The sequence below is a fragment of the Bidens hawaiensis genome, unplaced genomic scaffold (assembly GCF_021521415.1).
Source record: "Bidens hawaiensis isolate Kalapana, Puna unplaced genomic scaffold, B.hawaiensis_p1.1 tig00015212_1, whole genome shotgun sequence".
Lineage (NCBI taxonomy): Eukaryota > Viridiplantae > Streptophyta > Magnoliopsida > Asterales > Asteraceae > Bidens > Bidens hawaiensis.
Genome location: NW_027492353.1, coordinates 434,787 through 578,965, shown reverse-complemented (window position 1 = coordinate 578,965; position 144,179 = coordinate 434,787). Strand labels below are relative to the sequence as shown.

At 38.9% G+C, this 144,179-nt stretch overlaps 6 protein-coding genes, 1 long non-coding RNA gene, 1 other non-coding gene and 2 pseudogenes across 9 annotated transcripts in view; 4 read left to right on the top strand and 6 right to left on the bottom strand.

Annotated features, from left to right (window-relative positions):
- Positions 1–2,636: 2,636 nt before the first annotated feature.
- LOC143548668 (ethylene-responsive transcription factor CRF2-like) lies at positions 2,637–3,582 on the top strand (annotated as a pseudogene).
- A 623-nt stretch (positions 3,583–4,205) lies between these two features.
- Positions 4,206–5,283, bottom strand: LOC143548678 (uncharacterized). Its single transcript, XM_077039778.1, has 2 exons — positions 5,079–5,283; positions 4,206–4,654 (listed from the first exon to the last, which is right to left on the bottom strand). The coding sequence occupies exons 1-2, from the start codon at positions 5,281–5,283 to the stop codon at positions 4,206–4,208; spliced, it is 654 nt and encodes a 217-aa protein (XP_076895893.1).
- Positions 5,284–28,107: 22,824 nt separating this feature from the next.
- LOC143548688 (U6 spliceosomal RNA) lies at positions 28,108–28,208 on the bottom strand. The gene has a single exon (XR_013137999.1). It is a non-coding gene; the product is annotated as a U6 spliceosomal RNA (small nuclear RNA).
- Positions 28,209–35,225: 7,017 nt separating this feature from the next.
- Positions 35,226–39,362, bottom strand: LOC143548687 (protein SPA1-RELATED 2-like; annotated as a pseudogene). Its single transcript, XR_013137998.1, has 7 exons — positions 38,110–39,362; positions 37,823–37,980; positions 36,834–37,614; positions 36,552–36,698; positions 36,160–36,477; positions 36,023–36,082; positions 35,226–35,420 (listed from the first exon to the last, which is right to left on the bottom strand). The product of XR_013137998.1 is annotated as a protein SPA1-RELATED 2-like (transcript).
- An 11,774-nt stretch (positions 39,363–51,136) lies between these two features.
- LOC143548677 (mitochondrial adenine nucleotide transporter ADNT1-like) lies at positions 51,137–83,130 on the top strand. Its single transcript, XM_077039777.1, has 8 exons — positions 51,137–51,306; positions 53,455–53,503; positions 53,613–53,776; positions 53,946–53,983; positions 54,105–54,217; positions 54,323–54,436; positions 55,321–55,667; positions 82,968–83,130. The coding sequence occupies exons 1-8, from the start codon at positions 51,152–51,154 to the stop codon at positions 83,128–83,130; spliced, it is 1,143 nt and encodes a 380-aa protein (XP_076895892.1). The 5' UTR covers positions 51,137–51,151.
- Positions 83,131–83,671: 541 nt separating this feature from the next.
- On the top strand, positions 83,672–86,085 carry LOC143548667 (uncharacterized). The gene is made up of 4 exons (XM_077039769.1): positions 83,672–85,079; positions 85,459–85,519; positions 85,625–85,848; positions 85,939–86,085. Exons 1-4 carry the CDS (start codon positions 83,764–83,766, stop codon positions 85,994–85,996), a joined length of 1,659 nt encoding a protein of 552 aa, XP_076895884.1. The 5' UTR covers positions 83,672–83,763; the 3' UTR covers positions 85,997–86,085.
- A 739-nt stretch (positions 86,086–86,824) lies between these two features.
- LOC143548676 (uncharacterized) lies at positions 86,825–91,793 on the bottom strand. Its single transcript, XM_077039776.1, has 13 exons — positions 91,666–91,793; positions 89,929–89,990; positions 89,719–89,851; positions 89,561–89,633; positions 89,412–89,477; positions 89,090–89,320; positions 88,777–89,009; positions 88,003–88,064; positions 87,793–87,925; positions 87,644–87,716; positions 87,502–87,567; positions 87,193–87,423; positions 86,825–87,106 (listed from the first exon to the last, which is right to left on the bottom strand). The coding sequence occupies exons 1-13, from the start codon at positions 91,791–91,793 to the stop codon at positions 86,825–86,827; spliced, it is 1,773 nt and encodes a 590-aa protein (XP_076895891.1).
- A 2,318-nt stretch (positions 91,794–94,111) lies between these two features.
- Positions 94,112–94,606, bottom strand: LOC143548666 (uncharacterized). Its single transcript, XR_013137996.1, has 3 exons — positions 94,511–94,606; positions 94,296–94,443; positions 94,112–94,219 (listed from the first exon to the last, which is right to left on the bottom strand). It is a non-coding gene; the product is annotated as an uncharacterized LOC143548666 (long non-coding RNA).
- Positions 94,607–99,945: 5,339 nt separating this feature from the next.
- LOC143548665 (abscisic acid receptor PYL8-like) lies at positions 99,946–102,333 on the bottom strand. Its single transcript, XM_077039768.1, has 3 exons — positions 102,173–102,333; positions 100,360–100,575; positions 99,946–100,266 (listed from the first exon to the last, which is right to left on the bottom strand). The coding sequence occupies exons 1-3, from the start codon at positions 102,293–102,295 to the stop codon at positions 100,048–100,050; spliced, it is 558 nt and encodes a 185-aa protein (XP_076895883.1). The 5' UTR covers positions 102,296–102,333; the 3' UTR covers positions 99,946–100,047.
- A 35,579-nt stretch (positions 102,334–137,912) lies between these two features.
- The window catches only part of LOC143548675 (uncharacterized), a 12,287-nt gene continuing 6,020 nt past the window's right edge, over positions 137,913–144,179 (top strand). The window contains exons 1-2 of the mRNA XM_077039775.1: positions 137,913–137,973; positions 139,211–139,269. Of these exons, the coding sequence (XP_076895890.1) occupies positions 137,913–137,973; positions 139,211–139,269 (120 nt within the window). The remainder of the gene's footprint in view (positions 137,974–139,210; positions 139,270–144,179) is intronic.

The window sequence follows — 144,179 nt, the reverse complement described above, 5'->3', positions numbered from 1 at the left end:
GCTGCTGAAGGTCGTCAAAACTGATTAGGGTTCGTAAAATAGAAGATATAGGTCAAACCCCGTTTTTTCCCGTTTTTTAGGCCCGTCGCGATACGCAATGGACATATACCCATCCCATTGCGTACCGCGATAGAAGATAACCTCATTTTTGGATTCCTCTCGTCGAGAAACCCAAAATTCATATATTATGGGTCCCGTAACTCATTTATAGCAAGTATATGCTCGTTTTACTTCTTGGTCGCTTTTTGTCAACACATCTTGTTCAGTTTTAGCATCGGTTTTAGGTTTCTCATCCAAATTCTTCCCGAATCCTTCTAACACTTCCCAATACTTCAATTTATGCTCCGATCGTCCCGAGATGTCATTCCATGCTCGTACAAGTCTCCAGTTTAGCATATTTAACGATCAATGACCTGAAATACAAAAGCACGTATGAAGTACCAAAGTTCTAACAATATACTAAATAAAACTACATAATTAAAACACTAATATATACATATACAAAATACCCGACCATCAGCTTTCCATACATGACTCGATCTCAGACTCAATAAATAAGCAAGCTTTGTTTCCCAAACTCAACTTAAAAAAAAAAAAAAAAAAAAAAAAAACTCGACTCGTTCCAAACTTTTAACTCAAGTAAGACTATGTGTTATCGTTGAAGCCAGCGTGCGAATTCGTCCAATCATATCGTGCCACGTGACGCTGATTGGACCCAACTCTTCAACCCTTGTCGGTCGCACCACCGGTGAATTCACTTGTTGTCGTTCGCTCCCGCTGAATTTATCCATTTGCGAGCATACCCATCAATTTTCTTCTTTTGGCTCAAGCGAGCACGCTCGCCCGGGGTCGCAACGCCCGCTCACAGCAAGGGTGTTGTGGTGTTCGTGACCGACGTAGCTCGCGCCACTCGCTAAAGCCGGTCACTTACCTGCCACAACACATAGTCTAACTCACAAACAGCTCGACTCGTCCTTACCTAGAACTACTAAATCAAAACCTTTGCATGGTAGTATGGTACAAACTACAAACTATACAAAAAGTAAATTCAGAATTCCAAAAAATACCTCTTAGAAATATCTAACATATTCACAAACTTAAAAAAAAAAAAAAAAAAGAGACTAGTATTAGTATCCTATAAAAAACCAACACTAGTATCCCATTTCCCTCTTCAATTTCCATCACCATCTTCCCCATAAACCCTTCTTTCTCTCTCTAAACTCTCACACAACCTGGTGGTGGTGCTGCTGCTGCTGCTGCTGTACCATCTTTACTTACCGGAAACACTACAGTCAAACAACCACAATCTCTCTTTCGCTATATATATATATTCCTTGATGCCTTCAAAAAGAAGTTTCCTCCTTTATCTCTCTTCTTTTTCTGCACCTTTAACATTTTACCATACACCCCTTTAATCTTCTCTCTCGCACGAGCATTCTATTCTATATATTATTATTCTCATATCGTTAACGAATCTACACTTACAATATATATACATAAGTTATAACCTCCCAGTCTCCTCTGTCTATTCACTCTAAGGGGGTGTTTGGTACAGAGAATGGAAAAGGAGAGAAAATAGAAATGGAAATGGAATTGTAGAGAAAGAGAATTGGTATGAAGAATGAGAATCATTTCTCTTGTTTGGTACATGAGAAAATAAACAGAGAACTCTTCCATACCCAACCCCACCTCCACCCAACCTGACACCACTCACCACCGCAGCCCCACCACCACAGCCCCACCACCACCAGCACCACCACCACAGCCCCACCACCACCAGCCCCACCACCATAGCCCTTTCTTCAACCACAGCCCACCACCACCGGCTGCCGTCACCAAATCCCCTTCTTCAACCACATTACACAAGAAATTAAAAAGATTCAAATTTTTGGAACATAAGATATAGAAAAAGGAGGCTCAGATCTGTCATCACTGCCTCTTTGGAGATTTTGTGGTGGTGGTTGTGGTGGCGATGATGATGATGATAATCAGAAGCCACCTGCGACCACCGCCGATTTCCACCACCACTGTCACCCACCTGCGACCACAATCACCCGACCATCTGAAAACCCTAACCTACCACGAACCACCACTTGAAACCCTAATCTCCGTTCACCCGTACCACCTGCAACCTACAACCGGTTACCATCTCTGTGTTCACCACTGCGAACGGCGGAGACGAGGTGGCGGTTGCAGACTTGGAGACGAGGTGGCGGCCGGAGACGGGGTGGTGGCCGGAGACGAGGTGGTGACATGCTATGAGAAGGCTGCTGAGAAATGGATTTCTCTTTGTTTTAAAGAGAAATGGAATTCTCTAGTTTTAGAGAAATAGAAAGAGAAATAGAAATGAAAAGTGGAAAACAAACAAAAGAAATATTTCTAATTTCATTTCTCCCCAATCAAATCCCTCTACAAAACACCCCCTAAGTTTCTAACTTAACCTGTTGTTACAATATAACAGCAAAGGGCATTTTCGTCATTTAACCTTTCAGTAGTTTGAAAGTTTGAACAGAATCTGTTACGAATAACCGAAAAAGGGCATTTTCGTCTATTATCTTTTCCGTTCTTCTTACCAGGAAGGGCATTTTCGTCAACTGTTGCAATGCTAGTTTAAAGTTTAAACAGAATAACAGAAAATGAAAACCTCAAGGGCAGTTTCGTCAATTAAGTTTCGTGAGCACAAAACAAGTGTTACAATGTCCGCCGGAGATAAGTTTTCCGGCGCCGGAAAAGTTGTTAGGATAACGGTGACCGACGAGTAACCGACGGATAGCTCCGGAGACGAGGCGGAAAGGTTTTCCGGCCGCCGTAGAGTGAAGAAGTTTGTTAGCGAGGTTGGAATAAACCCTAGCTCCGGCGACGGTGACGGTAGTAATATTATCCGGAGGAAGAATGCGGTGGTGAAAGGTGACGTGGCGGTGAAGAAACGGTTGAAGGTTAGCTCCGGGAAGAAGTTTCGCGGCGTCCGGCAACGGCCGTGGGGGAAATGGGAGGCGGAGATAAGAGATCCGCGGCGCGTGAGATTATGGCTTGGGACTTATGATACTGCTGAAGAGGCTGCTATGGTGTATGACCACGCGGCTATTCAGTTGCGTGGACCTCACGCGCAAACTAATTTTACTGTTCCGTTACCAGAGGATAACGGTTACAACTCCAGCGAGAACTCGGGCGAAGTGTCGCCGAAGTCGGTTTTACGATACTCGTATTTGACGGACGAGTTCGTTGCTGAGTCGACTCAAAACAGTCCGGTTAATAAACCGGCTGAGTCGACTCAGCATTTAGACGTGACCGAGTCGACTCAGCCGGTAGACGTTACCGAGTCCGAGTCGACTCAGCAAAGTCTTTTCTCGGATTTTCGTCCGGTCGAAGACGATTTCTCGACCTCGGGCTTATTTGACTTTCCGGATTTTGTTCCGGATATTTATGACCCCACGGGCATCGTTTTCCAAGGATCTGACCCGCCAGAAATGTTCCTCGGATGTGGGAACGACTTCGAGCTTGGATCCTCGTGTTGGCCCGTTGACGATTTGTTTCAAGACTTCGGTGATATATTCGGGTCGGATCCACTCGTCGTGCTATAAAACATTAAAAACTAACGAGATGAGTCGGTTTGGATCAGGTCAGGTTAAGTGGAGATGTAAACAAGTATTTGGCAATATTTTTGTACGGAAACAGTATTTAATTCTAGTTTAAATTAAATTTGTTTGTATAAATAGTTTAGGTGTATTACTCCGTTATAGTTAACGGTAACGGACGAGTGAAGAGTGCGATGTAAAATATTAATGTGTAATGCATGGCACGTGGTGGAACACGTGACCGGCAAATGTTAACTACTATGAATCAAATTAGGTGAAGAAATGAGTTGGAATGAATGCTACATGTTTTATCATGCATCCTTTTTGCTACATCTATTTAATGCTTTTGTAACACATTTATTGCATGTTGATAATATTGTACTTTTCTTTTAATGACATTTTAATTACTCTTTAAATAAGGCTAAGGGTAGTGGGGCTTGATTCAAGCCCAAGTGATCCAATATATTTACGACACGTAGGCGATGACATGGCACAGGATCAAGCCCTGGAGGGTGTAGTGGTCCAGATGATCTGGGGCTTGATTGAATTTTTTTTATTTTTTTTAAATAATTTAAAACATTACATTAATAATAATATAAAACATTACATTAATAATAATTTAAAATATTACTAGTCTAATACAAGATTATCGGGTCTATTATCCCACAAATGCTCAACCAACTCATGCCGAAGGTTGTCGTGTATCTCACGGCACTTGATGATATTTAAGTTGTCGAGTCGTTGTTCATTGGTGATCGTCGATTCTTGTCTTGGAATATCACCTTGGTAGTTTTGACAAATAGCGTGACCCTCGTCTTCTAATATCATGTTATGTAGGATTACACACGTGTAGACGACTTCCGTTATCTTCTCCCTTATCCAAAATTTTATTGGATTCGCCAATATTGCCCATTTTTTCTTTAAGACTCCAAACGCCCTTTCAATATCTTTTCTGGCCGATTCTTGTCTCTTTGTGAAGTACTTTCGTTTGTCAGAAAGTGGAGACGCGTAAGCTTGAACTAGTGTTCCCCATTCGCTGTAAATACCATCAACGAGGTAGTACCCGTACTTGAAGTGTTCTCCATTTACAAAAAAAACCTGAGGGGGTTCAACCCCGTCGATAAGGTCATCGAATATTGGTGATTGATCGATAACATTGAGGTCATTATTTGACCCGGCAACCCCAAAGAACGCATGCCAAAACCAAAGATCCTATGACGCCACCGCCTCAAGTACAATAGTAGGGCCAGGGTGATCACCTCGGTGGAATTGACCTCGCCAAGCAGTAGGACACATAGCCCAACCAACATGCATACAATCGAGGCAACCGAGCATCCCTGGGAAACCATGCCTTTCACCGTGCACCTTGTATATGCGTTGGATATCATACATTGTTGGTTTACGTAAGTATCTCCGCTTGTATAGCGATATGACCCCTAAATATAATTATTTAAAATTATATAAATAAATGTAAATAATAAAATTTTAAATAAAACTATATACCTTTACAAAAGTGGTTAAGCGAATCGCGTCCGGTCTTTTTAGCCATTTGTAGATACTCGTCCAACATGTCCGAGCCAGCACCATACGCTAGTTGCCGAAGAGCGGCGGTACTTTTTTGAGTAGGCGTGAACCCGGGATGACCTCTAGCGTCATCCCTTTGTTGAAAATATTCAAAGTGCTCCAGCAAGTCATTTACTAGACGCATGAATAATCGTCTAGTCATTCGAAAACTAGTTTTAAAACTTTCCTCACCATATGCGGGATCGGGGCTAAAATAGTGACGTATCAAAGTTTCATTAGCAGTCTTTTGATCACGAAGACGTGGTTGCCAGAATAATGGGGCTCGAGGGCGTCTTTGATCGATCAAAAAATTTATCGTCGTTTGAACCGCTTGACAAATGAGTTCGTCTTCTTCGGAAGACGAAGACGATGAAGACGATGTCATTTATAAAAATGAAGAGAAATATAGTTTTGGTAGAGGGAAAATATGGTTTTTTAAGAGAATAAGAGAGAATGGGGTGAGTTTTAATTAAAATGGAGTGTGTGGATTGGTATTTATATATAGGTTAAACAAAAAAAAAACTTTTTTTTAAAAAACCACCAACGGCTATATTTCCCACGCGGACTGCCCCGCGCCGGCCAACTGCGCCCCCATCTGCGCCAAGGTGGTAGCGGTGTTCGCGAGCCAGGTGGCCACGCCGGGCCAACCGCGCCCCCCATCCGCGTCCCACTACCCTTAGCCTAAGAGACAAATAATATTATGCCACTAGTCAATAGTTAACTTGTATGACTAAATGTACCGGGTTAATTAAAGAAAATGTTGTAAAAGTAGATTTAGGCTGAGTATTTTCCGAGTACTCGCTATAAGGTATGTCGTCGAGGTGAGTTTCTTTAACTTCGTCTAGTTGCTAAGAATCGATCAAATGTGGTCAACCTCAACCAGAATCACGTCTAGACGGTTAGGGATGATAATGGGTCGGTTTGGATCGGGTTTAGGTATTTCTAAACCCATACCCGGTTATAAAAGTTCATCACAAACCCGTCCCAAACCCGTCGTGTTTTAATCGGGTAATTACCTATCGGTTTCGGGTTTTTCCATCGGGTTTCGGGTTTTCTATCGTGTTTTGGCAAAATACTCGTAGGGTATACCCCCCGTCGGGGTTTCTACCGGGGTTTTAACAAAATATAACTAATCGATTACAAAGATGGTTACCATAAAGGTAAAATATCTCAAATAATTGACATAAACAAGTTTCGACAGATAGTATATTTGGAATATAGTATATGTATAATAAAATAAGCTATATCGGGTACATCAGGATCGGGTAAATGGGTCTATGTTATCGGGTAATCGGGTATATTAGAAATCCCAAACCTGTCCCAAACCCATGAAAAATTTCAAAACTATTCCCAAACCCGTCCCAAACCCTAACGAGTCGGGTATTACCCGTCCCATTTATGTCGGGTTTTGGGTTTTCCCATCGGGTTCGGGTTTCATTGCCATCACTATAGACGGTGAAATTGAGCGGATTTTAACTTAAGAAAATAAACATAATTCGCACATCTATAATATTATCGAACAAATATCATTTTTTTAGTTAATGATTGAAAATTTTTAGAATAATTTATTATTTAAAAATGTATTTTTATCTTATATATATTTATATTAATCTATTTTGTTATTAATATTACTAAACCTATGACATTTGACATATATATAATATTCAAAAATTAATTTTCTTTCTATTTACCATGTTCGAATGCTCCGAGTATACCTAACTCCCCAGTCGACTGCCTAGGGTCCGTCTAGCGACTTTTCCAACATTGGTTAAAGGTGTATTTCTTTGTATGGAGCCGATGTAAGTAGATTTCAACTAGAAATATGTTATCTAAAGGTCGGTAAATGTGACTTCTACACAATCTACATTATGTGCAAACTACGACGGAGCTTGCATCTACTTAAGTCTCGTGTATGTATATACGAGCTCAGTTTGAAAGAAATCTCCGCTTTTGATATTGGAATGATTGGTGTACGATAATCTATGATTTTAGCTTTTAACATTACTATTTTGTTCTAACTTTTGGCTAGTTTTTATACAATATTTATTTGTTCAAAAAATGTACGTATCACATACGAAACTATTTTTTATATAATTAGTAAATTCTTTAAGAGTGTATTGTGGATAACAATTTCTCACGTCTTCGACCTCACATCAACTCCTACAACTCAAAAACAAATAAAATACAAATAGCACGTATGTAGCAAATAAATCTAATCAAAGCTAATAACACAATTGCCAAGAGTCCCCGGCAACGGCGCCAAAAACTTGATGTGATAAAAGTAGTTATTAATTTATTAACTAAATAAACGCTCACTAAGTAATAAATTCTAGACTCTTAAACTTAACTAAACTACTAACCGGCAAGTGAATCGATCGACTCTAGTATAGCTAAGTAAGTCCGGATATCGAACCCACGAGACTATTTAAATTACGTAAACCAGCTAAATTAGACTCAATTACAGACACGACTATTTATTTATTATTTGCCTAAGGGGGGTTTTACTAATAAACTAATTTTAAACTAATTAAGAAAACTAACGATGACTAAACTTATATCTTAGACTTAATTCAGATGATGATGAACAACCACCTAGGCTAGAATCTCCTAAGTTTCAGTTATCAATTAACCGGGAGACTATTTAATTATGGAACTGGGATCATAAAATAGACGCTTAAGAGAAAACCCGAACAGGACCCCTGACCCTTCTCAAGAGACACCTATGGGTTTCTAATAAGTTTTAGCACACACCAGTATTAAAAATCAAGTTTCCTTACGGTCACCTAATTAATTACAAACTAGTTCCTTTATATGAAATCCTACCTTACAACGCGGAAATCAAAGGCAGTCTAATATATTCAATTAACTCGATAGACAAAGTTAATCAATTAAACCTAGACGGACTCCTTACGAAGAACTAAATCTAGCAATCCTGATCAACAAAGACCTATCAATAACCTAGCACCTTACAGCTATTTAGGTTAGCAGCACACTTAGGTTTATTTGATTAACTAATATTATTCCTATGATCTTATCGCGAAATCAATCATAAAATAGTCAAAAACACAAAGTAGATGACCTAATAGAAACCTATCATAATAACAAACAATAATCAAGGCAATTATGGAATAATAAAACTTAATTAAACAACCCTAAGCACACATATGCATCAATTTAATATAATTAAACCTTTTAACTAGTTCATAAAAACCATAACGATAAATAAATCCCAAGTCAAAATCAAACGTCAACAAAGGTTCATGTGACATTTGTCAATTTCGAGTTATTTTATACTTGTATTCTTAATGTAAACCCGACCCGTTTTGTATCCCAAACCTTTTGATATTATCAAAATGATGAATTTTATGTTACATATTTGTTTTATAGTTGTCGGATCTAAAAAAACACCCTTTTCGGTTCTTAAAATGCCCCAAAAACGCTCAAAACGAACTCAAGGGACAAAAACTACCAAAATGGAGACTTGAAGGACCCATTTGTAGTTTGTGCTTTCTTGGGTCTATAACCAACCCATTTTCATGCAACACCCTTTATGAAAGACCCATTCAACTTACCCTATATATACACACCTATCTTCTTCATTTGTGCTTGCTCATTTCCTCATTTCTTTCTCAAATTCTTGAATTCTAAGGTTGTTCTTCATAGTTTGACTCTCAAGGTCAAACTAAGCTAATCTTTCATTTTAACTAATTTCTCAATACTTAAAGCTTGATGTTACAACATATACAACATATATATAATATACACTCCTTGTTTACCTTCGGTCTTTCATTTCTCCTGTCTCGGCCGGTTGAAATGTCGGGCTAGTAATGCAAGGTTACATGGAGGACTTTGTAGTCCTTGTTTATATATTTAACAAATCTAACCATGTAACTTGTTATACTTGCTTAACTTCTGCATATTTTAGTTTATTGTTCATATTTGTCAAGTTCCATGGTATTGGGTATGTGGTGACTTGTTAATACATGTTTTGTACGTCTCGATCTTTATCAGGGTTATTAATGTAGTAGATTAAAGTATAGGGGTTATAATGTAATTATGGCAAAAAGGCCATTCGCTCTATTGTAAGTTACATTCGTTACTCCATAACGAATGTAACACATGCATCTAATTGTAAGCTCATTCGTTAACCCTGTTTAACGAATGAGATAACGAATGAGGGCCATTCGCTATCACTTAAAGTATTAACAAATAAGCATGTTTATTCGTTAAGGTATTTGTAACGAATGACCTATTCGTTAAGATAAGTTTAACGAATAGGGTCATCTTTCTATATATACCGCTGTAATCTATTCTAATAGTAACAGTTCTGATTATTCCTTGAATCCTCTCGTTACTCTGTCCGATTGCCATCTCGATACACACACTACACCTACTAATGTGTATCTATCCTAATCGTATACCTAATCAACATGAGCATCGATGTAATCACAAGATCTAGATCTGTTATATGCTCTCACAAGTGGTATCAGAGCTACGGGATCTGATCTTCGATGCTAATAGTTGACTTAAAAGTATAATTGAGCGTGTATTTGATTAGTTTCATGACTAATTGAGTATGAATTGAAGTTCAATAAATAGAGATCGGGAAGAACTGATTCATAGTAACTGTAATAAGTGTATTGATTCGTTTATGAAGATGTTTAGAGATTAGAATTGATAGTTAGAGGTTCATTTCAGTTTGAATTGAGGTTTGACAAGCAGATTGATGGTTGAATGTGTTCGGATTAGTATGAATATGGACCAATTGCATCAGTTTGATGGTTGTTCGTAAGTTCGGACTAGTACAGTGAATTCGAATTTGGTTTAGTAACAGTTTGATAAAGGTTTAGGGTGATTTAAGCCTGATTTGGACGGATTTGAAGTTTGAAATTGGTTTTTAGAACTGAAGGAGATTTTAACACTCATTCATTATGATGAAGACTCATTCGTTATGATTAAGAGTGATTCGTTAAAGTCCTAACTACCCATTCGTTCAAATCTAACTGCTCAATCGTCAAACCATTCGCTTTCGTTTCAACCAGATTCGCTAAAACACATTCGTTATACCTTAGTCGCTAAAACTCATTCGCTAAACGAATATTGATCCATTCGTTAAGCCATTCATTCGTGAAAATCTTTAACGAATATCACACATTCGTTAAAGTAACTCTCTCATTCGTTACTATACCCATTAGTGTGAACAGTAAACAATATACTTTAAAGAATTGACAAAATTGACCCTTAAAGTTTAACCAGTGTTTCATCATGGCTTCGCAAAACATGTCTTACTATGCATTAGCCTCTCAGAACGTTTTACTACAACAGATGCTAACCATGGATAATGAAATTGGAAGTCACAACAAATGTCCCAAATTGTTGAAATTGTCAGACTTTGCTCGCTGGGAACCGAGGTTCCGTGCTCACTTGGGATCCGTGCATCCAAGTAGTGTGCGTTTTCTAGACGACGTGTATGTGGCACCTTTGGTAGGCAGTGACAACATGGGATGGACACCAAAGGAATTCAAAGATTATGAAACTCAAGAATTGAAAGATTTTGAGAGTGAAACTAAAGCCTACTCAACTCTCACTATGGCATTACCGGAACAAATTTTTCATCAATACAGTACAATTAAGATTTGTGCTTCTTTGTTCATAACTTTGAAAACAAGAAGTTTGGGGAATACACTTGAGAGTAAGAAGACGCTCGTAAAATTTCAATTTAGAAATTTTATTTTGATGAAAAACGAGACAGTTGAAGAGATGATTAACCGATATAGTCATTTGATTGTGGAGATGTCAAGTGTCAATCTTGAGCCAACTGAAACAGATAAGATTGATACACTAAAGAATGCTTTACCTCCTTCACATTCAACTTTTATATTTGTATTAAAAGAAAATGGTTTCTTTCAAAACACTAAGCTCACAGCTGTGCAATTCATCAACAAGATTGAAGAAAGGGAATTTGATATTAAATGTCAAAACTCGTTGAAAGAAAATCAAAATCAGCAATCTTCAACTCAAAACCCTGCACTCTGTGGGGGTGCCTTGCCAGCAAATCATTCTTCAAGTTCTGTACCAATCAGTGCTTTGTTTGCTCAAACTCAAGAAGAAAATCCTAATGTAAACTGTTCTCCTAATGTATGCTTTATGGCAAATGAAGCTAATGCAAACACAAGTACTTCATCATCAAGCTTGCCTAAAGTAAATCTGCAAAAGGCCGAACAACAGTTTGCATTCTTGTGTGCTTTCATGACTTCATATGAACAGCTTGTTGGAAGCAAGATTGCCACAAGTGAATTAACAGATGAAGATTATGATCAAATTGACCCGGATGATCTTGAATTAATGGATCTCAAGTGGAATATGGCTATGATTGTTAGAAAGGTAAAGAGATTCATGCAGCGTACTGGGAAAGATCTTCCTGCTTTGAATAAAAGGGTCGGATTTGATAAACTGAAGGTGAAATGTTACAATTGCGGGGACTTTGGCCATTTTTCCAAAGAATGTGATAAGCCAAGAAAAGAATATTCTGGGCCACGCAATTCAGAAAGATCTTCAGGGAAGAATTCGTCTGGTGGGGATAAGAGTAAAATGACTATATCTGGTAGTGAACAAGATAAGTCTCCTGCTACTCAAGCTCTGGTGGTTAATGAAGTTGTTGATTGGTCTCAACGTCTATTGGGAAATCAAGCAAATGTGGCAATTGTTGAACCAGTAGAGAAATTCGAAGATGCTGGCAGTGATAATGTATCTGAGGGAACTGATTCATCTGATTCTGAGACAGATACTGATCAGAGCCTGTCTTCTCAAGCTGAATCAATCCCTGATCAAGTTGAATCTTATGCATGCATGGCTAAGATTGATGAGGTATGTTTTCAACCTCAAACTAATGTATCTGAATCTTCATTTGAAGTGATTGATTATGCTGAGTGTGTTGTATTGAAAGTCAAACTTGAAACAGCATTAAATCAAAACAATACTCTCACAAAAGATCACTTTATGATCAATGAATGCTACAAACAGAAAACAAAATTATTAGAGCAATCAACTCTTAAAATTCAAAAACTGTCTGAAATCAATCATGATCTTAAAGCTAAGGTTCAGTGTAAGATCATCGAAGTTGATCAACATTTTAAGGAGATTCTTCGACTCCGAACCTGTATTTCCAATCTCGAAAATGAAGTAATGAAACTTAAAAATAAGCTTGGAAAATTCAGAGATTCTTCGTTTCTTTTAAATGAAATAATCAAAGTTAACCATTCACATAAGAAAAATGGAAAACAAGGTTTGGGATATGTCAAAATTCCACCTCATTTTAAGCATGATTATAGTAGCATTCCTGATGTGGAAAAATGTTCAGATATGCCTACTGTTAAATCTGAAAATGTTGATACAATTGAAACTACTCGTGAACCGATTCATATCAAAAGTGAAAATGTTTTTACCAAAAATAAATTGGATGGTTTAATCGAGGAGTTGTCTGAACCAGATGAGATTGTCAAAAACAAAGATATACCAGTTGACAATCACATTCCGTGTGAACCCGAAGATTTTGAACAAGCAGTGTATGGTTCAAAGCCTTCGGGTGTTTCATCAAACACTTCAGAAATTTCTAAGGTAACATTTAATGTATCTCAATCAGACAAGCCTTCGGTGTCTGATGAAGAGTTGATGAGATTCATTAATCCTAAACCGAAATCTTCAAGTGGAAAGATTTTTAAATTAAAAGGTCTTTCAAAAGTTTTTTCAGATACGGAAGTTCCTTTGAATCTTCTAAATCCGGAAATGATAGAAAGTGTTTTTCAAGATGATACTTCAAAAGTTACCAAACTTGAACGACAATTTAACAAAAGCAAATATAAACATGTTCAAGAAAAGACAAAAAGCACCACAATTAAACCCATAAAATTTGTCAAATCATCTGGGATGGAGAATTCATCAAATTCTACCAACCTAGGATTTTTCCAAAATAAAAAGGGATTTACATCTGCTGGTACTAAGAAAGTGGCTTTTGAAGATTCTAAGTCTCAACCCGTGCTTGCAAGTCAAACAAGTAGATCACTACATAAGACTTTAAACTCGTGTTTATGTTTTAAATGTGGAGAACCAGGACACGTTTCTAAAAAATTGTAAAGCAAAGATTAATGAGATCAAAGTGTCATTAAATAGTAACACTGATATGAATTTCAGATCAAAAGAAGAACAACTTGATGAAAGTGTCATAATGTATTTTGAAGTCAATCCTAGGAAAATTGTTAGGATTGAATCATTTAATGTATCAAACAAATGTGTTGACCGTGTTCAACCTATTTGTTCAAACACTAATTCGGGTAGAATATGTGATGGATACTTAAAGAAGAAAAACAAGAAACTTGTCACTTATTCTCAAGTACCGAATACAAGTGTTAAGTTATCATATTCTCCGAAAGTATCAAAGGGAGAGCCCAAGACTGAGGCCTGGCCTGCCTTTTTGAACTAATCATTTTACTTGTTTGTGCAGAGTACATCTAGGTCCGTGTCTAATTACAAATGGATATTGGATAGTGGATGTTCTCGGCATATCACCGGCAACTTGGATCTTCTGAATAACGTCAAAGATATTCAAGGGGGTTATGTTGCGTTTGCTGGTAACCATGGTGGAATGATTACGAATGAGGGAGAAGTTTCAAATGGGAAAGTGACGTTTGAAAAAGTTAATTATTGTGAAAAGGTGGATCATAATCTGTTGAGTGTGTCACAGATTTGTGATAAGAAATTTACCACTATTTTCACTGACAAGGAATGTGTCATCCTTCAACCGGGATACACGATTCCTGAAGACATGGTTGTCATGCGATCACCTCGATCAAATGATATTTATATACTTGACATGAGTTATGATGTACCAGTTTCACCCTCAGCTACTTGCTTCGTATCAAAAGCTACTGAAAAAAACTCAATTCTTTGGCATCCACGTATGGGACACATTCACTTACGAAAGATGAACTTTCTTATGTCAAACGATTTAGTGGATGGTGTGTCCCTCAATAATTTCAAGTTCAATGATCACTGCGTCGCGTGTAAGAAGGGGAAACAAAAGAAGAAATCACATCCAAGCAAGTCACTAAACACGATTGTTACTCCTCTGGAACGACTTCATATGGATCTCTTCGGTCCGGTGAACCGTGCCAGTATTGCTGGAGATTTTTATTGTTTAGTTGTAACGGATGATTTCTCACGTTACTCATGGGTGTTATTTATGGGATCAAAGGATCAGACTCCTGTCTTAATTCAAAATCTTATCACAATGATCGAATCACTTTACAAACTGAAAGTGTGACGAATTCGTAATGACAACGGAACTGAATTCAGGAATAATATATTGGATTTCTTTTGCATTCAGAAAGGAATTCATCGGGAATTCAGTGCACCTTATGTTCCTCAACAGAATGGTGTATCTGAAAGAAAGAATCGTCCACTGATTGAAGCTGCAAGAATGATGCTTGCTGATTCAAAGCTACCTGTTCAATTTTGGAATGAAGCTGTGATTACCGCATGCTACACACTGAATCGCGTACTAACTGTAAAGAAACTCAAGAAGACGAGTTACGAGCTTCTAAACAATCGTAAACCAAACTTAAAGTATTTGGAACCGTTCGGGTGTCCATGTACTGTTTTGAAGAGAGAGGCTGGAAAGTTTGATGAAAAATCCTTTGAGGGATATTTCTTGGGATACAGTTCTCCTAAGAAACGGGTCTTGAATATCTCTTCGGGGTGTGTGGAAGAATGGTATCACGTTGATTGCCAAAGTTATACCACTTCACCAACTGGTACTGGTCCCGACTGGATGTTTGATTACGATGGATTATTTAATTCGTTTACTTTAATGGTCGAAGAAGTTCCTGAAGATCTCATTAGATCTTATTTGGAGGAACAATGTCTTCCGAATCCAAGGTGTTCTTCAGTTAATGTAAATGACTCTCTAACGTATCAGAAACGTCGAATGAAGTTTCTGAATCTTCCGATGATGCTGAGTTTGTTGATTCATCGTCTGTTATGTTAGATGAAGCTCCAGAGACAACTGAGCCAATTCTAATTAGTGATGATTCACCGACTGTCTCTTTAAACTCAGCAAAGGAAAATATTACCAATTTGGGTAATAATGTATCTGTCCTTGCCAATCCTTCCTTAAGGATTCATTCGAGTCATCCGCAGGAATAGATAATTGGTGATGTGAACGATGGGGTTCGCCCAAGACACCAATTGGCCAACGTATGTGATGATCAAGTTGATCGTAATGTATCTTCTACCGAGGATTCAATAGTTTATGCTTATGCGGATTTTCACTCTTTGGGTATTCTCAGTATCGCACAATACACTTGCTTCCTATCACAGATAGAACCGACAAGTGTCGCAATGGCACTCAAGGAACCGTCTTGGGTTGAAGCTATGCAGGAGGAGCTGTAACAGTTCATACGACTCGGTGTATGGGACTTGATAGATAAACCCGATTGCGTAAAGAAGGTGATTCCAACTAAATGGGTCTTTAAGTGCAAAAACGACGACCGCGGGGTAATCGTGAGAAACCTGGCACGATTGGTCGTACTTGAATATAATCAACAAGAAGGCATAGACTACACTGAAGTATATGCTCCGGTAGCACGACTGAAGGCTATACGTATCTTTCTTGCCTATGCAGCCTATAAGAATTTTAAGGTTTATCAAATGGATGTGAAATCGGCGTTCTTAAACGGAGCTATTCATGAAGAAGTATACGTGAAGCAGCCTCCCGGTTTCGAGGATCCAGACTTTCCCGAGCGTGTTTATCGGTTAAACAAGGCTCTTTATGGTTTACATCAGGCCTCGAGAGCCTGGTACAGCACATTGGCTGACCATCTGATTGAAAGTGGGTTCAAGAGAGGGACTGTGGATTGTACATTATTCTATAAGAACATGAGTGATGATCTGCTCCTCGTCCAAATCTACGTGGACGATATTATTTTCGGTTCGACAAATGACAGCTTATGTAAAGATTTTAAGAAGACGATGCAGACAAAGTTTGAGATGAGTTCGATGGGAGAGATGAGTTTCTTTTTGGATTTGCAAGTTCACCAGTCTGACACCGGGATCTTTATTCATCAGACAAAATATGTGAACGATGTCTTAAGCCGATTCAAGATATCCGACGTCAAAATTCCCTCAACACCTCTTCCCGTGGGTCACAATTTATCACCGGATGAATTGGAGGATATCGTTGATCAAACCCTATATCGTGCTATGATTGGTTTTCTCATGTATTTGACTACATCGCGACTTGATATTATGTTTGCTGTTTGTTTGTGTGCTATGTACCAATCGAGTCCCCGAGTGACTCACCTGGAGGCAGTAAGGCGCATCTTACATTATCTGATGGGAAATCTAGACATCAGGTTATGGTACCCCAAAGACGATAAGTTCGATCTCACCGATTTTACTGATTCGGACTACGGAGGATGCAAAATCAACTTCAAGTCTACATCAGCGGGATGTCAATTCTAAGAAAACCGGCTTGTTTCCTGGCAGTGTAAGAAGCAGAAAACGGTCTCAACTTCAACAGCCGAAGCGGAGTATGTGGCGGCCTCGAGTTGCTGCTCACAGGTTCTCTGGATCCAGCAACACTTGCGGGAATACGGTTTGAAGTTTCTTACAACTCCCATTTACATTGATAATTCTGTTGCAATCTCAATCACCAAAAATCGGATTCACCATTCAAAAACCAAACATATTGAAATCCGTTATCACTTCATACGTGATTGTTTTGAAAAGAAATTAATATCAATTGATAAAATTCACATGGATTTTCAAAAGGTTGATCTTTATACCAAAGCATTTGACAAAACACGTTTTCAATATCTGCTGGGTATAAATGGTTTAAAAACTTTACAAGATATTCAAAAGCTTGGTTGTTTTTAGGGGGAGAAAAATATAAAATCTAAAAATATTGTGTTTTCGATTTGTACAGAGAAAATTGAAAAACTCCAAAAACATTTAAATATTGAAAAATTTCAAAAACAATGGAAAATGCTCCTCAAAATGAGTTTTGAAGCAAAAAGGGAAAAATTATAGTACATTGACGGGATTGATCTAGTACATGGATAAACTAGATTAAAAATTACCGTAAGGCCAGCAATATGATATGCGAAAATAGGCTTGACAGACGATATAGGAACTGATAAGATATAAACATAATAAATGCAGAACCTAGTTGAATTACATCTTGAAAGATTGATACTATATCTGATTTAAAGAAAAGTCAAAAGTCAAAATGATTAATGTGTGTGCATGCTTTCATTTTTTAAGAAAATTCTGCTTTGTTTTTCATTTTATTTTGCAAAGAAATTCAACTTTATTTTTTCTTTATTTTTATTCAAATATTGGATCATCTCATGCGCGATAAGATTATCCGACCTGAGGGTTAACATTTGGGTATTCTGCTTTATTTTCTTGGTGTTTCGTATAAAATCTTGGACTTTCTCCGCACGATAATACGGGATTATCCGAATTGAGAGTTAAGATTTTATGCAACTTCAACTTATTTTTATCTTTTTATTTTGTTGAAATGGAACCTTATCTGCGTGTAGTAATACGGATCTTAAGAGAAAATTTTGACATTCTGCTTTATTTTCTTGTTATTATTTTTGCATGAGTCACAGTTAATCAAAATTTGGAAAATCAAAGAAAAACGTACATGTGAAATTCACTATATAAGAGATAGAAATGTTATATCTGATTGATGGGGTCTACATATGGTGTTGTGCCTAATTGAACCAAATTAAAGCATATCGTAAAGTTTCCGACAAGTCTGTGAAAAGTTTAAGAGGACAATTATCTCTGCAATCATCGTTAGGTTACGTGTATAATAATCATTGAAATTGAAGTGTTACTTAGTGACATTTTCGTCAATATGATTCCCTGCTCAACTCACAAAAATATGTACTGCATTAAGTAGTTTAGTTGTTTACTATTTTTTTTATTTTTTTAAATTGAAAATTTTAGAAAATCCAAAAAGATTTTAATTCTTTTTCATTTCTGTTTTAATTTCGATTTACCAAGCTAGCAAATAATTCAAAAGAAAAAGAAAAAGATTAATCCCCAAAAGTTTTAAGTTAATCGTGCTTAACGTAACTTACAACTGGTATCAGTTGTGTTTTTAACGTAAAAATCTTCTTAAATTAAGAATTACCGATCAATGGTGATCGGGTATTTTTAATGTATGCAATTAAAACCTAAATTGGATTTAATTGAATATTTAATTCTTTGTTTAAAACCCTAAATTGTTTTTAAATATTATTTAATTCCTTAAAAAGATTTGTATCTCATTCGCTAAGGGAAACATGGTGATTCGTTAATTGGTTTAACGAATGTAAAGCCTTTCGTTATTTAAAGATTAACGAATGAGATTTCTCATTCGTTATAATGACATTCGCTTCCGTTGTGCATAACGAATGGAAGACATTCGTGTAATCATTAACGAATGGAATGACCTTAATGTACCATTCGTTAAAATTTTAACGAAGGACAATCTCATACAAATAACGTATATTCGTTAAAGTTTAACGAATGATCACTATTCGTCTAAAAGGATTGACGAATATGATTAATAAGTTAACGAATGAGGCCATTCGTTAGTTCAAAATTTGAACGAATGACCTCGGGTTGTGTGAAATTATTGGGTTTATAATTCCAATAACAGACGAATGACCTTCCATTCGCCATTTCCTATTTCACCATCAACCTAACCAAACTCTTGCACATTTTTCCTAAAATCTAATATGTGTTTATTAGACCAATTGATTAACATCAGTGATTTCTAAGGTATTGGCGATTTCATACATATGATTTGTGAAGATTTTCATTGGAGATTTAAGGGTTTATGGATTTAGTTGATATCTGCATGTTAACCGAACAGTTAGCAGCGATTAAATCACATAATTGAATCGATTATCGAGCAAATGATATACATTAGTGTAGTAAAACGCTTATCGATCTTCTTGGTTAGGAAAGATTGTTAAAACTCATAAGTTATCAATTGATTGAAACGATGATGTTCGTCGTTGTTGACTTTAATTAGTCAAAATCAAGTTAATTTTGATCTCTGTTAAGTCAATTGGTGATTCGTTAATTATATAACGAATGACTTATCAGATTCGTTAAATTTGTTAATGAATGATCATTTAAGTTGGTAACGAATGAGGTATAACGAATCAGGTTGATTCGTTACATATTTAAAACTCATTCGTATAACATTTGTTAACGAATATGTCTCATTCGTTAAAGGCAACGAATGAAAACAATTAATGTTAACGAATATGTTAAAAGGCAACGAATAAAAAAAAAATAATTAATGTTATCGAATATGTCTAATTCGTTAAAGGTAACGAATGTAAATATAATGTATAACGAATGTCTCATTTGTTTAAATATTTTAACGAATGAGATAACCCTTAGTTAATTAGTATTGAATTTTATACTAATGCTTGTTATTTTTTAACAGAAATGGCCGACGAAACCGTTCAAAATCCTGCTCCAGAGCAAACCCCGATGGTTAACCCTGCTGAAGCTGTACCTGAACATGCACCAGTACTCTTGTCTTGGAGTGAAAGTCATAACATTTGTCCATGTATAACAAGGCTAATTTATGTGAACAATACAAGTACTTGTTACATGTATTGATACACTGTCTTGGTGGACGAAGAGGTGGATTTGATGAGTTTCGAGCTATGTTGCAATCTGCTTTTGTCGCCTTGGTGTTGAATAAACCATTTAACTTCTCTGAAATGGTTTATTATCACTTGAAGGAGAATTTGACGAGCCGCCATAAGTTTTTAATGTATCCAAGATTCCTCCAGATGATAATCAATGATCTTCAACCTGAACTGATTAAAGATTAGGATGATGTGATGAAGTTAAAGCATATGGATGAGGAGACCATGAGACGTTTGAGATCGTACCGAGGTCAGAGTCTTGCAGATAGACCAAAGTTCAAGCGTTTGATTGGTCACTTGGTAAATATTGATTATATTGCACCACCTAATGATCGTTGGATTCATGAAGACACCGATTCTGAACGTGAAGGTGGTGGTGGTGGGAATGGTGGTGATGATGGTGGTGGTGGTCATGGACCACAAGCCGAGTTAAGTTATGAACAAAAGCGTAAGCGTAAAGGAAAAGAACCGATGATGGAAAAGGGGGAGAAACCCAAAAAACATCGAGTTAGAAGGGGTTCGGGTATAGAGATACCTAGTCAACCATTTGTACCATCTACTATTGTTTCTGCTTCAGTTATTCCTGCTATTACTTCTCAAGTTCAACAGAGAATTCCACGATCTCCTACTCCTACTCTCATTATAGATTTTCCTCGTTCTCCAACACCTGTGCAAATGCCTACTTCTCCAATGCCTCCAACTTTGACTTTGGCTACTACTGTGAGGCCTGATCCTCATTTTGGAGACGTATTACAAACTGTATTGGCACGGATGCCTACACCACAGCCAACTACTCCTGCTACTCCTGTTACTCCGACACCGTTGCCAAGACCTGAGCATTCCTTTATGTCATTCAGTCGTCCTCAGGGTTCTATGCAACCGGTGCATCCGAATTTCTATCATATGGCTCCCAAGCTCAATGGTTTCATATGATGAATCTGTTGCATTTACAGCACACTCAAATGCAAGCATATAGAGCTACTCATGAGTTAGCACAAAGGAATTTGCTGCGGCATATCCAGTTCACTCAATGTGAAAACAGGGAACTTCGAGCCCTGATTGCTGCTCAGGGGGAGAGATTGGATAAGCAGGATGAGATCATTCTTCAGTTGACTTGTAAAGAAGATGAGTTGAAGAAATTAAAGAACGATGAAGATGATCAAAATGGTGCAGGGGGTGGGGTAGATCAGCAACCAGGCGGAAGTTCTAATCCGTCAGCGGAAAATAAGACTGATGCGAGTGTTGGTGGTGGGTCTGGAGATAGTCAGATGCAGATTGTTCCATACAAAGACTACACGAGAGCCAAACCGATTGATGTTATTCCGGCCAATATGATTTTGTTTGTTGGTATGGGTGGAGTTGTGAACAGTATGGTGAATGCAAATGAGATCGAAGAAGGTGAATTTGTTGATCATTCATTAACAAAAGAACAAATTGCCTTGCTTCTGGATCTAAATGAAGAAGAGGTGGATATGTTGGGTAAGAGTATAGACGTGGATGTTGAAATGGAAGAAAGTACTAATACAGGCATTCCACACGGGAATGTGCCTGATTTTGATGAGGTAGAGGTAGAAGATGTTACTGCTAAGGAATATCCTGAGTTCTACGCTGACAATAACAATGACTCAGGAATTCCATTTTTCACTACAGAACACTTTGATGCAGCAGAACGTCGTTTACAGGAGGAGAAAGAGAAGTGGAATAAAGCTGCCAAGACCAGTCACTTATCGGCGAAAGAGAAAATGCGCAAACGTGCTTTGGATGGTATGTTCGAGCATAACGTAAATAAGATGAACAAGATGATCGAGACCTTTCGTTATCATGAACAAAAGGAAGTCAAATTAGCAAGGGCTCGAGCATCGGCATACCAAATGACAAAGTACAAGCCAGCAAAAGACGTAAGAGGTGATTTGGTGGCATGGCAGTTTGATTCAGATCTTAAGGTATATATAGTTAAGTGGGAGCATGGTATTTATTACTTCAAACGCCCACACGATATCTTATCTATGCCCAGGTGGGATGTGAGAACACTAGCTAATCGACCATTCGCGAATCGTGGAGATGATAAGTGGGCTAGTTGGTTCTACAAGCAGTTATTACATGAAACCCATTTCAGTTTCAAGTTCTTCAAGCCACAGGTGCCTACTCATAAGTACATTGATGAAATTGACACTCGCACAGGCTGGAGAAAGTTGATATTACAGGTAAAGCCGCCAAAGACAATGAAGAGGGTTCCTATGAAGACATTTCTTCAGAGTCTATTCACCTCGTTTAATTATTGGTACTACGACAATTATCCAGGTGAAGCGGTTATTGTATATGGTCACGGTTCTAACACGAAGACGATACGTGTGATTGACCCAATGTGGCTGGTTAACTTATCTGAGTCTGACAACGATGCGCTATTTACTAGTCAGATTAGATTTGCTAAAGTACGTGACTACGAGCTTGCTATGCAGTTTCAGAAGGTTGTTAGAGTCGGTTATGCATACAAGATTCACAGTTGCGTTGACTGGAAGACCAAGATGTTCCAGAGATAAGAGATAAAGAGCTCGAGACGAGGGGGAGTTTGTTAATACATGTTTTGTACGTCTTGATCTTTATCAGGGTTATTAATGTAATAGATTAAAGTATAGGGGTTATAATGTAATTATGGCAAAAAGGCCATTCGCTCTATTGTAAGTTACATTCGTTACTCCGTAACGAATGTAACACATTCGTCTAATTGTAAGCTCATTCGTTAACCCTGTTTAACGAATGAGATAACGAATTAGGGCCATTCGCTATCACTTAAAGTATTAACGAATAAGCATGTTTATTCGTTAAGGTATTTGTAACGAATGACCTATTCGTTAAGATAAGTTTAACGAATAGGGTCATCTTTCTATATAGACCCCTGTAATCTATTCTAATAGTAACAGTTCTGATTATTCCTTGAATCCTCTCGTTACTCTGTCCGATTGCCATCTCGATACACACACTACACCTACTAACGTATATCTATCCTAATCGTATACCTTATCAACATGAGCATCGATGTAATCACAAGATCTAGATCCGTTATATGCTCTCACATGAATAGCCTCGGTTTCATCCCGAGTTGAGAACCGAACCAAAAGCCGAACTTTCGTTTAAAAGCTTTATTGTTAACTTTTTGAATGTAAAACTTGAGTATTATTATTTATAAGTTATTTTACAAGTTCCATGGTAATTGGGTATGCGATAACCATCCTCGGTCTTATTCCGAGTCAAGGACCGAACCAAACACCGAACTAAACCGAGTTCACTCGCTTAAGACACACAAGTGTGTTTTTAGCCACCAAGACTCATATTTTTCTTCAAGATTATATTTTAAATCAATTTTAGTTAATTTCTAAACATACTTGGCATGTCGGTAACCAACTTGATCTTATAACAAGTTCAGACCGATAAAGTCATATACTCGCTTAACGAACGTTAAGGTTCTTCACAATAGAACTACATACTTGGTTAAGTCTATTTTGATTTTATTGAGTTATCTCATAACATTTATTATTTTAGGAAGTTAACTTTGAGCTTGGTCAATTATCAAGTCTCGAACCGACAAACCCGAACACTCGTTTAAACCTCGTTTTGGTATTCTTATAACCAAGGGTTTTGCAATATTGCATTTTAACCCACATTATTACTTAACATAGGTTGAGTAAAAAAAGGAAAAAAAACTAATGAATTGAATACCGAGACCCGGTTTCGAGTAAACTTATTTTACAAAATTCGTTTCTTTAATTTCTCAAATATTTACATTTTAAATCCTAAACTTTATTTATTTACTTTATTTGTCATGTATTTTATTTTAAACCCTTCCAAGACTACCTACTAACACAAGACCCGTTTAATATAGGTCTTGCTCGTTAAACTGGTCTCTCCGATTATTCACGACACTATCTTTCAAGTTACTTGTTAATGTGAGTACTTTTTCATCCCCCGTTTTCCATCTTTCGTTTTGGGGGTGGCATTGCATACTTATTCAAATTCAAATGATTTATGCTTGAGTCTTAAACCACAACACTTATTGTATATGTTTACTTAAATAAATGCTCGATATGGTGTTATATGCTTTACATGATTATATGCAAATTCTTGAATGCTAAGGCGGGTAGCCTCATCAAAGTATGATCATACGTTAATTCCGAGTATATATGGTATCCCCATATAGAAAGGTGTCGTCAATGTATTCTTATTGACGATTTCATTATTGTCGTCAATGTATTCTTATTGACGGTTCGTCAATGTATTCGTATTGACGGTTTTATTATCTAAATTGTTGCTATTATTTATTGTTTTCATATACTAGTTGTGGATTTCATACTATATACTTATTGTCCAAAACTATGAAAATTTCTCACCAAGCTTTGTGTTGACAAACTCTATTTTATGCAATGTTACAGGTTTAATGTTATCTTGATTGGATTACTTGAAGAAACTTATCATCTTGGCTTTAGGATATTAGAAAATGAAAGAACAAGTTATTTGTTTATCTATCTATTTGGCATTTTGTATGAACAATTGTTGTGTTATTTATGATTATATGGATTTAAATGAGTTGTTTAAATATTGTAACTTTATAGTGTCGTTGTGCAATGAGCAATCATGTCGCGCCTCGATGTTTCCGCCTTCATTGGTCGGGGTTTGACAGTTCATCATAAGCCTAGGCAATCTATAAAGTTTAGCCTAACATCATAAAAGCAAACAAAATGATAATAAAGGAAATCATGACGAAAATAAATAAGAACGGAAGATTAAAGGTGATAAAACCCGTGGTCTTCGTTCTTGGATGATAAACATTTCGCTGGCTGATTCCTAGCCTTCAAACCCACCAAATATTGCAATCCTAAGCTCCAGAAAACTCCAAATTCGGCTCTAGTTCACAAGGTATGCCCAGGATTAAGTTTAGGGGTGTTTAAATAGGTTTTCTGGGCCCAAAACTGATAAAAAACGAAGAAAATACGCGAAACGGGATGCCCGGCGCGCTGCGCAGCGGAATTCGGCCTCCCGGTCGCGCGGCGCTCCGGATGAGGGGGGCTGACTGGTCCGGTTCGTTTCCTGATGCGGTCCGGTTCAATTCTGATGCTCCGGTTCACCGGTTTGGCTTGTTTTAGCTCTTTTTTCGCCCTTTTTAACCATGAACAAGTCCCGGAACCTACATTATTCAATTATGTTAGTAGTATACAAATCCTAATAAAAACCGAACAAAAACTAATAAAATATTAATTAAAATATACAAGGGATTTATATATATTTAGCCTTATATCAGAGGTCCAATGAAAACAAATTGTGCGAGAATTGGGACCGATGACAACTATTTTTTAAGTTGGGACTATTATTGGCCAACTGTATTAAGCTAGGATTCAATCAATCATGCCCAGTAAAATCCCACCGACAGCAAAGCTATAAGTAGGGTCTGGGGAGGGTGGGATGTAAGCACACCGTACCTCTATCCAAATGAATAAAGAGGTGGCTTCCATAGAGACCCTCGGCTCTAAGTACATGTGTATGAAGCAAAATAAAGGAAAATAAAGCAAAATAAAGGAAATCAAAGTTTAACAGTTATATAAAAACTACTACTAATTATAATAATATTAATAATAAGATCACAGTTTAACAGCTATATAAAAGCTAATAATAATTATAATAATAATAATAATATATGTAAGGGAAATACCATTATGGTATGTGGTCTAAATAAGTTAAGTCTAAGCCCTAAGGTATTCAATTCTCTCTAAAAATCCTTAACTTTAATTCTACTTCTCCACGAATTCCTATCATCAACCATGTATTAAGCTAGGATTATGATTATTAAAATCCAATTCGCCTAAGCAAAAAGAATGTCTATTAATAATGTTGAGTCACAATAATATCAACACTACAAAACACTTCATAAGTTTGTCACACAAACCTCACCCTTGTTTTCCAAATTACATATATATCATATATATGTCTGTGTTTTTAGTTATAAAAGTTTGTTTTATTTTGAATTGACTGAGGTATATAATACATGGTCTGCCCATATTTCGAGAGAATTCACAAGACAAGAGTGGTCCTGTCTGTGGCATTGTTTGTTTGGTTGATTTCATGAGCACAGCGGCAGCAACACCAGACAAACATATATCTCTATCCACCTACATTTATCAAAATATACCCCTACACTACTAATCATTGCTTACATTTTTTGTATCTATCTACTTTTGTCTTCACCAAATTTCCTTCAAGTACTAACCAAAATAAAAGAAAACATTATTGTTCTAGTCTTCTAGATGAAACCAAAACAGTTGGCTATAAATTTGTTAGCTATTGCATTTCAAGTTTGTTAGTATTATTGTCTTTTCTTTTTATTATTATTATTATTATTATTATTAGGCAAATTAGAAATAAACAATCCCAACTTTTGTGTATTGACCGATAATAATTTCAACTTTAAAAATCACTATTAGCTGTCCCAACTTTTAACTATTTTTGTCTCAATGGAGCTCTATTAAAAAACACTTAACGTCGTTACGATTTTTCCTGAGTTTCAGACCGATATTTTAGGGCTTTTGATCGAAAGGACGATACGAGTCGACCGATGTAAAACTTATCTCGAAACGGTGATCCAAGCGACGAAACAATGTTTAAATTCGGGTGTTTGAATTTCCAATTAACAAAAATTAAATCATTTGAATCACCGTTTCGAGATACGTTTTACATTAGTCGAATCGTATTGTTCTTCCGATGAAAAGCCTAAAACATCGGTTTGAAACTCGGGGAAAAACTTAACGGCGTTAAGTGTTTTTTAACGGAGGTCCATTGAGACAAAATAGTTGAAAGTTGGGACCGCTGGTAGTGATTTTTAAAGTTGGGATTATTATCGGCCAATACACAAAATTTGAGATTATTTATTTCCAAATTGCCTTATTATTATTATTATTATTATTATTATTATTATTATTATTATTATTATTATTATTATTATTACCTAGTCAATTATACTTTTCGCTGCAAAACATTTATTCTTTAGTAAAACTTCATCTTCTTTAACAAAAAGAGGGCAAACGTACGTGGACGCGATAGTTAGCCTGCTTATTGTGGAAGACGTTTTCATGCTATGTAGGCATGTTAACGCGTGAAACACCACCCTGCTTCAAGTAAAGGCACGGTTACACGGTAAGTTACAGGCATGCTCATGCCTGTAACTTTTTGATTAACATGAACTTGTTGGCTTCCGGTCATCATTGAAGTGTATGTAAGCGGTAACTTTAAGCCTTTGCAATAAGTATTTTGGCTTTCAAAGAGTGAGTGCCTTGATTTGGATAGTCCTCCTTGGTTTGAATGTCATCTTGATGCTTGTATACTCCAAAGTTAGTTAAGTTGTAACATTGCTTAAGACTTTGTTTGTATTAAGCCAGAGTCTTTAGTCTTTTGAGTTGCATCAAGTCAAATATGGACTTTAGACTTGCTTAGTAAAACGGCTCAAAATTGGGTTTACTTGTACTTTTTAGTACTTATAAAGGGCTTTTAGTGGTCTCCAATGTAAATCACAAAATCTTTGTAAAGTTACACATTTAAAAAAAAAAGTTACACATTAAATGGTGTTAAATTAACATGAATTGTTATTCTAAATAAAAAATTGCCTAAATTAACCTTAATGAAAAGTAACACCATTAATTTACCTAAATCAAGAAGTCTAATTTTTTAACAAAAACAAAAGTCAAAACCCAGACATTTTTATCAAGGCACCAGAGCGCTCTTCATTAACCAATGCAATTTTTACGATTCATTCAGTTGTTGATTAATCAAGGCAGAACGTGGGTGTGAAGTTCTTGAGCGCTAAAAGCAATCTTCGATGCTTGTTTTATGTCGTGACATCATTGAGGTACGTATACTGGAGTAAGATTTGTTAGGGGTAAAAACCTATAAAACTCAAGTCCGGAGTTTGTAACACATCTTTTTGAAATATGATGAATTTTGCGTTATTGATAGCATCATTGTATGTCATTTTAAACTTAGTGTGGTGTCAAACATGATCAACAAAATGTGTTCAAAAGTTAGTCTTGATTTAAACTTTATAAGGAAGTGCATGACTTTGTGTGGTGAGTAGATAGATATAAATTGTTGATCAAAAGCAACCTAGGTGGGACACTTGACAACCATCAAGTGTGATTATGTTGAACAATGCAAAAATCAATATTCTTGAATGATTTATGGATTCCAAAACCAATCTTGCATCCAAGAAAAAAGCGTTTATACCATCTGTTTGTAAACTTTGCACATGGGTCATGTTAATCTTTTCTGTAACATTCCAATTTTATCAAATGTGCCCGACCTAGTGCATTTTCATATACAAATATCTTTGTTTTCTCTATACAAAGAAAATACCTTTAGGTATACAAGTAAAATTATCTAAAAAGTTGCATCTCCTTTTGCTAAATTTTATCTTTCCTTGTTGAAACAATCCAAAGCCCGAAAAAATAAAGTCTCCTCACCATGACTCCTTCACATAAAACAGTTTTTTAGGCTTCTTATTTTATTTTACTTTATATTTACAAGAAAGCTTCTTTAAAATTTTAATAAATAAAATTTCACACACATTTAGTTTTTCTAACTTTTGAAATTAATAATGCACTTTAATTATGTGATGGTAGATATTTGTTTTATTTCCATCATGGTAACATCGTGGTCTTGGGTCCCCATAATAATCATAAGAAATATATTTGAGTATCCATATATAATTAGAAGCCAAAATAAAATCGTAAGGCTAGGGTTGTCTCAAATATATCACTCTTTGATTTTGACTACTCATATGAATAATATATACGTGGAATTGTGGATGTTATTTCTTGGTGGTACCCCTATAAGTAAATTTATACGGTAAGACATACTGTTTTATATATATAAAGAAGACTATATCAGTTCATTAAAAATTTTCAATAAATTACACATTTAAACTAAGGATTTTAGAAATAATGGTTACAATTTACAAAACTAGGGGGGACTGATTTCTTTTATTGTAACATATTAAAAAAAAATGTTTGAAGCTACTCTTAATACCCAAGTGAGTCTTTTTAAGACGGAATGTCAGAATAATGATTTTGACACTCTAGACATGACACACTAAGGACACCTTCTTAGGTCGGCTATTTGAAACATATTTTGATTCTAATATACTCCTAGGCATTGGTTATTCACACACATTTAACCTACCCACACACCATATAACATGGGGTTCCATACGATCGTATAGCCCCTATACGATCGTATGTAGGGTGTGTGGATAACTAAAGGGTGTACGAATATCATATCCCTACTCCTATTAACCACCTATACATATGTGTTGCATGCTATAAAGTATAAACCTATGATATTGGTTAATTTAAAAGTAAATCGGTCAGTTTAGCCGATTGGTTTGATAATTCGACAACGTTTTGAAATTCAGAACTGACTTCTCGGTGGCTATTTGGATCAGTTTTGCTCTCCGCTTAAATCATGTGTAGTAGGGATGAGCAAAAATCGTTATGGTACCGAACCGATACCGGTACCGAAATTGGTACAAATTTGGTACCGTCGGTACCAAATCGATACCAAGGTTTTGAGTTCTGTACCGGTATTTTCCGAATTTTACCTTAAATACCGATACTGTCCCGGTACGGAACCGAACATTTTGGTACTGGTACCAAAAAAATTTGCGATTTTCGGGATTGGGATTTTCGGTACCGGTACAGTACCGAGCTCATCCCTAATGTGTAGTGGTGGAAGAGACACCCCCCCCCCCCCACCCCCAAAACACACACTCTTTTCTCTATTGGCTGTAAACATCCTTGACCCCACCTTCTTCTCTTTCAAGCGTTTTGTACGAAATGCTCGGAGACATTTTGAAGCCCGAAACATCCCAGGGTCAGTGTACCTGAGTGTTTTAGAGCTTTTTCTCACACCGCAACGTTCCATTTAGTTTGGTCTTAGAATTGGATCTATGGTGGGGAATGTTTTAAAAAAATATTTAGTTGCTGACATTTGGTTTGTCCTGGTTACTGAATGCATTTACATTTTATGGTTGTAGTCAGTTTTTTGGCCTTCCAAAATCCTTTTGGAGATTTGCTTTGCATTCAATTTTTAACCACCACAATTAGTTACCATTCAATATTCTTGATCAGTTTATTTACCACAAAGTAAACATTCCAATTAATGTGTTGGTATGTCATTATTATTTGCACCAATCACGTGGCAGAAAAGTCAATATCATTTACCAATTTGAATAAAAAATTAAGAGTACTTTGTTACACATTATTGGATATATTTGAGTTTGTTTTACTCTGAATATTTTTTTTAAAGACGATATCATATTTCATTAACAACAAGCCATACTAACAAGAAGAACGCAAATGACAGATAACCTCCTTAGCTCTGGCTTTAATCTAAACCAGGTCTAACACGTTAACCTTCTGAATAACGCTTTTGGCATTCACCTTTTTCTGCTCGAAAACAAGGTTGTTCCTAGCTTTCAAAATCATTCAATTTGTCAATTTATTATACTCGAATATGACTTTATTTTTTTCAATGGCAACCGCTGCGGTTACAAAATACAAAACAAAACAAACACACATACAGAAATAACAAGAATTTGTAAAACGGTTTGTGAATTAGATCATCCAAAACGTATTTGAATTTATGTTTTTTTGGCGCAATGCGACGTGAATATCAAAATTCAGATGTTATACATGATTTGTTTATTAATAAGTAAATACATTATACATACATTTTTTATTATTGATTTTCTGAACTGTATATGTTTTATTTTACTGTCTTATTATTATGTTTCTTCATATTAACATAAATAAATTTTTTTTTAATTCTTATAATATTTGAATTTAGTTTCAGAAAACCAAAATTCGAATAATTCAATTTGAGTAACATGAATAACCTGAAATTAATTCGATGAGCACCCCAGCCAAACCCTACTAGACAAGGATAAAAAAAACTTATTTTAATTATGACATGTTGTCATGTTGATGCACAACATATTATAATAGATGTTATCATACTATGTAAAAACCGTAAAACAATTGTGTAATTTAGCTGGTACTCATTTGAAGATGTTATTATACTATAATAGATGTTATCATATTATATATTGAACTGAACGGGTTTTTATCTCACAGCACTATCGTGTCTTCGGGCGATTGTTCACAAACGTTGGCCTTATGTGAGGGTTTTCTCCGTATCGAAAACGAGTGTATTCCGATGAGATAAATTTAACAATACCCATTTAAAAGATTCGGAGACACTTAAAAAAATTGCTAATGAGGCAAGATACTAAAAAGGATTTGCAAGTTGCAACCCATTCCTTTTATGGTGTTGCAATATGGACACTAACCAATTAGATATCAACACGTGTCCCTATGGTCCAGCTTAACCAACCACAGTGAGGGTTCGGGCCTGGTGCAGCCTTTCTGATATATGGGCAGGAGCCTCTCTCTTTTTGGAACCATTTATGTTGTAAGCTAAAATACCCTATATGTGTTGGCATTTAGTTGAATTTTGTTATTGCTGATTATTATTTGGTTGTTAACGAAATGTTAGTTTATCAATATCCATTTATTTTATTTTTATATGTTTTGTTATTAAGAGATTGTTAAGGGATAAGATGAGAAACATGGGCTTTTCCATGATTGAAAATGGTTTATAGAGTGAAAAGAGAGAAAAAATTGAAGTGACACTGATACTTATGTGGAAGAGCGAGATGCTGAAAGATTGGGGACATGAAAGATGACACATGTTGGATCTAGACTCAGTTAACGCATGCCTGAACTTTGATCAAGCCCAAAGTATCAGATAGAATGGCATATGGATCAAACATATTACATCAGGAAATCCGAAGGTCACAACAGCTCTAGACTTCGGACTCGTCATCACACGGATTAGCATGATGCAAATTCTAGCTAGTTGTGACACTGAGTTCCGAGGAGTCTGGCAATCTGGCACAAGTGAAACACACCCATTATCGAAATAGATCATGAATATTAATTGCATTAAATGTCATCGATAACTTTTTAGACGCTATAAGGATAACCTCGTCAGCAACCAGAGCAAGGGCATTCAATAATCAATACAACTAGAATTTCACCTTCGGCACAGATTCTCAACTTTCTTGTGTGTGGTGCTTTATATTGTCATAAATATTTTCAGATGCCCGTTTCAAGACCACCCGTAAAGATTTTGTATATGCCAGAAGATGGTGCCATGATGGTGTTGGGATGTATATGGTGGAAGGCTGTGGTGGACATTGGTAAATGATGGTGTTCGATAGTGGTGGTTGTTTGGTTAATATTTTGGTGGATTTCCGATTATAAGAAAATAAAAATTAAAAAAAAGTTGGATTATTATTATTATTATTATTATTATTATTATTATTATTATTATTATTATTATTATTATTTATTGAAGACTAGGATAGAGGGATATACTAGGATACATTAAATATTTTTAAGGATATGAAAACAGGGGTCTGAGCCATGAGGTGTCGGTGCATACATCACGAAGCTCATAATTCAAATATTCAATATCGTTACATGAATATATTAATTACTAATATAGTACCATTTGCAATAAGTGTGTTACTTCTTGAGTTTTCTCATTAAGATTACAAAAATCGTGTCATAATTATCAAAATACAAGATAAATCACAACGCGTTTGTTAAAGGATATGTTAGTTAAAGTTCGTTGCTATGTGACAATAACATAACGCTTTAACTAGCACATGCTAGTTAGCCCACAACACATAGTACGATATGATTTACAAATATGGTATACTTAACCTGTGTTACTAGGCTTCCATTTTATTAGTTTTCGTGTTGGTGATTCATGAGTGAATAATATAGTTCTCCCGAATTAAAATTTTTTGATAAAGAGTGTTTATGTTTATACTGTATCTTTTTAACGACATAAATAACTCTATATTAAAAGGGGCTAGAAAACAAGAACATAAAACAATATACCGCTTACGAAAACATGATGTTGACAAAACTAAAGTTACACCAACGTGACCATCCTAATGCTACTAAGTTTCTAGGAACCCGTTGGGCTTCATATCCTCAATTATCTTGGATATAGAAGCGGGTTTATTGTCAAAAACCTTGTTATCTCTAGCCCTCCAAATACCCAGCACGTAGCCAAGAAACACCTATGCATTTAGGTTGGGATTTGTAGAATGTGCATGAACGTTTTTAACGGTGTTAGATCATAAATATAAAAAACAATTGTAGCCATGATGAAGTTCATGTAAAGTGACCATGGTTGTGTTGGGGCTTGGGGGACAAAGGTGGCATATTAATGTCTTCACATATCTCATTCTCTCTTAGAGATATGATAGAAACCATAGGTATTTTTTTTTTCATTTTGAAAAAAAAAAAATCAAAATATTAATATCTTCGCATTCCTAGTTTCCTACTCTAAGTACCTTGGTACAACTATTTATATGGCACCAAGGTGTAATCGAGCCTATCTACTCAAAACATACTCGATATCTACCTGCAAAGAACTCAAAACAAGTTAGGCTTACTTAAACGACGACCCGGGCCTAATTTAAAGCCTATTTAGTAAAGAGCTTAAGGCCCAAGATTCGCATATCAAGCTTGACTAGACACGTGAAAGTTGAGAGTTGACAAGCAAATAATTTATATAAATTTTTTTTTTTTTTTTTTTTTTTTTTTTTTTTTTTTTTTTTTTAGTTTATAAATCTTATATTTTATTTATTTCTACTGATGAAACATAGATATTACATCAATATAGCAGGTAGGCGGGCAACATAGATATTTATATTTTTATTATATAAATATAATAAAAATTATTATATATAAAATAAATCTATGACTATATGTATTATTATATAAAATCTTATAATGAAAAACTAAACAATATATTATGTATTAAAAAAAATTATATATACAATCCTAACCGAACAAACTTGGAACTAGCTAACTAAGTCAAGCTTAAGATGTAAGCTCCAAACTAGGAGATGTAGTAAACTAAATGGGCCGAATTTGACAACCCAACAGCAGAAATTATCTCATGATCAGATTTAGTGCCAAAAAAATTGTAAATGATTTTGAAGTTTAAACGAGTTGACTTTGAAAAGTTTGTCTGAGTGAGTTCACAAATATACGAAGGGGAGGCCTAAATGCATCTTCTGCTGCTAAATCTCTGCGCATAAAATTTACCCGACGCTCTATAATTAACGCTCTATAACTAAGAGTTTTGCAATCATGTCACTATAATTCTCTATAACCATAAAGAGTCATGATCATATCTAGTGTATGCTTTTTATTAACTTAGCATAGCATTATAAATGTTTTGGAAATATACAAATCTAACATTTTAAAAACAGCGTAGACACGCGAAAATAAAATATATACTAAAAACGGTCATGCACGAAGCAAGTAGATACAGATACCCCCCGCGACATTTACCCCATAAGGCGTAAATCATGAGTTAGTTTTACAAAATTTTATCACTTCTTGATGATGATATGATCTAGGTTATATATACATAAAATTAGAAGACAAAAACCTGGATATGTGCACAAGCCTCATCATTTGGATTATCTTTTCCAAACCTTCAATTCTACTGATCCTGCAACGTTTGATGCTTGATAAAGAAAACACTTCTATATTTGATCAATCATTGAACATTTCTGAAAGCCGATCTTTGGGAGATAACCCTAGAGAAGAAGACAATAAAAAGATTACAGATTTTGAACTTTTGAAGAATAAATCAAAAATATCACATTAAGGAAAGTAAAAGTTCAATAGCTTACTTGTGAAAGGAGAAAGAACACGAGAACCAATAAGTAAACAGCCAAACAATTTGGAGACCAAGATTTCAAAGAAACCCGAGCCCGTTTTGACCTATATGCACTTCATCATGATCTTCCCACCGAGCGCATGTGCTCGTACGTACATAGTGACCCATCTGCCAGGTGGCTAAACCTGAGTAAACTTTCAGTGTAGTGACATGGCATGACATGACCCCATCTATTGCCTCTGCACCATAATTACAATACTTACATACATAAAGCTTCTATCTAGGTCCATTTACTTCTTTTGCCTTACAAGCCATTTAATGACACATAGCGTCGAACGAACGACACCTTAAATAACAATATGGTAAAATGAATTTATAACCCAAAAAAATGGGAACTGTACAATTCCATATTTGACAACGGTGCTTAATGATGGGATTCTATACTTATCACAATATACATAGAACAACAATTGAGTTGAAACTCAAGATTTTGAGATGCACTAACTACCACTTGATCGAAGTCAACACCATATATTGTAAAAAAAAGTCAAAACCTTTGTTAGACCATCTGCAACAGTTTTAGACATCCGGTGGAGTTAGCGGCAACCACCATCTCTGATTTTTGTCTCCAACAGACACTTGAAACAAAATAATTGCTTCCGTTTTCAATCTCTTTACCCGAAACGGGATCAATAATTCCAAACTTGTGCGAAGTTATAGGCATAGGCAATGATCTATAATAAGCAAACACCTGCAGACAAACATCATTAATGAGTAATAAATCAATTTATTGTTAAGAATTAAGTTCGGTTTTCGCCACTGGTTTGACCATTTTAACTAGTTCAGTCTAAAACTGAAACCTTCAACCCTTGAGTCACTATGGTTTTATTGTTTTTAACTCTTTTCATGCTTAACACTAACTCTGTTAGTTCTGTTAGTTTTCATGAAATGACCAAAATACCGATGTTTATTAAATTCTTTGGACTGAACTGTTAAATTCTTTTGGACTGTGGTTTAGTCGTTTTAAGTTATAACTAATTCAGTCCAAAGAATTTAAGAAAAGGGGAGTATTTTGGTCATTTCATGAAAACTAACAATAAAAATCTAACAGAGTTAGTGTTAGGGACGAAAAAGTTTTGACTAGTTCAGTCCAAAAGAGTATAACCAACATGGGTATTTTGGTCATTTCATGAAAACTACCAAAAAAAAGGTGTTCCTGTTAGGGACGAGGAGTGATAAACATGAAACATAGTGATTCAAAAGGTTGAAGAACTCAATTTTGGACTGGACTAGTAAAAATGGTCAAACCAGAGACAAAAACAGAACTTAATCTCGAAATCAAATAGGGCATACCTCATTAGTTTCTGAACCACATGCAATGTACCCATCAGCAACAGATAATCCAACAAAGTTCTGAAAAACACAAAATTAATAAAGAATGCAGTAAACGTAATACAGTTAAGATGCAAAATCAAAATTGAGTAACATACCTTCTCATTAGTATGGCCTTTAAGGGTTAAGATGCAACTGTTGGTTGATAAGCGACCAAAATCAGCTTTATTGAGGTCCCATAGTTTTAGTGAGTTGTCAGTTGATGCAGAAACGAGGGTCCCACAATCCAAGAACTTGACATAACTAACCGCTCTGTCATGGCCAGATAGTATACACAAGGGTGTGGACACATTTCTAAGATCATAGCAGTAAGTTCTATAATCAGCTGACCCAAAAGATAATAAATGCGTCGAGTATGGAGAAAACTGAACACAACAGACATTTGCAACAGTGTTGATTGTCGATAAGCTCTTTTTCTGCATATAAAATGACAGCTTTGATTAATTAACTTATCTAGAAGCTTCTTGACGTGAATGAAGAAAAAGCTCACCTCATTAATGCTCCATAATTTCACAGAACAATCATCACTTCCACTGGCTACCTTGATCGGGTCAACCTTGGAAAAGTCAACAGACCATGCCCTTCTTTCATGCTCAATATGATGAGAAACTGTTTCACCAGTTCCAGCATCCCATATCTGGACCATCCAAGAACGCATACAAGAAATATTATAAAACAATTAGTTAAAAGAACACGAGTGCTATTTTCGTTCATTATAAGTCAAACAAGTCAAGCGTTCATACTTATGCATGAGATTATTAAAGGGGCTAACCTTGACAACACCATCATAGTCTGCGGAAGCCAAATAATTCCTGATATAGCTATTCCAACAAATGGAACTAAGTCTTGATTTGTTTGACATCTCAACAGCTGGATAATGAATATCAACAGAATCATTCAATAAAGCATGAAAATCGTATACTTTTATCTTTTTCGACATTCCGGCAGTTGCAAAATAATCCTCGTCTCGGTCAAAACCAAGTGAACACATAACATTTCCCATATTACTAAAATCTCCATTCCTTAAAACAGCCCGTACTTCAAACTTACTATAACGAGCATATTTGCACAAACCATTAAAAAAGACTCCAAGGCGATCTACTGGCTTTTCATCAGTTTTCGTGTTTCTTGTCACAATATTATTTTCACGACTTCTTAAAGCTTCATAATCCCCAGATTCCTTCATGTCATTGTCAGGATTCCCTATGGTGGACCTCACCGAGAAGTAAGCGTGCTCAAGATGATTTATATTATTTATTAACCGCGATCCACCTGGACTAGAACATGAAGGCAGTTTTAGTTTATTCCCCAAAGTTTTATTTGGTTGTCTTGACTCGATCTCTAGAATGTCGGATTCTAAGCTTTTAATATCTTCAATTAGTTTTGTGGCATGTGTCTGCTTTTGTTCTTTTAGAGATGCAAGAAAATGCAACATCAAATCTGACTCAGCATCTTCTTGATCAATGGATGTTGACATCTGTTTCATCGATGCTGACATCTGTTTCATGGACGATGTTTGTATTTCATTTATAAGATCGGACTGTAGGATGGCCCTGTTAAAAAGATAGTTCATGCATGTTAGGTTAAAACTAGAACAAGGTTTTCACATCATAAAGAAAAGGTGCACCATGCACTCAACACTTCATATAGAATACAAGAACTATTTTGGTAGCCTTTGATAATGCACTTAATTAGTACCAACATCATAAACATATTAGCATATGAGGAAGATTTCACAACAGACTTAATTCAAAACAATACCTGGTTGTTGGACGTGATGACGGCTCAGGATGAAGCAGCCAAAGACAAAATCCAGCTTCCCTGGGATTCTCTGACAAGTAACTAGGAGGAAGGATTCTCTGGCGCAGATCCATCATAGCAATAGCATGGGCACTAGCCGATTCAAATGACCCAAGTAGCTGAAAACCAAGAATTACCATATAAGTTGCAAGCAAGCATCTTTCTGTTTAAACACTATTACCAGGACCCATGACTCATAATGTATTTACATTAATAGTAAAAAAGCTACAATGAAACACAGTGTGCACCTCAAATAGAAGAATGCCTAGAGAGTAGACATTTGAAGCCAGTGTAGAGCACCGCCCTCCAGAATCCTCTGGAGGGGCGTACCACTGTTCTTCCAATGGGTCACCATCAACATTAGAAACCATTTGTGATGTAGCAACTAACTGCTGACTATTGGACATGTTTTGGATTGAGTATGCGTTCTCTCTTGTAGGGATATTTTGTTCATTAAACCCATACCCAGAATCATTGAAACCAGAATGTACTGCAAACTGAGGCCACCTACGAAACGAGTTCGCTTGTTTTCTTCTTTTTGAGCTTTGGTTCGCACCAAAAAGATGACTGTGCTCCCCTTCTCTCTTCTTATCTCCATTGTTTCCCAAATTCAAGAATTCTTTGCTCTCGGTAACAGGTGAACCCAAGTACAAAACTTGGTTTTGTGGCATCAACTTGAAGCATGATGGGCGTAAGGCTTGCAAAGGTTCTCCACGGGAATGAGATGAATCCACCAGATCCAAAATCTGCTTGAATATATACATGCTTTTTGATTTATCTACCTTGTTCTGACCAGCTTTAAGCCATGCTCTCAAACTCAAACCTTCAGAAACCGCACTTTCCTTACTTGCATTGGGCGCTGAGCTAACATTAATCAAAGCAGCCTTTGGATGATTCTGACCACGAACATGACCAAAAGCATCACGCACTGGGCCTGGGCTTGGGCTTGGGCTTGGGCTCGGTCCCGGGTTATTGCATATGACACCTTTACCTTTCAATGTATTTTTCACAAAATACTGAGAAAACCCTGATTGAGAAAGAATCTTTGTTCGAATCACGTTATGAGATAAAAGTGTGTTGGATGAAGCAGGTTGCCTGTCCTCACGCCGTGAATGATCCACAATATCAATTTGACTTTCAATTTGTTGTTTATCTGGATTATGCGTTTCGTCTGGGAAGAAAGCGTGCCAAAATTCACGTGGTTTATGCATTTTATCTTTTGTGCTCGAAGCCGATGTATCCAAGTTTCCTCTGTCAAAATTTCTTACTGTTAACTCTTCAACCATTGTCCCTGCTTCATCCACCCCGCGAGGACTGGTGCATGCATGCTCTGATGAGTCAACCCTAGCAACATTCTTTCCTTTGAAATCATCACCAGGTATAAGCATTTCCGGCATATTTGAGCTTCCATGCTCAATTAAGAATCCACTCTCTTTAGCATGGAATCTATTATTGTCAATACATTAGCTGAAGCCGCTTCACCGTCCACTGACTCATCCATCCCTCAAAAAGAAACCGCATTCAATAGCAATGGGCACATTATCACGAAATATAGATTTCAGATGAGGTGGATCTGATTCTGAAATACATGGAAAACAACGCATCAGAAATCCAAAATTTCAAATGCTTGTAATTGTCTATGCTTTAATAGCTTAAACATAAATCTAGAGTTTTGACAACGCTATTTCTCACATCTAGAGGTGCAAACGAGCCGAACTGATCAAGAGCTACTCAATATCGGATCGACAAACAACTCGAAACGAGCTGAACTTTTTCGAGCTTTGGCTCGTCAATAAAGCATGTTTAGCTATTGATCCCGAGCTCGAGCCTTGTGTGTTTTTAAGTTTTACCTCTTTTGAGATTCTATGTATTAATTTCACACTGCACAACCGAGCTCTGACTCATTTAAGGTACTACACAAGCTCCAGCCAAGCTTATGCGCAATTAAAGTTTTTCTCAAAATACATAAAAATAATTAAAAACATACAAAAATTAATTAATAAATAATCAACGAGCGGAGCGGCCGAGCCCAAACGACTCACGAGCCGAGCTCGAGCTTCAGAGAAAGACCTCGAAACAAGCCAAGCTCGAGATCTCGTAATTCAAAACAACCGAGCTCGGGCTCGGTTACACCCCTAGTCACATGACTGCAAAAGAGCCGAGCCCGAGCTCGACCAGGCTTGAGCTCGGCTCGTTTAACTTACATAGAGCTCGAGCTCTATTTTCAAAGCTTGAGCTCGGCTCGCGAGTAGTTTTCAAGGTCGAGCTCGGCTCAGGCTGGGCACGTTTACTATTTATCAATTATTTTTTATATAATTATAAGTATTTTATATATATTTTTCTATTATAATTTTGTATAAAATAATATATATTATTTAGTTATTTTTATGTATTTTCTATAACATATTATATATTAATTAATAATTATTAAATATATATTAAAAATTATATAAATGACAGGCTAACCTAGGCTTGCGAGCCGGCTCGAGCTCGACAAGTGGGGCTCGGACTCGAGCTCATTTAATAAACGAACTTACTTTTAGGCTCGGGCTCGGTAAGGTCAGCTCGATCGAGCTTTTTAACGAGCCGATCTCGAGCAGCTCGCTCGTTTGCACCCCTCACATCCATGCACTTAAGATGTATCACAATTCACAATCAATACTCAACACATCAAACCTAAAACACAATCAACAAACAGATATAACTCAATCCAAATAGAACAATCAGATTCAACTCTACTTGACCTAAACTTTAGGGCATATCCAGTTCCTTAAGCATGCACTCGAATCACATAAACCCTAGCTCAATTCAACACCAAATTAAGCTGAATTTGTTATCTAACAATCAATCATACACCGTACGAACACCAAATGTTAACGGATAAGAACGAGAATCAAAATTAACCAATCATATACTGTACGAATCATATAATAATAATAATAATGAATTAATAAACGAAATTATAATGAACTGAATACCTTCGGAAGTACAAATCGAACCAGAAACCGTTGATTTAGAGGATATAAGATATAATATTATAATAATATATTAATATTCACCAAAATTAAAACCTTAGTGAGAGCATTTGTTATTACAGTATTCCTTCAAATGAGAATTTGTATAAAGAGAGAGAGATCTTTCTGTGGAGGTTTTATTATTAGATTTTTATTTTATTGTTTTTTTGTTATTGCTATTATTATTAATATTATCTTTCTTTACTATGATAATAATTGTCTTTCGATTATTTAATTTGGAAATATTATTGTGTAGTATTTTATCTAGCTGAATATGAACGCGTATGTTTATGATTTAAGTCTATTTATTTTTGTGGGTCCTTTAAGAGGCCGTGCAAGCGTTAATTATTGTGTAGGGCCTGTTTTCGACGGGCCCTGAAATTTTCAAAATTATATATACACTGAACTAGTTTTAGAAACCCGTGTATTACATCGTATAAGTTAATATATAAATTACAAGAAATAATTTAATATGATAAAATAAAAGAAAAATAATGTAAAAATATATTATAGATATAATCACTTTATATCATCAAATGTATTTGAATTTTAAATCAAGAATGAGTTGTCCGACCATCGGTAATGAATCAATACCACTGGAAGTAACATTTAAAACAATGAGACTTTTAGATCTGAAAGATATAATTAAACTCTTTCACAAAAATGTTTTTCACTTCATACCCTAAACTTTAAATCATAAACCAAAAAAGACACCAGATTTTCTTTTTTTAGCAACTTTCATGATGTTTTTATAAACGCACTGTTGTTCAACTATCATAATAGTCTTATACTAAATATTAAAAATGGAAAATTTGTCTATAATTTTTAAGACTTATTAAACATTGAATATTGTAAAAAGCAAACAAAATTATTATAGTTTTATTCAATATGAAGATGTCGCAAAAATTAAGTGTTAGTGTACTTTTTAAACACAAATTCTTTTATATAAATTTTGATTTTAAAGAAAATATCTTTATGACACGTAATTATTATATATATATTAATATTTTTTTATACTAAGTATGTTTACAATATAATTTATAGCATTAATAATTCAATTAATGGAATTAATGGAGATTGACCAATTAATACGGTATGTTTAATTTATAATCAATACTATATTTAGAACCAAGATATTTTTTTTTCTTTTCCATCAATAGAAGAGAAGTGATTTGGGCAGGAATTTGATAGTGAGGATTAATCTCAGAATGCCATGTGTCTAGATTATTTTCTTTTATTAGTATATGTAGATTTAATAATGATTTTGGTCCGGTAACAGACTAGTAGTAATAAAGGGTTTGGGGTGTGTATTTATGTGTGTGTGTGTATTGGATTGTTGTTATTACAGGTATTGTTAATTTTTGAAGAGAGATTGTATATGAGGGCTTAGTTTTTGTACTTGTATGAGGTATTTGAAATCTCGAAGATGTCCTTGTTAGTTTATTAGATAAATCAAAGTTAGATAAATCCAAAGGTTGCATGACGATATCAGTAAACTTCAATCATACATGAAATGGAAGTTTAAGTCAAGTCTTATCAAAATAAAGATGTCACCGACACTTGGGTAAATAGTGTGGGACGCATAAGAAATGAATTTTAAAAAGTATGAAAAATTTTTATGTTTTCATGGTTGACTATAATGCAAAAATATAAAACTCGGTCGGCCCATGGAGGGGTAACGTGGGCGACCGCTTATGACCCACTGTGACACAAGGGGCCAGAGGCCAGAAATATAAAATTTCTTTATATATATATATATATGCATGTATGCATATATATTAAAACAAATCATATAATGAATTTTAAAATTAAAACCTAATATATTTTAAACCCGCTAATTTATTCTATTTAGTTTAGGTAGTGTAAACAAACAAACTCAATTCTCGTTTAACTTGACTAAACCCAATATTTTTTAAATAAAAAGTTTAGAGCCATTGCCTTTTACTCGTCCGGGCCTCAGAATTTTCCGATTTTCAGAGGTGGTCCCTTGTATAAGTGAGAAAAGATTTAGAAAATGTAATCCCTTTATTTTAACCGTTATATAATCCAACTAGTTTATACATATACAAATATATTATAGTACTGGATTAGAACCCGTGTGATACATGAGTAGCTAAAAAAATGCAACAAAAAAGAATGAATTTAATAATATTTTAATAACATACATTATGGATTTATATTATAATCATCAATTTAATGGATTATTTTACATAAATCTATCATGATAAAAAAATTATAACTAATAAAAACATTTTAATAACACAAATAATAAGATACAAACAAATTTGTGTGAAGTATATGTAGAACCGATCGAATTGATAAGGTTGATTATTTTAATTCAATTTTGATTTATTATATTAAGAAGAAATGTTAGAAGTTGAATGTAATTTATTTTAATTTTAAATTATTTTATTAGTAAGAAATTATAAGAATACATATTATTTATAGAAAGATGTATTAATTTTAATAGTATAGGTAGATTTTGATTTATTACATTAAAGAGAAATGTTAGAAGTTGAATGTAATTTAATTTAATTTTGAATTATTTTATTAGTAAGAAATTATAAGAATATTTGTTAATTATAGAAAGATGTATTGTTTTAATAGTATAGTAGATAGTAGATGGGTTTGGATCAAATACAAATGAAATTAGCGTGTTAATTGTAAGAATCAAATAGAGTAATTATACATACGAGTAGAGTAATTATGTGATTACATTATAGAATTACATAACTACTTTAATTACATATATAATTACTATACTTGATTTTCAAAACTAATCTTTATAATTACTCTCAGAGCATTCTCAGCTTATCCACCATCTCATATTTATAATTATACTAAAAAAACACTACATTTCTCTCTACTGTTTAATTAAATAATATTTTTTTATACTTTTATTATTACAGCCTCTCTACACCCTATAATTTATAAAATTTCGCTTTTTTTTTTTCTAATTTATAAAAAAATCACTATCTTTTTCTTTTCCATCCAATAATTTATACTTATAACAACTCAAAATCTTACCCTATCATTTACAAATTTCCCCCATAAAAATTTCGACAGAATGAGAATGCTATAATCAACTTTGCCCTTACGCTATAATCATAAAAAAAGAAAAGTATATTTTATTATTTTACTATTTAGTTGGTTGTGATGTGAGCAAAGATTTTATGTGGTCACTGAGCCACACACGTAGCCATAGTCACTATTTAAAAACAGTACACAACACCAGGCTGGGTCCACCCTGCATCCACTTGACTGGCTGCACCCAATGATAGATCACAAACCACCCAAAAAGGGAACAAAACTAAATACACCAACTTGATCTATCTATTCATTTCTATTTTTATTTTTTTTTTGAAAAAATACACCAAACAATCAACCCGAGACTAGCAAGACACTAGCCCAAGGACCAAGCCACACCCAACAAACCACCACGGAAAATTTACAAAACGTGCCTAGCTGTTCATTTCTATACGTCATATAATTTTTAAACTAATAATTCTCACACTATTTACTCTCTTTTTTTGAAAAACATTTTCCTTTTTTTTTTTTTGAAAAATAAAAACACTAAAATACTAAAACTATTTACTATCTAAACTATTTACTGTCTAAACACTAAAACTTATTTCACACAATTTTAAAGCCAATTGAGGGTGCGTGGACTCTTTTGCTAAGCACGCAGTTCACTACAATTGAGTTACTCAAGTTTAAGTATAGATATGATTTTATGTGAGATGTTCTATAAGATGCTCTTAAACTGTCAGGAATTTCTGTTAAAAAGGAGATCCCTGTTAACTTTATGACGAATCCACTTGAAAGGAGGTTCACTTTACAACCAGCTAATATACTTGTTTTTTGGATGGGTGGAAGGGAAACAAGCTTGTATGGATCTCAAATGAGTGTCTTCTCTTGTTGGGCTAAGGGACAATGGGTTTGTAGCGAAGTAGACGGCGTAGAAGGCGGTATAGGGCAAGGTTGCTAAACACGAGAAAGTTTTTCTAGATAATCAACACGTGTTTACCCCATTTATCTTTGACACATTTGGTTTCTTAGCCCCGGAGGCCGTTGACTTTTTGAACTGGGTTCAACGGGTCGCGCACAGTAAGTTATCGGCCCCTAAAAACCAAAAATTTGTTTTAGTAAGATTGGGTTTGCTATCAAAAATGGAGGGTTTGCTATCAAAAATGGAGTTATAACGCAGCTTGATGCTCGTTTACCTGTCACCTCACAATCGTTTGGATGTTTTTAATGTGAAAAGGAAATTCTCCCAAAAAAATAATCGAAATTAAGGGTGACATGTAACATCCTAAAAATTTTGAATTTGACAAACTTATAAAGATGAAGGACAAAAAATATTCTTAAGATAAATAATGGGAAGAAATGATATAAAGAAAACAAAAGCATATTATGTTAAGGAAATAAGAAATCTCATCTCACGTGGAAAAATGGAAGCTCTTTATAAGAAATAAAGTTTCTATAGTGAAATTCTTATGTGGCTAACCACTCTCAGTAGTCCTAGCGGAGGGTGTGAAGCACCCAACGCGTACGCGCATGAGCACGGGCTCGGGCGATGGGCGTAATGTGGTTCTTTGATGAACGATGGAAGTTAGATCAATACACGACAAGCTACCAAAGTCCAATGACTGAAAATGAAAATTTTGAAATCTAAGTCCTTTCGCGCGACGCGAAGGAAATAAGTAAGAAAGCTTCGCGCTACGCGAAGCAGCCAGAGGTAACCTTGTCAGGTGTTGACATATGTCACCACGTGGCAACACGTGGCAGGTCTAGGAGATGACACAATGGACCTATCTTTGTCCTTCGCGCGACGCGAACGGCTATCGAATAAAACTTCGCGATATGCGAAGGAATAAAATACCACGAAGTAACCTTGTCAGGTGCTGACATATGTCACCACGTGGCGACACGTGGCAGGTTTAGGAGATGACACAATGGACCTATCTTTGTCCTTCGCGCGATGCGAACGACCATCGAATAAAATTTCGCGATACGCGAAGGAACAAAATATTCAGAGGCGGTTAGTTTGTCTTTCGCACGACGCGAACGACTAGAATGAAATTCTTCGCGCTATTCGAAGGAGCACATTTTATCCTATAATATAGGTGGCACTAGAGTGAGACTCACTTCATCCGCTCACACCCACTTTACCTCGAATTACGTGCCATAATTCCGTCATTTTCAACGCGCTCGTTGTCTATAAGTACGTGCAAGTAGAAGTGCTACCCACGTCAAGTTTAAGCATTTCGTGTAAACAAGGCATACAAGGTAGGAGTTATGCCCGATTATTATATTATATATGGCTTAGACCCTAGTTTGGGATATAGTCTATACCTTGATCAGATAAATAAGTGGAATATAGTTTTCATAAAAGAGGTTATAGATCGAATATTATTCTTTATTTTATATAAAGATATTTCTTATGAAAGAAGAAATTTGATATGCACGTTTCTTCATGAAGAAGAAACATAGCGTGTAAATGTTAAACATATGTTTTATAAAAGAAATGAATATCAAGGTAAAGGCTATGCGAATAGACTAAAGGTCTAAAGCTAGATTATAGATCTAGTTATTTATAAAATGTTATTCTCGTACTATAGGTCCGAGGTAACGATCAAGCAAATATCAGTGAGATGCATTGATTATAACGAAAAGTGAATACGCTCAACCTTTTTATAGTATGAATATGTTTTTACAACGTGAATACGTCTAACATCATGAAAATGAACTATCTTTTCAAAGATATTACTCTTTTAGACTATGGAGGGTTATCCATATGTAAAGAGTTATAAAAGTATTTACATGAGGGTTGGTTCAAATCCTCTAAAACGTTTTGATGCAAGGTCATATATGATCCTTGCATATATGATCTGCAGTGGGCACACTATAGACATACTGACCACGAGACAATTGACTGTCTCTAGGGCGAGTGACCGTCCAATTAAGTGGTTTGTGTGTATGTTTAGTTTCGATGAGATGGGATTGAGACCCACTTAGTTGTTGAACGCTATTGGTGTTGTGCCATAACGAATTATGAAAACCTTTCATCGAGTTAGCGTGTTCACCAGCATATAGATGACATATTTTTAAAAGTGTTTTCAGGTAATCAGAAGTAAGATGTAAAAATGGATATGCTGATGGAGATAGAAGATCACTAGGTATAGAATACAGTTGATGGGTCAGCTGATTTTGTAAACGAAACATATGTAAACTTGTTTTAAAACAAGTAATTTTGTAAAATGAAAAATGGTTTTAATTCCCTCTGTTATAAAAGTAAATATTTTTATTTAAACATTTTCCGTTGCGTAATCAAACTTTGATAAATTGACAGAATTGGTACCAACTATTGGTTATACGGCTAGGCCCTAAGGCCGGGCGTGACATGACAAAATTATTCATCTTCTGTTTCAAAACTAACCGTATGTGCTAGAGGTGTAACTGGTGAAAGCAGGCAGTCCATCTTCCTTCATACCCTCACACACAATCACTAACCGATTAGCTTTATGAAACTTAATTCCTTAAGCGACGTGCTTTGCCAGTTTGATAGGGCTACTTTTGGAGATGAATGGGAAAAATTAAACGAACATATATTAAAAATGTGATTGCTTGAAAAGAACTTCCCTCCCATGTATCTATATGGTTTTCTTGTATATTCATTAAAAGTGTTGGTTACATTTATTCAGAAGTAAATTTTTCAATAAATTTTCGAGAAACTTTTTTTTCTCTAATTTGGACGTAAATGAGTATATGATTATATGTAAATATCATAGGTGTAACTTTCTAGTTTGTAATCTTGTGATAAGGGTTTTGCAAAGAGGAAAAAATATTAAAACAAAGCTCGAGTGAATAAGATATTGATATTTAAAAAAGACAGTATACTTGATAAGTTTTCTACATGTATTTTATTCCAACACATAGTCACATACGCATATGTAGAGGGTAAAACATTTGGTTCAAATGGCTCAAAGCATTCAAACTTGTACATGTCAATGATATGTGGACTAGATCTCACATCTAAATTATCGAGCGTGTGTAGCCAAGTTTTGCTCAGGATGACTACGCATACGACTTGTGTTACACTTAGTTGTGTTGATTAGTTAAGGTATACACATATGCAAATATGCAATTGCATGCCGTAATTTTGTATTCAACGGTATAACTACTACCACTGCGACTGTTGTGCCCTGAAAGACACGTGTCAAATTATTTTAAATAAACAATGTATGGCGCCCTTTTCAGTCACTCTTCTTTTTCTATATATTATTTCATTCGTAACGTTTATCCAGACATTTTATTATATTTATTTTTTACTTTCGACTACATTTTTATTAGTGTGTACGATGTTATCATACCAATTACGATGTTTTGGTCTAAAACATCATCAAAATTTCTGCTGTATTTGTTTGATAAACTTTGATTGTTTCGGCTTTGGGGCCTTTTGTTTTTAGTTTTAATCCAATTTTAGTGTCCGGGCCCCAAACAATTAGAATGGGCTGTTTTGATTGGGCCTGGGGGAGAAGAAATATAAAACCAAAATTTATTTTATAAATTATTTATTCGATAATAACTGGTTAATATGGTGACTATGAATGATAACTGTGTCTAGAGATGTTCAAAACGGTTTGGGACTAGGAACCGGAACCGGTTCCTAACCGGTTCCTATATTCAAAACCACCTTTTAAACCGGTTCCAGGCTCGAACCGGTTAGGGAACCGAACCGGTTCTCCCACCCTCGGACCCCTAACCTATCTAACCGGTTCTTACCGGTTCCTAACCCGGTTCCTGTACCGTAACCGGTCAAAAAACGGCTATTTTTGACCCCAACGGTCAAAAAACGGCCAAAAAAAACGGTTAGGAACCGGTTCCGGTTCCAGAACCGGTTCCGGTTCGGTTCCGGTTCCTACCCGCCCCCACTCAGAAATGCAAGAACCGGTCACGGATCATCGGGTTGAATCAGATAGGGTCCGGTTCCTACAAAAAACGGGTAGGAACCGGTTCGGGTCCGGTTCGGGTCCACCGGTTCGGTTCCAGGAACCGGTTTTGTTGATCATCGTCTGTGTCAAGTTGATTTCTTAAGTTTTGAGTTAACAGGAGAAAAGTAATGAACCCGGTACTAACACTAAGATAATCTATGGACAACACCGTGTCGTGTTAAGGGGGTTCCGTTAGAGGTTTGAAATCAATTAACCGTACATTATTCGTATATTTATCCATGTAATGATATCAACCTAATTCAAGCATACTTAAATACATATAACTCGACCACAATACATGTAACATGCTTATTTAAATCGCTCAAGCATGTTATAATAGTTGAGTTCTAAAAGGATTAAACATGTCGTAAATGGGTTCATGGGTTACAAACGAGTAGTAGATCAGTTAAATAATTTGACAAACTGAACTTATTTATATACATACTTATTTAAAAAATTAAGCAATTGGCATCTCAAAACATTTTTTTTAAGTAAAACTTAAGCATGATCAACTTTTTTTAAACGAATTAGACTAAAAATCCGAACTCCAGTTACTTTTTCGTTTGATTTGTGTCATGCTATGATCAATGCGTTGACTCGACATCTTTTTGGGGCCTACAATAGATTCTAAAATCAGGGCCCTTTTTGGGCCCACAATAATATACATACTTATTATTATACAATACAATCAAGAAGTTTGATGCCTCCCGACTGGCCACTTTGCGGTACATTATTGGTCCTTTTTGGTTTGTTATAGTTTCGTTCTGTAACAAACGTAACGAAAACCAATCGAATGCTAATTTTGTTTTTTGTTTTGTTTTAGTTCCGGTACCATAACGAACGTGACGAAAATCGACTGAATTCAAGTAGACTCAGCGCGTTTTTGTTTTAGTTCCAGTACCGTAATAAAACGTAACAAAAACTGACTTAATGCCGATTTTCTTTTGTTTGTTTTGTTTTGTTTTAGTTCTGGTAACGTAACGAACGTGACAGAAACCAACCGAACTTGCGTAGACTCGCCACCTCAACACCTGGGTTCGACAATACCGGCCGACGCCACCCCACTGGTCCACCTCAAATTTTATTATTTTTTGTTTTTAATTTTGTTTTAGTCCCGAAACCGACTAAATTTGCTTCGACTTACCGCCTCAATACTTGCAACCGATAATGCTTGGGTTTACCGTTGCCTGGGTTTTGCCGACTTGCCAAGCGCAACACGCCAGGTAAACTACTACTTATTTTTAAAACTGTTTTTCTTTTCCGGCTTGTACTTGGAAACCGGTTGATACCTGATTAATCGACTGTTGACCAGTAACCAATTTATTAAATTAACCAGTTTTCAAATAACCGGTTATCATATTGGGGTAGAAACCGGTTTTACAAGGTCCGAACCGTCCTTTTCTTTTCCTTTTTTTGTTTTTTCCATCTCTATTTTGGGCTATACATAGGGCTGGCATATCGTGTATACCCGTACATGATAAGACACGAACACGAAATGGGTATACCTGTACACGACACGAAAACTTTTCGTGTACCTGTATCCTAAACACGAACACGAACCTGTTAATACCTGTAATACACGATAATACACGATAAGAGCTGTTTAGTAAAACACATATTTGACAACTTGTTTAGGGAATAATAGGTAGGTAAAGATTAATAACTTACCAAGTAAGAGGAAGCACCGGCGGGCGGCGGCGGCTCTGACAGCGGAGAGGAGAAAGTCCGGTGAGGAAGTGGTGGCAGCGGAGGATTCCGGCGGGCGGAGAGGGGCGGCGGCGGCGAGGGAATCACCGGAGAGGGGCGGAGGGCGGAGAGGGGTTTGTCCAGAGAAGTGGTGGCGGCGATGGAGTGAATGTGAATATCTGAAATCTGAATGTGGAAAGTGAAAACGTGAGTTAGGGTTTGGGGATAATAATAGTTTATAATTATAATATTATATATATATATATATTTAGTTATAAAAATTTAACCAGGTACTTACAGGTAAATAGGTATTTTACCTGTTTAGACACGAAAATTAACAAGTAAATTCGTGTCTACCTGTTTAGTACACGAAACCTATTAAGACCTTACTGTTACCTGTTAAGGTCGTGCGTGTCACGTATTCGTGTCTAGTGCATAAATTGCCGGCCCTAGCTATACATTGACAATGTCATATATATCAGACAATAATTACACAAAATCATTTCTATATTTTATTATTATTATTATTATTCATCAACCGTCGTCCGCCTGACGACGTCAAATCCTTATTATTCATTTCCGGTAGGGTTCCGTTAATGGCGTCAGAGGATGTGGTAGGTAAGACCACCGCTACCATCGCTAATCTCGCCAGAGAAGCTAAGATCGTTAGTGCCGGTGTCTCGGCGCCTAGCCTTCACGCGTTACTCAGCATCTGCAAGTCTCTCGTTGCCGGTGGCGTTGCCGGTGGAGTGTTAGTATTCCGATCTATTTAATTTAATTTAATTGATCGATTAATGATTTAATTTAATATATCTGTTACTGATTCTGTTTTAGTTTGTACTTTTACACTGTTAGATTAGTAAATGTATGCCGTACGAATAATTGTGGAGTACGTACGGTTTGAATATTATTATTATTAATAGACATACACAACATATATCTACTGTTCACTCGAGATTGGATTGTGAAAAAGTTTGATCGAGTTGAACTTAAATAAGCTCGAGAAATAAGTTTGTTTAATTACTTGAGCTTCATTGATCGAGCTTGAACTGGCTCGTGAGCTTAAACAAGCCAACGAGCTATATAATTTTTATTTATTCTATATACTTTTAGTTATTATTATAGTACAGACAAAAAATTGTACTAAACATGCGAATCAAATTGTGTGATTATATATACAAGTAGACGAGTAGTGTAATTATGCAAAGTAGTTGTTTTGTATGTAGTCAGTGTAATTACGCTACTTTTATATATAATTACACTATCTGATTCGCACGTTTAGCGCGTTAATTTAAATTTTATTTGATCCAAACCCTATTACTATATATATAAAGTTACGAGAAAAATAACTTGATAATAGTATATATTTGACTGTAGTACGTGCAGTGGAAAGATCTATGTCTGTTTACTTCTTTTAGATATTGTTTGGCTGAATGATTGAAGTTATTAATCTGCATTAACAAAAAAGTATTTATTACTTAAGATGTTGAAAATTATTAGAGCTAAAATGACCTAAATATGTGGAAGTTTATCTTTGATTACATCAGGTGCTACTTGCTAGTCACTTTGAATTTCTGCTAGGGTTTGGATATCTGTTTACTTTTTTTTCCCTAAATATTATCAACTGGTTGAATGATTGAAATTATTAATTTGTATAAAAGAAAAATATCTATTCGTGTTAAATGGTTAGTGGTGTGATGTTGAAAGTTGGAGTTAAACTGACCTAAATTGATAGGATTCAGCTTTGATTACATTAGTTACTTGTCACTTTGGATTTCTGCCAGGGTTTGGCACTTTTAGGTATGGATATTAGATTTATTTAGACAAAACATATTAATGTGATGATTAATTTGTTTGAAAGCTGTTTATGAATTATAACTCTTGTGTTTGTTGTTTATACTTTAGGTAAGATTATCTATTTTAACCTGCTATTAGGGGTGTGCACAGTTCGGTTTGGGTTGTTTATACTTTGGTTTTTGGATTTTTTGTTTTGTTTCGGTTTTCTGGTTTTCATTTTGGTTTCGGTTAGGTTTTAGCCCGGTTTTAGGCTAAAACTGAATCAAAAACGGAAACTTCGGTTTTTGGATTTTTAAAAAACGTTTCGGTTTTTGTTTTGCTTTTGCTTTGGGTTAAGTTTTGTTTTTTTTTCGGTTTTGCCATTTGAGCTTAAAATTGTTTGGCCCAAAATAATGAAGTTAGGCCTAAATCATTCTGTTAATTAATAACTAATTGATTATTATACATTTGATTAAAATAAAAAATGAAAATCTAGAAATTTGGTCTGGTTTGGTTTCATTTCATGTAAAACCAAAACCGAATTGCAAGCCCTGTTTTTGCAAAATAATAATAATAATAATAATAATAATAATAATAATAATAATAAAACCAAACCGTCGATTTTTGTTTCGGTTTTGTTTGGTTTTTTGGTTTTGGATTGGGTTCATCGGTTTTATGCGCACGCATTAGGGTTAAAATGTGTTTGCAAAGAAGTTTTCATTGTATAGCTGTGTCATGTGTGTTTCTTTTCGTCGATGATCTAATGGTATGCTATTTCTATACAAAAATCATCCTTGCAACTAATGTTACTAGAAGAGTCAGGTAGAACATGCCAGAAAGAAACATGAGCATGTGTTTATGATGGTTTTAGCATAAATCGTTTTCTAAGCTCATTTTCAGGTTTTCTTACCTACTCTATCGGTCCCGGCCATGAGAAATAATCATGAAAATGTTATGAGTTATGATAGAGCGTATCAGCTAGGCTGTCGGTGGTGCAAGAAACTAATTATACGTTTTAGAATTTACCCGTTAATTATCTTTACTTTTGATCTAAGCAACTATGTTGTACTTGTACCCTGCTTTGTAACTAGCTGCTTGTTTATTTGATTATGTTATGTTGCAGATCAAGAACTGCTGTTGCGCCTTTAGAACGACTAAAGATTTTGCTCCAGGTAGATAATTGTTTTATTGTTGTTTCAATGGACAAGTAAACTCATTTATTGTCTTTTTATCTCATAATTATTGAAAATCTGAGCATACATGATTTGCGGTTTTTTGCAGGTGCAAAATCCTCATTCAATCAAATACAATGGTACTATCCAGGGGTTGAAATACATATGGAGAACAGAGGGTTTTCGTGGACTGTTTAAAGGAAATGGCACTAATTGTGCTCGTATCGTTCCAAACTCTGCTGTCAAGTTCTTTAGCTATGAGGAAGCATCAAAGTACGTGACTTTGCTACCATTTTAGTTACTTTTTGTTTCATTAACTAATTAAATTATTGCAAGATCCATCTGTTTCGATTGTCATTCTGTTTTAGAACCAGTTAATTGCATTAGTAGCTGTAATAAACAACACAATATAACTTCACATTGTATTATTGTGTTTGAACAGGGGGATTTTGTGGCTCTACCAACAACAACCTGGAAATGGTACATCAATTTAGTTTTTTTTTGTTTCCTTACATCAATACATCATTAGATAACAGAGTTAACAAATATTCATTCGCACATGAAACCAGAAGCTGATGATTTCTTATATTTTGTTTTTCAGAGGATGCTGAGCTGACCCCTGTCTTACGCCTTGGAGCTGGTGCATGTGCTGGAATAATTGCCATGTCAGCTACATACCCGATGGACTTGGTTCGAGGTCGACTTACTGTGCAGGTATGATTCAATATTTCTAGACATTGAATGTTATATGTTGTATTATTGTTAGTAGTGTGTCTCACACTCAGTACTCACATATCATAAATGTTTTAACGTTTACAGACTGATAAGTCTCCTAGCCAATACCGAGGAATTGCGCATGCTCTTAGAACCGTACTGCGTGAAGAAGGTCCACGTGCATTATATAAAGGGTGGCTTCCTTCTGTCATTGGCGTTGTAAGTAATAAAGTCAAATATATTGGCAATGATGTCTAATTTTAGTTACTCATGCTATCCACTTAAATAAATGCAACGTTTGACTTGGCAAAGTTCAGTAGAAGTGTTCAACCACTTGCCAAATGTCTTAAATATCCCACTAATGACACGATATGGCAGTCCACTGGACCAATATTAATGATAATATTAGTTAGTGACGTTTGGTAACTTGCGTTGACTAGTTACCAAAAGGGGATATGTCGTATGCAGTTGTTGCATTTATTTTAGGATATATGAGGTATTAAGTTTTGTAGTTAACGTTTTGTTATTTAAAGAAGAAAGACGTGTGCTTGTTTCCTTTAAGTTAGAGCCTATAGGTGACTGTTTGGACATATTTTGTTAATGGGTTGATCGGGGTTTTGTTTTATGAACGTGTCAAAGTCAAAAGACTCACAAACATTCAATTTTGAAAAAGTTGGCTAAAACCTAAACTGGTTGATAGTTGCCCAAATCATCATCATCATCATCATCATCATCGTACTCAGTATATCCCACCAATAGCAATGCTATGGTAGGGTCTGAGGAGGGTAAGATGTAGACAGCCTTACCTCTATCCCATAGGGATATAGAGACTGCTTCCGGGGATAGTTGCCCAAAGTGTACTTTTAATGCATAAATCCTTCTAAGTCAATTTATTTAACGAGTTATATTGGTTTTGAAATATTATAATAAATGTAATCGTATTTGACATACTAAAAAGATAAATAAAACACAAAAGTGTTTCGGGTCAACTAGACCCAAACCATAAAGCACCTGTTTGGACTCTACTGGCCAGTCTATTTTGCCATCCGTTCTTTAAATGTATCGATAACTCTTAACAAGTTCGCATTTTTTGTGGTGTACAGGTACCCTATGTGGGTCTTAATTTTGCGGTGTATGAATCTTTAAAAGATTGGTTGGTTAAATCAAGACCGTTTGGGCTAGCCGAGGACGGTGACTTGGGTGTCACCACAAGGCTTGCGTGTGGGGCTGCAGCTGGAACCGTGGGTCAAACCGTTGCTTACCCTCTCGATGTCATCCGCCGAAGAATGCAAATGGTTGGTTGGAAACATGCAGCTTCGGTTGTGACTGCAGATGGCAAGTCAGCACTTGAGTACAACGGCATGGTTGATGCTTTCAGGAAAACCGTTCGTTATGAAGGTTTTGGCGCGCTGTACAAGGGTTTGGTTCCCAACTCGGTTAAGGTTGTTAGGTTCGGAGTCACACACAAACACGAATACAATAGTAAAACCGAAAGAATAAACGAAAGAGACACAAGGATTTAAGTGGTTCGGTCACGGTGTATGACCTACGTCCACTGTCGATAACTGGGGTTTTCTTATTATTGAGTGATACCAACTTACAAGTACAGGAGAGAATATATAGACTAGACAATTAGGGTTTAACCCTTTAACTAAACTGGGCCTGATTAGAGCTTTTGGGCTTGGCCAAAACTCAAACAGCTTAATCTCCTAATTCTGTCTATTCGTCTAAACCGGACCCGACCCATGATGGATCGGAGACCACAACATAACAATCTCCCACTTGGGCTTCGAGACATCTTCTCTAAACCACCACTTGGATGCGTCAAACATTTCAACCTGCTCCCATTTGGAGACGTAAAATGTCTTCACCTGCATTGCCTTGTACATGTAAAATAAAACCCATCTGGTTTTGCACCTCCTAGTTACCCTTCGCCTTCTCAACATTATTCCCGAAGGCCAGCTGAAGCTCTGCACAGCTTCAGCTTATCCAGCATCACCGGCTTGGTGAACATATCTGCTGGATTCTTAGCACCTAAGATATTTTTCAAACTGAAAACACCATCACTGATCAAATCTCTGACAAAGTGATATCTCCTCCCGATGTGCTTAGTCTTCGAATGATAGACTGGATTCTTCGCAAGTTTCACTGCACTCTCATTGTCACAATATAAGAAGAACTCTGCCTGTTTCTTTCCCAACTCTTCAAGAAAAGTTCTCAACCATACTAATTCTTTACTTGCTTCGGCTGCTGCCATATATTCTGCCTCAGTGGTTGATAAAGCAACACTTTTCTGAAGTCTGGACATCCAACATACTGCTGTTCCCCCAACTGTGAAAACATAACCAGTAGTACTTTTAAACGTCTTCTTACATCCACCCAGATCAGCATCTGAATAACCCCTGAGAATTGTATCCTTCCCCTTAAAACATAACCCCAAACTGGAAGTACCCTTTAAGTATCTGAGTAACCATTTCACCGCTTCCCAATGTTCCTTTCCCGGATCCGACATAAAACGACTAACTACCCCGACAGCATGAGCAATGTCTGGCCGTGTACAAACCATGGCGTACATGAGACTGCCAACAGCAGATGCATACGGAACTTTAGCCATCTCTGTTCTTTCTCCCTCTGTTCTGGGAGACTGGTCTTTGGTAAGTTTGAAATGACTTCCCAGAGGTGTGTTTCTCGGTTTAGTCTTCTCATCATTCATCCTGAATCTTTCTAACACTTTCCCTATGTATTTCTCTTGGGATAGTGTTATGGAGCCATCTTTCTTTCTGGATATACTCATCCCCAAAATCTGTTTGGCTGGATCAAGATCTTTTATCTCAAATTCATCAGACAACTGTTTCTTCAACTTGCGAATCTCCTTCATATAAGATCCTGCAATTAACATATCATCTACATAAAGAAGTAGAATGATATATGAGCCTTTAAACTTCTTTAAGTAGCAGCAATGGTCGGCCTCGCATTTCTTGTACCCAGTTCTCACCATAAAATCATCAAACTTTAGGTACCATTGCCTAGGTGCCTGCTTCAGACCATACAAGCTTTTCTTCAATTTGCAGACCCATTTTTCTTTCCCGGCAACCTGAAATCCCTCAGGTTGTGCCATATAGATCTCCTCGTCAAGATCACCATGTAAAAATGCTGTCTTAACATCTAATTGCTCTAGATGTAAATTTTCTGCAGCAACAATACTTAAGATCAATCTGATGGTGGTCATCTTCACAACTGGAGAGAATATTTCATTATAATCAATTCCCTTCTTTTGCTGGAAACCCTTGACCACTAAACGAGCTTTGTATCGTTTAGACCCATCATGTTCTTCCTTGACTCTATAGACCCATTTATTCTGTAGAACTCTTTTATCTGGTGGAAACTTGGTTAAAACCCATGTCTGGTTTTTACTCAAAGAGTTCATCTCCTCCTTCATAGCATGCTCCCACTGGAGCGAATCTTTCAACTTAAGTGCTTCATAATAACTCTCTGGCTCACCATTTTCAGTTAAAAGGAGATAATTAACTGAAGGTTTGTAACGTACCGGCTGTTTAGAAACTCTGGTGGACCTCCTAACCCAGTGCTGAGGCGGGTCAAGTTCTTGTGGAGACTGTTCATCCTCAGACTCTGAACTCCCACTGTCAGAGACTCCCTCTGACTCTTCATTTCCACCAATATCATCATCTTCAAATTCAGGAACTGTGGTTTCTTCAGTTTCTGTCTCGGGTTCGGTAGCTGACTCAACTGTCTTTTTCTGAGCATCAATTTCATATTCAACCTGCTCTTTCTGAACCCTTGATTTTGAAGTGTTTCTATCTTTGTATAACTCAGCCTCATTAAAAGTTGCATGCTTGCTTCTGACTACTTTTCTGCTTTCTAAATCCCAAAGCCTGTAGCCCATTTCGTTTGACCCATATCCAATGAAAACATATTTTTTAGCTTTAGCATCAAGCTTGTCATTTTTCACTAGATCATAAGCGCTACACCCAAAGACTTTCAAATGCTTATAATATGCAGCTTTACCTTTCCACTCTTCTTCTGGTGTCTTGAAACCCAGCGGTACTGACAATCCCCGGTTAATTAAATAAGCTGCAGTGTTAACTGCACTGCCCAGAACGCTTTGGAAGTCGGCATTTGTCTCATATTCTTGCCCTTTCATTTAACGTTCACAACATCCGCTCACTCGAGGGGGAAATGGACTGTGAGGCGGCCTTGTACTGAAGACATAATCACGGACACATTCAACCAATGACCGATGAAGAAGCCGCGTACGACGATTACCTAAGGAATAGCTCGGGATCGGGTAGCGAAGAAAATGAGTAACAAACATCAACTTGTTAATGTAATCGTGTCTAAGCATTCTTTAATGTTTGTATTTTTGAGTTACGAATATGCGATAACGATTTAATGTTTGTATTTTTAATGTAAAAGCTATAAATGAAAGTTATGTGTTTTTAATCTTCCAAGCAAAGAATGCTAACAACGAAACCCTAAACCCTAAACCCTAAACCCTAAAGCAAAAAAAAAAAAAAAAAAAAAAAAAAAAAAAAAAAAAAAAAAAAAACCGGATAACCGGTTAGACCGGTTATTAAAAACCGGTTATAAAAAACCGGTTTAATAACCGGTTCTAACCGGTTTTTAAACCGGTCCAAACCGGTTTGGCCGGTTTGAGTTTTCACCATTAAAAACCGGTTAATAACCGGTCCGGTTATTAACCGAACCGGTTTTTTTTCTGGATAAAAAAAACCGGTCCGGTTAATAACCGAACCGGTTTTTTCAAAAAAACCGATTTGTGCACCGGAAGTTCCGCATCAAGGTCCGGCGCCACCATCTCAACCCACTTGGAACACCTTCTCAACCTCTCCCACACCTTTACACCGTCTCACGTCTTCACCGTCCCATACCTCCGCAGGCACTCCTGCTTCCACTCTTCGACAGTGAAATTATAGACCGCCAAATCGTCACTGCCACTTGGTCTTGTTGGAATACCGTATGCCCGAGACACATAATTAGGTTAATGTGGCTAGCCGTGTTTGATCCAAGTCGGGTCATACCCAATAACGAGTTAGACACACACCAATTATGTATTTGTTAAGATAAGATCTATAAGACAAATACAGAACACGACACATTCAGAAAATCGGGTTTCTGAATATTTACTTGAAAGTGTTAAATAAATTAATTGGTTAATTTATTTATTCAAATAATTATTATTGGAATGATTATTTAACTATGTGTTCTTTTATAAAATGGTTTATAAAAGATGGGGTGTTTATATATTTTATAAAGTATAAAATAAATAATAAAAAAAAAAAATATATATATATATATTTGGGGCCGGTTTTGGGTGGGCCCCACACCCCAATGTATTGGTCAAATCTTGTCATGTATTTGGTATAGATTGAGTATTATTTACTTAACCTAATACCTAACATCATGGGATTTTGAATGATGATAAGAAATGATGATCAAGATACATTTTTGATATATATATATTTCAAGTAATCATAATCAAGACTTTCAAGTAATATCAACTATAACAACAACTCTTTCTTTCTTTCTTTTGGGTTCGGCCGAAATCAAGAAGAAAGGTTGAGTCTCGGTTTTTCGTGTTCAAGCTCCCTAACATAGCTCGGTGTGTGTTGGAGGCTCGGGGTATATTCTGTTGAGGATTTTCCCTTTGAAAGTCTAGCATCGACATCATCATCTTCTTCAACATTAACTACACTCTTAAAAGGTTAAGAATGTAAGTGTTTATGGCTTTGATAGTTTAGCTTTTCCCGTATCATTTGATCCTTGCTTCGGGTTTCTAATAAATAGATTATTGGTAATCTTAATACTTGCATGAACTAGGTTGTTCATGAACTTATCTTATATAAACTTGTAAGATATACATATATAAACATATGGATAGATATGTTTAGTTTGTAAATATCACGCTTCCGCCTTAATTGTGACTAGTTAAATGGTTAACTAAGTGTTAATTATCCATAGAAACCCAACAAATGGCATCAAGAGCCGGGATACGGGAAACTAAGCTTCGGGTTCTCGGTTTTATATTTTTTCCCCTTGAAAGATTTTATACAAAAATTAACATGCATGATTTTTTTTGTATTTAATCTTGTTATTGTTTTTGGCTTTGTTCAAAAAAAAAAAAAAAAAAAAAAAAAATTAAAACCGAGTAAATGGGCCGAAGCCCAATTCGGGTGAATTTGGGCCGAAGCCCACTTTAACATGGTTATTGGGCTAACCGAAATTAAAGGGAAAAGCTATATGGGCCGAAGCCCATTTTTGGTTAAATGGGCCGAGCCCATGAGTTTTTTAATTGGGCCGAAGCCCATGTGTTTTGCACATGTGGGCCGAAGCCCATAATCTAGTTATTGGGTCAAGCCCAAATGAGTTGGGCTAGGCCCGATAAAGTCAAGGGGTTTTGGAACGGGTTCCTAAAACATAACGGGTTATGTTTGTTAAAACTAGACCGAGCCGTAGACCAAAGTGGATGTTTGTTTGTGGTTGATGTTGTGATTGTAGTTAATTATTCAAAGTTTCGGTTTGTAATAATTAATTAGGGGCTATTTTGTAATTATTTATTCATATGGGTATGTAATAAATAGGTTATTTGTAATATCTTTATTTTATAGAAAAAATGTATTAGGACATTTGATTTTGTAAAATTAAAGAAGATTGCAAAATTGGAAGTTTGGGCCTAATTGGGCCGGGTATGGTGATAATGGGTCTCACAAGCCCATTAAAGGGATTCAAGCCCAAAAGGACCTAAGCCCACCAATTAAGCCCAAATGGAAGCTTATGGAAGCTAAGGCCCAAGTTCAAGCCCAATGGATCACAACGGGGTTGAAGAAGATGCTCGAAGCATTTGGATGCGGGATCGAGTGGGAGCTACAACATCCATGTGTCATGTGTCCCTTAGGATCGGACCTAAGACACACACTTGTTTCGGCTAACAAGTGTGGTCTAACTTAGTGGCTCGTGTCTAGTATAATTGTGTATGCTTGTTAATTAATTGATTGTTTGATTGTGTGGTTGTTAGATATTAGGATATCAACTTCGTCACATAGAATTAATTAACAAAGCATAAAACGGGTTCTAATAATTATCGGTAATTACGTGACACATAGTTTAATAAAATGGATTTATTAACTAGCCGTCTCACGCCCATAATAAAATGGCTTTATTATAAATTAGAATTTTGAAAATGGTTTCAAAATATCATGTTACTAAATGCATGTTAGAACATGATTTAAAGTTTTACAACTAGAATTATTAAAACTAAAAATCCCTTTTAAAATTAAGGATAATAAGTTAAACACCATCCTTTTGTATAACGCTTAACATATTAGTAAGCTCTTAGTGGGAAAAAGGTCACCTAACCGCGTAAGAGTAAATTAATATTTTAAGGTAATATTGGCATATAAATGGGAAAAAGGTCACCTAACCGTTTGTATGTTAATATTACAAGTTGATACAAGTAGGACGACTTAAATTAGAACCATGTGAAGAGGGTCACCCAAACGTGGGGTCTAATAGGTGTTGATGGGATAAACATGCCGACACGAAATATGATTTCGAACCGGTCCCATAAACTCTAGAAGTTGCAAAAGGGTTTGCAATTGTTATGAATAACTACCTTGATAAATCGACAATGGGAAAAAGGTCACCTAACCGGAGTCGGGTTTATCGTTGGATTCTAGATTTTAATTATTAATTATATTTGGTATATATATAAAAGGGTATTAATAATTAAAAAGGTAAAACACTAAAATGAACTTAATTAAAATTCTGCAGATGGCCGCACACGTCGACGACAACATAATCCCTAACGTCCAAAATGTCTCTCTCCGATCTATTCTCGCTAAAGACCGTCTTAACCACAATAACTTTTCGGATTGGTTCCGAAATTTAAGGATTGTTCTAAAACAAGAAAAATTATATCATGTTTTGGAAACACCTATCCCCGAAGAACCGGAAGAGGGTAGTGAGGTCGAATATATGAATTGGGTCAAACTTACGGAAGATTCCATTCAAGTGTCATGCCTCATGTTGGCGACTATGGTTCCCGAAATCCAAAAGGATTTCGAAAACCATAATGCGTACGACATGATTACTCAACTTAAGGAAATGTTCCTTAAGCAATCAAGAGTTGAAAGGTTCGAAACAGTTCGAGCCTTGCATGCATGTAGAATGGATGATAATCAACCAGTTTCAACTTATGTACTTAAGATGAAAAGTTACATTGATCGCCTCGCCAAACTCAATTGTCCCATCTCAAAAGAGTTAGCAACGGATTTGATCCTTAACTCTTTGTCGAAAAGGTTCGACACTTTCGTGTTAAATTATAACATGAACGGCTGGGACAAAACCATTGGAGAACTTCACTCAATGCTTAAGACAGCCGAGGCGAGCATGGGTAAAAGGGTTTTACCCATGTTTGCGATCAATGAAGGCAGATCCAAGAATCGATCTCAACCCAATCCTAAGGCTAAGGTAGCAAAAAGAAAGGGTCCACCTCTGCATCTTAAGGGTAAGGGCAAATCACCGGTTATGGCAAAGAAACAAAAGGTTATGGAACCGAAGGGTCATAAGGATGATCCTTGTTTTGGTTGTGGGGAGACCGGACACTGGAAACGCAATTGTCCGGTCTACCTAAAAGAGCTAAAAGACAAGAGGAATGTGGCGCATACCTCGGGTAATGTCTTTATGATTAATGTTGAGCTAAATCTTATTTCTTCTAACACATGGGTATTGGATACCGGATGTGGAACTCATATTTGCAATTGGTTGCAGGGGTTCAAAAGGAATGAAGACTTAAAGAAGGGTGAAGTGAATCTTTTCATGGGCAACGGTGCAAGGGTGCACGTGGTCGCTAGAGGAGACTTCACTTTATCGCTTCCAAGTGGTTTGGAAGTTGTTTTGAAAAATGTTTTGTATGCTCCTAGTTTGACTAGGAACATTATTTCTGTGCACCTTCTTAGACAATGTAACTTTGACTTTAAATTTGTAAGATCAGAAATGCATGTATCATCTAATGGTATCTTTTATTTTAAAGCTGTACCAAACAACGGTATTTATGAATTGGTTCATGATAATACCTCAAATAGCTCATTATATCAAACTTCTACTAAAAGACTCAAAAAGGATTTGAGTGATTCCTACATTTGGCATTGTCGCCTTGGACACATAAACAAGAATCGTATAAATACTCTCCAAAAGAAAGGTCTTTTGAAAACAAACGAGTTAGGTTCGTTTGATGAGTGTGAATCTTGTATTCAAGGCAAGATGACCAAAGAGCCTTTCAAAGGTACAAATGAAAGGGCTAAGGATTTGTTAGGTATCATACATACGGATGTATGCGGACCTTTCAAGCCAGCTAGTAGGAATAGTGAAAGGTACTTCATTACCTTTACCGACGATTTTAGTCGATATGGGTATGTGTATCTAATGAAACACAAACATGAAGCCTTTGAAATGTTCAAGGAATTTCAAAATGAAGTACAAAATCAGCTCGACCGAACAATCAAGGTACTCCGCTCCGATAGAGGAGGCGAGTACCTAAGTGATGCTTTTCAAAGTCATCTTAGAGATTGTGGAATTATTTCACAGCTCACTCCTCCTGGAACTCCTCAACATAACGGAGTATCCGAGAGGAGGAATCGAACACTGTTGGACATGGTTCGATCAATGATGGCACGAAGCTCACTACCGCCGTCATTTTGGGGATATGCGCTACTTACAGCGGCTCGTATTTTGAATATGGCCCCGACCAAAAAGGTGGATCGAATACCCTATGAAGTGTGGCATGGAAAGGTTCCATCCTTTTCATATTTAAGGGTATGGGGATGCATAGTTTATGTTAAACGTGACACCCCAAATAAGCTTGAGGCTCGATCCATCAGGTGTATCTTCATAGGATACCCAAAGGATGATATAGGATATATATTCTATGATCCTAGTGAACAAAAAGTGTTTGTTTCACGCAAAGGATACTTCTTAGAAACTAGGTTCCTTATGGAAGGACCTAGTGAAAAGAAAGTGGAACTTGAAGAGGTTCAAGAATCACTTGATGATACACAGTTGGTCGATACTAGCTTTCAACACGAGGATGTTGAAGATGATCAAATGGTTGATCATACACACGTTGTTCGCAGATCTAATAGGATTAGTCGACCTCCCAAGAAATATGGATTTCTTGTGGATGATTGTTACTTGGTCGATTCGGATGAACCGATCTCCTACAAAGATGCTATGTCACAACCTGATTGTGACAAGTGGCTTGAAGCCATGAGCGCCGAGATGCAATCCATGCACGATAACCAAGTTTGGGAATTGGTTGATCGTCCACTTAACTCCAAACTGGTTGGATGTAAGTGGGTCTTCAAAAAGAAAACCGATATGCATGGAAATTTAGATACTTACAAAGCACGACTTGTAGCAAAAGGTTTCACGCAAACTCAAGGGATTGATTATGATGAAACCTTCTCGCCGGTCGCGATGCTTAAGTCGATCAGGATATTATTTGCCATTGCAGCTCATTTTGATTATGAGATATGGCAAATGGATGTCAAGACCGCTTTTCTAAATGGATATCTTGAGGAAGATGTCCATATGGTTCAGCCTGAAGGTTTTGTCGATCCATCTAATCCTGATAAAGTTTGTAAGTTAAAGAAATCAATCTACGGGTTGAAACAAGCATCACGGATGTGGAATCATCGTTTTAATGAAGAAATCAAAGCGTTTGGTTTCGTCCAAAACGGTGATGAGGCGTGTGTGTATAAATGGGCTAGTGGGAGTATAATCATTTTCCTTATTTTGTATGTCGATGATATACTTTTATTTGGAAATGATATACCAAGTATGGAAAACGTTAAAGCGTGGTTAAGTAGTCGTTTCTCAATTAAGGATCTTGGAGAAGCGACATATATCTTGGGAATAAAGGTCTATAGGGATAGACAAAGAAAATTGATCGGACTCAATCAAAGTGCGTACATTGATAAAATCCTGAAAAGGTTCAGGATGGAAAACTCTAAGAAAGGTTTGGTACCTATTCCAAGAGGAACCGTGTTAAGCTCATCCCAAAGTCCTAGCTCTAAGGAAGAGCAGGATAGGATGAAGCATGTTCCTTATGCTTCGGCAATAGGATCTATTATGTATGCAATGATGTGCACTAGACCGGACGTCTCGTATGCTTTAAGCATAACGAGTAGATACCAGCACAACCCAGGTGACAGTCATTGGATGGCTGTCAAGAATATATTAAAGTACCTTAGAAGGACTAAGGATATGTTTTTAATATATGGGTCTGGTGAGGAGGAACTCGTCGTAAAGGGTTACGTGGATGCGAGTTTCCAAACTGACCGAGATGATTCTCGATCACAGTCGGGATATGTCTTCATTTTGAATGGAGGCGCTGTCTCTTGGAAGAGTTCGAAGCAGGATGTTGTCGCGTTATCCACTACAGAATCTGAGTACATCGCCGCTTCAATGGCAGCCCAAGAGGCTGCATGGATGAAAAAGTTCATCATGGATCTAGGGATTATCTCTACCATTCAGGAGCCCCTAGAGATATTCTGTGACAATGAAGGTGCTATTGCACAGATCAAGGAGCCTCGTGCTCATCAGAAAACGAGGCACATTGAGCGCAGATTCAACTACATAAGGGATGAAGTTGAAAAGAGAAAGATATGTATTCATAAAGTTCATACCGATCAAAATATTGCGGACCCACTCACGAAGCTCCTCGATAGGCCAAAGCATGAGGGTCATGTTTGTGCATTAGGACTTCGGTATTCTAGTGAGTGGATTTAATCTGTATTTAGTGTTTGTATAAGAACGAATATAATGGGTATCTCATGAAAATTAATTATGTTTTAATTATTCAATGAGTTATGTTCTATATTTGCATGATTAATCCATGAATGACTTAAGTTGTTCTAAACGTCCGTAGTCGATCATACTTGTGGGAACAAGTATGAAGTTAAGACTATTATGAACCCGGATTGGTTGATATTCATGTGATGAATATAGGGCATAGGTTTGCCACCAAGGTTCATAGATATTTGTGGGATACAAATATTGGACATGATCCGCTCTCAAGGATCACTGCATGGAGTTAGTGCAATTGATCATAAGTAATCCTTGAGTAAAGGCGAGTATCATTGTGTCCTTTGACCTGAGATGCATATCGGATCTGGTTTTTCATCAAGTCTGATATCTTGACTCTATTCTTTGTTATTTTGGTAACACGATGACGTGTAAGAAAGAGCTCAGATATTATATGAGATGTCAACGAGGATGTATGCAGTCAAGATGGGATTTGTTCCTCTTATGTGTTGAGAGTTTAGATGTCTAAGGCCTGTTAAGTTAAATCGTTGAGAGAATGATCACTCTGTGTCTCTTCGATTTGACAGGACATCTAGTAACAAAGGGATGTAATGATATGACTTACCTATATCATATCAAGTATGGACTTGAAGGGGATGATGTTATTGAATGGCACTTAGTCAAACACACTAGGGGTGGTGACCTGTTGTTAGGCGGTATTCACCATTAGCATTAACTTCTTATGAGTCACGTGCAAGTGGGAGATTGTTGGAATACCGTATGCCCGAGACACATAATTAGGTTAATGTGGCTAGCCGTGTTTGATCCAAGTCGGGTCATACCCAATAACGAGTTAGACACACACCAATTATGTATTTGTTAAGATAAGATCTATAAGACAAATACAGAACACGACACATTCAGAAAATCGGGTTTCTGAATATTTACTTGAAAGTGTTAAATAAATTAATTGGTTAATTTATTTATTCAAATAATTATTATTGGAATGATTATTTAACTATGTGTTCTTTTATAAAATGGTTTATAAAAGATGGGGTGTTTATATATTTTATAAAGTATAAAATAAATAATAAAAAAAAAAAAAAAAAAATATATATATATATATTTGGGGCCGGTTTTGGGTGGGCCCCACACCCCAATGTATTGGTCAAATCTTGTCATGTATTTGGTATAGATTGAGTATTATTTACTTAACCTAATACCTAACATCATGGGATTTTGAATGATGATAAGAAATGATGATCAAGATACATTTTTGATATATATATATTTCAAGTAATCATAATCAAGACTTTCAAGTAATATCAACTATAACAACAACTCTTTCTTTCTTTCTTTTGGGTTCGGCCGAAATCAAGAAGAAAGGTTGAGTCTCGGTTTTTCGTGTTCAAGCTCCCTAACATAGCTCGGTGTGTGTTGGAGGCTCGGGGTATATTCTGTTTGAGGATTTTCCCTTTGAAAGTCTAGCATCGACATCATCATCTTCTTCAACATTAACTACACTCTTAAAAGGTTAAGAATGTAAGTGTTTATGGCTTTGATAGTTTAGCTTTTCCCGTATCATTTGATCCTTGCTTCGGGTTTCTAATAAATAGATTATTGGTAATCTTAATACTTGCATGAACTAGGTTGTTCATGAACTTATCTTATATAAACTTGTAAGATATACATATATAAACATATGGATAGATATGTTTAGTTTGTAAATATCACGCTTCCGCCTTAATTGTGACTAGTTAAATGGTTAACTAAGTGTTAATTATCCATAGAAACCCAACAGGTCTCATACGACCGGCGTTCCTGTTGAACAGATTAGTAAACAAGCCGACAAATTTTCTGATTTCGGTCCACCGACCCGAAATCATATCGGGGTTCCGCTCTGTACTCCCAACGAGCGAATAGAACGTCTCCCTAACCTTTGTCCAAAAGACCTTGCTCTTTTGGTAGTCGGCTGCAAAATGCATAAATAAATTTGTAAGTCATTTAACTTTTTTATTTAACTTTTTTTTAAAATCATTTTTAAAAACGTTAAAACAATTACCGCAACGCCGATCCTCAGAAATGGCTATCCAAGCCCGACACAGGGCTTCCTTCTCATCCGATGACCACGGAGTGATTTTCCGTTTCGCCCTTCCAGTCGAAGCCGAACCCGACCCGTCCGTTGCAACTTGTTTTTTCCGGTGGACGCGTCTTCTTTGTCCCGCAGCTTCACCTTCTGGTTCTGGTTCTGGTTCTTGTGTCTCCGGAACTACAAAGTTAGGAGACGGTTGTATGTTGGATGGTTGAAAGCCGGATGATTGTTGCGACCCCGAATAAAACATCGGTTGGTCCGGTGCCAACCATAAATCGTCGTAACTGTAATCTGAATCTAGGTTTGGGTACCAATTTCCAGCCATGTTTTTAAAAAAAGGTTTGGAAGATGGGGTGATTTCGGGTTTTGGGTGTGGTATGTGATATTGGTTTGGGTTTGATATATGTTTAATACAGAGAAACAAAATCGGGTTTGATATAGGTTTGATATGGGTTTGATATGGGTTTGTTATTATATATAGGAAAAAAAAAACGTTTTTTTTTTAATAAATCACCCCCCCAACGGCTCTATTCACGCTTTCCAAGAAAACTTCACGCCATTCTCAGCCGCTAGCACCCTGGCGCCTGCCTCGTTTTCCGCTCTCGCGCCCCTCTCGCGCCTCGGTGGTGTGGTGCTCGCGCCCCGGGGCGCAAGCGTCTGGCCTCTTGCGCCCTTCCTAGCGCTCCACACCCCTCAGACTAAGTTCAAAAATAGTGTGTAGTCTCTCTCACTTTGCTTTTTGCTACCAAAGAAGCTTAAACACCACAAAAAGCACTTCTTCTCTGTTCATTTGCTTTTGCTTTATCAAAGGAACTTTCATTTAAGCAGAAATACAGAAATTGGTGTCTATATATACATATATTCAATTAAAAATCTTGAATATGTTAAAATTAATGTTTAGCAATTAAAAATCTTTAATATGTTAAACTTTAATACAAAAAATGATTTTCTCTCACATTTGTACCAACTCTTATTTTTTGGTCTTCTCTTATGATTGTTTCTTATGTAATAAATCAGTAGAAAACTGTAAAAATTACACAGATAGTTATGTATATTGTTGAAAAATGATATGTAAGATATTTTATAACTATTTCAACTTTACTACGTGTTATTATCTTTCGAACATTAAGTACAAATCGTTGCCGGTTTCTCAACAAATTATTATGTATTAGATACTTTTCTACATAGTTGGGAATAGTCTATTGAAAAATTGGAAGAAAAAAAAAAGGGAAAACACATAAGGCAATAATATCCTTATTCACTTAGAGCATTCATGGTGGGGAGTTTGTGGGCTCGTTCGGATGATGTGGAAGGAGGTGGATGAGAAGCCGAGAGGGTTAGAGTTGAAGTCCATTGAACAAGTCCTTGAACCCGAACGAGATGCGGATGAAACTGAAAGTGCCCCCCCCCCCCCTCTTTTTCTGACATACATATTATAATATTTTGAATGAGGTTTGTAGAGACTTGTTGTTATAGAAAAAAATGAGTATTTTTAAATAAAATTTAAAATCTCATGTAGAGCTGACATGACGCTTTATGAATATAAACGTTTATTGTTTTCTAGTGTTGCGAATTCTCTTATTTATTTAAATACCACAAATACAAGCATCAAAACAATTCTTTTAACATATTTTTTTGCTATAAACTTAACTTCTTCTCTGTATGCAAACTTATGCATATCTATGAAATGACGTCCTGTTTTACCTTTACCATGTTACCAACTCAAATCACAATTCACCTTTATCTGCTTTCATCAACCAGTGGGTCCCACTCTGATCCCATTTCCCTCCAAATTCTCTCTTTTGTCAGATGATGTAAACTCGCTTTTCAGTTCTCCGTTTTCACCCACTCAGTCTCTCAATCCATCAAACAATATCAACCTTTTATTTTTTATTTATTTTTATATATTTTTTTACTGGCCTCCAATTTAAAAACCCACAAGAAAGATTCAATCTTTACATAAAAAAAATACATTTTTAGTTGATTACAATGAGTTTTGAACAAGTCTTTCCATATGGGTATCTTGTAATTTTACTAATTTTTTTCTATCTTTGGTGAATTTGATGTGGGTCTAAAAAAGATTAAAAAGCCCACAAGAAAGATTCAATCTTTACATAAAAAATTACATTTTCAGTTGATTACAATGAGTTTTGAACCAGTCTTTCATGTGGGTTCCTTGTAATTTTACTAAATTCAGTCTATATTTGGTGAATTTGATGTGGGTCTTAAAAAAACATTCAAAATCCACAAGAAAGATTCAATCTTTACATAAAAAATTACATTTTTAGTTGATTACAATGAGTTTTGAACCAGTCTTCATATGGTGAAGAGGTAGGTCCCAGCAGAGCCCAGTTGGACCCGCAAGACTCACCTTGAAGAGGGACGTCTGCGCAAGGACCAACTGGTTCCGCAGGACCCACCATGCTCAGAGATGAAGACCTTACGCGCAGTACGCCAGCTGTTCCCGCAGGGAAAGCCTCCCAATGGTGAAGTACCCCGCCTGTCCCCGCAGCTGCGGATACAAGCCATCAGGGAAGGCTACCCGCACTAATAGCAAGGCTACACGCACAAGGCACTAACTCTCAATAATTCAGTGTCACCTGAAGGAATGAGCAAGGCGGGAATACTCCCGCCCAAATGAGCCAGTCCGTATGATTCTGGAAGATCTTTTGTACTATACCTGCCAAGGTATGGACAAAATAGACAAGATCTGACCAAAGCAGCCCATGAACCAATCACAGGGTGACAGCTCACCGACAACAGTACGAGGAGGAGCATGCTCTAGTACTGTTTGTCATTATTAGCCGCTGCCTACTCACCAACCCTTGTCGTGGCACGCACATAGACTGCAGTTGGTGGAAAGGGAACAGTACACAGCCGGCCTTGTCACTATCAGCCGCTGCCTACCCACCAACCAGAATGGCACGTGCGTAGCCCATAGTTGGTAGAACAGGAATATTATACAGCTGGCTGTACCTGCTTGGAAACCTACCTTCGGCTATAAATACTCCAACACCTTGGAATGGTATCATCATCTTGTATCTTACCTTCACTAGCTATTTCTCTCAATATACACTTATATTCAGAGCAATCTAGTCTGATTCTCACGCCGGAGGGTGGTCACAAGGAGGAACCCCCCCTTCTCAGTGACGAGCTCACGGTGTCTGTTTTGCAGGTCATCTGAAGAACATCCTTCTTTGCCGGACCTAACCCTCGTGGGAAACATTACTTAACCCCCAGATTATCCATAATCTACTCGGGGTCACTTAGTGTTTCTTCATTGGCACCATCCGTGCATAAAAGCTAGAACTACTTTTTCAGTTTTTTCAAAACCTCTGAAAAGATGGTTAACGTTACTCCGGTCCCAAGGCCAGTGAGTGACCAAGAAACCCCGGTAATCACAACCCCAGCTACTGGGGGGAACACCGGCAGTCACACAAATTTTACGAACACTACCCCGGTTACCCAAGCCGGGGCAAGTGCAGTAAACAATCTTTCACTGGGATTCACCGATGCCCAGTTGGAGAAACAGACGAGGCTCCCCCGTCAAACACTCGATCAAGTTAAAGCGTGGGCCGAAGCACGTCAAAAGGAATTCCAAGCTGAGTTGGATGAACGCTTGCGTTCACTCCAGCAGGCTGACGAATTCGGAAGCACTCGACAACAGCTCAACATGAACAGTGAGTGCGAATACTCGGATGATGATCGGGAGGAATCCGACACTGACGCGAACCCTCGCCATAGAGCGAAAGGGAAGCGTAAGGAAACGGACTTCCAACCAAGAAGGAATTTCGGAGAAACCTTCAAACCAAGGAACGCGGGGGGAAACCCACGCGACTTCTCCAAAACCTTTAGACCAACTGCTGCAAATGCGGGAACATCCAAGTTTGCAAGGGACATTGCGGAAACAATCGCTCCGAGAAGTGCCAAACAGATGTCCAACATCGGCACTTATGATGGTCTATCCGACCCAGATGATCACTTGAACAGATTCATAGCGGGGGCAACCGTCAGTAACTGGACGGAACCCACGTGGTGTTATATGTTCCAGATGACGCTGGTTGGAGCGGCCAGGGCGTGGTTTGATCGTTTACCGGTCCACCACATCTATGATTGGGCGGACTTTCAACACAAGTTCAGCCAACACTTCAGTCAACAGAGGAAATATACTGAAGAGCAGTGGACGATCCTCAACTGCGTGAGAGAGGAAGATGAATCTTTACTAGACTTCATCACTCGCTTCAACTCCAAAAAGCTGAGTCTGGGCAACATAAGTGAAGATCTTGTTCGTGCCGCTTTCATCCAGGGCGCCGAATACCCAGAGCTTATCCGCACGTTGACGGGTAAGGACGGCATGCCATCCACATGGGATGCCATCATGACGGCGGCCAAGCGCTTTGCCGAGACGGAGAAGCAACTGGGTAGGGATCTTCCCCAGAGTACACACCTCTACACGCAGAGGACCAGAGAAAACAATGTTCGGATCGCCCGGCAGAACAAAAAGAGGAAGCTAGGTATTTGGCAGTCAAGGGTAAACTTTGACACCTCATCCAGCTCTCGCCTTCTTGTTGGCGGAAGGGATAACACGCACCCTTCAAGCCGAAAACACCGGTGGACGCCACTCACCAAAAGTGTCACGGAGATATTTGCCACTGAAAAACTCCCATGGCCAAAAGCTCCAATGATCCGGCAGCGACCTAATGCGGATCAGAGCAAATCCTGTGACTTCCACGGGACAAAGGGTCACAATACAGAGGAGTGTACATCCTTGAAGGATATTGTTGAAACATTCGTCAAGGATGGAAGACTTGCACACCTTGTGGCATCAATCAAGAATGGAGGAAGGAATGATAACCGGTATAAAGGCAACAGACGAAAGCCCGTTGACATCAGCATCCACATGGTTCATGGCAACATCAGAGGAAGAAAAAGACGAACGACAGAACCATGCGAATGGAAGGAAGCTGAGGTGCGCTTCCCGCGAGTGCCAGGAGGACCCAGCAAGGAAGGCCCTATCGTCATCAAAAGCCAGCTGGGGCATTACATAACTTCCCGCACTCTTGCTGACAACGGCGCCACGTCAACGGTTATGTACAGGCAGTTCTTCGACAAGCTAGACGACGAAGACAAGGAACGCCTGGAAACGGTTTACGCCTCAATGGAAGGGTTCGACGGCAGCACAAACACCCCCTGGGTATCCTATCTTTCCCCGTCATTCTCACGGACGGGAAATACTCCCGCACAGAAGACGTGGACTTCGTCGTGATGAGGAAGCCACACCACACATACGACATTCTCTTCGGGAGAGACGGGATGGCAAGATTCAACGCCATGGTATCTTCAGTCCACGGCATGATGGGATGGCCAACAGCTGAGGGTGTAGCGATGATCACCGGTATCCCCCAGGTATGCATCGCATCTGTCTCATCTAAACCCAAACCAAAGATGGCTAAACCAACCATCACCGAACCAGAAAAATGGGCCCTCAATGGCAAATACCCTGACCAGGCTGTTACCATTGGCCCAACAATCACTGATCCTACGCGCACCTTACTCAAACGCTTACTACAGAGAAACGCTGACATCTTCGCGTGGACACCAGCTGACATGACTGGTGTACCTCGAAGTAAAGCAGAGCATAAGCTCAAGTGTGACCCGGCTTTTACGCCAGTCATACAAAAGCGCAGAGTAATGGGGGCGGAACAGGCTAACGCGTGTAGAACCCAAGTCAAGGAACTCCTTGACGCGGGCATCGTACGCGTTAGTAGATATCAAACATGGGTTGCAAATCCCGTTATGGTACCGAAGGCTAACAAACAATGGCGCATGTGCATAGATTTCAAAGATTTAAACAAAGCATGCCCCAAAGATTGTTACCCGTTACCCGAAATTGACATCAAAGTGGATTCATTAGCACCGTTTCGCCTTAAATGCTTCCTTGACGCATATAAGGGGTACCATCAAATCCACATGGCTGTAGATGATCAGGACAAAACCGCATTTCGGACTCCCGATGGCACATTTTGTTATCAAATGATGCCATTCGGACTTAAGAATGCAGGGTCCACATACCAACGCCTGATGGACAAAGAGTTTCATGCCCAAATTGGGAGAAACTTGGAAGTCTACATGGGTGATTTGGTCATCAAAAGCCCTGAGCCAGAAGCGATGTTGAAAGACATCGAAGAAACTTTCAACACGCTCAGAAAGATAAACATAAAGCTCAACCCGAGCAAGTGTTCCTTTGGGATGGAAGAAGGGAAGTTCTTGGGAGTCATTGTTACTAAAGATGGCTTCAGAGCGAATCCTGAAAAGGTCGAAGCCATTATCAAAATGGAATCACCTACTACCATCAAGCAAGCCCAGACACTGAATGGACGCCTAGTCGCACTTAACCGCTTTTTGTCAAACCATGCGGATAGGTCGTTCCCATTCGTGTCAACATTGAGAAACTGTTTAAAGAAAACGCACTTCCGCTGGACACCAGAAGCGGAAGCAGCTTTTCAGGAAATTCGGTCACGCTTGATCGAACTCCCAACGCTCACAGCACCAGAAGCGGGGGAGGAATTAATCATATATCTTTCTGCCACAGATAGAGCAACCGGGGCAGTCCTGCTAGTAGAGCGAAAAGGTATCCAGATGCCTATTTACTATGTTAGCCGTGTCCTAACAGACGTAGAAACCCGGTACTCCACCCTGGAAAAACTAGTCTTAGCACTTGTACAGGCTTCACGCAGGCTAAGACGATATATCCAAGGTCACCCAATCACCATTCTCACCAACTTCAAACTTGCAAACGTTCTAGGCAGACCCGAGTTATCGGGACGTCTAGCCAAATGGGCAATTGAGTTGGGGGAATATGCGATAAAGTACAAGCCAAGACCAGCCATAAAAGGCCAGGTCCTGGCCGACTTTATTACAGAAGTCCCCGCTTCGCGGGAGAAAGAGTGCCAGGAGGAGGCTCAACCCTCCCCAGCACAGGACATCAATGATGTCTGGCGACTCTACACTGATGGAGCAGCCGGCAACGAGGGTTCAGGCGCAGGGTTGAAACTAACCAACCCAGCAGGCCAAGAATACACTTACGCTATTCGACTGGATTTTCCAAGTACGAATAACGAAGCCGAGTATGAAGCATTCTTGGCCGGGCTGAGAATTGCGCGTAAAATGGGAGTGAAAAACTTGGAAGCCCACGTGGATTCCATGTTAGTAGCCAACCAAATAAACGGAACGTACACGGCCGTGAACGACACAATGGCCTTGTACCTCGCACAAGCAAAAACCCTTATGCGCGATTTTAATGATTGTAAAGTCATACACGTCAAGCGTAGCGAAAACAAATCTGCGGATGCGTTAAGCAAGCTTGCATCATTAGCCTTCACCCATTTGGGAAAGGACATCCGCATTGAACTCCTTGAAGCACCATCAGTCCCGCACAAGGAAATTTGTGTCATCCAAACCGGCACAGAAACGTGGATGACACCGATAATAAATTACCTTGCAGCGGGTATACTACCAGAGTCAAAAACACAGGCAAGAAAAATACGTTGTAAAGCATTAAACTATCAACTCATCGATGACATCCTTTACAGACGTAACTTTCTTGGCCCACTCTTAAGATGCGTGGACAACCAAGATGCTGACTACCTCCTAAGGGAAGTACACGAAGGCATCTGTGGAGTACACGCAGGACCACGCGCTGTTGTAGCTAAGTTAAACAACGCGGGATACTTTTGGCCGGGGATGCATACGGATGCGCTGGCATACATCAGAAAGTGTAGGTCTTGCCAGCTCTACGCACCCAACACGCATCGCCTGAAGAATGAACTTGTTCCAGTCACCTCTTCATGGCCATTTCAGAAGTGGGCCATCGATGTGACAGGCCCATTTCCTACAGCAGCAGGAAACGTTCAGTTCCTAGTGGTAGCCATCGACTACTTCACCAAGTGGATAGAAGCAAAACCCTTAGCCCAAACAACCGCAAAACATATTAAAAAATTTATTTGGGAATTTATTATTTGTCGTTTTGGACTTCCACAGACTTTGGTGAGTGATAACGGCACCAACTTTGCTGACAAGAAGCTACAAAAGTGGCTGGAAGAACTTCAAATCACTCACACCTTTACCTCAGTGGCACACCCGCAAGGTAACGGTGAGGTGGAAAGAGCAAATAAAAGCATCGTCGAAGGCATAAAGAAAAGACTCCTGGAACACAGATCCGGCTGGGTAGATGAAGTTCCACACGTCCTTTGGGCAAACAGAACGCTGAATAAGGCCAGTACGGGAGAAACCCCGTTCAGCCTCACTTATGGCACTGAAGCCATGGTCCCAGTCGAAATTGGTTTGCCCTCACCAAGGGTCTTGATTCAGCCAGAAGACAATGATGCGGAAAGACGGTTAGACCTTATGCTAACCGAGGAACGCAGAGACTTAGCCGCAGCGCGTGAAGAAAACTACAAGCGACAAATGCGAAAGTACTACAACACGCGGGTAAAACTCTGCAACTTCAATGTAGGAGACTACATATTGCGTAACAACGAGGCTTCAAACCAAGAGCGCCCAGGAAAACTGGCACCGGTCTGGGAAGGACCGTACATTATCAAAGAAGTTTTGGGAAAAGGCGCATACCGGCTCGAAAGGCTCGATGGCACTCCTATCCCAAGAACATGGAACGGAGCTCAATTAACGCAAATGTTACATGTAGATCAATTCCAAACTTGTAAAGAAAAGGCCTAGAGCCACTTCTAATGGAAATGATTCTCCTTTATCACATTGTGTTGATAGCCTTACCTTTATACTTATGAACTTCCCACACTGATATGCCGGTATTCACCGCATAAATATGGGAAGAAGTAAGTCGTTGCGTGTGGAAGGCGGCAAAACCCGCATAAACACAAAACGGTAAAAATTTCTAAGATAAGGAAAACCTTCACGCAGGTCAGCTATAGGTGAAGTTTGGTCATCCCAATAAATGAAAGTGACGGTCCTACCCGCACAATCATGATAGAGGAAACTGAACATTGACCTATTGGCAACCGCGCGTCGAAAGGTTAACTTATTCAAAACACTTAGAAAATTTCAAAGGAAAAGATGAGGAAAACTTCCACGCAGGTCAGATATAGGTAAAGTTTAGCCATCCTACTAAGTGAAAGTGACGGTCTTATCCGCACAATCACGAAAGAGGAAGCAAAACTTTAACTTATTATCTGCCACGTTGAAAAGTTAACTTATCTAAGTACTCAAGAAATTGCTAAGTTAAAACAAAATATGCGCGAAATAAACAAGGCAAGGCATTAACAAATAATCTTTATTCCATCAACATTCAAACATTACAAGAATTGCTGGGTACATACCCGCATACAAGATTAGAAGTCTACAAACATAAAAATCTACTCTAATGGTGGAAAGGGATCTAAAGTATCAAGCTTCAGGACCACTCCCACTTGGACCCGCACCATCAGTAGAGTGTGGCGGTTCAAGGAAAGCTTTGAGGATAGTTAGCCCATCATCAGCAGCAGCAATCTCGTTTACCTTCTCCACCACCGGATGCGGGAAGGCGGCATACTGATTCACTGCTTGGTCATACGCAGCTTCAGTATCCACATTGTAAAGAGGGAAGTTGGAAGGCGGAATGCCTTGTTCAACAAACCCTAGACCAAGCAAGAAGCCAGCCTTTTCCCCATCCTCATGAGAAGCGTTGAGGGCTGCGCTCATCGCATCGTCATATGATGTGTTCGTGAACACCCGATGCACAACCTAAAAAATAGAAGTATATCAAAAACTCTTCGAAGGAAAAGCGTAAAGAAATTGTGAAACTACGCATACCTGAGACTAACGCTTCTCGGAGAAGCCATTCCTTGGTAACCAGAGCCTCCTGGAGGGCAGCTTGAGCTTCATTACGGGCACGTTCGGCTTCGTTCTTTGTAAGGTTGGCAAGCAACACATCTTTGGCTGCAGCCTCTTCGACGCCCTTTAGCTTACGCTCAGTGTGGTCAAGCACCCCCCTCTGGTCCAAGATCTCTTGGAGCTTCTTGGCATCTTCCATGGCCAAGGTATCATGAGCCTGCTGGAGCCTCTCTAATTTGGCTTTAAGTTCCTCATTCTCGATGCGTAGAGGCTCAGCAGCAGCTTCAGCCTTGGTGGCCCTCTCGGTTGCGTTCTGTGCAGTTTCCTTAGCCAACCGAAGCTGTTCATTAACAGCTTGGGCGGCCTTGGAACGGGCCTCGAGACGAGCCTGAACTTCAACCTCAAGGGCCTTGAAGGCCTTCTCCTTCTCCGCAGCAACGGCGGAGAGCCTCCTGTTCTCCTCCCGGACAGCCCGCGCCTGAGCTACTTCTTGGATACGAGCTGCCTTTAACTTGTCGTTTTCACGAAAAAGCAGCTCGACGCGCGGCTGCATCCGGGCTACGAGAATGCGGAGCTCATTTGTCAACCTACCCTCCTGGTAGCTTGACATTGCTTCCCCCAGCGCCCCACTTGGGGCGGCGTGGCGCGCCCACTCGACGCATTCCACTGGCGTCCGAAGGGTTGTTCCTCGGCGGATGTTCCATCGTGGAACATACACTTCATTGGAATCCGACACTGCAAAAGCAAAAAGCAGTTAGGAAAAGATGATAATAAAATAAAATAAAATAAAATAAAATAATAAAAGGCCAAAATAACCCTACGCACCTGTAGGGTCGACGACAGGCCTGTAGCCACCAAACCCATCACCCGAACCTAACGGATATCCATCCAAGAGGTCAGGCAGATAGGAAGGAGGCAGAGATTGGCTTGACGCCCCAACCCCGGACATACCTGAAGGACCGGCCGTAGTCGCCGACGCCGGAGGAGGCATAGCGGAGGCCGCCGTGGTAGAAACCAACAGAGGTGAACTCACAACCGCGGCCGCGGCTGTGGAAGAATCCACAGAAACACTCACCGCCGGCTCAGTGAAGGAATCAGTGAATATGGCACTGACAGCCGGCGGAGACGTCGTCACAGTTGGAACAGTTGGCTCAACCGGGTGAGCAACTGAACCAACAACTGAAGCAGGCGCAGTCGCCTGGGTCATCGCCTCAGGTAGGTTGACCAAACCTACCGTCATGGGTCCGGAGGTGCTCCTCCCCGCTCCACCCTGGAATGCGGTAGCATCCACGCCTGCACAAAGAAGATATATAAGTATAATGGCGGAAAGTTATGCAGTTAAGATAAAGGAAGCATACTTACGGGTCCTTTTGAGCTTGAAGGTGCGAACGGGCGGGGACGAACCCGATGGAGCCGGCCTCTTCGTACCGGTCACCGTCGTTGTCCTAGGCTGCTCGGAGGTGACAGCCGTTTCAACCTCCAGAGCAGTGGTCTCAACACCACCCGGGTTCCCCGCCGCCTCTTCACTCTCGGTCTCCGACTCAGACCGGTTCACCTGGTCGGCAGTGGAGGCTACTTTCGCCTTGCCCTTCCCGCCAGTAGCCTTCTTCTTCCGCGCAAGAAAAGGACCATCTGCGGATTCCTCATCAGAAGATGACAAGATTAGAGGAATTCCAGCAGAGGTTTCAGCATTCAGAGGGCGAGGGTTAAATAGTCTTTTACCTGGCCGCGTGGCGCTCAGTATTTCGTGGCCTGGCGGGTAGGCCTCCACAAACCGATCCGCAGTCTGCGCAAGGATGGGCAACTCGTTCTCGTCAAGAGCACGAGTACCCAACCGAGCGGGACCGTCAGCTTCACGCGGATGCAGAAGGGACTGCAAGTCATTTCCCTCTGAAATAAAAAGAAAAACAGTTAGAAAAAACCTTAAATCAACAAAGAAGACGGAGCATACCGTAAGGGATAAAGTTCAAACCGTATTCAAGTACGATGGGAATCTGTGGCGCATCCGCCCCAGCATCCTTCCACACCCTGCTCATACCGAGCATTACCATCCCGGACTCCGGAAAGCGGTAAACCGGAGTCTGGATCCGGGAAATCTTGGAGAACCATTCCGCCTCCTGGTAGTTGGAGGCGTGAAGGCTGGGGAGAGCTCTCCCGTTCTTAAATGTCATCGCTATAGGGACGACACGGGCAGAGATGTAAAAGAACTCCCGCTTCCAAGACCGAAGACTGCGCTCGGTAGCGCAGATCTTCAAACCCTTGATTCGGGTGACCAGGGTGTACCAGCCTTGGATGCACCTCCAGGAGTAGAAGGTCATCAGGCGGTCGACGTGGGGATCCACGCCAAGAATGAGGCACACCCACTCAAAATGGCGGATCTTGGCGATCGCCATTGGGTGTACCTCGGTCAGGTGCACACCGTGTCTATCCAGAACACGGTATACAAACTTCGTCAACAGGAACCTAAGATTCCCATAGACGAAGAAGGCGGCATATACCCCTATTTTGCCCTTGGGGGCATCGTACACCGTCTGGTGTGGCTCCGGAAACTCAGGCTCGAACGGCTCGAGCATGAACTTCCGGACGATGTACCGGTAAAGCTCGATGGGAAGAGCACACTGGCATTCGCCAGCAGTGCTCTTATCGTCCTTATCGGACGTAGACGTCGGGTTCTCGACATACAAGTCAGACTCCTCGACGGTAGCTTCTGGATCATGAGTAGACGACATGTTTTGGAGGTAAAGAACGATTTCAGGAGAATGCTCGACAAAAAGTTAGAGTATTCGCCGGAAATCGCTTAGAAGAAGAAGAAAGAAGTGAAAGTGTGGATTACCGTGAACCCTCTCCCCCTTTATATACTCATCGCAATGAATGCGATGAATTTAATGCGGAGGAGAGAGAAAAGAGCCGGTGCAATGAAACTATGACACGTGGAAAAAGCAAGCTGGCAACAGCTGTTGACGGGACGCGCGCCGTAAAATCCGTACCCACGCGCCCGAAAAATCGCGCCCACGCGCCTGAAAAAGCGTCTGGAATGACCATATACTGTCACGTCGCCATAACTTCCTGCACGACCTGACACTGTCAGAAGAAACCGTCGGACGACGTTTCAACAGTTTGGACTGTTCTTATCCTTTCACCAACTCTTCGAATTTCAAAAAGATTCAAAAAGATTCAAAAGTAAGCGGGACTATACCCCTTACCTTGGCAACCAAGTAACTATAAGACAGGTGCGAGTACAGTGTCAAGGCAAAACCCTTCACATACTTAGCACCCGCAGGGAATGGACGCCAAGAATACCTTGGAAGTAAGATAACTATAAGACGAGTGCGGGTACAGTGTCAAGGCGAAACCCTTCACATACTTAGCACTCGCAGGGAATTGAAACCAAGAGGGATCTTCTGGGCCATGCTTGCGGAAAGGGAAATAACATCCCCGCATAGCGGGAACGTTGAGAACTAGATTGTTTGAAGCTCCAGGATGGAATTGGTTCTTTAACATAATTGATCACTATGTTTAAAACTACCAAAACCTCGTGGAGAATCTACACAAGTGAAACTCAACGCTCCTGACTTGCGAGGAGGTTACACACCTACCCGCATCATACCCAAAGATCAAGCAAAAAAGTCGGGAATTTCTGCACGTGACATTTGGGAAACCGCGGGAAGAATCCCCACGGACAACCTTAAAACTAAATCCTTTTCAAAACCCCTTGCTTAAGTCCAAAGTTCACCTCACTTATTAACAATTCATGAGAAGAACATTGGACTGGGGGGACTTGAAGAGGTAGGTCCCAGCAGAGCCCAGTTGGACCCGCAAGACTCACCTTGAAGAGGGACGTCTGCGCAAGGACCAACTGGTTCCGCAGGACCCACCATGCTCAGAGATGAAGACCTTACGCGCAGTACGCCAGCTGTTCCCGCAGGGAAAGCCTCCCAATGGTGAAGTACCCCGCCTGTCCCCGCAGCTGCGGATACAAGCCATCAGGGAAGGCTACCCGCACTAATAGCAAGGCTACACGCACAAGGCACTAACTCTCAATAATTCAGTGTCACCTGAAGGAATGAGCAAGGCGGGAATACTCCCGCCCAAATGAGCCAGTCCGTATGATTCTGGAAGATCTTTTGTACTATACCTGCCAAGGTATGGACAAAATAGACAAGATCTGACCAAAGCAGCCCATGAACCAATCACAGGGTGACAGCTCACCGACAACAGTACGAGGAGGAGCATGCTCTAGTACTGTTTGTCATTATTAGCCGCTGCCTACTCACCAACCCTTGTCGTGGCACGCACATAGACTGCAGTTGGTGGAAAGGGAACAGTACACAGCCGGCCTTGTCACTATCAGCCGCTGCCTACCCACCAACCAGCATGGCACGTGCGTAGCCCATAGTTGGTAGAACAGGAATATTATACAGCTGGCTGTACCTGCTTGGAAACCTACATTCGGCTATAAATACTCCAACACCTTGGAACGGTATCATCATCTTGTATCTTACCTTCACTAGCTATTTCTCTCAATATACACTTATATTCAGAGCAATCTAGTCTGATTCTCACGCCGGAGGGTGGTCACAAGGAGGAACCCCCCCTTCTCAGTGACGAGCTCACGGTGTCTGTTTTGCAGGTCATCTGAAGAAATCCTTCTTTGCCGGACCTAACCCTCGTGGGAAACATTACTTAACCCCCAGATTATCCATAATCTACTTGGGGTCACTTAGTGTTTCTTCATATGGGTTTCTTGTAATTTTTCTAATTTCACTCCTTTTTTAGTGAATTTGATGTGGGTCTGTTAAAAAATCAATATTTAAAAAGAAAGCTTTAAAAACACAAAAGAAAGATTCAATCTTTACATAAAAAAAATACATTTTTAGTTGATTACAATGAGCTTTGAACCAGTCTTTCATGTGGGTTTCTTGTAATTTTGCTAATTTCAGTTCATGTAGGGTGAATTTAATGTGGGTCTGTTAGAAAGTCAAATCTTGAAAAAAGAATGGAGGAAGAAGGTCAACCGTTGAGATTGGTTCGTTGTCCGAAATGCAAGAATGTTCTTCCTGAGCTTGTTGAGTATTCTGTTTATCAGTGTGGAGGTTGTGGTACTGTTCTTAGAGGTATTACTTTTAATGGATTATAATGTATTTGTTTGATTTTGACTTGTTATGGTCAAACTGGTTTGTGTTTGACTTCAAAATTGTAAGAGTTATTTTGGAAGAAAGCTGTTTTTATTGATTTTTAGGAAAAGAGGTTTTATGTTAGAATTTAGAATATTATGAGATTATATCAATGAAAATTTTGAGTTTTGAAAGTATAATGTTTGACTATTGCAATGTCAAAGGTGAGTTCTATTGTATTAATCATAACAACATGGAGATGAACTTATAAGGGTAATATGATTTTGTGCTATGATTCATTGATTCATAGGCACATTGATATGATCATGGATTTGATGATGTTTATTTGTGCATTTAATGTTGATTTTACATATTTTTTTTTCAACTTTATGATCTAAAAAAAGACAATTTCTTGAGGGAATCATGCATATATTAACATATGTGATGCATTTTACATTTTTAACAAATCAGGAACACAATCAACTCCGGCAAGTGAAAAAAGATCATTAGATAACTCTGATAACGAGAATGGTACAAGGGCAGAACCGTCCACGAAAGAAGCGAGTTTAGAGTCTAGTTCTCAAGTTAAGACAGGAAGTGATGAATTTGAGGTTGGTAGAAGAAAGGGTAGAATCGTCCACGAAAAAGTTCCAAACATGACTCTGAGTTCTTCATCAAGAAACGAAAAACGCGAAATTTTCACAGATTCTGATAAAAGTAGGAGAAGAAGGCTTGACTTTGGGCCCATAAGGTCAACCCCGATTGGATTTCATAGAACTGGCAGTACGATCGAAAAGGGTAGATTTGGAAATGTGCTTGGAAATTTACCATATTTGAACGAAGGTCCCTCGAGTTCTCACTTAAGTAGTTTTAACTCATTTGGTGACCATGTTACAAAGGTTCAAGATTTAGAGAATGATAAATTTGATCTTCTTAAAAAGGTTGATGAACTGAGAGACCAAATTAGCCGATCATGCAATGTAACCGAAAGCCCATATGGAAGATTAAACGGTCCGTATCCTTGGCCACATCAGCAATATATGCCTCCAACATACCACGACCCGTTTCTTGGCTACAAAATGAATTGGCAACTTATCCCTCCAAAGATCCGTCCTTTTTCGTCTTTTACCAGTCAAGAAACTCTTTACGGTCCACGTCAGCTGCCACATCATCATCTAACCTCTCTTGATTTGGGAAATGATGGTTTTGGTAGAAGATATCCAAGAAGACGCGTGATTCTAACTCGTGGAGGTGAACGCGTGTCTTTTCCTGTATCCGGTGGAGCTCCATTTATAAGTTGTTGTAACTGCTTCGAGTTGTTGAAAATTCCTAAAAAGGTTACATTTTTAGGAAAGAACAATCACGAGACGATAAAATGTGGAGTTTGTTCGGCTTTGATATCATTGAGACTTGAGGATAACAAAATTCTTGCTTCGTTTTCTTCAAGTGTTACTCAACAAAAAGTCAACAAAAGAAAGTCAAACCGAAGCCCTCATAGCTCTCCCGATCATCCTAAATGTGTTTACGGTTTTCAGTTGACCAACACCGAACCAAATTTGACTTCCAGTGAAACTGAAAAGAGAGAAGAGTCATCTTTGCATGTTCCAGTGTTAGAAAGTCAAACTGATGCGTTGACCGAAAGTCAACAAACCGATCAAGAAAGAGTGATTGCTGATACTAATAATAACAATAAATCTTTAAAAGAAGAATTGGTGTCAACCGAGAGAGATGTGTCTTTCACCGAGTATTTGAATTCTGATGTAAGCAAAGGAAATGATCAATCACGAAACAAGGAAGTCGGGACCGAATCTTTTTTCACGGGTTTGATAAAAAAGAGGCTTAGAATTTTCTCGCGATCTAGTAGTGTAGATAAGGGGAAATCTGCTGTTTTTGTGAACGGTCAACTTTTGACCTCTCGTGCAGTTAAAAACGCAGAGAAGCTAGCCGGACCTATTCATCCTGGAGAGTATTGGTTAGTTTTGACTTTTAATGTTCAAACATGTTCTTTATTAGAATCAAAATCATATTAATTATCCCAACAAATTTACACCATCAGTCTACTTTTAGTCTACTTTCAAAAAGTTAATAAGTTATAAGTTGGTGAAAATAAGCACTCCCAAACACCCCCTTGGTGTAAACTTTGTTTGACTGTCACATTTTTGTCTCGGTTTTCATTAAAATGTCTGAATTTTTTAACTTGGAACATCATTCTTGCATTTGTTATAACTTTAATGTAAACTGTCACATTATCCTAAACTTACAAAAAGATTCAAACTTTATACAAAATACCGACCCGTGTGGCCTTTAAAGTCAAACATTAAGTTTTTTTTAGCACTAACTGTAAATTACAGGTATGATTCCATAGCTGGATTCTGGGGTGTGATGAATCAGCCTTGCCTCGGTATTATCCCCGTAAGATCAATTTCTAGATCTCAACCTTTTATATTAATATTCAATAATCCTTCCAATTGGCCCGTTTGACCTCAAAAAGTCAACCTGATCATTACCACTTTGCAGCCATTTATCGAAGAGTTTGACCGCCCAATGCCCAAAAACTGTGCTGCTGGGAACACACGAGTTTTTGTGAATGGTAGAGAACTTAACCAGAAAGATCTCGATCTTCTTGCAAGCCGAGGTTTACCGACAACAAAAGATCGTTCATATATTGTTCAAATTTCTGGAAAAGTTGTTGATGAAGACACGGGCGAAGAACTAGAAGCTCTTGGAAAACTTGCTCCAACGTAAAGTTTGACTTTTTATCGCGTTATAGTTTGACTTTTTTTTCTTGAAGATAATTGGTTTAACATGGTTTTGTTGATCAATATGAACAGGGTTGAAAGAGTAATGCATGGATTTGGTATGAAGGTACCCAAAGCTGGTGTTAAATGAATCAAATTGTTGATGTTGATGCGGTTTTCGGGTTTCTTATTAAGTGTTTATATGATGGTTTGTGGTCTTGATGTGTTATTATGTATTTAATGTAAACTTATGATATAAATTTTGCTTCAATGTTTATGTCATTGGGCAGATTTTCACATTTTTGTTTCTTTTTCCATTTTTTTGTGAATATAATTAATTTGTGTTTACTAAATAAATGAAATTTTGAATTTGCTTTGTAATTTAAAATTTTAGAGTTATATTATTGTATGGTAAGTACCATTCATTTTGTCATACTCAATTCTCTAAACATCAAATCGGTGTTCACTTTTATTCTCAAAACATCAAATCAATCTTTTTAATTCTCAAAACATCATATCAGTGTTCTAATTTTGTTTTTGATTTTCGTATTATTATTATTATTATTTCAAATTTAAAATAATGTTTTGACCATCCGTTCAATAGATATAAATTAAAAAGGACGGGTTCGGATTACATAACTTTAAATGTCCAGGTTATAGCTATAAGCCTATAATGCCTTTGGCATGAATAAATATATGAGTCATATTCCAGTTCATTGATTCAACCGATGCTATGGCTACCCCTAATCTTTCTTGCCTACTTGGAATTGAGCAGTTTTTGTTCAAGCCATAGGATAGTCTAATGATCATTAGTCAGACTAGTATTAGTAACACCACAATTAATCGAGTTCGTTAGTCTAGGATACAAACATATAATCACAACTACCTGCCAAGTTTCATCCTAGAAAAGGATCTCATAAACATAATCGCCACAATAATAATACTTGATAATAAAGCTACCATGAGTGTTCGACCGTACCTAATCTATATCTACCGGGTTGTCAACCGTTGACCCTATTCCACCTTCGACATAAACACATTTTGCCAGCTTGCTTTTTAGTATCCTCTCTGATAATTTCCTCTTCCTTATATTCTGGGTCGGCTGTTTTTGTTTCACGCTGCTAAAATCTTTAATCTTCGGTTTTGGTTTTGACTTGACACGTTTTCTTTTTCGCTCACCAACAGCATCATCTTTAGCACACGCTTCGGTCCTCGAAACATGTTGAGATAGAATATCTTTTGGACACGCGCGAGTTATATCCTTCAATAGGGTATTATGGTTATGAATTATGATGATAATATGACATAATATATTAATATACAGAAAGTATTATGATATGAACTTACTCTAGGCCTATTGATCACCGGTCCACTTGTAACTTGTGACACAAACACTGCAACAGCTTCAGCCGCTCGTTTTTCGGCTTCTTCTTGAGTCATTCCACTTAAATCGAGATACTTCCTTGCAACTTGGAACGAATGATCCGCATATTCAACGACATGCAAATCATTAAAAACCCGTAACTTGTTCCTAACCTTTTTTAACTTATTCAGAGGACAGAAAATATCATTACTACCCTACATCAGACAAACAAATGCGAGAAAACAGCATGTTAGTTAAAGAAACAGTTGCATAATTAAGCTTCGTTGTTTTACCTGTACAAACATGACAGGAACTGTAATTTGCAAAAGAGGTTCGTTTCGAGTAACTCTATTTGCAGCCTGCAACTTAACATGTCAAATACCATTTAACTTGTGCAATCGAGCAGTTTAATAGAGAATAAGTTTAGTAACAAACCTTCAACGGGTATCCCAAACAAACTACAGCTGAAGCCTCAATATCATTCTCTGCAGCTACCATACAACTGATTCTGAAACGAATCAAAGAACATATTTTCAGTCACATTTATTCATGACTAATGACAGTTTTATAGCATCTAACAGTACCTTGATCCCATGGCTTTTCCAGCTAAGATCAAAGGATGTGACGGATACTTAGCAGCAACGTTTCTTACAATATCTGCGTGATATCCAACCAGTGCTTCTGCCCTTGGTGCCGACTTTCTTCCAGAATTAATATCTGCCGAAAACCTTAATCAATTACCCTAACACTGAGCATGAATCTTGTATCAGTATCACACACATATGAAAGCTCACATGGGTAGTCAAATGTTACAACTTCAATAGCATCTAAAGCATTGGCCAACAAGTTCTTCCACCTGCGTAAAACATTTGGTTTGTATCACTTGTCATCTCAAATTGCAAAAGTTAAGCCGGTTCTATACTGTTTGCAAAGTAAAAGACATATTGACATACCTCAAAAGTTTAATACAGTAAAAAAAACATTTAATCTGATCACTAGGGCTGTATGCAAATCGAAAGTTCGGCGGGAAGTTTATTTATGGGCGTCCATTTAACTAAATGAACGAACACGAAAAGAGGCTACGCTAGTTCAACTGTGTTTGTGAATGCCCCATAACATGTTCGTTTATGTCTGTTAATGTTTGTTCACTAAAAGGTATTTCATATTTTGTTTAACATCTTTTCTAATCTTATCTTATAGATTTAAGCAAAACTATTAGCCATAAAAAATGCATATGAGCATTATGTGATAATTTACATGTAAAATTAACATTTGTGTTCTTTCGTTTGTGTCCGTGAACCGTTCACAGGTTCATTTCCTTAATGAACGAACACGAACAAGAAATTCCGTTCGGTTAGCTGTTCCATGCTCGTGAACAAGTGCTATATTTCCAATTTTGTATAACCAATAGAAAAATGAGAATCTGCAGAGATCAGAGGTTAGGGTTTCAAATTTGCCTAAAAAACACATTCAATAAATGGTTTAATTCAATCAAATTTGTATAATTAGCATAATGTACTAATTACTGAATCAAGTGAATTAGGCAGAAGATGTATACAAGCAAGTACCTAACTATCCACTCAGAAGTTGAACAAGTACTGCCTCCATGAGCTAAGACGACCACCGGTGATTTGTGATTATCACACTCAACCAGCAAGGGCTCGGAAGCCATTTCTGAATTTAAGAATTTACTGATATTTTGTTTTTCAGGGCGAATTCGAAAGCCTGAGTTCTGATCGACTGATTTTCTCGCGCCAAATGACGACGACAGAGTATCTTTTGGATATGCGCGAGTTATATCCTTCAATAGAATAATATGGTTATGATAATAATATGATAATATAACATAATATACAGAATCAATCAATCATATAAACTTACTTTAGGCCCGGTGATCACCTGTCCACTTGTAATCTGCGACACAAACACTGCAACAGCTTCAACCGCACGTTCTTCGGCTTCTTCACGAGTCATTCCAATTATATCAAGATTCATCGATGCCACTTGGAATGAATGATCCGCATATTCAATGACATGCAAATCATTTAAAACTTGTAACTTATTTCTAATCGTTTCCAACATGTCCAGAGGACAGAATTTATCATTACTACCCTACATCAGACAAGCAAACGCAAGAAAACTGCAAATTAATTAAATAAATAATAAGGTTATCGAATAGTTTCGTAAAGGTTCATTGTTTTACCTGTACAAACATAATAGGAACCTTAAGTTGCAAAAGAGATTCTTCTCGAATAAGTCCATTTGCACCCTGCAACATCATCGAACGCGTAAAATACCATTTAACTTATATGTAATCGAGCAGTTTAACAGAGAATAAGTTTAGTAGCAAACCTTCAATTGGTATCCCAAACAAACTACAGCCGATGCCTCAATATCATTCTCTGCAGCTACCATACAACTGACTCTGAAAACGAATCAAAGAACATTAATTTAGTAACATTTTAAAAGCAATTCATGATTAATGACAGTTTTATAACATCTAACATTACCTTGATCCCATGGATTTTCCAGCCAAAATCAAAGGATGTGATGGATACTTGGCAGCAACCTTTCTAACAATATCTGCGTGATATCCAACCAGTGTTTCTGGCTTCGGTGCAGACTTTCTTTCGGAATTAGTATCTGCCGAAAACCTTAATTAGTTACCCTAACACTGTGCATGAATCTTGTATCAGTATCACACACATATGAAAACTCACATGGGTAGTCAAATGTTACAACTTCAACAGCATTTAAAGCAGTGGCCAACAAGTTCTTCCATCTGCATAAAGCATTTGGTTTGTATCACTTTACTTATCATCTCAATTTGCAAAGTTAAGCCAGTTGTATGCTGTTTGCAAAGTAAAAGGCATATTGACATAACTCAAGAGCTTAATGTAGTAGAAAAAACATATAATCTGATCACTAGGACTGTAAACGAACCAAACATTTGACGGGATGTTTGTTTATGTTCGTCCGCTCATAAATGAGGCTGTGTTGGTTCAATTGTGTACATGAATGTTCGATAATGTTTTTGTTTATGCTCGTTAATGTTTGTTCATTGAAGGCTTTTGAACATGAACAAAGAACTTCATTCGATTAGCTAAATGAACTAACACAAACAGAGGCCACGTTCGTTCAATTGTGTACGTGAACGTTTGATAAAGTGTCCGTTAATGTTTGTTTGTTCATTAAAGCCTTTTTAAGCAAATAATAGAGCCCCCGTCCATTCAATTGTATTCATGAGCGTTCGGTAATGTGTTCATGAACGTTCGTTCATGTTCGTTTGTATATGTTGTTCATGAAAGTCTTTTGTACATTTATTTATTTTAGCTAAACATTTTACATTCTTTAATTTATTACCCCTAACATAAAATAGAAAACCACATTCTCACATTGTCTTCGCGCAGTTCCCATTTCCTTCCTCATTATTCACATTGATGAATACATCGATCTCAATCCCAAGACTTTGTCGACTTTATTTGAGTTCGTGACCCATTCGTAAACACGTTCGTTTCCTTAATTAACCATTCGTGAACACGTTCATTAGCACGAACATAAAATCTCATTTGGTAAGTGTTCGTAAACTGTTTGTGAACACACTCATCTCCTTAATGAACGAGTTACAAAAACATAAAACCTCGTTTGATAAGTGTTCGTGAATAGAGGTGGGCAAATAATCCGGTTAACCGAACCGGTTTGAAACCAATTATATAGAAACCGGTTTGGAACCGATTGAAACCGTAGGTTCAGAACCGCTTTGTAATTTTCTCCACCAAAACCGGTATCCGAAACGAAACCAATCATAAACCGGTTTTGACTTTGCTGCGCCTCTATTCATGAAGACCTTATTTCAGTGTTGTAAAAATCGCTAGTCAGGCGGTGGGGTGGGGACTAGCGATTAATCGGATCGGACTTTAGTGTATAATTTTTAGTTTTATATATACATGCACACATTTTTATATGTAATTTTCAGTTTTATACATACACAAACACATTTTGACCGGAAATTGACTGAAATCTCGCTGGAAACCACTGAGTTTAGCTCGAATCTCGCCAGAAACCGTTGATTTTGGCTGGAATATTGCCGAAAACCGCTGATTTTGGCCATAACCTCATCAAAGAAAGCTGATTAAGCCCAATTAATCTTGATTTTGGCCGGATTTGACCATTGACCGATTAATTGGCCGACTAGCCCAAATTTTGCCAGTGAAGTGAAGACTAGCGATTAATAACAAGGCCTCGTTCGGTTAGTTATTTTGCCTAAAAAGCACATCCAGGACAGTAAACAGTTTAATTCAATCAAATTTGTACCTAAGCATCCGCTATAAGTTATAAACTTATAATCAACATATTATACAAATTTAAGTGCTACAATGACCAATGTGAAGTGAATATGTATAATAATAATAATAATAATGTAATTGATAATATTATTCAACAAAACAAGCAAATACCTAATTATCCAGTCGGAAGTTGAACGAGTACTGCCTCCATGAGCAAATACCACCACCGGCGATTTCCGATTATTATTATTATTATTATTATTATTATTATTATTAGTCAGCGACAGCTCAGAATCCATTTCCAATTCTGAATAATAATCAAAGCATTTGCTGATGAATGGATTTGTGTTTTCAGAACCAACTCCAAACCCTAGCTTCTCGTTGACTCGCGCCAAATGGCGTGGCCGGTGGAGACTGTGAGTGAGTAGTTGTTAATTACTTATTATATAATAATAATAATAATAATAATAATAATAATAATTAATTGGGCTTATTGACAGTTTGTATAATGGGTTTGGGCTCGGGTTCGGGTTATAAACAGACTTGGTTTGGTCAGCTTTTGTCAAAAACGGTTTGGGTAGAAATTGGTTCGTGTTAAAATCTGGTTTTAGAAGGGAAGCAATCGAACATATAGGAAATGGTTTATTGGTTTTTTAATCCGGGTCGGGTGTAGACAGGTTTCAAGACGTGAGAATACGAACTGATCTACAAGGTCGGATTGAGAACCAGTTTGGGTAAAACCGGTAGTAACTCAGTAACTCAAAGTTTGTTGGAAAAAACTCGCTTCATGGTTTTGTTTGTAAACGAGCAAAGTCCCAACTGGCCTTGCCTTGGTTCGTCTTGGCTGATGTAAGTTAAACCTAAGTTTTGTAGCTCAAATGGCCAACCGATTACTTTCATACGATAACTTATTTGATGGCATATCACCTTGTTTCTTTGTTCTTTTTTCTTTTCATGTTTCCATTGATTTGATGACATTGTATTCGACTGTTAAATCTGGCAGCCTAAATGGTTTGTATTTTGCCGAATTTTACTTTAATGCCACTTTAACTATGTTATACATGCGAAAGCGTAATTTGTTTTAATTTTAGAGCTTATTTAGTATAGATTTATATTTTATTAAGCATTTTAGTTCTTTTTGTAATATTGTAGAATATCTTTTAAATAAAAATTCAATTGATGAAGTCGATACTCCAAGTAACTATCATGTTGACTTATGGATACTCAAATAGCGCGTGCTCACTCAAGATCGACTCTGTTGTAAGCTAGTCGAACTGTCTCAGTTTGTGAAATGAACTAAGTTCCAGTTGACAACGTATTTGCTCGGTTTAGCTCGTGACCATGACGGCAAAATCATTTTCTTTTTGTAAAGTCGTACACAAAGTATTCCAATCTTCCTCGATTTAGGGGACAATGCTCCCATTTTCCCAAGACCAAAATTAGCCTCTCTCCCGAAACAATGAGCATTCCTCATTTTCAACACATTTCTCCTAATAAAATTGCCACATCACCTCCCACCGCATCAGTCATCACAAAACCTATCTTCACCTCATTCCTTTATTTCACCAATATTTTCCAATCCAAAGAACTCCATATCCTCTAATAAAAACATACAAGTTTCATTTTAGGTAACATAGATGAAAAACATGAAGGCTTCATTTTAGGTAATATCACTAATTTTGTAAATTTTTTCCTTTGCAAGTTAGTTATTTATGATATCCTCTCTATGAATAATGATTAGTACATGATTAAACTCACTTGTCACATCACATGCATATAATGATTAATGAGCATGTTACACACGATGATGTGTCAAATAGTTTTAGTAGTATAGAAAATCACTCCTTTTTTTCTCTCTTAGTTACTTTTAATCAACAAGTGTATTTTATATCAAAATAATTAATAAAAAATGGGTTATATTTGTATTTTATTTTTCAGAAACAAAGGGTGTTACGGGGAATTTTCACACAAAAAAAGCAGTCTCACTTTTTTTCTGAAAAGCAAAAGGTTGTCTCAATTATTTCTCTAATTTGGACCATTCAAGTTATTTACAATTATTTTAAAAACATTATATATAGGATGAAAATCCAAAAGAATGTAAGATATTTGTACCATTGAAAAAAACAAATTAGTAATTAAGATTATAAATGTTTCCTCATGTACAAATTATGCATTAATTAAGCCACTAAATAACTTTTATATGCATTTAAACTCTACCACTTATACTTTTAATTTGAGTATAGTATTGTTATGCTAGAAAAATAATTAGAGACGCTATTAAACTAGTGCGAATAATGGTGTGTCAATCTCATTTTAAACGGTGAGTCTAATATGATAATATTGCGTGTCATCCTTGCATCCCGGACAAATTCTTATATACATTATTGTTAATCATCATATATTGTAAATGGGTTCATATATTGTAAATCACATATCCAAATCTAAAAGAAAAGGATTTCATAAATTGTAAGTCCAAAAGTCTTCACTACATTCATATAAAAATAACTTAAAAGTCCAGTGGACTGCTAGCTAAGGATACATCCCTTTTCAAGCACTGAACCAAACATCATATAATAATATGATCTTATGCTATACAAGTTTCTAGGTAGAAACTACAAGATCTTCAAGAAACACAATAATCATAAATAATAATAATATTTCAAGAAGCAAGCTCTTGGTTCTTCTCAACCACCCTCACTTCTTTAGCAGATCTGAGCATATTTGCCTGAAACACACACAAACTTAAACCTAACTAAACAGTCAAAAGAGAGGGACAAAGCTAGTGAGAGAAAGAGTTTGACCTGAGCATCAGTGATTTGAACAGCAAATGCATCAACAATGAACAAAGATAATGTCTTGTTGTACGATCCTGGCTCAAGTTTCTTGGCTAACAAGTCATTATGCTTCTTGCTCAAGTACATTTCCACCTCTCTTGCACCTCTCTTTGTTCTACAAAACACAAGCATACTTAATAATATTATTATAGTTAATAATAATAATAATAAGGTAAACTGACCTATCAGATTGAAGACGTTCATATTCAGGATCATAGTTCATGAACACAAAATGAAGATGTTTTTGTTTGTCACTCATGGTTGGTTTGAGAGTTAAGATCCATGGTCATTCCTTTTATAGTACACTTGAATATGTCAAACCTTGACTGATCTAAAACTTTCTTAAAAAAACAAGATATATTTATTTACAAGTAATATTGTGTATGTATTTGATTAGGCAAAGTTACTAGACATTTTCTTTATTTGATGTAACATTTTGTTTTAGGTTTTTAAAGTTTTTTTAAAAGTTTTACCCAATTTGACTTACAATTCTTGGGTTGGGTCTCATATTGGGTATATAAGGAAGTGAGTTTTTTTTATTATTTAGTAAAATTGAAATTTTGCCTCTTAGAATAATCAATATGTGTATCATTAGTTTGCATGTGTTGTATAGCGATCAATTTAAAGTATGGTGAAGAGTATGCGTGAGAAGATTGTGTTATTTGAGTGAAAACTGTGCAAACCTGGTAATGTTTCTAAAGATCAAAATCTTACATCAAGTTTTAGAAGAGAGGAAGAAAAACCATGAAAAGAAAGGAAAGAACCATATATTTTTTAAGCATTTATGCATGTGAATATTATAAGCATAATAATGGATTTTGAAAGCGTATTTTATTATGGTTTTTTCAATAGAGGAATCAAAATCAAAAAAAGAAATTGAAGGGCATGTATTTTCTATTGAAATTTGTCAAGATAACAAGAGTTTGAAAGGAAATTGGAACATGTCAAAGAAATTAAAAATTTGCGATTTATTTGATCGGCGAAAAAATCATGTTGAAGTTAGAATCTTCTGATAGTGACGTAGACAGTGGGAGTGGAGGTTGGGGTGGGGTTGGGGTGGGGGGACGGTGGAGGCCCTTGCGACATTGACATTGGTGATCATGCTGACCTTCGTGATAGTGGTTGTGGCACGCCAATACTAGTTGGACAAGGAATGGGTGGTGCGGATGTTATTGGTTGTGAAGAAGACGTCAACGATTGTGGTTATCAACTACATTTCCTATAACCACTAAATTGATCAAAACAATATAGTTGAACTCGTTCGTATAATCACATGATGAGATCATATGAATAACTATGTGTAACACATTTTAGTGATAATGTAAAATAGATTCCATAATCAATAAATAATATAATATAAAATGTCACATAAGATACCAAGTTAAAGAAAAAAAAAGTACACGTTGATCCCCATTAATATAAAGTGACATATGTGAATTGGTCAAGTGAGTAGCTAGCTTGTTTGCAAAGTTGACTTGATTTGATTTAAGAATAAATTAAACTACAAATAAGGAGTTGCTTCCTTAAATCATGCATGGAAGCTTCTCTAATATTGAAGTAAAAACGATAGAATATTGGTCACCACACGTACACATGTTTAAAAGTCAACAGATTCCCTTGAATCTAAAGCCAAAAATATATTACCATGTTATATGGCGACTTAATTAATATTCATTTAGATCTATTACTTGTTTTTTAATAGTTTCGATGATATATACGCCACAATGGTCTTTGGTTTAATGGTATCAACTATCAAGGTATGAAATAGCGGTGTTTCTTTCCAAATGATGAGTGGGGTGGGCATGAATGGGGTCTTATCCGTCATACCTGTGAGACTCATCAAACCTGAACCGATCACATCTCTTAGAGTACAACAGGGTCGGTTCTAGGGTCCTACAAATTCAAAATGTCAGGTCCGAATATGTAAGAATGACTTATAAACTGCACAAATCGGTTGCAATGCTAACAAATAGTTCTAGGCCCGAGAGACCTACTGAAACCCAAGCCAAGTATTAGCAATATGGTCGTTTCTCGTGTTTAGTCTTTACCATTAACTAGGTTCCAGGTCGGGTTTGCAGATAAGACCCGTTTAATCACCCCTAAATTGGCAAGCATTGAAATACCAGTATCCACATCAAGGTATGGATTTACAAGTACATTAAAAAGTGTGTGAGTTTGTCGTTATATAATAAAAAGTCACTACAAGTTTACATTAAACATTTGTTGTTCTTGGATAGAAGTGGTCAAAAACAAAATGTTAAAAGCATTGTGCCAATACTGAAATTAATCTGAATACATTGAACCAGTGATGAATTATAATGATATATAATTGACTTGGACTTCCAAAAGTCATGTACAAGATAGGGGCGGATCTTAGTATACAACTCATGAATTCAATGAGTTTCGGATGTTATGTATAATGCTTACATTTAAGTGAGTGAGCCCACGCCCAATGTGAAAACTTGGGATTGATTATCATGTTCAACGGGATTTTAAGATTTTATTATCACTTTCTATTAGGTAAATTGGATTTTAATAATCTAACATTTTTGCAGTTAGACGATAATAATCATACCTCAGAAAATAGTTGTCATCGGTTCGACATTTTGCACTAATTGTTTTCCTTGGACCTCCATTAAAAAAAACTTAACATCGTTAAGTCTTTTCATAATTTCAAATTGATGCTTTAGGGCTTTTGATCGAAAAGAAAATACCAGTCAATTGATGCAATACTTACATCGAATTGGGCTTTGGTCCATAGGCTAGCTTTTTGCAAGGCCCGGTTCCGACGGTTCTTGTACTACTTTCCTATTTTATATAAGCTTTCGTTAAAAAAAAAGAAAATAGATTACCCCCCACTTGTGACCTAGTGGTAGGAGGCTTGGGTTCTCTAGTAAAGTTCGAATCCCACTTGCTACTTTTGGGTAGATATTGGCAATGAACGATTTGGGCTAGGCATTGTGCAAATGTTGTCAATTCGAACCCTGAGCTCACCCGGGTTTTCATCTCACCGTGCTTACGCTAGAGAGTTTTGCTCTTATGGTGGCACAACAGCTATCAAGTGACGGTCGAGGGTATAGTTTTTTAGAGGAACGCCCAAGCCAAATTATGAAGCCAGTATAGACCCGGTTAAAACAATATAGTCCGACAGACTGAAACTTGAGAAGTGTGATTGTCTAAATACAATAAAATCATCAACAAAAAAAAAGTGTGGAAAGGGAGGTTTCAGGTATATCTAGCCTGACACTATTGGTTTTTGTATGCACCTTCAAATGGAGTACAAAAATTTATTTAAAAAAAAAGAAAAAACAAATTATGTACTTAATCCTACACGTGTCAAACTACGAGGGCCGTTCTTTCAGGGGGTCTCAATGGAACACTGGCACGTGTAACTTCTGACAGATATAGTACCGACAGTTTCCTGCCTTTCTTAGTACACGTGAGAAGATATGTTTTTAACTTTGTTTTAAAAACAAATATAACCTACCAACTATCAAGCAATAATATTACACTCGCTATACTTAAATCTATATCATAAAAAGCACAGTTATTTTTTACAGGGTGCAAAGAAGTCGAGTCATTTATGAGTTATTTGAGCTTGAATAGATAAGAAGCTCAAAACAAGCTTAGCTTTTTCAAGCTCAAGATGAGTCCGAGCCTTTAAGAAATCACGTTTAGTTATTGTGTGTTAATTTTACGTTGTACAGTCGAGCTCGAGCTAAGATGTGGCTCATTTAAGTTACTACATGAACATGAGCCGCCAAGCTTAGACCATTTGAGGTTTTTCTCAAAATATATAAAAAAACGTATATGAATTAATTAAAAAATTAAAACCAGCTGAACCAAAGCTTTAAAAAACAACTCACGAGCTAAGCTCAAGCTTTGGATAAAGAGATTGAAACAAGTAGAGCTCGGGCTTGGCTCGACTAGTTTACAGGTTTTTATAAGAAATTTATGTTACACTAATATATATACTTTACATATCTATTATCGTTTATATATATATATATATATATATATATATATATATATATATTTCTTTGCCTTATATTTTTGGTGGAAGGTTTGAGGTTAAAGCCCTGGGCATGGACTTAGTTTAGAAAATATATGGTGTAGTTTAATAGTAGTGTCGTTTGTCCTTTTAAGAGGGAGATATGTGTGCTTAAGAACAGAAAGTGAGAAGATATAAACTTTTAAAATGAATATTTATAGTTTTTTAACTTTTTTATTAACTAAAAATCCGTGGAACTAAGAACCGAGAAGACATGCACCAAAAATAACCAATGAACCAAACAGTGTTCTATTACAACCAATGAACCAAACAGTGTTCTGTTAATGTATGTTGAATTATAACATCAACATAGGTAGTTAGCTATTAACGTCGAATTGTCTTCTTGATGTTGAATTATACTATTAAAATAGGTAGTTAGCTATTAACGTTGAAACAACGTGTAGGATTATTAGCTTCCCAACACATGAGAATCTATCATCTATGAACACCAACATGTCAACGCAATTGTATTCCATTATAAGGGCATGTTGGTTGGATTTAATGCAGAAAACGCCGACTTCCCTTAAGTTAAGAATGTTATGACAAGACGAATGTTGCTCAAACAATACATACATTATGATTGTGATACGCGCGGTGATGGTGAAAGGATGAGAAAAATTTAATTCATTCGTTTGAATTCCTAAACTCAAATTCATTCTAATTTATTTCTCTTAATTTTTCAACAAAACATATTACATCTTGAGTACTTGAATTTCAACAAATAGATTGGGACGATAATGGCTAAAAGTTCACCAGTATGTTGTATAAGATATAATAATGTTTTTGAAATGTCTCATTTAACAAAATATTTTCTATACGGAGAAAGTTATGTTTCGAAATTGAATTTAAACATTTTTTTAACAATTACAAAAAGTTAAGTACTTAAAACAATTTTATGTTTGTTAGTGGTTAGAAAAAAACACAAAATGTTGAGAACAGTATGGGCCGCTAGGAACTTGGATGGCCAACCTATTTTCAGGCCCAATATGGCAAACCTAACCATCATTGTAACTTTGTCTGGAGTTAAATCCTAGTTTCACCAATATTTATAAATCGAATTTTATTCAATTTTTTAAAATATTAAAGCGTAAAATAGAGAATTTTATTATATTTAGTTTAGCTATTGTGTTGCTAAAGCTTTTGTTCTCATTTTTCTTTAAGATGACACGTAATTATGTAATCATGTACGTTATTTTGAACGATTAAAGATGGTATGTGATTATATAACCTCAAGCAGTCGTATGTGATAAGTAAATCGTAATAACAAAACGTATAGTACGTGATTATATATAACATGGTACGAATTATATATGGATCTTTATGCGCCTCATCTTAAATACTTTCTACATTTCCTACACTTACTATACATAAAATTTACACAATTTGTTTTTATCTTTTGTGCATGTTCTACTACAAACCCGACCAGCCGGTCAAAATGTAGCCAGATCAGGTCCTGGTCCTACCGTTGGTAAGAAAGCAAGGATGAAGATTAGATATTGACTGAGGGATTCGAACATATTGTCGAGAAACGAGGAATGTGACATTCGAAACACAATCATACACAAATTACACATAGTACTTGTCAGTCCATTTAAGAAGAAAAGTCTCTAATATGCACAATGTTGGAATATTATCCAGTCTACTTACTAACCTTTCTTTCCACTAAAATCACACTCCATTTATGGACTCCGTTCGGTCTTGCACTGATAACCGCTCGGACACATCAGCCAACGACTTAAGATTGCACTTAATGAGCGCCTCCACAAAGTAGCACGTCTCATCTTTCGTGTTACCATCCGGCACATCCACCACAAATGATTCAATCACCAGAGTCCCGGGCCTGCCATCCAACACCTCCGGATGTAGTGTAATAATCGACGAGTAATTCTTCATATTAAAATCAAACAAAAGCCATCAGTTTTATATCAATCAGCATACGCTCATGCGTGCGTGGGCGTGTGTTTTAAGAGATATATATACCTGAAGTCTGTGGTCACCACCAACTATTTTTATGCCCAAGATATGTTCTTCTTCATCGAGAAGCTCTAACCGCTCCATACTTATGGTGGCAGGAAGCCCGGATCGAACACATACTTCTCTAACACTCCCAATTTCAAGGTCACCTTGCACATTACATTCGCTAACAAAGGGTTTGTACTTTTGTGGTTGATCAAACCTTCTCACTAACGACCACACCTTCACAAACAAGTAAAGTATTCGGATTTCAGAGTAATAATGATAATTTCTGGATCTGTAATCATCATATTTGAATTTTTCTTTAAGTATAGCTTTTTATGATTGTATCAGCCTGTCATCATCAACCATGATTTATACTACTCAGAAAGAGTATCAGCCTGTCATCTTCATTCATGATTTATGATCTATAATCATCAGATTTGAATTTTTCTTTAAGTATTGCTTTTTATGATTGTATCAGCCTGTCATCTTCATTCATAGTTTAGTATTGCTAAACACCATTAAAGTTTTCTAATTCCAGCATCAAAGCAAAACCTAGAATTCCTAAATTTCGAAATAATTTTGGCATATTCTCGCATTTCCACTAAGAAACAGCCAGAACTTTAAAAAGGCATCACTAACTAGACAATACACGAACAACACTAAAATCAACAGAAAATATAACCGTACAAAGAAAAATATGCATCAAATCAAATAAATGTTCTGAAATAGAAGCGTTCTGTAACCTAATTAGAGTTGCCTTTTGCAATGATTTCTAATGATTTACTAGATACAATGAAGAGACCGTTATGATTAACAACATAAACGCTGACTAAATTCACACACGACGAACGATTTACCTAACAACTAATTGTTCTATGAAATCCGTAACAATATTATGAAGTACGAACAAAACATAACCGACCGCCGATCAAAATAAGATCGTCACACTAATTGACCGAAATTAAGCATTCATATCACTAAAACCCTGCAGAAACTTAACCTAACTGACTAAACCGAATAATCAAACGAATTATATTTAAGCAGATTTGAGATATTACAAGGTGAATCAGCGCTCTAATGCGTTTAACAAGTGATGAACTAGAGAAATGAAAATGAAGAGATCGATACAATTAACATCATAAACGGTAACTGAATCCACACACAACTAACAAACTACTTAACAATTAGTTACTCTATGAAATCCATAGCAATATCACGAACAGAACGTAACCGATGGCCAATCAAAATACAATTGTAACACTAAATTGCTCGAAATCAAGCATTTATATCACTAAAACACTACAGAAACTTAGCCTAACTAAGTAAATTGAAGAATTAAACGCTAACTGAATCCACACACGACGAACAAATTACTTAGCAATTAGTTCTTCTATATTACGAACAGAATGCAACTGATCGGCGATCCGAATACTCAATTGATCGTGATCATGTATTCATGTTACTCAATTCACTCACAACTAACAAATTACTTAACAATCAGTTGTTCTACTCAATCCTTAACAATATTACGAACAGATCGTAACCGATCAGCAATCAGAATACAATCGTAACACTCAGTTGATCGAAATCACGCATTCGTATTATTCAATTCACATAACTACATAAGCAATTAGTTCTTCAATGAAACTAATTACAATATTACGAACAAAAACTAACCGATCAGCAATAGAAACACTCGAAACCACTCATATCACTCATTCACGTCACTAAAACGTACGGAACACTAAATCTCATATCCACTAAGCAACAACTGAAGTAATAAACTAATAACTGGATCAATTAAACAAATATCTACACATATTTGAGATCTTACGAGATGAACCGGTGCCTTAATGTGTTTAACAAGTGATGAACTGCACTGATTGTCACGTAGCTCATGCTTATGGTGTCTTCTAATGTAACTGTACTCCGGCGGATCGGTTCCGGTAAAGGCCATCGGTGGTTACGAGTAACGGCGGTTGAATAACCGTTGACGGAATTTGATTGTTGTGAGTTATAACGTGACGGAGTTTGTTGATTCTGTTAGGTTTTCGAGAGGGAATAATAATAATAATAATAATAATAATAATAATAATAATAATAACAGCGTGAAATTGGGGGCTGTTTTGTTAAGGGTTAACTGGTTTTTGGTTCCTTCTCATCCACACTGAGTTGTCGTTGGTATTAAATAGTTATATTATCAGTTTGGCCTTTTAACTATTTAATAATTTAAGTTTAGTCCCTTTGCAATTTGCACTAGTTTTATATTGGCAAATCTTTGTGTATTTACCGATAATAATTTCAACTTTAAAAATCACTATCAGCGCTCCCAACTTTCAACTATTTTTGTCTCAATGAACCTCCGTTAAAAAACACTCAACGTCGTTATGCTTTTTCCCGAGTTTCAAACCAATGTTTTAGGGTTTTTGATCGAAAGAACGATACGAGTCGACCGATGTAAAACTTATTTCGAAACTTTCCCGAGTTTCAATTTGCACTAGTTTTATTATCAGCCAATACACAAAAGTTGGGATTATTTATATCCAATTTGCCTTTTATATTTGATTGTTTTTTTAACGTCATTTCGAGTTTTGACAAGTCATTTGGTCTACCAAATAGGGATGTTCAAAAAGCTCGTGGCTTGCTCGATAAAAGCTCGAACAAAACTAGCTAAAAAAACTTGATTTAAAACAACCTGAGTTAAGTTGGGTCATTTTTGTAACTGAGCCAAAATCGACCATGGCTCGGCTCATTGGCTCGATAATAGGCTCAGTTTAACTTCAAAATCGAGCTCAAGCCTAACTGAGCTGTTTTAAATCACTTTGGCTTGACTTGGGCTCAACTCGTGAACAGTAGCACCAATAACCAATACAACGATACTAACCAACATCCGTGTTCGAGTTCTATGACGAAATTCAAATTGTCAATTATTAGTTTGACGCTCTCGAACTCAGTTTCTCATTAGAAGGAAACTTCTAATGGAAAATCCATTAACCACCAGACTATAGACGTGATGGCTTGTATTGTTTCTAAATGATTAAAAGTTGGCATGAAAAGATTTGTAACAACCATACAGATTAATTTTTGTTAATTGGAAGTTTAAACACCCGAATTGAAGCCCATCTCGTCGTTTGGATCGCCATTTTGAGATAAGTTTTACATTAATCAATTCATGTCCTCATTTTAATCAAAAGTTGTAAAACATCAGTTTGAAATTGAAAAAAACTTAACGGGGTTAATTTTTTTAACAGGGGTCTAATGAAAATAATTAGTGTGAAAGGTTGGACCGATGATAACTATTTTCTGATGTGAGATTATTATCGGCCAACTGCAAAAATGTGAAGTTATTAAAATTCAATTTGCCTTCTTTTTTTTCTGGTGGCGTTTTGACACAGCGGTTAGGCATTTGGTCTATCAATAGCCAGTACTAACCACCAATACCCTAGTTCAAGTACTGAAATAGAATTTAAACCAACCATTATTAGTTTTACACTTTAGATATTTGAATTTGGACCTTCTCCAGAAGAAGACCCTAAGGAAAAACTCGCTGACCATCAGACTAGACTAGAGTCCTGATGGCCTGTATTGTTTCTAAATGAATAAAAGTTGGCATGAAAAGATTTGGAGTTACATGAATGAAGTTATTATATGTCTACGCATTGCATGAAATTTCATTCATTGTATGACAACGTATGATAATCTTCTAAGATAGTTTTTAGTTTTTATGGATAACAATTTTTCTTTGAGATGCATGGCATATAACATCAATTGTTTATGGGTTCAATTCTAAATGCTTCTATTAGTGTTTTAAGTATTAGGTATATGTTGGTTTAGACTTTAGTCTTTACTCTTTAGACCTTAGATTATAAGATCATGAAGGCATTTTTTTTTCTAAAATAAAAGAAAGAATTTGATTTAGAAAAGAAAGTATTTCAGACCATAACCCCCGAACTTGTGACTTATAAGGTTTGTTTGGTAAAATTCAATTGAAAGGTAAAGCTTTTATTTAGGCTTTGGAGTTTGGAAGTGGTTGCTTTCGTTTTAACAGTTTAGTTGTATAGGTAAGAAGAAAATATCAACGTACTTACAAGTACACACAAATAAAGCGACAAATTCATACTATTAATCAAAAGATATTTGGATAATTTAGATTTATTTAACCTTTTAAGTTTTAACTCTTTTTCTAAAAGCTATTTCAATAAGTCGTTATTTCGGACCTTTAACTTTTATAATAGAAGTTTTAAACCCACACGTCTAAAACCCTCTTTTTAAATGAAGTTATATCTACAAAGTGCATAACCAAATGACCAAATAGATATGAGTTTAAAACTTATTATCAACACAAACATGAGTATATTTTCTTTACTTACTTTATTACGCAGAATTCATGTTCGCGTCCATGTGCTTTGCTAGCGGGTACGTATTGAGTCTCTCAAACGTAAAATAACCTGAAGTCCATGTGGTTTGAAGGATTTGATGAACCATTTTAGTATAAAATGAGAAAGAAATAGACAAAAGATGATGAATGAAGGGGTGATATGGTTTATACATAAAGAGAGTGTAGGCACAAAGTGATTCGATTGGCTAAAATAAGAAGTTAAAAGCAGGCTTGGATTTTTGTGGCAAGTACGTTGCATTTGACCCTCTCTCTCTCTCTTTCCACTTCAAGCTTTAACTTTTTTTTTCTTTCAAACTTTAGTTTAATTTATTATTATTTTTTTTAGTTTAGTGACTGCATCATGAGTTTCCAAACCTTTTTTATATTTTGTCGATTTCCTACTCTGCTCGTATCATTTTTGTCCTTTACCCTGGCAGATTTTTATCACAAATGAAAATATTATTAATTTTCCTATTCCACCTACAAAAGATGATATATATATTTTTTGTATTTTCAATTACTTGTTTTTCTTAATTACTTTAAAAAAAGTGAACAGCGATTTTCGTCTATGTGGTTTGTTTAAATGCGGTTTTAGTCAAATAGTTTCAAATTTGTGATTTTCGTCCCCATGGTTTCTTTTCACTTGCAGTTAAACCCGAATTCACTAATCGCGTTAAGTCTGGTCGTTAAACCCATCCGCGTGTCCTTCATGTGAGGGATAGTTTTGTCCTTTTTTTCCTAAATACACCCTAGCCCCTCACGTGAGGGGGCTTGCAACTTAGGACTAGGGTTTATTTGGGGAGAAAAATGACAAAACTGTCCCTCACGTGAAGGACACGCTGATGGGTTTAACGACCAGACTTAACGCGATTAGTGAATTCGGGTTTAACTGCAAGTGAAAAGAAACCATGGGGACGAAAATCACAAATTTGAAACTATTTGACTAAAACCGCATATTTGAACAAACCATAGAGACGAAAACTGTAAATTTAAAACTATTAAACTAAAACCACATATTTGAATAAATCACAGCTACACTTTTCTCTTTTTTTATAAATATTTTGCAATACTCCTCTGTCGTCTGGTCATTTAGTTTAGAATTGTCACTTAATAACTCTATTAAGAATGTACTTTTGAATTTGTCAAAGATAAACTCTGTTTAGTTTGTTCAAAATAATTAGTGGTTTATGAAGTCTTTTAATGGGTAAGTTTTGGAAACATGCTGACCGATTCAGAGGCTATTTCTTAATTAGTCAAACCTCTTAATGACACAATACAAGGTTGCCAAGCAATCCGAAAAATATATATATATCTTTCGTATATTGTCCCTATTTCTTTCATGTTGCGACTTTGACATTGCTCACCCTTCCCCCTCTTTCACATACCCTCATGAATGGTCTCTCTCTTATATCACATCCTCGTCGATGAAAACAAACGTCCCTTTTAAAGATGCTCTAAGCAGTTTGGTTGCTTCGAATATGTTTAGCCAATAATTAGATAAATAGATAAAAACGTGAATAATTAATTGTATACAAGGATTGTTTATAGTTAGAGTATTCGCGACTCGTAGATAAGGCAACTAAATTTCATCACCTAGATTTCAAGTCGTTACGCTAGAATTTCGATAAGTTTTGGCCGTTGAAGATGCATAAAGGGCTGATCGAGAAACTCATAAAATTCTCATAAAATTTTCATGAAATTCATGGAAAATCATGAAGCTATATACAATCTGGATATATGTATTTAGAAAGCTCTAGATATGGTGACTAACAACGGCCGCATAATTAAGTATTGTGACATAATGCTAATGGTTGTTTATTTGTTTGTGTATATAGTGTACAATTAAATGATCCTACTATCGTTGGAAAAAAAATTAAAAATTAAAACTATCAGTCTCACACAAGACTTAAGGGGTGTTTGGGATTACTTATTTTCATCAACTTATAACTTTTTGAAAAGTAATAAGGTGTTTGAGATTGCTTATATTGTGAGAGGGAAAGTTTTATAAGTTACAGTTTTGTAACTTATTAACTTAATGAAAAGTTATAAGGAGTTAAAATAAGGAATCCCAAACCCTTAATAGATTACCAATTAGTAAAAAATCTGAACTAGAAACTTAAAAAGGATAAACAATTATTAATGTTATATTTAAGAAAGTTTTTAAATTCATTAGTTTAAAAGCATTTTCACAATAAGATCATCTTTAACCTAACAAAACAAAAAATATATATATTTAACATACTTATTTAAACATTTCAAATTTGATATTTACATATTTTGTAAAATGAGATTTATCCACAACCATTATACTAAGAGTAAGTTGTATTTAATTCTATAGCTTTTGCTAGATGAACATTGTTTGATCAAGTAGTGAGTGTTCTGCATTGACTCGTATAGATATTGAGCTTTGATAGGTTATGCAATTGTCACATATCAATCTCCTTCATCGATCTAGCCGTTTGTTGGTACGCCAACGTTACAGCCACCAACCTTGTAGTTATCCAATGTTTCTAAAGAAACACTAATGGACCACGGGCAGATTACGGATAATCTGGGGGTTAAATAGATGTTTCCCACGAGGGGTTAGACCCGACAAAGATGGTTCTTCTGATAACCTGCAAAACAGACACCGCGAGCTCGTCACTGAGAAGGGGGGGGGTTCCTCCTTGTGACCACCCTCCGGCGTGAGAATCAGACTAGATTGCTCTTGAATATAAGTATATATTAAGAGATTGCTAGAGCAGATATCAGGTATAATATGTAAGATACAAGATTGTATATGATAAGATGAGATGATCATACCATTTGGGGTATTTATAGCCGAAGGTAGGTTTCCAAGAAGGTATAGCCGGCTGAATAGTATTCATGTTCTACCAACTGTGGCCTACGCACGTGCCATGCTGGTAGTTGGTGGGTAGGCAGCGGCTGATAGTGACCAGGCCTGCTGTGTACTATTCCTTTTCCACCAACTGCCGGCTATGCACGTGGTATGACATGAGTTGGTGAGTAGGCAGCGGCTAATAGTGACATACAGTACAAGAGCATGCTGCTCGCCATACTGTTGTCAATGAGCTGTCGTATCTTTGGTCAGATCTTTTGCCCATACCTCGTCAGGTACAGTACAAAAGATCTTCCCGTATCGTACGGACTGGCTTATTTGGGCGAGAGTATTCCCCATCCCGCCTTTGTGCGGGATTGTTCCCGGCTTTGCTCATTCCTTCAGGTGACAACTGAATTATTGAGAGCTAAGTGCCTTGTGCGTGTAGCCTTGCTGCGCGGGTGGCATTCCCTGATGGCTTGTATCCGCAGCTGCGGGAACAGGCGGAGTACTTCACCATTGGGAGGCATTTCCTGCGGGAACAGCTTGCGTACTGCGCGTAAGGACGTCACGTCTCTGAGCATGGTGGATCCTGCGGATCCAGTTGGTTTCTACGCAGACGTCTCTCTTCAAGGTGAGTCCTGCGGGTCCAACTGGGCTCTGCTGGGACCTACCTCTTCAAGTCCCCCCAGTCCAATGTTCTTCTCATGAATGTTTAATAAAGTGAGGTGAACTTTTGGACTTAAGCAAAGGGTTTTGAAAAGGGTTTAGTTTTAAGGTTTTCCATGGGGATTCTTCCCGCGGAAGTCCTTATGTCACTTGCAGAAATTCCCGACTTTCCTGCTTGATCTTTGGGTATGATGCGGGTAAGTCTGTAACCTCCTCGCAAGTCAGGAGCGTTGAGTCCCACTTGTATGGATTCTCCATGAGGTTTTGGTCGTTTTGAACATATGATCAATTATGTTAAAACCACCAATTCCATCCTGGAGCTTCAAACAATGTAGTTCTCGACGTTCCCGCTATGCGGGGATGTTATTCCCGTTTCCGCAAGCATTGCCCAGAAGATCCTTCTTGGTTTCAATTCCCTGCGGAGCGCTAGGTATGTGAAGGGTTTTGCCTTGACACTGTACCCGCACTCGTCTTACGGTTACTTTACTTCCAAGGTATTCCTGGCGTCAATTCCCTGCGGGTGCTAAGTATGTGAAGGGTTTTGCCTTGACACTGTACCCGCACCCGTCTTATAGTTACTTGGTTGCCAAGGTATTCCTGGCGTCAATTCCCTGCGGGTGCTAGGTATGTGAAGGGTTTTGCCTTAACACTGTACCCGCACCCGTCTTATAGTTACTTGGTCGCCGAGGTATTCTTGGCGTCAATTCCCTGCAGGTGCTAAGTATGTGAAGGGTTTTGCCTTAACACTGTACCCGCACCTGTCTTACAGTTACTTGGTTGCCAAGGTAAGGGGTATTTTCCCGCTTACTTTTGAATCTTTTTGAAATTTTTTGAAATTCGAAGAGTTGGTGAAAGGATAAGAACAGTCCAAACTGCTGAAACGTCGTGCGACGGTTTCTTCTGACTGTGTCAGGACGTGCAGGAAGTTATGGTGACGTGACAGTACATGGTCATTCCAGACGCTTTTTCAGGCGCGTGGGCGCGATTTTTCGGGCGCGTGGCCGCGAAATTAATGGTACGCGTCCTTTCAACAGCTGTTGCCAGCTTGCTTTTTGCCACGTGTCATAGTTTCATTGCACCTGCGATTTCTCTCTCTTCCGCATTAAATTCATCGCATTAATTGCGATTAGTATATAAAGGGGGAGAGAGTTCTTTGTAATCCACACTTTCACTTTTCTCTTCATCTTCAAAACGATTTCCGGCGAATACTCACCTTTTCAGTCGAGCATTCTCTTGAAATCGTTCTCTTTTTCATACGTGCAAGATGTCTTCTCACGATCTTGAGGCTACAGCCCAGGAGGCTGGGGTGTACGCCGATGATAAGAGTACTGCTGGCGAGTGCCAGTGTGCTCTGCCTGTCGATCTATATCAGTACATCGTCAGGAAGTTCATGCTCGAGTCTCTCGAGCCTGAGTTTCCTGAACCTCATCAGACGGTGTATGATGCCCCCAGACGCAAGATCGGGGTATATGCCGCATTCTTTGTCTATGGGAATCTTAGGTTCCCCTTGACAAAGTTTGTGTACCGTGTCGTGGAGAGGCACGGTGTACACCTGACCGAGGTACACCCGATGGCAATCGCGAAGATTCGCCACTTCGAGTGGGTGTGCCGGATTCTGGGCGTTGAGCCCTTCGTCGACCGCCTGATGACCTTCTACTCTTGGAGGTGCATCCAGGGGTGGTATACTCTGATAACCCGGATCAAGGGTTTGAAGATTTGCGCAACCGAGCGCAGTCTTCGTTCGTGGAAGCGGGAGTTCTTTTATATCTCCGCTCGCGCCATCCCCCTTGCCATGATATTTAAGAATGGGCAAGCTCTCCCCAGCCTTCACGCCTCCAACTACCAGGAGGCGGAATGGTTTTCAAAGATTTCCCGAGTCCAATCTCCGGTTTACCGGTTTGCGGAGTCCGGGATGGTGATGCTCGGGATGAGCCGGGTGTGGAAGGATGCGGAGGCGCAAAAGATCCCGATCGTCCTTGAATACGGTTTGAACTCTGTCCCTTACGGTATGCTCTGTCTTCTTTGTTTGTATATGTTTCTCTTCTAACTGTTTTTCTTTTATTTCACAGGGGAACGACTTGCAGTCGCTCTTGTTTCCGCGGGAGGCTGATAGTCCTGCTCGGATGGGTACTCGTGCTCTAGATGAGAACGAGTTGCCCATCCTTGAACAGACGGCGGATCGGTTCGTGGAGGTCTACCCGCCAGGCCACGAGATCCTGAGCGCCAGGCGGCCAGGTAAGGCGTTATTCAACCCTCGACCCCTCAATGCTGAAACCTTTGCTGGAATTCCTCTAATCTTGTGTTCTGATGAGGAATCCGCAGATGGTCCTCCGTTGGTGCGGAAGAAGAAGGCTGCCGGCGGGAAGGGAAAGGCGAAGGCCTCCACTGCCGATCCGGTGCCTCGGTCTGATTCAGAGACCGAGAGCGAGGAGGTGGCGGGGAACCCGGGTGGTGATAGGACCACTGCTCCGGAGGCTGCGACTGTCACCTCCGGAGAGCCCCGGATGACGACGGTGAGCGGCGTAAAGAGGCCGGCTCCATCGGGTTCGTCCCCGCCTGTCCACACTTTTAGGCTCAAGAAAACCCGTAAGTACAAACTTCCCCTTTTTTTTTAACTTCGTAGCTTTCCATCATTAATACTTATCTTCTTTGCGCAGGCGTGGATGCTACCGCATTCCAGGGTGGAGCGGGGAGGAGTACCTCCGGACCCATGACGGTAGGCTTGGTCAGCCTACCTGAGGCGACGACCCAGGCGGCTGCGCCTGCTTCCGTTGGTTCAGTTGCTCACCCCGTTGAGCCAACTGTTCCAACTGTGATGACATCACCGCCGGCTGTCAGTGCCATATTTACCGCATCTTTCACTGAGCCGGTGGTTACTTTTTCTGCGCATTCCGCAGCGGCGACCACGGTTGTGAGTTCACCTCCGTTGGTTTCTACCGCGGCGGCCTCCATGCCTCCGACGTCGGCAGCTACAGCCGATCCTTCAGGTATGCTTGGGGCTTCTCGCCAACCTCTACCTCCTTCCCATCTGCCTGACCTCTTGGATGGATTTCCCTTGGGTTCAGGTGATGGGTTTGGCGGCTATCGGCCTGTTGTTGACCCTACAGGTGCGTAGGGTTCTTTTGGCCTCTTTTTTTTTTTTTTTATATATATCATCTTTTCCTAACTGCTTTTTGTTTTTTGCAGTGTCGGATTCCAATGAAGTGTATGTTCCACGATGGAACATCCGCCGAGGAATAACCCTTCGCACACCTGTGGAGTGCGTGGAGTGGGCTCGTCACGCAGCTCCCAGTGGTGCGTTGGGGGAAGCCATGGCTAGCTACCAGGAGGGTAGGCTGACCAATGAGCTTCGGGTTCTCCTGGCCCGGATGCAGCCGCGCGTCGAGCTGCTTTGTCGTGAAAACGACAAGTTAAAAGCAGCTCGCATTCAAGAAGTAGCTCAGGCGCGGGCTGTCCGGGAGGAGAACAAGAGACTTACCGCAGTGGCTGCGGAAAAGGAGAAGGCCTTCAAGGCCCTCGAGGTTGAAGTTCATGCCCGGCTCGAGGCCCGTTCCAAGGCTGCCCAAGCTGTTAACGAACAGCTTCGGCTGGCTAAGGAAACTGCACGGAACGTAACCGAGAGGGCCACCAAGGCTGAAGCTGTTGCTGAGCCTCTACGCCTCGAGAATGAGGAACTTAAAGCCAAACTAGAGGCGCTCCAACAGGCTCATGATGCCTTGGCGATGGAAGACGCCAAGAAGCTCCAAGAGATCTTGGACCAGAGGGGGGTGCTTGACCATACTGAGCGGAAGCTAAAGGGCGTTGAAGAGGCTGCGGCTAAAGAAGTGTTGCTTGCCAACCTTAACAAAAGTGAAGCCGAACGCGCCCGTAATCAAGCTCAAGCTGCCCTCCAGAAAGCTCTGGTTACCAAGGAACGGCTTCTTCGAGATGCGTTGTCTCAGGTAAGCTTAACTTCATAATGTCTTTACGCTTTTCTTTGTAAATAGAAAAGGTTTTGATACTTGTATTTTCTTTTTTGTAGGTTGTGCATCGGGTCTTCACGGATACATCATACGACGATGCCATGAGCGCAGCCCTCAACGCTTCTCATGAGGATGGGGAAAATGCCGGCTTCCTGCTTGGTCTAGGGTTCTTGAGAAAGGCATCCCGCCTTCCAACTTCCCTTTATTTGATGTGGATACTGAAGCTGTATACGACCAAGCAGTGAATCAGTATGCCGTCTTCCCGCATCCGGTGGTGGAGAAGGTGAACGAAGTTGCTGCTGCTGATGATGGGCTAGCTATGCTTAAAGCTTTCCTTGAACCGCCACGCTCTACTGATGGTGCTGGTCCAAGTGGAAGTGGTCCTGAAGCTTGATCCTGAAGATCCCTTCCCACTGTTAGGATAGGTTTAGCTTGTATAGATTTATATTCTTGTAGGTGGGTAGTTACCCGGCCATTCTTGTAATGAATATTATGAAATATAAATCTTTGTGCGGGTAATACCGCTACTTTCACTTGATGACTTGCTTTATAAACGTTATATGACTTGCTCATGCATACTTTAGTTTAAATTAGCAATTTTCCAAGTGTTTAGAATAAGTTAACCTTTGAACGTGGTAGATAATAGGTTGAAGTTTTGCTTCCTCTTTCGTGATTGTGCGGGTAGGACCGTCACTTGCACTTAGTAGGATGGCTAAACTTTACCTATATCTGACCTGCGTAGAGGTTTTCCTCATCTTTTTAGAAATTTTCTAAGTGTTTAGAATAAGTTAACCTTTGAACGTGGTAGATAATAGGTTGAAGTTTTGCTTCCTCTTTCGTGATTGTGCGGGTAGGACCGTCACTTGCACTTAGTAGGATGGCTAAACTTTACCTACATCTAACCTGCGTGGAGGTTTTCCTCATCCTGTTAGAAATTTTCTAAAGTATTTTGAATAAGTTAACCGTTCGACGCGCGGTTGTCAATAGGTTCGGTTTCCTCTCATGATTTGTGCGGTTAAGACCGGCACTTTCATTTAGTTGGATGACCAAAGTTTACCTATGACTGACCTGTGTGAAGGTTTGCCGTTTTTTGGGTTTATGCGGGTTTCGCCGCCTTCCCCACGCAACGACTTTCCACGTAATTATGCGGTGAAAACCGGCATATCAGTGTTGAATAAATTATCCGTTCGACGCGCGGTTGTTAATAGGTTAGTGTTCAGTTTCCTCTATCATGATTCGTGCGGATAGACCGGCACTTTCATTTAGTGGGATGACTAAACTTTACCCTTAACTGACCTGCGTGAAGGTTTGCCGTTTTTTGGGTTTATGCGGGTTTTGCCGCCTTCCCCACGCAATGACTTTCCACGTAATTATGCGGTGAAAACCGGCATCAGTGTTGAATAAATTAACCGTTCGACGCGCGGTTGTTAATAGGTTAGTGTTCAGTTTCCTCTTATCATGATTCGTGCGGATAGACCGGCACTTTCATTTAGTGGGATGACTGAACTTTACCCTTAACTGACCTGCGTGAAGGTTTGCCGTTTTTTGGGTTTATGCGGGTTTTGCCGCCTTCCCCACGCAACGACTTTCACACTTATGTATGCGGTGAAGACCGGCATATCCGTGTGGAAAGTTCATAAGTATAAATGTAAGATCATCAGCATCGATGTTCTAAGGAGAATCATTTCCATTTGAAGTGGCTCTGGGTCTTTTCTTTACAAATTTGGAATTGATCTACATGCAAACTGTGTAATTGAGCTCCCTTCCATGTTGTTGGGATGGGAGTGCCATCGAGCCGATATGCACCTGGTTCGGGATCTCGTTGTTTACGCAGTATGTAGTCTCCAACATTGAAGCTGCAATTTTATTCGTGTTTTCCCCAACTGGGGTTCTAATGCATCAGCCTGCTCAGCGTTCATTGCGCCACAAGGTGCGCGAGCGTCCCATCTCTGACAAATGCTTCGACCATGTCCTTTACGTCTGTGCATTCTTCAGTGTTGTGGCCTTTTGTCCTGTGAAAGTCACAGTATTTGCTCCGATCAGCATTGTGACGATGTCGGATTATTGGAGCCTTTGGCCATGGGAGCTCCTCAGTGGCGAATATCTCGGTGACGCTTTTGGTGAGTGGCGTCCATCTGGAGTTCTGGTTCGACTGTACGTTATCCCTTCCGCCTAACCGATGTTGCAAGCCGGATGAGGTGTCAAAGTTTACCCTTGACTGCCAAATGCCTAGCTTCCGCTTTTTGTTTAGTCGGGCGGTAAGGACGTTGTCTTCTCTTGTTTTCTGGGTGTAGAGGTTTGTGCTCTGGGGGAGATCTCTACCCAGTTGCTTCTCCGTTTCCGCAAAGCGTTTTGCTGCTGTCATGATGGCATCCCATGTGGATGGCATGCCATCTTTACCCGTTAAGGTGCGGATGAGCTCTGGGTCGTTCGCGCCCTGGATGAAAGCAGCGCGAACAAGATCTTCGCTGATATTACCCAGACTTAGCTTCTTTGAGTTGAAGCGAGTGATGAAGTTTGGCAAAGATTCATCTTCCTCTCGAATGCATTTGAGGATTGTCCATTGCTCTTCGGTATACTTTCTTTGTTGGCTGAAGTGTTGGCTAAACTTCTGTTGGAAGTCTGCCCAGTCGTAGATGTGGTTGACCGGTAGACGATCGAACCACGCTCTAGCTGGCCCAACAAGCGTCATTTGGAACATGTAACACCACGTAGGTTCCGTCCAATTACTGACGGTTGCCCCCGCTATGAATCTGTTTAAATGATCGTCTGGATCAGATATACCATCGTAAGTGCCGATGTTGGACATCTGTTTGGCACTTTTCGGGGCGATTGCTTCCGCAATGTCCCTTGCAAATTTGGACGTTCCCGCATTTGCCACAGTTGGTCTGAATGTTTTGGAGAAGTCACGTGGGTTTCCACCCGCGTTTTTTGGTTTGAAGGTTTCTCCAAAATGCCTTCTCGGTTGGGAGTCCGTTTCCTTACGCTTCCCTTTCGCCCTATGACGAGGGTTTGCGTCACTATCGGATTCCTCCGAATCATCGTCAAAGTATACAAATTCATCAGCCTGTTGGAGTAAACGTAAGCGTTCATCCAACTCAGCTTGGAATTCTTTTTGACGTGCTTCCGCCCACGCTTTAATTTCATCGAGTGTTTGGCGGGGGAGCCTCGTTCGTTCTCTCTCTAACCGGGTATCGGTGAATCCCAGTGAGCGATTATTTACTGCACTTGCCCCAGCTTGGGTAACTGGGGTAGTGTTCGTAAAATTTACTGCACTTGCCCCGGCTTGGGTAACCGGGGTAGTGTTCGTAAAAACTGTGTAGTCGTCGGTATTCCCCCAGTAGCTGGGGTTGTGGTTACCGGAGTTTCTTTAACCATCTTTCCAGAAGTTTGAAAAAACTGAAAAGAAATGTTCTAGCTTTTATGCACGGATGGCGCCAATGAAGAAACACTAATGGACCCCGGGCAGATTACGGATAATCTGGGGGTTAAATAGATGTTTCCCACGAGGGGTTAGACCCGGCAAAGATGGTTCTTCTGATAACCTGCAAAACAGACACCGCGAGCTCGTCACTGAGAAGGGGGGGTTCCTCCTTGTGACCACCCTCCGGCGTGAGAATCAGACTAGATTGCTCTTGAATATAAGTATATATTAAGAGATTGCTAGAGCAGATATCAGGTATAATATGTAAGATACAAGATTGTATATGATAAGATGAGATGATCATACCATTTGGGGTATTTATAGCCGAAGGTAGGTTTCCAAGAAGGTATAGCCGGCTGAATAGTATTCCTGTTCTACCAACTGTGGCCTACGCACGTGCCATGCTGGTAGTTGGTGGGTAGGCAGCGGCTGATAGTGACCAGGCCTGCTGTGTACTATTCCTTTTCCACCAACTGCCGGCTATGCACGTGGTATGACAGGAGTTGGTGAGTAGGCAGCGGCTAATAGTGACATACAGTACAAGAGCATGCTGCTCGCCATACTGTTGTCAATGAGCTGTCGTATCTTTGGTCAGATCTTTTGTCCATACCTCGTCAGGTACAGTACAAAAGATCTTCCCGTATCGTACGGACTGGCTTATTTGGGCGGGAGTATTCCCCCTCCCGCCTTTGTGCGGGATTGTTCCCGGCTTTGCTCATTCCTTCAGGTGACAACTGAATTATTGAGAGCTAAGTGCCTTGTGCGTGTAGCCTTGCTGCGCGGGTGGCATTCCCTGATGGCTTGTATCCGCAGCTGCGGGAACAGGCGGAGTACTTCACCATTGGGAGGCATTTCCTGCGGGAACAGCTTGCGTACTGCGCGTAAGGACGTCACGTCTCTGAGCATGGTGGGTCCTGCGGATCCAGTTGGTTTCTGCGCAGACGTCTCTCTTCAAGGTGAGTCCTGCGGGTTCAACTGGGCTCTGCTGGGACCTACCTCTTCAGTTTCACAATTGTACTTTATTCGTGACATAATTCTATTCTCAAACTCTTCGTGTTCACGATATTTATGCAATTGTTCGTTATAGCATGCTTAGAATGTACGTTGTTGGAAATTCAGTTATCCGCTACTTTTTTAATAACAAAACCTCAAAATAAAAAATAAAATTTATTTATTTTTAAGGATAATCTTTCCAACAATAAACATTGGCATTTACATATGACAGGAACTTGTAAACGCAAATGGGCTTCTATAGTTCTATAAAACATTAGGACCACAATGTCATGTCATGTGTTATTTTCTGCATATTCAAGAGTATATAGGATAACTCAAGACATATGGCTATGAATTTCCCAACAGCACACCAATCCTCGGCCAATGTATGCTATTCTTGCATGCTATATGTGTATATATGCTAACATCAGCAACCCGACCCGACCCGACACGCGACTAGACAAGTTCGAGCTAGGACGAATTGATAGCACGTGCATTTAATTCTTTTGCACTTCAGGGCCGTTAAGAATACATTTTTTTTCAAAAAACTATATATAATTTTAAAAAAATTCGGGACTATATGGGTGTCGGGTCAGGGTCGGTCGACTGACCACCAGGCTCTATTGCACTTGATCCGCGTTTAAACTAATGTTACTTTCATGTGATTTTTTTTTTTTGAAAAGCCAACTTGAATTAATGTTCCTTCCCGCTTAAAAATCCTAACAGAGAGAAAAGCAAAAAAAAGCAAATTACGTATTAAGTAACGGATTTCTAAGCCGCTCTACCCAATTTAACTTAAATTACTATTATGAGATGAAACCATAAAAAAAATATCGAATCAAAGATAGTGTCTTGGAACTCATTCTTTGATCGAAAAATAGTCTCGTTCTGAACCCTCCAATTCTCCAAATGACGCACCAACAAGTAAACACAAACGCCTAGACCACGTCGTTTTTCTTTTTCAGCCATCTAGACGAATCTAACGGTAATACTTTTCGAATCTAACAATAATACTTTTCGCGACTAACAGAATCCTAACGCCGTTAGTTTCAGGTCGTCGGAAAAACGTTTTTTTTTCTGGAAAAAGTCAAATTTGTTGCTGGAAACACCACCTGAACACCGCAACCACCACCAATTGACTCACCACCAACCAACTAGCACCACTTGAGCGCCATCAATCGATTCCAACGATGGTTCTAGGGTTTCCGGTGACCTCAATAATTGGGGCTTTTACTCGAAAAATGTTTCTAAAGGTCCAATACAAAGTTACCAAGATGTTTGGGACGGAAATGTTGAGTTTTTGGTAAAAAAATTGAGTTTTCTGGCCAAAAACGTTTTTCCAGCGACCTAAAACTAACGACGTTGGGATTCTGTTAATCGCAGACCGTTAGGAACACATACGTTAAAAAAGTTGGGATCGCCAGCAACCAATTCGTTAGTTGAAACCGACGATAGATGGGATTAATAAAAATCAATGTACCTATAAGTTATTCAAAACTGTTATTTTTCATATGATTACCATAAACAAAACTTATAAGTTACAAGTTATCCAAAATTAGTGCACAAACTAAATCACAATTTAGTTGACTGGTGTCTAAGCTTGCTACACATAACTAGAAACCTTAACTTGCTAAAACTTCCAAATCAACTCTGGATCATATGAAGGCAAACGAGCAACAGGACATCCTTCAACCTTCGACTCACCCGTCCCCAACGCCTTTAACTCACCAGAAACCGAACCCTCTTCGATCCAAAACCCATCTTCGGACACACTCGCAAACGAAGCACAACTTTCGGTTTTCGCAACACCTTCACTCACTTCCTTCTTTTATTCTTCTTCCTATTATCTTTCCCTATCTTAACCTTCTCGCAAATAGCTTGAAGCTTAGCATCAACCGCACTCTTAACCGCATTCAACCTCTCCATATCTCCAAACAACCATAACTGACTCGAGTCGTGCAAATTCGCAAAGTTCAACTTCGCATACTCGCCTCTTAGCTTATACGCAGCCCGATCATATGCATAGGCCGCAGCCTCAGCCGTCTCAACGTCCCCATCTGAAGAGGTAGGTCCCAGCAGAGCCCAGTTGGACCCGCAAGACTCACCTCAAACAGAGACGTCTGCGCAGTCGGACCCGCAAGACTCACCTCAAAGAGGGACGTCTGCGCGGTTGGACCCGCAAGACTCACCTTAAAGAGGGACGTCTGCGCAAAGACCAACTGGATCCGCAGGACCCACCATGCTCAGAGACGCGACGTCCTTACGCGCAGTACGCAAGCTGCTCCCGCAGGAAACGCCTCCCAATGGTCGACGTACTCCGCCTGTTCCCTCAGCTACGGATACTAGCCATCAGGGAAGGCTACCCGCACAGCAAGGCTACACGCACAAGGCACTAACTCTCAAAATAATTCAGTGTCACCTGAAGAAGGAATGAGCAAGCCGGGAACACTCCCGCCCAAAGCCGGGAACACTCCCGCCCAAATGAGCCAGTCCGTACGATACTGGAGGATCTTTTGTACTGTACCTGCCAAGGTATGGACAAAAGATCTGACCAAAGCTGCGACAGCTCACTGACAACAGTACGACGGGCAGCACGCTCCAGTACTTAAAGTCACTATCAGCCGCTGCCTACTCACCAACCCCTGTCGGGGCACATCCATAGCCTGCAGTTGGTGGAAAAGGAATAGTACACAGCCGGCCTGGTCACTATCAGCCGCTGCCTACCCACCAACCATCAGCATGGCACGTGCATAGCCCACAGTTGGTATAACAGGAATACTATTCAGCCGGCTGTACCTGCTTGGAAACTTACCTTCGGCTATAAATACTCCAACACCTTGGAACGGTATCATTATCTTATATCTCCATATATTATCTGATATCTGCTCTAGTAATTTCTCTTAATATACACTTATATTCAAGAGCAATCTAGTCTGATTCTCACGCCGGAGGGTGGTCACAAGGAGGTAACCCCCCCTTCTCAGTGACGAGCTCACTGTGTCTGTTTTGCAGGTCATCGGAAGAATAACCATCTTGCCGGAAACAACCCTCGTGGGAAACATCTATTTAACCCCCAGATTATCCGTAATCTGCCGGGCTCGATTAGTGTTTCTTCATTGGCGCCATCCGTGCATAAAAGCTAGAACTTATTCTTTTTCAGTTTTTTCAAACTTCTGGAAAGATGGTTAAGGTTACTCCGTTGCCAAGGCCAACGAGTGACCAAGAAACCCCGGTAACCACAACCCCAGCTACTTGGGAGAACACCGGCGAGTACACAATATTTACGAACACTACCCCGGTTACCCAAGCCGGGGCAAGTGCAATAAATTTTACGAACACTACCCCGGTTACCCGAGCCGGGGCAAGTGCAGTAAACAATCCTTCACTGGGATTCACCAATGCCCAGTTGGAGAGACAACAGACGAGGCTCCCCCGCCAAACACTCGATCAAGTTAAAGCGTGGGCCGAAGCACGTCAGAAGGAATTCCAAGCTGAGTTGGATGAACGCTTGCGTTCACTCCAACAGGCTGACGAATTCGGAAGCACTCAATAGCTCAACATGAGCAGTGAGTGCGAGTACTCGGACGATGATCGGGAGGAATCCGACACCGACGCAAACCCTCGCCATAGGGCAAAAGGGAAGCGTAAGGAAACGGACTTCCAACCGAGAAGGAATTTCGGAGACACCTTCAAACCAAGGAACGCGAGGGGAAACCCACGCGACTTCTCCAAAGCCTTTAGACCAACTGCTGCAACTACGGGAACATCCAAGTTTGCAAGGGACATTGCGGAAGCAATCGCCCCGAGAAGTGCCAAACAGATGTCCAACATCGGCATTTATGATGGTATATCTGACCCAGACGATCATTTGAACAGATTCATAGCGGGGGCAACCGTCAGCAACTGGACGGAACCCACGTGGTGTTATATGTTCCAGATGACGCTGGTTGGAACAGCCAGAGCGTGGTTTGACCGCCTACCGGTCGACCACATCTACGATTGGGCAGACTTCCAACAGAAGTTCAGCAAACACTTCAGTCAACAAAGAAAGTACACTGAAGGGCAATGAACGATCCTCAACTGCATCCGAGAGGAAGATGAATCTTTGCTAGACTTCATCACTCGCTTCAACTCAAAGAAGCTGAGTTTGGGCGCTATTAGCGAAGATCTTATTCGCGCTGCTTTCATCCAGGGCGCGAAAGATCCAGAGCTCATCCGCACCTTAACGGGTAAAGACGGCATGCCATCCACATGGGATGCCATCATGACAGCAGCTAAACGCTTCGTGGAAACGGAAAAGCAACTAGGTAGAGATCTTCCCCAAAGCACAAACCTCTACACCCAGAAAACAAGAGAAAACAACGTCCTTACCGCCCGACTAAACAAAAAGAGGAAGCTAGGTATTTGGCAGTCAAGGGTAAACTTCGACACCTCATCCGGCTCGCACCCTCAATTAAGCGGAAAGGACAACATGCAGTTGTCGAACCGGAACTCCAGATGGACGCCACTCACCAAAAGCGTCACCGATATATTCGCCACTGAGAGGCTCCCATGGCCAGAGGCTCCAATTATCCGACAGCGTCCAAACGCTAATCAAAGCAAATTCTGTGACTTCCACAGGACAAGAGGCCACACCACCGAGGAATGCTTAGACTTGAAGGACATCGTCGAGGCATTTGTCAGAGATGGGACGCTCACGCACCTCGTGGCGTAATGAACGCTGAGCAGGCTAATGCGTGTTGAACCCCAGTTGGGAAAAACACGAATGAAACTGCAGCTTCAATGTTGGAGACTACATACTGCGTAAACAACAAGATTCCGAACCAAGTGCATATCGGCTCGAAAGGCTCGATGACACTCCCATCTCAAGAACATGGAAGGGAGCTCAATTACACAGGCTGCATGTAGATCAATTCCAAACTTGTAAAGAAAAGGCCCAGAGCCACTTCTAATGGAAATGATTTTCCTTATCACGTTGACGCTGATGATCTTACATTTATACTTATAAGCTTTCCACACTGATATGCCGGTATTCACCGCATAAATAAGTGGGGAAGTAAGTCGTTGCGTGTGGACGGCGGCAAAACCCGCATAAACACAAAAAACGGCAAAAATTTCTAACAGATGAGGACAACCTTCACGCAGGTCAGTTATAGGTAAAGTTTGGTCATCCCACTAAATGAAAGTGCCGGTCCAATCCGCACAATTATGATAGAGGAAACTGAACTTTAACCTATTGACAACCGCGCGTCGAACGGTTAACTTATTCAAAACACTGATGCCGGTATTCACCGCATAAATAAATGTAGACGTCGTTGCGTGTGGACGGCGGCAAAACCCGCATAAACACAAAAAACGGCAAACCTTCACGCAGGTCAGTCATAGGTGAATATTGGTCATCCCACTAAATGAAAGTGACGGTCCTACCCGCACAATCATAATAGAGGAAACTGAACACTAACCTATTGACTACCGCGCGTCGAACGGTTAACATATTCAAAACACTTGGAAAATTGCAAAGTTAAACTAAAGTATGCACGAGCGAATCATATATTGTTTATGCGGCAAAATAAGTGCCAAATTAACCTATAATATGCATGAGCAAGTCATATAACGGTTATAAAGCAAGTCATCCAGTGAAAGTGGCGGTCCTACCCGCACAAACATTTATATTTCATAAAAAATTCAAACATTACAAGAATGGCCGGGTATCTACCCGCCTACAGAAATATAAATCTATCCTAACGGTGGGAAGGGATCTCAAGGTTCAAACTTCAGGACCATTCCCTCCAAACCCACTTGTACCCGCACCATCAGCTGGCTGTGGCGGTTCAAGGAAAGTCTTGAGAATGGTTAGTCCATCATCAGCAGCAGCAATCTCGTTCACCTTCTCCACCACCGGATGCGGGAAGGCAGCATACTGGTTCACTGCTTGGTCATAAGCAGCTTCAGTATCCACATCATATAGAGGGAAGTTGGAAGGCGGGATACCCTTCTCAACAAACCCTAGACCAAGCAGGAAGCCAGCCTTTTCCCCATCCTCATGAGAAGCGTTGAGGGCTGCGCTCATGGCATCGTCATAAGATGTGTTCGTGAAGACTCGATGCACAACCTACAACAAGAAAAAATACAAGTATCAAAACCTTTTCTAAGCACAAAGAAAAGCGTAAAGATATTATGAAGCTACGCATACCTGCGACAACGCTTCTCGTAGAAGCCATTCCTTGGTAATCAGAGCTTCTTGGAGGGCAGCTTGAGCTTGGTCACGGGCGCGTTCGGCTTCATTCTTGTTAAGGTTGGCAAGCAACACTTCCTTAGCAGCAGCCTCTTCAACGCCCTTCAGCTTACGCTCAGTATGGTTAAGCATACCCCTCAGATCCAAGATCTCTTGAAGCTTCTTGGCGTCTTCCATTGCCAAAGCATCATGAGCCTGCTGAAGCCTCTCTAGTTTGGCTTTAAGCTCCTCATTTTCGGCGCACAGAGGTTCAGCAACGGCTTCAGCCTTGGTGGCCCTCTCGGTCGCGTTCCGCGCAGTTTCCTTAGCCAACTGAAGCTGTTCGTTAACAGCTTGGGTAGCCTTGGAACGGGCCTCGAGCCGGGCCTGCACTTCAACCTCGAGGGCCTTGAAGGCCTTTTCCTTCTCCGCAGCAATTGCGGAAAGTCTCCTGTTCTCCTCCCGGATAGCCCGCGCCTGAGCCACTTCTTGGATATGCGCAGCTGTTGGTACATGTGTGTCAGTAGTTCATAGTCTAGCATTTGTAATCGAGTCTGTAATGTAATTATGTTTATGATTATGTTTATGTTTTTGTAACAAGCGAAGTTGTCAACAAGTTCGCTCAGGCGAACTTGTTGAACAAGCGAAGTTGTGGACAACTTCGCCTGAGGCGAAGTTGTCGTGCTTATATAAACTGTTCGCTGTAACAGTTTGTAGGGTTAATCAGATTGAGAGTTCGTGAGTTCTAGGGTTAGCGAGTTACGTGTTAACAAGTCAGTCTGTAATAGTGACCTCGTGTCACGTGTTCGTGTTATCAATATAACGTGTTTCGGTTATTGCTCGTGTGTTTGATTTATACATATTCTGCACTCGTATCTACTTACGCAGGGATTCCGCACCTGCGCAGATAGCGACATCCCGTGTACGATCCGTCCAGGAGCCTACAATTGGTATCAGAGCTCGGGTCATCGGACCTTCAAAACCTTGTTTTTCAACCTGGTGTTACGTGTTCATGGATAAACTTTTCGTCTTAATTCCATTAATATGTGTTGTTCTTCACTCCTGGATCTTCAAATCGTCCGAAATCATCGGATCTAGAGACTTTGAATCTGAACAGTCGCCGTTTCAGATTCAGGCAAAGTTAGGGTTTAGGCGAAGTTATCCGCAACTTCGCCTGACGCTTAATTTCGCCTGTGGCGAAGTTATACGTAACTTCGCCTTGAACTCAAGTTCGCCTGAGGCGATGTTGTGATAAGGCGAAGTTATCATCAACTTCGCCTATACCGATTTACTTAACAGTTTTTAGACGAACTTACAGATGAAGCGAAGTTGTTCCCAACTTCGCCTCACCTTTAAGTTCGCCTGTAAAGGTTTAATCACAACTTCGCTCGTGGTACAAAGCGAACTTGTGAGTTGCTTAACCGTTCTCTAACTTGTTTTGTTTTGTGCAGATATGGCTGCTGTTGGCGGTGCTGGTGGTGACGACGGTGATGATCAACGACAGTTCTTTCCGGCCCATAACCAGTACATCACGTTAGATCCAGACGCAAGAGGTGTGGAAGACTACAGGGAGATAATCACGTTTCTCCAGCGCTCAAGGATCTTTCATGCGATCACAAATACCCTGCCCATTTCACTGCCTAACATAGAATACTTTTGGCAGACGGTATATTATGATTGCAGGCCTGAGCCCCTGGTGATGCGAGCAACCGTAAATGGTCATAATATACAGTTTTCTTCTGAAGATATACGGTTGGCTTTGCAGTTTGGAGAAGAGACAAGGGATGACCCAACGGAGTTCGTAGCTCCTTTTCGTGATGGAGCGTACCTGAGGATGGGTTATTCAGGTCCGTTGGGGGACACCAGAGGAGGAAAGGTTTTTTACTAGATCAGTGGCGCTTCCTAATGCATGTCTTGATCGTATGCATGTCTGGGAGGAAGGCAGGAACTGATGGGATGGGCGCGACGATGCAGTCTGCCATGATTGCCCTGACTTACAACCGACGATATTCATTTAGTCAGCTGATATTTTACGAGATTGATCGTCAGAGGAGGGCTGTGGCGCGCGAGCGATTTACTATGTATCCTCGGTTCTTACAGATGATCCTCAATCATGTCGCTCCGTCGCTACCGCAGAGACGCCCTATAAGATACGTCGAATGTGTGACGAAACGTATCTTCGCTCAGTGTCGGACTTCGAGCACACGTAGCAAGCCTGAGCTACGTCCCAGGCATACTCCACTGTTTGGGTATCTTATCAACCCGGGGTATGTTCCTGCAGGAGGGGACGAGTTCAGAGACCCACAGCCACATCAGGCGGCAGCACCCCATGCTGTACCAGCTGCGCCTGTTGTATCTACTGGTGTTTCTGCTGCTGTGCCAGCTGCTGCATCTCCTGCTGTGCCTACTACTGAAGAAGTAGATCTTGATGCTGCTTTTAGCGGCCATGGATTGTTTGATATGGATGTCTCAGGTTCTCAAGTCATGGAGGTTACTAGAGCAGTTACTTCGGTAGCTGACTCCGATCTTGACGAAACATTTGCTGAAGCGAGACGACTGATGGTGTCTCGGGAGAGAACGACTGGAAAAAGGCCGAGAACTGTTGACGAGGATGATGAGGAAGTTGATGAAGAAAAAGCAGTTCAACTTGTGCTCAGGCGTTCGAGAAGAGAACGGACAGGTATGGGTTCGGGAGCTGGAGAATCTTCAAGGCTGGTACGTTTTGCTCCACCTGCCTTGTCTGGTATGTCTCTTATTCCTTCTACAGCACAGGTTACTGCCGTCGTGACGTCGGCCCCAGCAGTTGTGTCTCTACCACCCCAATCGCTTACTCCACCGGTGGTAGTTGCACGATTTGTTGAGTCGACCGTCACTACTACTGCAGGGTTACCAAGTGTACCACCTGCGGTCACTTCTGCTGCTGATGTCCCGCCAACTCCAATGCCTACTTCTGACTCCGAAAGGATTGCATCGCTAGAGCGGATCGTTGCTGAACAGTCAAAGACCATTCAAAGCCTAGTGGAATCCAATCAACTGCAAGCCTCCCTCCTGGTCGAACACGGGAAAGTAATAGATGCCTTCAAGGCATTCTTGGCATCTCAGGGGGAGAAGACTTGTAGGGGAGATGAGTTGAGGACAAAACGAAGAGAAGATCAAGACGATGATCCCAATGCACCGGAAGGTGCAGGTGGTGAGCTGCCAAGAACCTCTCAGGCTCTTGGGGCTTCCACAGCTGAGGGGGAGTCTACAAGTGCAGCTGGTGATGAGGTGGTAGCGGTTGATGATGATGATGATGTCGAAGACGTAATCGACGCATTGAAAGAGTTGGATGAGGATGATGATGATTTTATGCTGGAAGAAGATGTGCTGCCGGTTGATGAGATTGAGAAGATCGGTGAGCAAATTACTGTTGAGAATGTGATAGAGGAAGGGGAAATTGTAGATGACTCCGTGGAACACGAGATTCCGGAGGTTGAGATGCCAGAGATGGGTGATAAGACTGTTGAGGAAGATACTAAATGGGAGGAACAACCGAATTGGAAGGAGGGTTGTGCTCACTGGTTCATAAAGACGAAGAAGCCGGCGATCCCTAAAATGTTCAAAACAAGTTACAATATTAAGGGATACGCAGAAGCAAAGAAAGGTATTATCTGCTGGATATATGATGAGCAGCTGCGGCTCTTCGTGATCAAAAGATACGATGGAATTCAGTACTTCAGGAGAACGTTGAGATCTTTAAACACACTGCCTGAATGTGAAGTAAAAGATTTAGCCAGATTGGGATTGATAAACCGAAGTGAAGACAACATGGCTAGAATCATCGGGAAGATCGTGTGGAAGGAGTGTATTAAGGAGAAGAAGTTTGAGCTGATGAGACCACAAAAGGGGAAACTTGTCGAAGACAAGGATAGAGGTCTGAGAGCTGATGGAAAGCCTTAGATGATAATGAAGTATAAACCGATCCGGTGCCTTAAAGAAGTACCGATGAAGCTCATGCCCAAGGACATGCTCAAAGATCTAAAATGGTGGTTCGTGGACTGTGAGACAGCGGAGGCGGTAATGGAAGATGAGGATGAACAAGAAGTGCTTAGGGTTTACGACCCGATGCATCTTGTTAATCTATCGCAGGCTGATCTGAAGGTGCTCAACGAGAAGAAGATCTTCTACATTCCTGCTTGGAAGGATCAAGCTAGGAAATATCAACGGGTGGTGTCGGTGTGTGTTAGAGAGGGAGCGCACGCGTAGAGATGCAAGATTACAAGACTCAAGATTTGAAGATCAAGATATGAAGCTACTGCCAAGGGGGAGTCTGTTGGTACATGTGTGTCAGTAGTTCATAGTCTAGCATTTGTAATCGAGTCTGTAATGTAATTATGTTTATGATTATGTTTATGTTTTTGTAACAAGCGAAGTTGTCAACAAGTTCGCTCAGGCGAACTTGTTGAACAAGCGAAGTTGTGGACAACTTCGCCTGAGGCGAAGTTGTCGTGCTTATATAAACTGTTCGCTGTAACAGTTTGTAGGGTTAATCAGATTGAGAGTTCGTGAGTTCTAGGGTTAGCGAGTTACGTGTTAACAAGTCAGTCTGTAATAGTGACCTCGTGTCACGTGTTCGTGTTATCAATATAACGTGTTTCGGTTATTGCTCGTGTGTTTGATTTATACATATTCTGCACTCGTATCTACTTACGCAGGGATTCCGCACCTGCGCAGATAGCGACATCCCGTGTACGATCCGTCCAGGAGCCTACAGCAGCCTTTAACTTGTCGTTTTCACGACAAAGCAACTCGAAGGGTAGCTAGACAAAGCCTACAGCATCCGGGCAAGGAGAATCCGAAGCTCATTTGTCAGCCTACCCTCCTGGTAGCTAGACATGGCTTCCCCCAACGCGCCACTTGGGGCCGCGTGACGCGCCCACTCGACGCAGTCCACAGCCGTCCGAAGGGTTGTTCCCCGGCGGATGTTCCACCGCGGAACATACACCTCATTCGACTCCGACACTGCAAAAACAAAAAGCAGTTAGGAAAAGATGATAAAAAAATATATAGGCCAAAATAACCCTACGCACCTGTAGGGTCGACAACAGGCCGGTAGCCGCCAAACCCATCACCCGAACCTAAGGGATATCCATCCAAGAGGTCAGGCAGATGGGAAGGAGGCAGGGATTGGCTAGAAGCCCCAACGCTGAACATACCTGCTGAACCGGCCGGGGACGAGGTAGTCGCCGGTGCCGGAGGCACGGTTGAAGTCGCCGCGGTAGAAACCATCGGTGGTGAACTCACTGGAGGTGAACTCACAACCGTGGCCGCCGCTGCGGAGGAACCCGCAGAAAAACTCACCGCCGGCTCAGTGAAGGACTCAGTGAATATGGCACTGACAGCCGGCGGAGACGACGTCACAGTTGGAACAGTTGCCTCAACGGGATGAGCAACTGAACCAACACTTGAAACAGGCGCAGCCGCCTGGGTCGTCGCCTCGGGTAGGTTGACCAAACCTACCGTCATGGGTCCAGAAACGCTCCTCCCCGCTCCACTCTGGAATGCGGTAGCATCCACGCCTGCATGAAGACAAGATGTTTAAATACAATGGCGGAGAGATGCAGTTAAAGTAAATGAAGTTTATACTTACGAGTCCTCTTGAGCTTGAAGGTGCGAATAGGCGGGGACGAACCCGATGGAGCCGGCCTCTTCATACCGGTCACCGTCGTCGTACGGGGCTGTTCGGAGGTGACAGCTGTCTCAACCTCCGGAACAGTGGTCTCGCCACCACCAGGGTTCCCCGCCGCCTCCTCGCTCTCGGACCCCGAGTCAGACCGGTTCCCCGGATCGGCGGTGGAGGCAACCTTCGCCTTGCCCTTCCCGCCAACAGCCTTCTTCTTCCTCACGAAGAAAGGACCATCTGCGGATTCCTCATCAGAAGATGACATAATTAGAGGAATTCCAGCAGAGGTTTGAGCATTGAGAGGGCGAGGGTTAAATAATCCCTTACCTGGCCGCGTGGCGCTCAGAATCTCGTGGCCCGGCGGGTAGACCTCCACAAACCTATCCGCCGTTTGCTCCAAGATGGGCAACTCGTTCTCGTCGAGAGCACGAGTACCCAGCCGAGCGGGACAACCGCTCTCACGCGGTTGCAGAAGCGACTGCAAATTGTTCCCCTCTGAAACTAAACAGAAACAGTTAGAAGAAAAACCCAAAATCAGCAAGAAGATATGAAAGCATACCGTAAGGGATAGAGTTCAAACCGTATTCGAGGACGATGGGAATCTGCGGCGCCTCTGCCCCAGCATCCTTCCATACCCGGCTCATCCCAAGCATCACCATCCCAGATTCCGCAAAGCGGTAAACCGGAGTCTGGATCTTGGAGATCTTGGCGAACCATTCCGCCTCTTGGTAATTGGAGGCGTGAAGGCTAGGGAGCGCCCTCCCGTTCTTGAATGTCATCGCAATAGGGACGACACGGGCAGAGATGAAGAAAAACTCCCGCTTCCAAGACCGAAGACTGCGCTCGGTAGCGCAGATCTTCAAGCCCTTGATCCGAGTGACCAAGGTATACCAGCCCTGGATGCACCTCCAGGAATAAAAGGTCATCAGGCGGTCGACGCGGGGATCAACGCCTAGAATATGGCACACCCATTCAAAGTGGTGAACCTTTGCGATCGCCATCGGGTGCACCTCCGTCAGATGTACACCGTGTCTCTCCAAAACACGGTACACAAACTTCTTCAATGGGAACCTGAGATTCCCATAGACGAAGAATGCAGCATACACCCCTATCTTGCCCTTGGGGGCATCGTACACCGTCTGGTGAGGCTCAGGAAACTCAGGCTCAAAAGGCTCGAGCATGAACTTCCTGACGATGTACTGAAAAAGGTCGACGGGAAGAGCACATTGGCACTCGCCAGCAGTACTCTTATCGTCCTTATCAGAAGTGGACGTCGGGTTCTCGGAATACACGTCCGACTCTTCAGCAGTAACTTCAAGATCATGAGTAGAAGACATGTTTTGGAGGATGGAAAGAAGAACGATTTCAGGAGAATGCTCGACGGAAAAGTTAGAGTATTCGCCGGAAATCGCTTAGAAGAAGGAAGTGAAACTGTGAGTTGAGATGCATCCTCTCCTCCCTTTATATACACATCGCAATGAATGCGATGAATTTAATGCGGAAGAGAGAGGAAAACGCAGGTGCAATGAAACTATGACACGTGGTAAGAGCACGCTGGCAACAGCTGTTGACAAGACGCGTGCCGTAAACTTCGTGCCCACGCGCCCGAAAACTCGCGCCCACGCGCCTGAAAAAGCGTCTGGAGTGACCATATACTGTCACGTCGCCATAACTTCATGCACATCCTGAAACTGTCAGAAGAAACCGTCACACCACGCTGACTTCCCTTCAACAGTTGGACTGTTCTTATCCTTTCACCAACTCTTCGAATTTCAAAAAAAAAATTCAAAAAGATTCAAAAGTAAGCGGGACTTTACCCCCTACCTTGGCAACCAAGTAACTATAAGACGGGTGCGTGTACAGTGTCAAGGCAAAATCTTTCACATACTTAGCACCCGTAGGGAATTGAAGCCAAGAATACCTCGGCAACCAAGTAACTATAAGACGGGTGCGGGTACAGTGTCAAGGCAAAACCCTTCACATAATTAGCACCCGCAGGGAATTGAAGCCAGGAATACCTTGGAAGTAAAGTAACTATAAGACGAGTGCGGGTACAGTGTCAAGGCGAAACCCTTCACATACTTAGCACTCCGCAGGGAATGGAAACCAAGAAGGATCTTCTGGGCCATGCTTGCGGAAATGGATATAACATCCCCGCATAGCGGGAACGTTGAGAACTAGATTGTTGGAAGCTCCAAGATGGAATTGGTTGTTTAACATAATTGATCACTATGTTTAAAACTACCAAAACCCCGTGGAGAATCTACAAAAATGAAACTCAACGCTCCCGACGTGCGAGGAGGTTACACACCTACCCGCATCGTACCCAAAGATCAAGCAGAACAGTGGGAAATTCTGCATGTGACATTAGGAAACCCGCGGGAAGAATCCCCGCGGAGACCTTAAAACTAAACCCTTTTCAAAACCCCTTTGCTTAAGTCCAAAAGTTCACCTCACTTATTAACAATTCATGAGAAGAACATTGGACTGGGGGGGACTTGAAGAGGTAGGTCCCAGCAGAGCCCAGTTGGACCCGCAAGACTCACCTCAAACAGAGACGTCTGCGCAGTCGGACCCGCAAGACTCACCTCAAAGAGGGACGTCTGCGCGGTTGGACCCGCAAGACTCACCTTAAAGAGGGACGTCTGCGCAAAGACCAACTGGATCCGCAGGACCCGCCATGCTCAGAGACGCGACGTTCTTACGCGCAGTACGCAAGCTGCTCCCGCAGGAAACGCCTCCCAATGGTCGACGTACTCCGCCTGTTCCCGCAGCTACGGATACTAGCCATCAGGGAAGGCTACCCGCACAGCAAGGCTACACGCACAAGGCACTAACTCTCAAAATAATTCTGTGTCACCTGAAGAAGGAATGAGCAAGCCGAGAACACTCCCGCCCAAAGCCGGGAACACTCCCGCCCAAAGCCGGGAACACTCCCGCCCAAATGAGCCAGTCCGTACGATACTGGAGGATCTTTTGTACTGTACCTGCCAAGGTATGGACAAAAGATCTGACCAAAGCTGCGACAGCTCACTGACAACAGTACGACGGGCAGCACGCTCCAGTACTTAAAGTCACTATCAGTCGCTGCCTACTCACCAACCCCTGTCGGGGCACGTCCATAGCCTGCAGTTGGTGGAAAAGGAATAGTACACAGCCGGCCTGGTCACTATCAGCCGCTGCCTACCCACCAACCATCAGCATGGCACGTGCATAGCCCACAGTTGGTAGAACAGGAATACTATTCAGCCGGCTGTACCTGCTTGGAAACCTCCTTCGGCTATAAATACTCCAACACCTTGGAAAGGTATCATTATCTTATATCTCCATATATTATCTGATATCTGCTCTAGTCATTTCTCTTAATATATACTTATATTCAAGAGCAATCTAGTCTGATTCTCACGCCGGAGGGTGGTCACAAGGAGGTACCCCCCTTCTCAGTGACGAGCTCACGGTGTCTGTTTTGCAGGTCATCGGAAGAATAACCATCTTGCCGGAAACAACCCTCGTGGGAAACATCAATTTAACCCCCAGATTATCCGTAATCTGCCGGGGTCACTTAGTGTTTCTTCACCATCCAAACCTTAACTCTATTTTGTGGTAATCGAATCTCGGCCACCCATTTCCCCCAATGCCTTTGCCTAACTCCCCTATACACTTTCTTGTATGGACTCGAATAATAATAATAATCCAATTTCCCCGAGTTTTGTTTAGAGAACTTTTGTAGCAAGTCTTTTTGTTTTAGGTAAACCGACGAGCCGAGTGGTTGACGAACCAAGTTGGATGTTGTTGTTAATGATGATGAACAATGAGTGAAGATTGAATCTAAGGTGTTGCTGGCATTGCTGCCATTATTTAATATAAGGTTGGATAGAGATGTTTCAATGTTGTTGTATGGGTGTTTTGGTTGCATGATGGTGAGTTTGTTGGATGTGTTAATGTGTTATGCGTAGAATGATTAGAGGCTAGAAGGCTATTGTGTTATGTGAAATGGAAATCAAATGAAAATTTTTAGGTGTGAAATTATTTTGGTTATTTGGTTTTGTTATGTTGTGTACTTATAGATAGAAGATTTCATGATTTCAATTAGTTGATGTGAAATGACTCTTTTGCCCTCATTATATGTGTGTGGCAAATTTTAGTTTATATATAACTAGTGTTTTTGTTGGCGCGTTGTGCCGGGCTAGTCGGTAAAACACGGGGGATTGTAAAACGCAAGTGTTGATTCGGTAAGTTGACACAAATTCGGTCGGTTTCTTTTACGTGCATTATTGTATTGGAACTAAGAGAAAAATAAAAAAATTATAAAAATTAGGTGTAGACCAATGGCGTAGTGTCGGTCGGTAAAGCTCGATCATTTATAAAACCCGATCGACCGTTATCGATCCTGGGCGTTGAGGCGGTTGAGAGTGGGTTTTCGTCATGTTCGTTACGGTGCCGCAACTAAAAGAACAAAAATCAGCATTCGATCGGTTTTCGTTACGGTACTGAAACTACCAAAACGCGTTGAGTCTGCGCGAATTTAGTCGGTTTCCATTGCGTTTGGCACGGTACCTTAACTAAAACAAAATAATAAAAACAACAAAAACAAAATTCACATTCGGTAGGTTTTCATTACGCTCATTACGGCCGAAACTAAAACAAAACGAAAAAAATTCTACCAATTGGGTGCCGCAAAGTAGCCTAATCGGGGCTTTGTGGCACCAAACTTGTTAATTATATTATATAATAATAATTAAGAAGTTTGGCGACGTAACCACGCGATTGGTTCACGTGTTCTTACGTGGTTGGTTTGCCTTTTTATTTATTTTTGTTTTGTTATTTGTTTTTAATTAGTGTCGGTTCGCTACTGTAAAATACTTTTTTTTACCATGGACGAATTAACTTATTGCTTTAATTTCGATGTCGTAGCCTGATACCAACCGAACTTGTGTCGGTTCACCACCACAACACATGGTTTTCTGTGTACGATTTAGTCCCGACTGAATTCGCGTTAGTTTGCAAACGTAGCGCGCGGGTTTTTTTCTCATTTTTTTTGCCCATCAATTCAGAATTTACGAATTCGTATTAGTTCGCAACCGTAGCATGTGTGTTTTTTTAGCCACGTTTTTTTTATTTGGATGTGGACGAATTTTATGGTTTGCTTTATTTTTGGCGCCGTAACCAGATACCAACCAAAGTGTCATCAGTTTGTAACCACAACGCATGTTTTGTTATGTTTATTTTTTGTATTTTTGCGTTAACAAAGTTTTTTTTTGGGGGGGGCTTATTACTGGTTTCGTAATAAGGCACCGATCGAATTCACCTCGACTCGCAGACGCACTGCACGATTTAATAACTTGTACGAGCACGCTGTCAATAAAATCAACCAGACACCGGGAGTCTTCCTAGTTGACAATAAAATATAAGAGTTAAGTTGGTTTAATTCATGGTAATTCAACAAAATATGTTTATTGAATGAACTATTTACAGAACTCAAGCAAAATTCAATGAATGTCAATCCTAATATGTTTACATGCACTGGTGGACCTACTTGTAATGTATGAGAGCAGCTGTCCCCTTATAAAGAATCAATCAATCATACTCAGTATAAAATTCCACCAATAGCAAAGCTATAAGTAAGGTTTGGAGAGGGTGAGATGTAGGCACACCGTACCTTTATTCAATAGAATAGAGAGGTGGCTTCCAGAAAGACCCTCAGCTCTAAAAGTCATATGTATGGGAGAATATAAAAACAATCAAAATTCACAGTAATATAATTAATAATAACAATTAGTAATAATAATGATAATAATATATAGATATATTAAAATAATAAAAATAAAATACAACAAATAAACTACATAATATATGAAAAGAAAATAACATAATGGCGTGTGAACAAAAATAAGGTAAAGAGAAGCCCCTAAGGTATTACTTTCTCCCTAAAAATCATTAACCTTAATTCTACGTCTCCAAGAATTCCTATCCTCAACCATGTCCTCAGAGAGGTTTAGTTCTAGCAAATCATGTCTAATCCTCTCATCCCAAGTCAATTTTGGTCGGCCTCTACCCCTCCTCCCCTCTATATTAATGTTTTCTACAGATCTAACAGGATTCTCTGGCTACCTTCTCTTCACATGTCCAAACCATCTCAATCTCCACTCTTTTATTTTGTCTAATATGTTATCTACCCCTAATATCTCCCGAAACACACTGTTTCTTATTCGGTCTAGCCTTGTGTGCCCACACATCCAGCGCAACATTCTCATCTCCGCTACCTCCATTTTCCGCTCGTGTGCCTTCTTGATGGCCCAACAATATGTTCCATATAACATTGCAGGTCTAACTGCGACCTTATAAAACTTTCCCTTTAGTTTAGTTGGGAATCTTCAATCGCACAATACACCTGTGGCTGCTCTCCATCTACACCATCCTACCTGAACTCGATGGGCCACATCACTGTCTAACTCCCCATCGCTCTGGACAAACGATCATAGATACTTGAACTTCGTTACTTGCGGGACTACTTGCCCTTCAATGGTGATCTGGATGTCCTCATTGTCATTTACTCCACCGAAAACACAGTGGAGGTACTCCGTTTTAGAGCGACTGAACCTTAAACCTTTTCTCTATAAGGTTGTTCTCCACTCCTTTAGTCTCATGTTTAGATCTTGTTTTGTCTCGGCAACTAACACAATATCGTGTGCGAACATCATGCACCACGGGAGTGTCTCCTGAATCATCTTTGACAACTCATCCAATACTACTGCAAAAAGAAACGGGCTCAATGTTGACCCCTGGTGAAGGCTTACCTCCACGGGGAAGAGGTCAGTATCCCCCACGGGTGCACGGACACTTGTAGCACTCCTGGCATACATATCCATGATTATCTATATATATTTCCTCGGGACCCCTCTACCCTCCAGGCATTCCCAAAGCACTTGGCGTGGCACACTGTCGTACGCCTTTTCTAGGTCAATAAACACCATATGAAGGTCACGCTTCTTCTCCCTATACTTTTCCATCAATCTTCTTATGATGTGTATTGCCTCTGTGGTGGAACGCCCCGGCATGAAGCCAAATTGGTTCACCGTAACCTGGGTTTCCCGTCTAAGTCTAGCCTCAATCAGTCTTTCCCATAGCTTCATAGTATGGCTTAGTAGTTTGATTTCTCTGTAGTTACCACAACATTGGGCGTCTTCTTTGTTCTTATAGATGGGGACTACGACGCTACTCCTCCATTGGTCTGGCATCTTACCAGATTTGAGGATAATATTGAACAAGGAAACTAACCACATTGCTCCTTCTTCTCCCAGACACTTCCACACCTTGATGGGTATGTTGTCTGGGCCGACCGCCTTAGCCCTTCCCATCTTCCTGAGTGCAGTCTGTACCTCTTCGCGTGTGATCCGTCGGCAGTAGCAATTATTCGGTTGTTGTCGTTGTACGATTGTGTAGTCATATTCTTCTTGGTAAGCTCTCCCATCGTTAAAAAGGTTTTGGAAATAGGTTTGCCATCTTAGCTTAATGTCCTGCTCCTTATAAAGAATAGTGTGAAAAATCTAAATCGTCATCTTTTACATTTTAACCATTTGTGTGAAACACCTCATTCCATAAACCTTTTGCAAAGTCACGGATTTATATCTTTGTTGCAAATAATCTCAATGTGAAATGGAGAGATCTTTGGTTTTACATTTAAGCCTCAATTGGCCTCATTTTTAGTGTCTATAAACATGTATTGAATGGATTATTTAAAGCCAATGACATGATCCCATATGTAACTAACTTCATTTTGTCGCTTGCTTTTCATAAATTTAATTTGTGGTAATTAACTTTTGTAGTTTCTAACTTTCTATTAGATGCAATGACAATTAACGTGTTAATAACTCTAAAGATATTTGATTCTCGGCGTTTTCGTTGAGCTGATCTTTAATTGATACTATCTACCTTTTTTATTTATTTTGTTGAACAGGAATTTTTTTTTTCCATTTAAAATCCACTAGCATTGCTCTCGTAAAGATATAAATTCACCACCTAACTTTTGAAGGGGCGAACATTGTATTACTAGACCGTTAGGCCATGGGTGATCCCATGTAGCTCAAGTCTTGTGAAAGCATGATAACTAGGGGTGTTTATGGTTCGGTTTGAAACCGCGAAACCGTCCAAACCGGTCATCGGTTTGGTTTCATGGTTGGTTTTTTTTCTTTACTCTCGGTCGGTTGGTTTGAAAATTTCCAAACCGTAGTGAACGGTTTGGTTTACGGTTTGAACCGAAAACCAACCGCATAAAACCGGACCGTTTGATTTATTTATTTATATATATATTTAAAATATTTCATAATATATATGTGTACATAAATTTATAACAAGACACATAGTATTTTGTATTATATATATGTGTATATACACATATACACACTACTAAATATTGACAAATATTGATAATAAACAAACAAAAAAAAAGTGGGCTAATCCAAAATAAAAAATGCAAGAAACATTAATTGGCTTTTTATTTTGTTAAATGAGATCCTAAAAAGGTAAAAATTAGTTGTTTGTTAAATTACATAAATATTTGTGAGTTGTGTAATATTTACATATCATGAATTATTTTGAACATATTGTATAAAGACCGAACAAGACCAACCACGAAACCAAACCAGAACCAAACCGTTATTAATGGTTCAGTTTGGTTCGGTTTATGAGTTCAACGGTTTGGTTTTGGTTTACGAAAATAAAAAACCGTTACTAACGGTTCGGTTCACGGTTTGACCTAAAAAACCGCAAAAACCGAACCGAGAACACCCCTAATGATAACCTTTTCATTAGAGCTTAAAATCTTCAATGCTTTATTTAGGGGTGCAAACGAGCCGAGCCGAGCCCAAGCTCGACTAAGGTCGAGCTCGGCTTGTTTAACTTACATAGAGCTCGAGCTCGGCTCATTTTAAGATCTATTTTCAAAGCTCGAGCTCGGCTCCTTTACTATTTATCAATTATTTTTTATATAATTATAATTAATCTACATACTTTAATCTATTATAGTTTTATGTATAAAATAATATATATTATTTAGTTATTTTTATTTATTTTTTCATAACATTATATATATTAATTAATAAGTGTTAAATATATATTCTTAAACATCATATAAATGACATGCTCGTTTAAGCTCGCAAGCCAGCTCAAGATCGATAAGTGACGTTGGGGCTCAGGCTCGTTTATTAAACGAGCCTACTTTTAGGCTCGAGCTCGGCTCAATTAAGCTTGGCTTGGTCGAGTTTTTTAACGAGCCGATCTCGAGCAGCTCGGCTCGTTTGCCCCCCTAGCTTTATTACACAATTTCCCAATAAAAGGATAATTTGATGGTCATGTAATTAAATTTTTTACCACTTGTATGAAACCTCTCATTCAATGAACCTTTTTATTTAAGTGACGGGTACAACAACCATACAATTTGTTAAAAATCGTTTCAATGGCAAATGTAGAGATATTTGGGTTCACATTTGAGCCTCAATTGGCCACCTTTTTAGCTGGTAAAAAAAAAGAGTGAACTTTTTGCCTGTTTTTGGAAGAAAAATGGTAAGAGGCTTTCTTCTTACATTAAACTTGTGTTTGAAATATCAGCCATAATAATGCTCACTTGTAATGGTGGTCTCCATTATGCTTTTATCATAGGCTGGTATGGGCATCATCAGGAGAAATTTGCTTCCACTCCTTTTTTCATCAATCTAAAGCTGACATATTAAATGTAAAGAGTGAAATCTAGTTTTGGATCAAGCTACAAGTGTTTAATGCTTGGTGTTTGTTTTAACATCATATCGTTTGTCACTAACGTTGCACGCGTTTATAGATTGAGATAGGAGTGTGTATGAAACCGGTAAAGACTGAAAAAAATTGACGGTTTCGTTTTATATTTATGTAAAAACTGAATTTTCGTTCATTTTCGGTTTTGCGTGTAACTAAAACCGAAAAAACCTAACCGAAATTATAGATATTTATTTCTTATTTTAAATTTTAAGTAATTTATAATAGTTTAATATAGTTTAACATAAATATTTGAGCTCAAATGCATAATAATATTTGATTAATAATTAACTAACAAAAATTTAGGACAAAATTCATTATTTTTGGCAAACTTTTTTTTTTCATGCCAAAATTTTCAAACCGAACCCAAACCCAAAACCGTATCTAAAGAACTTTTGAAAACTCAAAACCGACATTTCAGTTTCTGTTTTGGATTTAGCCCGAAACCGAATTAAATGACTTATGCACACCCCTATAATGAGACTTTTGATTTGTCCTTTAAGTTGCATCAATATATTAGATCATTTTTCTCTATTTAAATTGGTTATGTGGTGAACTTGTAGTCCCATAGCAGAATCACATACACAATGACTAGTGAGTGAACTTGTAGTCCCATATAAAAAGAAGCCAAGGACATGCGTCATCCAAAGATGAATATGTTTTAAAAATATTTTTTTTTCAACCCGTGTGTCGCACGGGCTTATAGACTAGTACATTGTAACTATCTAGACATAACACATGTTATTGGAGCTAAATTCAAAAGGCAAACCAAACCTTAAACCAACACCCATGTTCATTAGTTCATGGGTGAGGGTAACAAATCATACTTCAACTTTCACATAAATGAGGAGACAAAACAAATTGACAAGTTTGAAAATCATACCACGGATGTTTTAAACTTTTAATGTGATATTTTGATGATTTAAATACGTGTATATTAAATTGTATACATGCGGTTTTGTGTAGGCTTGTCTAAACCGCTTGACATTCCGATGCTTGCTCGAAAAATGATTGTTCGGTTTCCGGTCGGTTTGTAAATGTTTTGATCGGCTAGGTTTGGTTTGTAAGAGTCATAGAACAAGCAAAGGTACACTTGTTTTGATTCAGTTGGCTCAAATTATTTCACAAACACACAATTTCTTAAACCCTTTTATCATTTTCATCACTATGTCAATTTCATAATTTTATTTGTTCGCTTTTACGCTACTAGAAGCTTTCACGTGCTTCATATCCAACTTCTAACTTTTTATTTTTATAGAAACTTGCAAGCTTTTACAAGTTTGTCTAAAAGTTACTATTTTATTTTCAGTTAAACTATATCCAACTTCAAACTTGTTTTTTATTTAAAATTTTAAAATGAAAAAAGAAATTAGTAATTCTTGGAAACTCGCTTGATGCTTAATAAAAAATGCTCAGAATATACTTATTCGATTTTGGTTCGGTGTGTAAATGATCCGATCAGCCACATCATTCGAACCTCAGGTTTGGAGCGTGTTGGAGATAGACAATCGACCCTAGAAATGTCTTGCCCCATTGGAAAAAATTTAAGGGTCCACCACTAATAATAAGTTGACTTAAAACAAGTTACTAAAATATCCTTAATTTATCATTTAACTAAACAAGCATACACAATAAGTTGCGTATATCTAATACTTAAAACTTACTATTAATTTAAAAACGTGCCAAATAGATCTTCTTAGAATAAAAGACCAACGATATAACGTTCAAAGACTAGCAAAAAGGCAACTCGTATTTTGGATTTTACCTTGAATGTTAGTTACCTACTTACCGACCCAAGTTATATTAAAACTAATCTCATTAGGTAGCATGATATTGATAAGTTTCTGTGAATGTTTAGACGATATATACCTTCCTCTTCAGTCAACCCATGCACGAAACTACTTTGAATGAATTATTTTTTCATAATATAATGGATTTATACCAAACAAATATTTAAAAAGATTTATCTTGTTTTGTTTATTATGCAAGATTTATTTTCCATCATTAACATTTTGTATAAGTGTGATATAACTGGGATTAGTCTAGTTGTATCATAACATATAGTGGTGTCACTTTTTTGACATTGAGCGTTTGAGTCTCGTAATTTATATTGATGTAGATTTAAATCGGATTTGTGTGTTACCGGTTTTAAAGGATAAGGATAAATTACATTGAATCAAAGTAGAGTGGGGATGAGATGAAAGACGTGGTCCTTTTGTATGTGAAACCCTAAATTCAAACCATCGACTTTATTCCTTGCCATACTTTCATGTTCCAAATTATTAGTTTTAAAAGAATATTTGACAAAGATTTAAATGTCTCATTATTATAACTCTTAAAAATTATAAACATCAACCTGTCACGTAACATTACCAAGTAGCTTATAGTAACGTTAATGATGAAATGCCAAAAGCGATTTCACGTAATCACTGTTCTAGTTTTGTCGCTTCCACAGTAAAAAAGAAAAAAGAAAAAAAGAAAAGAAAAGCCCATTCCTCGTAATCATTTTTGGCACTTTGATGAAAAACAATGGTTATTTTTTTGGTATATCGGTTTTTATTAATTCTAATTATTGCATTTTAGTTACTGCCGGTCTCAACTAATAAATTGGCTATTGACGGTCCTAACTTTTAGCGTATTTGTTCATAATGGTCCGCGACTAACAAAATCCTAACGCCGTTAGTTTCACGTCGTCAGAAAAGCGTTTTTTGGCTGGAAAAGTCAAATTTATTGCCGGAAAACACCACCTGAACACCGCAACCACCACCAACTGGCTCACCAACTACCACCACTTGAGCACCATCAACCGATTCCGACGATGGTTCTAGAGTTTTCGGCGACCTCAATAATTGGGGTTTTTACTAGAAAAATGTTCCTAAAGGTCCGATATAAATTTACAAAGATGTTTGAGACGAAAATGTTGAGTTCTCGTGAAAAAAATTGAGTTTTCCGGCCAAAAGTATTTTTCCGACGACCTGAAACTAACGACGTTAGGATTTCGTTAGTCGCGGATTGCTATGAACAAATATGTTAAAAGTTGGGACCGTCAGTGCCCAATTCGTTAGTTAAAACCGATAATAACCAAAAAATAATAATTGAGATTAATTAAAACCAATATACTTTATTTATTCTCATCCAAGTTAGCTAAAAATCTCTCTATCCTCCACATGGGGTTGAAAAGCACCTTAACGGTGAGGGGAGTGGGCGTATAATTACAAAACATAACATTAGTGTTGGGATAAATTTAAATGAATAAATAAAAATATTTAAGTTCGACCAAATAGTAACTAAGAAGTCTGACGTGTGTAACATATGGTTTACACAGGGCCGGCCCAACAGTAGTGTTGAGCCAAGCTAGCGCTTGAGCCCACAAAAAAATAAGGCCCCCATTTAAAATTAACTGTTTTTTATATATAGAGAAACGTCTACTAATAATGTGTAGTTGATAAAAGAGACACTATTACATGCTAGCCTATTGGTTTCCTGCATGTTTTTTAATCTCTAAAATTATAGCTTTTCCAACTCCCACCAAGTTCGACTCCCACTCACGTAAACTGTATTTTCATTTTTGTTGATTCTCCATATCATTTCTTATTTATTTTGTTTTCATTTTTCCTTAGCTATCTACCTTGAATTTGTATTATATGTATCACGACATCACGTTGTTTTCTAATTGAAAATCCAAAGTATTATAGTTTCATATATGAAACATGATAACCCCTCGGTAAATTTTAAAATAAAAATTATAAATTCTATAATTTAATTTCTTTAACTCTTGGTAGTTGGTAAGAGTCTTAAAAAATTTTTTTGCTTTAGGCCACCAAATTTGTTGGGCCGCCACTGGGTTTACAAAACATAAATTACAAAGTGCGGTTTTGATCTTATACATATAACATTAATAACTAAACCACCAAACTAGTTTGTAAAAAGCAATAACAACCAATTTTTTAAATAATTTGATTTTTTATTCAACCTTGATGAATGATGAGAAGTTTTATTTCGTGCAAAGGTAACGTCGTAACCCTACTAGTAACTACGAAAATGAAACGATTAAGACCTGACCTTCCATAAAAAATAAATAGCATTTCTTAAACATGAAAAGTTGGATGAAATCGACAAAAACGCCACCTTGCCCAACCCAAAACATATACTACTTAAACTTTGATAGCGAATTTTGTTCTTCGTTCACAACAACTTGTTAATGTATCGTTTCAATTTGACTCGGTTAGATTAAGCTAAAATCAATCATCATAGCTTTTAAAATACGGATATCTATTCTATCATTCGATCTAGATGTGTAAAATGATCAACATCAACATATGTTATGGTGGACCTACGTCGGCAATGTTTTTTTCTAGAGGTGTAAGACTTTGTGTACATTTTCAACCAATTGCTTTATTGTTTAAATGCTTCATAAATGCATTGTGGTACTTTTGGTTGGTGGTTAATGTTATACTCCTTGTTTGGTATCAATTTTTTGTTGTTGGATGCTTACTTTATAAGAAAAGCTCAAACAGGCTGACTTGGTATTATTTTTGAAATTTGAAAACTAAAGAATTTAGGGGGAATTTGGTATTTGCTTATTTTATCTTCTTATAAGTTATAAGTTATAGGTTATAAAGTATTAAAAAAGTTAAAAGTTATAAGTGGATAAGTTAAAAATTACAACTTTGTGACTTATAACTTATGACTTGTATAAATTATAAGGAGATTAAATAAGGAATCCCAAACATCCTCTTAGGCTGTTAAATTTTAAAGAGAGTTTAGATTTAATGTATTACAAAAAAGTTACCTAAACAAGTTTCGAGTTTCGACTTAGTGAATATATCTTCTAAAATAATTTTCTTCAAACACTACTTTCATCGCCCAACAATCTTTTTTATAACGACGACTTTCTTTTTTCTTTTTTTGTTTAAGCCATCGTACTCTCTAATTTGGAGAGCCTTGTTTTCTCACTCTGGCTTCAGAGTTTTGCTTGGGCGTTCCCTCAATAAACCATACTGTCGGTTTGCCGCCACAAGAGCAAAACTCTCTGGCATAACACATCGTGGGACGAAAAGCCGGGTAAGCTTGGGATCCAAACTGACAACCTAGGAGGGATCAAATGTTCATAAACATCTAAGTGTAACTACCGGGAAACTCTGAAAGGCTTACCACCCGCATACAACCCATCCTACCTGCGTTTCAATTCTTCTTATAGTGGTGCTGACCACATTTCAAAACGTCCACATGATTCGAAGTCGAACTCAGGACCCTTTAAGAGGAAACCTTAAGGAAAACCTCTGATCATCTAACCAACTAGGATGGAAAATTTTTTTGTTCTAAAAGAAGGAATTAACTTCGGAAAATTTATTAAACAATTCCACCCGAAGCCCAATTTCCTTAAGTTTTAGTTTTTCGGGATGGTGTTTCCGATGTTGCTCCTCTCTTTTCCTATATCCCGAGCCACAGCATCATCTCCTCATCTTGCCGCATCTCATCCCTATGCTTGCCAAATTCATTCCGCCCTCAAAATAACAAGAAATTTAAGTTTTCAGCTCTTTCAGTAATGATAAAATATTTTGTCTTTCAACCCTTAATTTATAGATACTAAATCTATTCCAATCAATCATCATATTACACATATATACATGTGATATGAAAAAAACAATAACAAAAAACAAATTAAAAGGACACTTATTTTTTTCCCCATGTTAACGTCATTGATTTATTTGTGCCTTGCCATTAGTTTGCATCCTAAACAACAGTATCAATAATTCCCATTTTAGCCAATTGCCTTGTAGTTGATATGTTCACACTTAAAAAAAACATTAGAATAGAAAATTGTACAAAATCCACCTAAATAACCTTCTAACTAGGGCAAGTTGACTTTTTCACTTATTGTGACACTCTTGACTCTACTCACCTGCCGACCGACATTTTAATCGTGGCATAT

Bases quoted from the DNA above. Each gene is read 5' to 3' on its own strand.
- LOC143548678 (XM_077039778.1), bottom strand. From the start codon at position 5,283: ATGCGTCTAGTAAATGACTTGCTGGAGCACTTTGAATATTTTCAACAA. The intron at 4,655-5,078 runs GTATATAGTTTT...TTGTAAATGGAG, and splicing joins GCTTAACCACTTTTGTAAAG to AACACTTCAAGTACGGGTAC.
- LOC143548677 (XM_077039777.1), top strand. From the start codon at position 51,152: ATGGCGTCAGAGGATGTGGTAGGTAAGACCACCGCTACCATCGCTAAT. The intron at 53,504-53,612 runs GTAGATAATTGT...GGTTTTTTGCAG, and splicing joins GACTAAAGATTTTGCTCCAG to GTGCAAAATCCTCATTCAAT. The intron at 53,984-54,104 runs GTACATCAATTT...TTTGTTTTTCAG, and splicing joins CCAACAACAACCTGGAAATG to AGGATGCTGAGCTGACCCCT.
- LOC143548667 (XM_077039769.1), top strand. From the start codon at position 83,764: ATGACTCTGAGTTCTTCATCAAGAAACGAAAAACGCGAAATTTTCACA. The intron at 85,080-85,458 runs GTTAGTTTTGAC...TGTAAATTACAG, and splicing joins ATTCATCCTGGAGAGTATTG to GTATGATTCCATAGCTGGAT. The intron at 85,849-85,938 runs GTAAAGTTTGAC...CAATATGAACAG, and splicing joins CTTGGAAAACTTGCTCCAAC to GGTTGAAAGAGTAATGCATG.
- LOC143548676 (XM_077039776.1), bottom strand. From the start codon at position 91,793: ATGGATTCTGAGCTGTCGCTGACTAATAATAATAATAATAATAATAAT. The intron at 89,634-89,718 runs GTAATGTTAGAT...ATTCGTTTTCAG, and splicing joins GGAAAATCCATGGGATCAAG to AGTCAGTTGTATGGTAGCTG. The intron at 87,107-87,192 runs GTAAGTTCATAT...ACCCTATTGAAG, and splicing joins CGGTGATCAATAGGCCTAGA to GATATAACTCGCGCGTGTCC.
- LOC143548665 (XM_077039768.1), bottom strand. From the start codon at position 102,295: ATGGCCTTTACCGGAACCGATCCGCCGGAGTACAGTTACATTAGAAGA. The intron at 100,576-102,172 runs GTAAGATCTCAA...TTGTTTGTGAAG, and splicing joins TTAAGGCACCGGTTCATCTC to GTGTGGTCGTTAGTGAGAAG. The intron at 100,267-100,359 runs GTATATATATCT...TTTAATATGAAG, and splicing joins GTGGTGACCACAGACTTCAG to AATTACTCGTCGATTATTAC.